Source organism: Dermacentor albipictus, chromosome 8 (assembly GCF_038994185.2).
Source record: "Dermacentor albipictus isolate Rhodes 1998 colony chromosome 8, USDA_Dalb.pri_finalv2, whole genome shotgun sequence".
Lineage (NCBI taxonomy): Eukaryota > Metazoa > Arthropoda > Arachnida > Ixodida > Ixodidae > Dermacentor > Dermacentor albipictus.
Window position 1 is genome coordinate 54314860 of NC_091828.1, and position 129371 is coordinate 54444230.

The window sequence follows — 129371 nt, forward strand, 5'->3', positions numbered from 1 at the left end:
TACTTAAAATCCTATCATACACAACATGGGGTAGTGACAGGAAGTGCCTGTTGAATCTTTACAGGAGCCTAGTTCGGTCGCGAATAGACTATGGAGCCGCAGTGTATCACTCTGCCGCCCCGAGCGCGCTAAAGATGTTAGACCCCGTACACCATCTGGGAATCCGTCTGGCCACTGGGGCATTTAGAACAAGCCCTGTTGAAAGTTTGTATGTTGAGTCCGATGAGTGGTCACTCCATTTTCGGAGAACTTAAATCAGCTTCAACTATTTCCTGAAAGTGCGCTCTAATAAGGAACATCCGTGTTTCACAACCGTTAACGACTTGACATGTGAAACACTTTTTCATAACAGACCCTCTGTGAGACTTCCTTTCTCACTGCGTGCAAGAGAACTTAGCACGGAAATGAATGTCCCAGTTCTCGACCAACGCCTAATGCCTCCAGCTAAGCTACTACCACCCTGGGAGTGGCAGCTGATAGAATGTGACACATCCTTTGTACAGGTCACTAAACATGCGCCAGAGACGCATATCAAAATGCACTTCTTGGAGCTCCAGCACAAGTACTCGTGCACAGAGTTTTATACAGACGCTTCTAAGTCGCATGCCGGGGTGTCCTACGCAGCCATTGGCCCATCATTCTCGGAATCCGGTGTACTGCACCCTGAAACAAGCATATTTACGGCTGAGGCCCATGCACTACTGTCGGCTATGAAACATATCAGAAAATCAAATATTCAAAAAACAATTTTATTTACAGACTCCTTAAGCGTGGTAAAAGCCTTGAAGTCACACTGTAAACACAGAAACCCCGTAATTATTGAGCTCTATTCCGTCCTCTGTAGAGCGTATATGTCTAACCAGCATGTCATTATATGCTGGGTGCCTGGACATAGGGGCATCGAGGGTAACGTTCTAGCAGACCAGATGGCCACGTCAATTTCATTGCATACAGTCAGTCCTACTGCTTCGGTCCCTGTCACAGACCTGAAGCCTTTCTTAAGAAGGAAACTACGAAGCCACTGGCAACGTATGTGGGACGAAGAAATAAATAATAAACTGCATGTAATAAAGCCACAATTAGGTTTCTGGCCTCCTGTAACAAAATCCCGCCGGACAGATGTCCTATTCTGTCGGCTAAGAATAGGACACACTTTTGGCACACATAACTTTTTACTCACGGGAAACGAGCCTCCAACCTGCGGTAGATGCGGTGAGAGGCTGACCGTCCTCCACGTCCTCCTGGAGTGTCGGAAAGCCGAATCTGACAGAAAGAAACATTTTCCGTTAGCATACCGGCAGCATATTCCCCTTCATCCTGTAATGTTACTCGGCCCAGAACCGCTCTTCGACACTAACGCAGTCCTAAGTTATCTGAAAGATGTTGTGTTGCATGTTGTTAGCCCAACATGTTCGTAGCGTCTCCTCTCTTCAGAGGATGGCACTGCGATAGTTCTTTCGTGTAGCACGTGCCTCTAGGCCCTTGTGTTTCAAGGGCTCTGGCGAGGCAACAGTGCTCCAGGCAATTTTTACCATCTCATATATTTTCTATTCTGCATCACTCTTTCACGATGGATTTTAGTGTTCATAGTATTCGTCATCTGTCATCGCCATAATTTTATAACAAGTTAATTTTACGCACTTTACAGCGAATATTTTTAGGCCACTTTACAGCCAAGTCACATCCTCCATAATACATCGTTAACACTACCACTTGTCATGGCGCTCTTTGGCCAAACCTGGCCCTTGCGCCAAAAAACACCACACATCATCATCATCTGTATTACGTTGCAGAAGTACTGCGCCAATACCTTGTGCGCTTGCGTCAGTATGGAGTATGGTGGGGGCACGATTATCGAAGTGGCGAAGCACTGGTCCGGAAGTAAGATGCCGCTTGAGAGCTTGAAAAGCCGACTCGCAGTCGCTAGTCCACGTGAAAGAGGCACCGGTAACCAGTAGCTTGTGTAGAGGAGCTGCTATTGCTGCGAAGTTGCGTATAAATCTACGAAAATATGACGCCAAGCCGAGGAAACTACGTAGATCTTTCTGTTGCTGGGGGCGAGGAAACTGAAGAACGGCACTAATCTTTTCGGGGTCAGGCTGGATGCCAGCTTTTGAGACGACGTGACCCAATACTTTTATTGTTTTGCTTGCAAATTTGCATTTTTTTGTATTGATTTGGAGACCAGCATTCGCAAGGCACTTGAGAACTTCGTCTAATCGATGAAGATGTTGGCTGAAGTCAGACGAAAAGATGACAATATCGTCCAGATAACAGAGGCATGTCTTCCATTTTAGACCACGAAGGACGTTGTCTATCATGCGTTCAAATGTGGCAGGAGCATTACAAAGGCCAAAAGGCATCACGTTAAATTCATAAAGGCCATCCGGTGTAGCGAATGCGGTCTTTTCTTTGTCAGTCTCGTTCATCGGAATTTGCCAATATCCTGACCGAAGATCAAGGCTGGAGAAATACTCCGCCCCTTGTAGTGTGTCCAAAGCGTCGTCAATTCGAGGGATTGGATATACGTCCTTGCGTGTAATCTTATTGAGCGCTCGATAATCCACGCAAAAGCGAACTGAGCCATCTTTTTTCTTTACCAGGACCACGGGAGACGCCCATGGGCTAGATGAAGGTCGTATTATCTTCCGCGCAAGCATGTCAGCAACCTGTTGTTCAATGACCTTTCGTTCCGACGGCGATACACGATAGGGGCGTCGTCGTATAATAGCGGAACCATCGGTTTCGATGTGGTGTGTAGCCGCAGGAGTTTGGCTCAACACAGGGGAACAGCTGTCGAAACAGGCTTTGTGTTTTGCCAAGACCACCATTAGGGCTTCGGACTGCGCGGCTGTTAGGTCAGAACCAAGAACAGCTGGAGGAGGGAAAGAATCATCCAAACCTGAGGTTGGGGCTGGCGATGAAGAAGGGCAAAGCGTGACTAGAGAGATAGGTTGAGTGTCGGCGAGGGTTGCCACAGTCATCCCTTTGGGCAACATCACAGGATCTGGGGTCGTGTTGCAAGCAGACAGAAGGGCGCAGCCGCGTGAAAACCGGACGAGACAGGTGGCAATGAGAATTCCGCGAGAAGTACAGCGGGAAGAAGGGGCGACTAGGGCGTCTCCGTCGGCGATTTGACTGGAAGTTACGGCTACAACGTCTTCGTGACCAGGACGCAGGACGTAGTCGGCAGCGATGGTCAAGTTCACGCATGAAAGTGAAGAGTCCGCAACAGGTTCAAGCTCTGTATCCGTGATGTGGACAACTTCCTCTCTACATGAAATGACGGCTGAAGCAGAATGTAGGAAGTCCCAACCCAGTATAATTTCATGGATACACGTTGGAAGGATGAGAAACTCGATGTGGTGGCGTATGCCGTCGATGAGAACACGAGCAGTACACTGTCCGTCAGGGTGAATGAATGCATTATTAGCACCACGCAAAATAGGTCCAAGATAAGGCGTTTTTACTTTACGGAGCCGCGAACACAGATCACTCCGCAGAACAGAAACGGCGGCACCGGTATCGATGAGAGCTGACGCGGGAACACCTTCGACAGTCACAGAAAGCATGTTGGCCGGGCGAACAGGAGGAATTTTTGAAGACCGATAAGAAGCAGTTTCCCCTCCAAAAACTGCAACAGTTAGTTTTCCGAGTGCTGGTCGACAAAATGGGAAGTGGGGCGAAGCGGTGATGTAGAGCGCCGGTAAGGGGATGGAGAACGACGTCTGGCCGAACGGGAACTATGAGGCAGATTGGGAGCAGCTGGTGGAGACGGAGAACGCTGTGGCGGGGACGAGTACGGTCCGGGATAGTAGTCGGCTGATCGGCGAGTGCGGTCTCTTTCATGCTCAGCATAGCCTCGCCTTTCATCCTGCTGGCGCCGGCGGCAGAAGCGGGATATATGGCCGCGTATACCGCAGTAAAAACAAACCGGACGAGGTGGACGCCACGGAGGGTACGATGGCGCAGCAAATGCTCTGGGTCCCATCGAAGCCAAATGGTCATAGGAAACGCCAGTAGGCACGGAAGGCACGGAAGGCACGGTAGGGGTGGGTAGCGAAACAACATCCGCGTAGGTAGGTGTGGAGCGCGCTACCGGAGCAAGATGCGTCGTGGGTGTGGTCATCGCTGTCAACTCCTGCTTTACGACCTCGCGCAAGTCGAAGGTGGGGGATGGGGCGCAGGCAGCAGGTGGACGGCTGAGGTCTTGTAGGTGAAGCTCTTCGCGGATGATGGTGCGGATAAGAGCACGTAGATCTGGAGAATGGGGAACCTGAGGATCGCTGCTGTCATGTGGAAGACGAATAGACTGCAGCTCGTCGAGGCGTTGACACGTTGAAGTGATGTCTTGGACAGAAGCCGGATTTTGCACGATTAAGGCGTTGAATGCGACAGGCCCAATGCCTTTTAAGATGTGGCGAACGCGTTCGGCTTCCGTCATGCTAGGATTCGCACGGCGGCACAGAGCCAAGACATCCTCTATGTATGAGGTGTAAGACTCTTGGGCAAGTTGGCGCCGCGTTCCCAGCTTCTGTTTGGCGACTTCTGCACGGCCAGACGAGGAAGCGAAGATTTGCCGCAGCTTCGAGGTAAACGTGGACCAATCCGCGATGTCGGATTCGTGGTTGAAATACCACGTCTTTGCAACACCGGTCAAGTAGAGCGACGTGCCTCAATTTCTGGGTGTCATTCCACTTGTTGCAAGAACTCACGCGGTCATAGTGGTCGATCCAATCGTCTACGTCATCACCGCGGAGTCCTGCGAAGACAGGGGGATCGCGCTGAGGGCTCGTCACAGTCCAAGAGGGCGCCGCAGGCGGGGTCGTCTCTGTGGTAGGGTTAGAGGCGCCGGAAGGGCCGGGGTTGGAAGTGTCCATTGTTGTAGGGGTAGCTGGGTGCAGGCGGCGACCGGAACGGAGCTCCAGGGAGGACGGGAACGCGAGAGGACGTCGGGATCTTGACGTACCTCCACCACTTTATAATACCGAGACCGATCAAGTTGCCCAGCGCTGTTTATTCCAAAAAGGCAGCGCCCGCAGCTCACGCGCGAAGAAGTCGAAGAAGAGGGAAGATGATGATGGCTATGTACAAATGAAAACGACGAAGTACGTTAATAGTGCTTACAATATATATATATATATATATATATATATATATATATATATATATATATATATATATATATATATATATTACGTTATAGCGGCGATGCATGGCTGGCGTCTGCAGGTATTCTTCCAACCTTGTAGCGTCCCCTTGTTGGGCTCGGTGGTGGGTGGCACCATCGCCGCCGACTTCTCCTGCTCTATATGGCAAATAACTTTCCTCCGCTACCTGATCGCTCTCTGAAGAGGGGGCGCACCGATGAAACATTCACTTTCTTCATGTAGCCAAAACAATCTTTTCCAAAGTACCACGTTGTATATAGAACGATAAGAAAACAGTCAGAATGATCTCACCATTTGTCGTAGCGAAATCGCCCACTGAAGCAATTAGCCCAGGCTATAAGGTAACGAAGATGGGAAGTGGCGATCTTCTTCTCGAACTCCGCGACAAAGTGCATTATGAGAAACTCTCGAATGTTGTAGCATTTGGGGAAATTCCCGTCTCAGTGGGCCCACACAGATCAATGAACACAGTGCGCGGGGTCGTCTGAGAAGATGACCTCCTCGAACTGAGCGAAAGCGAACTGCTTGAAGGGTGGCAATACCGGAACGTAGTCAAAGTTCAAAAAATAACATTGAGGCGAGATGACAAGCAAATATCTGCCAAACACATAATCATTACTTTCGGAACGTGCAACCTACCTTAAACAATAGAAACCGGTTACTGTAAGCTTCGCGTGAGGCCGTATATCCCAAATCCGCCTCGATGCTTCAAGTGTCAGCGCTTTGGGCATGGGTCGCAGAACTGCAGAGGACGTGCTACTTGTGCGAGGTGTAGTTCATCTGAACACGCTTCTGACATCTGTACATCAACAAACCACTGTGCCAACTGTGAAGGAGATCACCCCGCCTACTTGCGATCATGCCCTACTTGGAAAAAAGAGAAACAAATCATAGAACTGAAAGTAAAACTCAACCTATCATTTCCAGAGGAACGTAAGCGTTTCTAACTCCAAAATCAGTCCAGTCCTTCCTGCACAGATGTGGCGCGCCGGGGGGCAGCGCTACATCTTCAGGCGGCCGCGCAAGTCACACGGAGTGTGACGGCGGTTACGCCGTCAGCCCCCCCTGGCGGGAGCAGCCACAGCACTTCCGCCCCCTATAGGGACCCCAAGCTAAAGTTTGTCGCAGCGCCACTGCTCGCCTCGAGGACAGATTCGGTACTACTGAGCGGGCGCGTCGCCGGCGCAGCACCTTAGAGAGAGGAATACAATAAGAGCGGACACTCCCATAGAGCCCAGCGGCCGAATTGACTGCAGCGCACCAAGCCGTCGATATTAAAACCTGAATCTCACTTCCGGTTTCGGTTTTGTGCGCGCGCGTTTTGAATTCTAGCTGGTGCGCGTCACGCCGGCTCCGTTCCTTTTTTTTTGCTTTTGCAGCAAATATTTATTTACATATTTATTTTTTATTTATTAAATATTTATGTGCAAATTATTTTATAAAGTAAAATTGATTGCGAACGATCTTCACAAGCCTCCATTGAATATGTGCCACGTGCAATTTCATAAAGACGCAAGACACCTTGTGAAATGTGGAAAAATTAACGTTTATTTTATTCTTTGTAAATGCTCGTCGCGGGCTTTGTGCATTCGTCCAGCGTCGTGGCACCAGGTAAGCAGCAGTAGTTTCCGCAGGAAGCTCCACCAGACGACGTGAGCTGAAAAAAATTACAAGCGTTATTTTGGTATTAACATCTAAGAATAATGCCTGTAGAGGCGAAGCGTGCGAAAGTGGTGAGTGGGTGGCATTACAAACAAAAGCAGTTCGTATTTACACACACGGCGTAGAAAATACCCGACTCATCCCAAGCAATACCGTACATACCACAAACACATTCTAATTCCAAACATTCCCCTCTTCCCAATACTTATTTCCTGCACTTTAATGGCACGAATGCGCGGGTAACGGCGCGTTTCGCGAACTTGGCTACAACCGACGCGATAGTACGCTACGAATACACAGACGTGGCCACAACACAGGCTCTCAACCAGAGCATGCTGGACGCTCGCAGAATTCCTTCTACTCGCACTCAAGACAAAATGCCTGGGTGCCGTTCATAAGACAGAATTTTCGAGTTACTAGTTCCTGGCGTTTGAGCTCCTTGACTTATCTCTTGCGCGTTCTGCAGGCGCAAGCAACACGCTCCCGTGTTATCACTCTTGACGATTGCTCGTCGCGTTTTCGACAAGCGTGGGTACCGAAAGAAGGCTTAAATTGTTGCGGGGACATAAAAATTGCGACAAATTTGTCGGAGTAAGATTCAGTACGCGCCAAACTGTCACCACGACCGAGCTGCTTTTCGCTGCGTCACAACAGGCGCGGCGAGCGGGCCTCTAACATAATAGTATCGAAAGTAATTTTCAACAATGTTGGGCGTCAGAGAAAGAAAAGCGGCATGAACTTGTCAGTGCATTAAAGCGCGAAACCGCGCACCACGGCCGAGCTGATTTTCGCTAACCGAGTCACAGCGCCAGGCGCGCCCACTGCGCTCGAAAGGTAGCCCAAAAAGTAATGAAATTAGTTTCATTAATGTTGGCAGTCAGAGAAAGCGCCATAACTTGTCGCAGTAAAATTCAGTACACGCGAAACTGCGTCACAGCACCCTGTGCGACTAGCGTGCCCAAAAACTACCGAAATTAGTTAAAAAAATATTGGGGCTTACAGGAAGCGTCGCAAACATCTCCCAGTGCGGTTCTTTAATTCAAATTAACTGCTCCACGACGGCCACGCTGTTCTTCGTTAACTGCGTCACAAGTCTAGCCTAGTTGCCGGGCAGTAAGCCTAATTGCTTGAAGTGCGTCGCAGACTGTCGAACAAAGTTTCTCACCTTGCCGTAGTCCAATAGTGCAGGGCTGCCTTGTCGAAGTTCCGAATGAACGCAATAATTCGCCGGGAGGCCACCAAACCAGGCTAAATCCCAAAATAGAAAAACAGTCAGACGGGTGACCAAACAGGCCAACGCTCAGATGCGCGGCCGGCCGCTCTCGCTACGGCGGTGAGTCTGACGAATGACGTAAACATTTGGCTCGTCATTCGCCAGTTCGCCTGTCGCTAGGCAACGAAAGTAAGCCGCAAAGTTTAACTTAATTTATACGCAGATATTTTTAATTTTTCCGGGAAAGAATAAAAAGAATAAAACAATTTCTGTTAATCTCATTTCACATTCTTCTTTTTCTCGATGCTCGCGGCCCCAATTCGTCGATGTTAAAAGTATAGCGTGACGTGTTTCCTGTTTCCAAATTTCGCCGAGTGTCCGCTCTTGTTCAATCCCTTTCTCTATGGCAGCACAGTCACCAAGCAACGTTTCGGCGGCCGCGCGTACTGCTCGCGCTCAATCTTTTTGCGAGTGCTCGCGGCGGTGCCTCGCAGGCGTACAAAGAGGAGTTGTGGCTCATTTTGAAGTATGGCTGGAACGGTTTCGCGGCGGTCAAAAAGTGGGGAAGTGTATGTACTGTTGTGTTGTCGGCTGCCACAACAGTTCCATCAACACCCAAGGCAGAGAACCACCCGTGAAGTTCCACCGGTTCCCGGGATAATGGTACGAGCAAAAGAGGCGGCAAGCCTGGATTACTGCAGTCCGCAGAGTCAAGTGAGTTTTATTTCATTGTCTAAACTTGTCAGGTGTTCATATGTACTGCTTTTTAACGTGTGACGATTCCGCCGAGGGTACCGAAGAGTGTAAGCCGGCAGACATGAGCTTACATTGTAATTCAGTAGGCAATATTTAGTAACCAACCTCTCGTCATGAAGTTGTTATTTGACAGATTTTTGGCAGTAACAAGCGCATTATGCTGACGTGTATGAGACACGGAGGTCACCGCTTCAGCTGTTCAGTGCGTGTGATTGTGTGGTAAACCGCGGTTACATAAAATGGACTTGGGTCCACGCTGAGCATGAGGCGATTGAAGCAGTGTTGAGTGTTTATTTTAGATATGTTTAGTTAGGCCATCTGGCTCGATGTGGCGTGCGGGATTGCTGATGTTGGGCTCGACATTGCTCTGGCTGTATCAGCGTGGTGTGGCACGCGCGCGATGATAAGCTGGTGGTACCGCGGTAACGCTGGGGGCTACCTTTGAGCCTGCTCTGCCCGCGCCTTCGGCTGGTCGTTTTCGCTGTGCTGCCATGCGATGCATTGGTGGAGACCCTCTCGAGCGATGGCTAGGCACCGTGCTCTCAGGTGGTGGCGTAGATTTCGTTTTCTGCTTTGTTCTGTCCGACCGTCTCGCCCGCTCGCTGCGGCAGTGCTCCACCTTCGTGGTCTCCCTCATTTAAAGCCTCGGTTTCTTGGCGTTCGGTGTGCCCGCCGCCCCTCCTTCACCGTAGCCGCTGGCCACTGTTTTCGTCTCCGCGGCTGTCGGTGGCTGCCTTCGTCCCCCTCTTGGTTTCCATCAGTGTCGTATTGACAGAGGCAGTTAGGCGCCGCACGAAAAGAGTCTTCAGCAAATTCAAGCGTTCCGCAGGGACACATCGACAGGATGGCGCGATTAGTAGCGTAAGATTGTCTTTGTCCTAGGGCCTGTCCCGGAGTACGCGCACGAACCGTACCACTTGCGTGCTCATTTCCTTCCAGTAGCATTGCGTTATTGTATCGAGTAATAATATTAATCGATCATAACTGCAATAATATTTAAAATTATTATTTCTTATCAATATTTCGCCTTTCAAGCGTTTAGCTGTGCTACTACTAGGGAACCTAAGGAGCTAAAATAGAGTTCACCTCTTTACATTTTTTCTGCAGCAGTGTTTCAGATATATGTATGTATTACTCATAATATAAAGGAAATTATTCGCCAATAGCACCCAGAGGTGTAATTTTAATCCATTTGTGGGAGAAATGCATGCTTCGAACGGATATGCTACTTGACATTGAATGTTGTATGCTTGACTTTAACAGTGTTTGTTTATTCCTGGTGCAGCCCTGATGGAATTCCATGGATGCCTACTGACGCGGCACGAGTTTGCAGCAATCATTTTGTGGGCAACTGCATAAGTAATATGAGTGAGCATCCCTCGTACATTCCAACTATTTTTCCACCTGTGCACAAGAAGAAAGCACCCGAACGGCAAAGGACGCAAAGGTAATATTGCCAATCAAACCGAGAATAGAATTTGCAGTTACTTTTGGTAAACGTGTGTGTAAATGTGTAAGTCTATGGTGTATGCACATTGACAGAAGTGGTTATGCATTGCACTAGACACCAGTGCATGGCAGATATGTGCCTGCTACTTCCCCAACAGAGCTGTTATTTCATTTTTGTCTTTATTTTTCAATGCAGGTGCCAGCGGCGCTTGATTCAGGCAGCTTCATCTAGGCTAGACAGTATAAAAAATGGCTGTGGCTTAGGTAAGGTTAAGCCCAGGATGCGAAGCATACTAGCCTTTATTTTAGTTGTTGAACCACTGTTTAGCCTGGTGAACTGCTGTTGCTTGGCTATATTTGGTTCGGCTAGACGAAGAAACAACTCATGCATTACTGCTTCGCCTTCAAGAGTAGAACGCGACAGCGTTCCCGTCGACCCGCCAAGGGGTGTAAGACAATGGGCTACAGGGCAGCGACTACGCGCCCCGCATTGGACGCGGTGAGCGTCGAGCAAAGCAGCGTTCGGCGCGGCAACGAAATGTGCGCCTGAGCAAGAGACGCACGCCTTAGAAACAGCTCGTTTCTAAGGCAACACCGCATTCACTAGGGGCGCTTTTGTACCGCTTTGAAGCATCGTACTCGTGGCTCAGTGGTAGCGTCTCCGTCCCATGGACACTCCGGAGACCCTGGTTCGATTCCCACCCAGCCCGTCTTGCAAGAGTTGAGCCAAAGCCACTTCTCCTCTGTCGTGACGTCACGGTGTCACGTGGTTTCAAGGCGACAGCGCCGCGCCTGAGGAGCTGGGTTGAGCTCTCGTAATATGCTTCGCATAAAAAGAGACGGTTGCCACAAACCACCACAGAGGCAGTGCCAACAGCACCTACACTTGAAGTTTCAGTCAGTGCAGACAGGACCCAAGAGGAACATGAGCACCAAATGGACTGCAGTGACAAATTTGAAGATGATGGGATGCTAAAAAGTGACACGGATGATCTGAAGTCTCCGACTGCAGGAGGCCTTTCACTAGTAACAAAGGCTGATGTAGTAAGCACCCAGTATAATTCTAGATGTTGCGATGTAAATGTTTTTATACTCCAGCAAGTCGTCATTATGATTACACTCTATCTGGTCTTTTCCTCACAACACTTTGGAGCATACCAAAAACATACTTTGCAAACAGTTTTTCTTTTTGCTATTTCAGGCATGCCAAACAGAGTCTTCCGCCACTGGGAAGCTTACTATCTTTCTCTCAATGACGAATTGTGATGAAGCATCTACTCAAGTTACTCACACCGAGCAGACTGACAAGGTTGAACCTTCACTGAACTTTTCATTATCTGTTTTGTTTCTACATCTTTGGTTGTTATTTATATAGGAACAACCATTTTTCTCTGCTTAATGGTTGAACTTCCAGGAAAAAAAATTATTCTCTTCTTAAAGTTGCTGCAGTTTTATCAGTATGTAATGTTGATGTTCACTCTACTTCTCTATAGGTCACTGGGACGGATGGAAGTTGGCGAAGAAGTTGTAGTTTTCATGGCTTTAATTCACTGCAAGGAAATGAAGAAGCACTACAAGATATGTGTGGTGTGACACTCCCAGTATTCAGCCTGTTGTTGAACCTGCTACCTACCTCTAGGTACAAGAGCACAGATGTCACACGGGAGAATAAGTTATGTTTGTTCCTAGCTAAACTTCGCCTTGGGATAACATACAGCGCCTTGGCAGTTATATTCGGAGTGAGTGCGACAACTGCATCAAACATCTTCAAGAAAATACTCGAGATCTTGAGTGTGGTGCTGCAGGAATGGGATCTACGTGCCACCAAGAGAAGTCATCAAGCTGTCCATGCCACCTGCATTTAAAGTAAACTACCCTAACTGCAGTTTCATCATAGACTGCAGTGAAATCCGTAGAGAAATGCCGTCAAAACCAGATTGCCTGCATGTTTTATATTCCAACTACAAGGCAGGCTACACCGTAAAGTTTGTTGTAGGCATCATCCCCAATGGAATGATAACCTTTGTGTCTAAGGTGTATGGCGGGCGGCATACTGACTCCTTCATCACGCAAGACTCTGGATTCTCTCTGGATTCTCTGGACTCTGGAGACTCTCTCATCAAACCTGGTGATCTCGTCCTAAGTGACAAAGCGTTTCCTAGCATTAGGACAAACGTAGAAGGAAAAGGTGGAGTTCTACTCATGCCCCCATTTAATTCTGGGGGTCAGATGTCTGAAGAGGCCATGGACAGTACTTACAAAATTGCAGCTGTACGCATTCACGCTGAGCGCGTCATTCAGAGGTTAAAAATTTACAAGATCTTATCCAACAGACTACCTCTAAACTTTGTCCCCCACATGAGCAAAGTGCTTTCTGTTTGCGCTGCCCTTGTCAACATTCAGCCGCCTATTATAAAGAAATGAAACAGTTAGCCTCAGCTCACTCGATGGCTACCTTCTAGAGATTGTGCTGTGATTCAGCAAATTAAACTGTGCATGAAGCTTGTTGAAATGCTCTGTTTGACTTGCATATACGAGTAGCCCATTTGGGACCTGCACGGACTTTCAGCTAAGTCACAAAGTGGGCTGCGCTAAAACTGCATGATGCTCCCATCACAAACATGGCTATACTGGGTGTTTTAGGGAACACTAATTTTCAAAAATAGGCTTTTTGAAGTATGAAGACTGTTTTGGGGCATAATAATTGTACTAACGTCATCAACTATTACAGGATAGGTGAATAAAGGCAACTTGTTAGCCAGTTAACTAATTTGTGATAAGTACCGCCTTAATGATCACAGAAACCTGGCTGCAATTAGAGATTTGTGGCGAGTCTTCAGTGATGGCCATATCAGTTTTTAGCAGACAAGAATGGAAAGAGGCGCTCGTTATGGTATGACGGAAGCCTACAGCTACCGAAACCAAGGAGCAAAGGCGGATGAAGGCCTGCTGCACAAGGTAGGAATATATTTTATTGCGATAAACAACCCAGCCATGGCCGATTACTTTGCAAACATCTAACACACCAATTTATACCCATTCCAGCGCACACCGGTAATAATACTGACCTAAAGATTATTTAACATTGATTCAAGAGATCACAGAAGCAGGATATCAACATACTTTATCGAAAAATTATAAACATGGAAACAAAAATCAGAATAGGAAGCTAAAACAATGCTGGAATAAAGAACTTGAAATAAAAATTCTCCAGCTTTGGGATAACCTCCCAAAGGAAAAGCTCATCTCGAGTCACGCTTACTATCACCGACTGATTCGGTGAATAAACATACAGGAGTGCTCTCTGTAAATTGAGTATATACAACGACACTTGCACCTGTGTGTAGTACTGATGTGTTTTCTTGAGTGTGATTGTGTCATCGGTGAATGTGAGATAGGCGAGATGGCATATCCTTTCTTCATAGTTAATAAATGGACTGTCCTTGAACTTGAAAGTGCACTTTATGTCGATGAGAACTGTTTCGCCCCCAAGTTTGACAAGGCCATCAGGGCTACAGCAAAGCCAAGGCTGCTGCGGCAGAACCACCAATCCTGTCTGGAAAGCAGAAGATGGCTATAAGCACCTCTCCAAAAATTCACAATGAACACATTGCTTAATAAGAGTGAAATGCATGTATAGCAAAACGAAGCAGCTACATACCTGGACAATGCGTGCTTTCGGTTTCTGTTCTAAGCTCTGTCGAGCTGCACCTTCTGTCTTGATGCCTGTTAAACAGTAACGCATGAGAGTCACTTCAAGTACTAATTATTTTGTCTGTAAATCGGCTTCTCTAATGGAAAAAATCAAGACTCGCAATAGACTGCAATACTCTAACATCATTTTCATTTTACCAGGTTCTCATGCATTCAGGAAACCAACCGGAACACATTGCAGCACTTGCGTAGGTGGTGGCCTTTGATAGTTGCTGGGCAGCCATCTGAAGTCCGGCGTCGCATTTTTTTGTGACAACTGTGTGGGCTTTAGACCCACTAATCCTCAGCCTGCGCTCCACATGCCATCTAGATAAAGGAAAAAAATTGAAATGTTGACTGTCTGATATTCATGCTGTGTGCAAGTTCTCTGTTAGAATCCACAATACCGTGCACAGTTCGCCTGGCCCTGAGTAAGATAAGGCAGGTCAGCAACACTCCCGTGGAAAAGTATCTTCTGCTTGTATTTTTCTTTCTGGTCGGAACTCAGTTCAGACAAGAAGTCCTTTGGTTGCGTGCTCTTATCTATAATTTCCAGGTGATGCTATACAGGCCTGGTCAACATTGGAGCCAACAGGTCTTCCAGGAGCTCTCTTTCAACAGCTTTGGAAGCCCTCTCAACAAAATCATCTAGGACGTCTTTGCAGATCAATTTGTCTGCGTGTTGCGTCGTGAGCGCTAGCACTTCTTGCAGTGAGCATGTGATCTCTGGATGCTCGAGCAGTATAGTGCATGAGGCAGGCTTCACGTCTAGGTAACTGGATTTCTGACCTGTTTAAGAATGCGAAGATGAAATGACGTCACACTGTGTGTTTACAAATTAAGTGTTCAGAACATAAAGTGGGCTGAATGCGCTAATCTATTGAGAGGAGTAACCATATAAAAGTTGTCTATTCGGCAAAAACCTGTGACCAACACTACACAAATGTGGTTATGGGAAAATGAGAAACTTTTTGAAAAGGGCTGCCACAGCAAATTCACTAGGGAATAAGTCCATCACGTCCTCTGATAGCCTCATTTTCTTGCTGCTTGGTTTGCCCCATTGTTGAGGCTGGCTTGTGCAGGACTTCTCTTCGTGAGAGTTGATGAAAAAGCACACAGCAGCAGCGTGCTTGCAGTGCCCCTGGATACCAGCCTTGCAAGTACACTTGCCGTGGCGATCGAATCTTAAGCTGGCGCTTTAAGGGGCATGACCATGCAAGCTGTAAACAAATTACGGAGTACAGTTAAGACTACTTGCGTGCTGTGAATGCGAAAGCATTTGTGTCTCATTGTGGCCTACAAGTCACATATACTTGTTTACTAACTGGTGCTAGCCTCAAAGGCCTCTAGAGTGAATGCATTTATGCTAAAGGCCTTGATGTTGGAGATCTTTACAGTAAAAGCCCTCAGGTTGGGACCTTTAGGTCAATGTCATTTACCCTGACCGTCTATTTTGACACATACACTAAGCGCACAGAATGGTTCCGGTCACCCTACAAAGCTGAACGTTTGCTCAATTGACCATGCAAAAAGGTGAAATAGTTACCTCAAATTCCACGTCGTAAACGATGTTGTCGTTCACCTGTGACACACACTTCGCCTTGACGAAGACGGTGTTCTCTTGAACAATCTGCTCAACACAGTGCACATGAGGCACCAACAGGTGTCCCTTTTTTAGGTTCGCACTGCGAAAAAAAGCATCACTGTCGGCTATCTCCTTGAAACCACATCTAAGTGTGTACATCGCTGGACACCCACTTCACGCACTACGGCGTTCAAGCGTGGGCGAAAGAGCACGCGCAAGACAGGCTACTTTTTTAACTCTGATGTCCAAGCGCCGCAGAAGAAAGCAGGAGCGCGCGCACGCGAAAGAGATTTCGAGCCTAGCCTGCAAACGTCAGAGCGCGCGCGAATCAAATTTTTCTCGCCAAGTCACCAACGCGAGCGGAGCGAATGAGAAAGGACGAGCGCGCGCAAAACGGCTTTCTTTTTTCACGTACTGTGATGCAGACACACCCAACTCAGTAGAGGAGCTCGTCGGCTTGCCCGATCAACTAGGAGGAGCCGCTCGGTGAGGGCGCTGTTCACTGCGGTCCGCAGCGCCCCCTGCCCCAGGTAGAAAAAAAAAATCAGGAAAATAAAATCAGAAGGTAGAAAAACGCGCCGCCTTGCCAAAAGGGAAAGCTGGCAGAAATACATCTCTAGTATTAATTCATATAGAGGCGGAAAAAAAGCCTGGAACAGGGTTAACAGAATAAAAGGCCGCGGAACTCATCCTCTACCATTGCTAAATACACAAGGAGACACACTCATTGAGCAAGCCGAATCTCTAGGGGTACATGTTGAAAGGATTTCTAGCTCATCCCACTATTCAGACACATTTCTGAGATACCGGCAACAAGCGGAACGACTGCCTCTGGGTCAGAAGGGAAATAGCAACCAACCTTACAACCGCCCATTTAGCATGGCGGAATTTCAGGCTGCGCTGAATGGCTGTAACAAGTCCGCTCCAGGAAGTGACAAAATGTTGTATATAATGATCAAACACCTACACCCTGAAACCCACAAAACACTGCTATCACTCTTCAACTGTCTGTTCTCTGCCGGCTACGTTCCATCCGCCTGGAAGGAAGCAATAATTATTCCAATACTAAAAGACGGCAAGGACCCAACTTTGGTCAACAGCTATAGGCCTATAGCGTTGACAAGTTGCCTATGTAAACTTTTTGAAAAAAATGGTTAACCGGCGTCTCCTTCATTTTCTTGAAAGTAACAGACCATTAGATCCCCTACAGTGTGGTTCGAGGTAAGGTAGATCTACAACTGACCGCCTCGTCCGCATCGAGACGAATATTCGCGATGGTTTTGTGCATAAGCAGTTCTTTTTGTCAGTATTTATTGACATGGAGAAGGCTTACGACACCACGTGGCGGTTCGGAATTCTCCGTCACCTGGCCGAAATGGGAGTCCGAGGTAATTTGCTGAATGTCATTCAATGTTACCTGTCTGACTGCACGTTCCGCGTCAGAGTTGGTAATGTGCTATCTCGTCTTTTTACACAGGAAACAGGTGTACCACAAGGTGGCGTGCTTAGCTGCACTCTATTAGTTATAAAAATGAACTCACTTTATACTATCATACCACGTACAATGTTTTATTCGGTTTCGGTGTATGTAGATGACGTACAAATAGGTTTTAAATCATGTAGTCTGATAAGGTCACGCCTTGACTATGGTACTATAGTGTATAGCTCAGCCACGCCTAGTGCCTTGAAGGTGTTAGATTTTTTATTTATTTATTTTTTTTATTTACAAATACTGCAGGCCCTATTCGGGCCCAAGCAGGAGTGGTTACATCGATAGTAACAAACAAGGCTAGAAATAATAACAAAAAAACAGAATACAGAACAATAATAAAGATATATAGAATATAATATACAGGAACATCAGCCTTTGAAATTTACACCTATGAACATGAATACGATATAGGAACAACAGTTGTAGTTTGCAACTCAACAACAAGTACTGACAAACCATGTACACACAGCAGGTCACTCAATTCAGCATTTTCACCTAATTTTATTACAAAACACAGACAATGATTAATTAATTTCTTTCCCTATGTGCATGCTATTAATCAAAAGAAAAATCATTCACAAGATGAACAAACGATTGTGTGGTATTAGCACTAACTATTTCTTGTGGTAATTTATTCCACAATGAAATAGCATGAGGAAACAGGGAATATTGATGCATGCTAAGGTGACTGAATGGTTGCCTAACTGTTTTGTTGTGTTGTGTACGGGCAAAGCGTATTGACGGCTCGGTTATGTGACGTTCGCGCTGTATGTTAAAGTGACCATGGTAAAGCAGATAAATAAATTTTAATCTGGATACCATTCTGCGATGATCGAGTTTTTTCAGCTTCGCTTTGTCTCGAAGAACTGATACGCTCGAGAAGCGCGAATAGGTAGAATAAATGAACCTTAAGGCCATGTTCTGCACCCTTTCTATTTTTTTAATTAAATATTGCTGATACGGACTCCAGATTAGGTCCGCATATTCTAATTTTGGCCTAATGAGAGCTTTGTATGCTGTCAACTTTACAGCAGGTGACGCATGACGTAGTTTTCGTTTTAAAAATGCCAGCTTTTTCAGTGCGTTACTGCAAACATTATCTATATGAGGTTCCCAACTCAAATTACTTGTGAGTGTAACACCCAAATACTTCACCTGGTTAGTTTTTTTAATATAAGCATTTTTAATGGTGTAAGCAAATTGTAAAGGTTCTTTTTTGTTACTAAATGTTATGCTTGCCGTTTTCGAAGTATTGAGTTTCAAGCCCCATTTATCACACCATGCACTGATTGATTGCAATGCATCATTTAGTCTGACTTGATCAGCGTGTTGATTTATGCTGGAATAAAGGACACAATCGTCCGCAAACAGTCGGATCTTTACAGGAGGTTGCACTGAAAAATAGATGTCGTTGATATAGACCAGAAACAACAATGGACCGAGCACCGACCCTTGTGGTACTCCTGAGTGTACATCTAGTGTATCAGAGATGCAGTCGTTAACGGCCACGTATTGTTTCCTTGAAGCTAAGTAACCTGCTATCCAGCGAACAATGTTGTCTTCAATACCAATAGCATGCAGTTTCGTTACTAAATCATCATGTGGAACAACGTCGAACGCTTTTGAAAAGTCTAAAAACACTGCGTCAATCTGACCCTTCAAATTTAGGGAATTTACGAAATCATCGGTTATCTCGGCTAGCTGAGTTGCAGTGGACAGACCGGACCTAAAGCCATGTTGATTGTCATGAAGCAGTTGGTTATTTTCTAGATGTATCATAATCGCCTTAAATATAATATGTTCGAACATCTTACAAATTGTGGATGTCAGGGAAACTGGTCTGTAGTTGTTTAATTCTAATGGTGATCCAGTCTTGTGAATTGGGACTATCCTTGCGGAGCGCCAGTCATCGGGTGTCACACAAGATTCTAACGAGACTGTATATATTTTATACAAATACTCTGCTACCCAGGTCGCATATCTGTTAAGAAACACGTTTGATATTTTGTCAGGACCGGGTGATTTTTTTATATCAAGTGTACGCAAAAGGTGAAGAATGCCCTCTTTGCTTAAGTTTACTTCAGGCATCGGTTCAAGAAGTGCATAAGATGGCAAATGTGCGTGTGACGCCGTCAGCGTGAAAACGGACTGGAAGAATGCGTTGAATTTTTCAGAAATTATGGAGGGGTCATCGATGATTACGCCCGATTCTTTTATTTCTGTGATACCGCTTTTATCTTTAGACAAATAACGCCAAAATTTTTTGGGTTGTTCTAACATGAAAGAGGACAGAGTGCAGGAAAAAAATTGGTTTCTTGCTGCGTGCACTTTTTCCTGAAATGTTTGTACAAGACTTGGAAGCTGTTGTTTGTCACCACGTTTGCGACAGCGTTTAATCTTGCGTTTTAGATGAATCAAATCACGATTCATCCATGGGTAGTCCCTGTTGACACGTTTCTTTTTTAAAGGCACATAACTGCGCTCACAATGAAATATCATTTCTTTAAAACATGACCATAACTCCTTAACATCTCTTATTTCATTAAAATATGGGAACATGGATTCCATATAGCTGACTACTGCATTGTCATCCGCGTGCGTCTAGTCCCTGATAAAAATGTCAGAAGGCTTGACGGGTGATCGTGAGCCAGAAATAGGACATGTTAACACGAGTAACTTATGATCAGATATCCCATCTCTGATACTAACAGAGCAGTTTGGGAGCGAACTGTTTGCAAACGCAAGGTCAAGAATAGAAGAAGAATTGGAAATCCTGGTAGTTTCGGAAACAAGTTGGTTTAAGGAAAAGGTAAACGCAGTTAGTAGTAGAGGCTCAGCATATTTAGAATCCTTGCCGTCGTGGGAAAGACTGGACCAATTAATGCCGGGTAAGTTGAAATCGCCAGTGATAAGGATGTTTGAGCGTGAATTGGTATTTCGCAGCAAGTAATCATATAGTGCTTCTATATACTCAGGGGGAGCATTCGGAGGACGATAGACACCACCCAAAGTTATATTCTTATCGAAAAATTTCAATTTGCACCATATGCTTTCGTGATTGTTGATGCCATCTAGGCGAGTAAATTTAATGTTGTTTTTTATCGCAATTGCAACTCCGCCACCACGTGATCCTCTGTCTCTACGGATTAGTGTGTAGGAAGATGGAACTATTTCACTATTTTGCACATCTGAATGTAGCCAGGTTTCTGTAATCACTAAAACATGTGGCTGATAAGTCAAAATTACATCTTCAAGTAACTGTACCTTATTAAGAACACTGCGTGCATTGAGTGAAACAAGCCGGAGCGTCTTGCTAGACACTTGTCATTTCTTAGCACTCTGACGGGTGGTCGCACGAGTGGACTGAGAAGGCAACTGTTGGGATTTCGCAGACGCAGTGGATTGGGATAACTCTACTCTGCAATTTCTAAGTGTGTCCCATACATACAGCTTGCCAGATTTGATTCACCACTTGGGTATCCGTCTTGCTACAGGTGCCCTCAGGACTAGTCCTGTAGAGAGCCTGTACGTTGAATCGAACGAATGGTCTCTTCATCTACAAAAAGCATATTTATCTTTCTCATACGCCTTGAAAGTTAAATCAGATATTCTGCATCCATGTCATTTTGCAATTAACCACATGTCCACTGCCAGGCTATTCCGTAACCGCCCAGCCATCAGGCCTCCTCTGTCCGTCCGAGTGGAAGCACTGTCAGGAGAAACAGACGTCCCTTATCTAGAAAATATCCCAATGGTTCCTACTCGGTTCCCACCGCCTTGGGAGTGGCAAACTATCCAATGTGACATATATTTCTTAGAAATATCGGAACGAGCGCCTGAGGCTCACATACAATCACATTTTGTTCAACTAAAAGAGAAGTATTCCTGTTCTGAATATTACACAGATGCTTCGAAGTCTGCTGATGGTGTTGCTTACGCAGCTCTTGGACCATCATTTTCAATTTCTGAGACACTAAACCCACACACAAGCATCTTTATTAGCCGAGAGTATAGCGTATGCTTCCGCTGTAAACACATCAGGCTCACAAACGTCGCTAAGGCTGTTCTCTTCACAGACTCATTAAGTGTCGTGAGAGCACTACTTAGTTTACACAACATAAGAATTTCGTTTTGAATGAGCTGTATAACTTATTGTGTGCCCTATATATGTGCAATCAAGTGACTGTCATGTGCTGGGTACCCGGTCACAAAGGTGTAAAAGGGAACGAAGCAGCTGACGAAAGCGCTACGTCAGTATCTTTTAGCGACAGAGGTGGAAATATTCCCATCCCTGCCATAGACCTAAAGCCTTTTTTACGCCGTAAATCAAGGAATCATTGGCAAGGCAAGTGGGATACACATGTAATGAATAAGCTTCACATAATAAAACCAAAACTGGGGAACTGGATAAGTGGGGAAACAGCACGTTACAAAAAGTAATTGTTTGCAGATTAAGGATAGGCCACACATACGGTACTCACTCTTATCTCTTGACTGGAGGCGATCCCCCGACTTGTGGTAAGTGCGGCAATAGTCTGACAGTACTCCATGTTCTTATTGAGTGCCCTGCAATAGAAACAGAGAGGGACAAGTATTTTCTTTCTGCATATTGTGAAAATACACCTCTTCACCCTGCATTTTTTCTTAGTGATGAGCCGCTTTTTAACCTGAAATTATTAGTCTTACAGTTTTTATTGGAAACAGATACTCTCAAAATCATTTGGACAGGTAGTTTTTACCAAACGGCTAACAGCCCTTCTAATAAAAGGGTTCTCTTGAGGTTCTATTATCACTGGTACGTGTTGTCTTGTTCCATCATGTTTTTTAACGGAACCCAATTGCCATCGTCCATGCCCTAATCAGTGTCATCATTTTAGTACCTATAATTTTATGCCATTTACAGCGACAGTTTTTGGGCCTTTTTACAGCCATGTCACAATTACCAAGGTTAATCACTGTCCACTGCATCCACAATACATTGTTAAAATTACCTTTTGGCATGGCGCTCTTTGGCCATACTTGGCCCTTGCGCCATTAAACACCACATATCATCATCAAGATCGTTCTGTCATTGCAGAGTACTAGTGGCAAGCGCTGTAGCATGATGACGTTCAAAAGAACCTAAAGGAGAACCATGGGCACCGTTCGGAGTTTCTTGGCTGAGAAGCCGTCCGGACCTGCAGCAGAGCCACAAGGGGGCAGGGCGCTCCTGATGGCTTGAGCCGTTATAGTCCTTCTTGGATCTATCCTCCCCCGGCGTGGAACCACCAGATTTGCCAGCGTTCAACAGGAGCTTCCATGATACCCTTCCATTCTTCTACGAAAGCAGCCGGATTCTTAATGTTGGATCCGCCGGTTTCATCAAGGATATTTCTAATGCAGTGCGCGCGTTCTTTCTTATAGAGTCGACTAGACATTGCATATGCTTTTATGCGTAGCATATTGCAATCACTCAGCTCAGCCCTTGGACGGGGCCCGGCAGCCACCATTGAGGGTATGAGCCATTGTTCATTGCTGCGCGTCTCATATGTGGGTCTATTCTCTTTTAAGTTTGCTATGTTTGTTATTAAGTTGCTTCTATTTTTATGCGTTGCATATTGCAATCACTCAGTTCAGCCCTTGGGCGCGGCCGGGAAGCCACCATTGACCTTTAGCGCAACCACGTGACGTGACGTCACGACAGCCGGAGGAAAAGCTGGGCCCCAACTCGCGCAATATGCAACGCATTCTTGGCTTAACCAAGCTAAGCCTGGCCATTTTGTTTTTGTTCTTCCGTCAACTTTCATTCACCAGCTCTTGAGGCCACCTGGGGGAGGTCTGTTGCTGGCAGACATCTGCCCAGACATTTACCCCAATCCCCCGTGCCACATCTGCAAGACGGAGCCAGCCGCACACTTCCACACATGCTTTGGGACTGTACACAACAATACCCCGAGACTAACCCCACGACCCTGCCGTCCAGATGGCACGCTGCCCTGCGTAGCTTCAACCTTGACGACCAGCTCTGGGCGAGCCAGCAAGCGTGCGAGGCGGCAAAGAGGCAACACCTCGACGTTGCCACTTGGGAGGCCTAGGCCCAGACACCACCTCTTGCAGGTTTCAATAAAGTTTATTCAGTCAGCCTCCTCTGTTTCGTATATTCCGGTTTAAATGCCTCTTCAAATATTGCATGTTGTTATACGCCGATCCCCATTAGTGGGTATGGGTCACAGTTTCGAAGTTCTCGCGAGCAGCATTGCGGCACTACGGGCGCACGCGCGGGAGCACGCGGCTACGATCCTCTTTGAAAGAAGAAGCGTTCCCTACGACGCCGGCTGAATCTTGAAGTCCCTGCTGTTTTGCTGTCACCACCAGCCTTCGTCATCACGCTATGGGTAAGTTGGCTTCATTACTTAGTAGCTTTCAGGAACGTCTGTTTTCTCTGTCGGATATTAATATCACTACTAATATTAGCGACCTATTCTTCGCGGCACGCCAAGGATTGGCCTCGGTTACTGGACTACATTTGGCACCACGATGGAAGGAATAGCAGGACATTCGATTCTGTGTTTTTACCGAAACAGCACAAAGGCGGGACGCACGATCATGAAAGCTGGTACATGACGCGAATTTAGCAACTGCTTTGCGGCCCTTTGTTACCCTGTAAAATAAAGAGAATGAAAAGGGGACGATGTCTAACTTCCTGACTATGTGTCCTCTTTATCTTAGGCACTTAAGTTACTACAAAAATATAAAGTGCGATCTGTTCGGAACCGTTCGGAACATACCTGCGATTCTAAGCTTTTCAGCCAGTTCAGCTCGGAACGTGAAGGAACGAAATTTCGTTACAAGTAAATATACCCCATCTGTCTGGTGAGGGTGGCCGCATTTTCATACTGGCCTAGAGAGAAAAAGAATAAAACGACCGTGTACTTAGTATTGGGTGTGCGTTGAAGAACACCCAGTGGTCGAAATTGTCTTGATTCTCACAAGACGGCATAACTCATAATCAGAGCGTTGCTTTTTTTCTCGTAACACACTAGACTTCATTAGCAATATTAGGCAAGACCATTTCCTTTTGTACTCACGATGTTTTACTCACTTGGGGTCGCATCGTGTCCTCAAACAATAATCATCCGCCGCGGTAGCAGAACGACTATAGCGTAGCGCTGCTGACCTTGAGGTCCCGGGTTCCATTTCAGCCGCACTGCAACAGACGCGAAGTGCAGGTGTACCCTCTATTCGATGCACGTTGAAAAATCCAGGCGGTCGAAATTAATCCACAGCCACTACGCCGTGACTGATAATCGAATCATAGTTCTGATCTGCGACGTAAAACTTCATTATTTTCAATTCGCTCGCGATGTATATATAATATATATATATATATGAACGTAGACACACTTTTCCGTGCACTTAATGTATGTCACACAGTGTTTTTCATAGGTTCGCAGGCGCGAATAGTTAAAATACAGAAATAATGTGTGCTTTTATAAACCTCTTCTTTTTTGCCGCGGGGTGGCCTCAAGTCGCAGAAGCGTCTTCCAGACGGCTCGAGACGTGTTCAGTTCATTACTTGGCCTCGAAGCTGTCTCGACTGTCGGCTTAGCTGTCTGCGTAGACCATAGAGTTTCTCACTACATTACCTAGAGGGAAATCTGGCGCTGCTGCGCTGTGGTATGCATGGGAATGCCGGTATATTGTGGATTCGGATTGGCATCGTTCTCGTAAAGAAAGGACACCTTGAAGACGCGCTTGGCAAGTACCGTTCCGTCTGTCACAATGATTCGTTTTCTACTAGAACAGCACGGGAAAAGCTGTTTTAGCTTTATGATTACGCGAAAACATGTTTTGTTTAACCATGAGAACTTGTTATTGTGTGTACGACTACATGTTACGTAAAAAGTATCAGCGGGCCGCTAAACTTGGAGGACAGACGACATGATTCGCACTCGCTTTGAAACAGTTGGTCGTCTGTTCTTGCTTTTCTTCGCTTGGTCATGCATCGTGGGTGAGTAAAGATGTAATATGCGTGAACGGAAACATTTTATGAAGATTTTACTTTGAGAACGCGTTATTTGTGTAGCCATATCCACGATTTAGACGAAGCCTCTTTCAACACCAGCCAACACGAGCCTCGCAGACACATATACCGTCATTCCCATGACGGCACGGTGCCCCCTTAAGAAACACCCATAGACGGTGGCGCCAGATTACCCTCTAGGTGTTATAGTGAGAAACTCTATGGCGTAGACTGTCTCCAGTGCGGCCCAGAGTTCGAACACACCCGAAGACGCTGGTGGCGACGCATTTTCGGAGCGGCTGCACGTGCACTTGCCCAAACACGGCTGGGAGACGCAAGTGTGCGTCTCTGCCACCTAGCTGCGGCGTCGACAATGGACGCGGGCGAACGTGTGAAATTGAGCAGACGACGGGCGATCTCGTACTAATCAGTGCTTCGGTGGTTTAGGAGAACTCCGAAACCACCCCTATAACCACAATTTAGGTCACTCAAAGGTTATCCATCTCCGCTGGCGAGAATAAAATCAACTTGGTGTGTACCAAAATTGGCGTAGTAGGACAAGAGTGTATCACGAACACAGATGAGAGGTCGTGACATGCGCGTCATGTAGATCATGAAACAGCCGCCTAGGTCTTGGTGCTCTCACTGTCGTTTCGTTAACTTGTTAGGCTCCTCCCCCACACTGGCTCTCATAACATCGTTTCCCACAAGGCGTGGGATATGCCGGAAATTTTTTTTTATGAGCGGTCTGCTGCGCTTGAGCTCACGCATATCTGCAGTGCTTCTGCATATTTCGTGCTCGTCACGCAGGCTGTCCATACGCTGTCATTATAATTAACATGATTCTTCCCTACCACTTTGTCGAAATGAATGCAGTTAGGAAACACCTACAAGTACGCAAAAGGTAATGTGAAACAAGAAACAATATTATCACTTTCATGTAACTCAACTTGTTAGACTATAGTAAATACCGCTCACAAGCCGTACCTTGGTCGTTGTTGGATGATCGCAGGTTATTTTAGTTTTTTACCTTTTACTAAGAGATCGTCTTTTGACCACGGTGCAGGCGGGGCTCAGTTATTGTGTGGCTCATAAGTGCCAATTCGAGTTGTCTATACATGCGGTGTCGGTATGTGTGCGGTAGATAAGAACTCGGCAAACTGCTCTGAAGCATAATCTATTCCGCCTTCCTTACCGAGCGTGTAGTATAAGTGCTCTACCTGCTGTGCGAAAATGAACTCTGAACTCAATATGGCACTGATCTTTCCTTCAGCGTCGACACCGGCGACTCCACGGCGAGGCTCCTACGCTGGTGCAGGGGCGGCCGAAAGCTCACCGTGGGAGCCCAGCCACGGTGAGTTTGACTGCAACCAGAATTATTTTTCCGCTTGGCGTGCGTGGCTGGAGAAATTGAGCGCTAGCCGCCAATTCAGGGCTAAGGGCGGTGTTTTGATCCTACTCAATGCTGCTGGTGAGCTTCCACAGTAGGAACCGAAGCTGCAGCTGTTGCCGCTGGCCACAGTGTCACGTCCCAGCTCCCTCGCATTGTCCAAAACCGAAAAAGATATAACGCTTTAGTTCACTGTGCTCAAAGGGAACCTACACGCTTAACCCTGGCAATATTTCTTCACGCCCGTCGAATTGCTAACAATAGCGTGTCAAGGTAACGCCGGCAGGGCACGGGACTTTCGCCGCCTACTCAGGTTCAGTACGTGTAAAATGTCGAGTAGGCTGAGCACCTCATTACTATTACTCATCACGAGCTAAAGACCTCGTCGCAACAAAAAAATATACAGGGTCTTCCAGTCAACACCAATTTTTTTTTTAATTTGCCTTTGGCAGGTAGCACGATTCTAGTCCATGAGCTGGTCTACTCGAAGAGGTTGGCATTACTTGCACGAAAACATCGAAACGCATAATTCACTAATTACCAAAAATCCGCTTAATAACTTTTCAAACTAATTGCTTTGTCGCACACGTCGGAATTAAAAAAATTCCAGTGGACGAGACTGCAAGGCATATCCACTTCAAAAGAATTGTGTCGATCACTACGAGGTATGTGTAGTCAAACTTGCGGTAAAAAATGCAGTGTTGTCCCCGCTTACTTGCTTAACAAAACGTCGTTTTATGCATTGAAGCGCGACAGTAATTGGAACGCCAATGCATTTATCCGCAAAGTTTAGCAATTATTATCTTCAAGCTGGTCTCATCCTGAGAATTGGCGCCAAGTGGATCCGCCTTGTGAACTCCCCGACTAGAATTTGTAAGTTACAATACCTTCCATAAGGTAATTAGTCAATAGCACAACTAGTTAATGTTGGTTCATTAGTGGATTGTGCATTTCTATTTTTTTGTGTGCAAGTAATCTACGCTTCTTCGAGCAGAGCAGCCGATGAACTGGAATTGTGCTATCTGCCAAAGGTAACTTTTAAAAATTTTTGGCATGTGTTCGCTGAAACACCCGGTATATATACAAGTAACCTTTGAAATCACACCAGCTCAGCACAACGTTCGGGCAAGGGTTCAAACGTACAGGCAAGCAGCCATCCCCTCGGCGCGGCACATGACTCGGTCACACGGATTTACCGTGCCTGCCCGCCATCATCCCTGCATACTACTACCGGCTCTGCAATCTGGGTCCTTCGTTGCGCTTGCGTTGTGGTGCGCCGACAGTTGAATGAGGGATCGATCGGCCGTACTCGTAGTTGTGGTCGCCTCGTGGAACTCGCTGGCTCGTGCTGTCCATGTGATGCTGACGTGCTGTCACAGATCCCAAGAAAGTGACTTGCACTTCTTTACGTAGTAATGTTAACGACGTATAAGCGTAAGCTTCGAATACTTTTGGGCTTCCGCGGTGCCGCCCTTCTTGAAAGCGGGCAGCGAAAGTCCTCGTTACATTTCTGACCCCGTTACGCACCCGAACATAGATTCTTCAATTGAATGAAAAAACATGTTTCGAAAATTTATATTGTTGTTCTTGCAGCCTGGCAGGAATACGGTAAGTATAACAAACATTTTCTGCTACCTGCCCCATTACCCGCGCGATGCCTTTTACCCAGCTGTCTTGCGCAAAGTTCACTCTTAGAAGCACCGAAGCACCTATGCGCTAATCAATAGGGAATAAACAGCAGATAACACGAAGGTAGACTTCCAGAAAAATGAAAACGATATATATACTACAACAAACAAAGCAACCGTGTACCGTTTATTTCAGTAAATTGGACTGTGGGCTACTTGTTCCGAGTTCACAGCCAAAAGTCGAGCACGAGAACAAGGCTGCAGAACACAGACAACTAGGCTCGTCTCCTTTGTTGTGTTTTGAGTTCGAGTTCTTTTTTTTTTCTTTAATGCCTTTTAGCTAGAACGTGTTTGTTTAGAAGCATGAATCGCTGGGCTAGTTGGTTCGTGTTTTAAGCCGAAAAGGAACCAGCCAAAAACCAAGGCGCAGAACCAGAAGGAGGCACACACACACTGTCGCCGGACACGCACTGTCGCCGGACACAGTCACCGGACTTGCAAGTCCGGTGACTGTGTCTGTGCCTCCTTCTGGCCGTGCGACTTGGATTCCGCATGCTCCTGTTTCTAGTTAATATTTGTGCTTTGCGACATTCAGTTCCAGATGACGACGACATTTCACCTCCACGTAAGTCCCGTCCCATAGTGTCGTTTCGCGACCATTCTTTTGTGTTGAGGCAGCCAAGCGTTTGTTTAGTTTTTTATCCGACGCACTCCACTATATGATTGCACAGTGACTTACCAAGCCATTGCAAGGGCATCAGTCACGTACAGGCATGGTCGGAACAACGGCCATCAATACGCAGCGACTTATTTCATTTCATTTTGTTACCTTAAGGACCCCGTTCTGTCTATTACATAAGGGCTGGTTAGCATGTATACACAAGCCAATGCAGTTGCTGCGGTGAAATACAGGTTTGAACAGTTTTCAGAAATGTTTACTGAAATGTGATGCTAGCAGCATTGCGGGGTAGGTCAGTACAGTCTCAGGCAGCCGTGGGAAAAAATTCAGGCTTTGAGTGTGGTAGTACGTGTGCGAGGACGAGTAACTTGTAGCTGATGGCTAGTGCGCTGTGACATGCGTGAAGACGATGGCGTGATGTAAGGTGGTCGGCTTAGCGAGCAGTAAAATAATATGTGGAAACTATAAAGTGTGACAATGCGTTGACAAGAGCTAGAGATGTCAGGCTATGTTCTGCCAATAAGAGTAAAATGCTGATGTTACATGAATTCGAAGAATGGATTAATGTAGTCGCACGGATTTGAAATGATTCGTGTGCATTCATCATATATATTTGATGAGGGTTTCAGGTGGCAGCAACATATTCTAATTGTGATCTGAGAAATGCTTTGTACGCGAGCAGTTTGACGTGCTGTGGAGCATGACGAAGGTGGCGTATTATCAACCCTAGGGTCTTGTTCGCTGAGGAAATTAAGTTAGTCGCATGTGCATTCCAGGAAAGGACCTGCGACAGCGTTATGTTTAAGTACCTAATTGTGCGCTAGAACAGTTTCCTCTGCCAAGATTCAAGAATAAGTTTATTATCCTGAGTCCAAATCGAACGTGTATCAGATATTAGGTTTATAATAACAGAGTTTTTATTTGGAATGTTTCCCGAGAGCACAAAAGAGTCGAAGACATCACATGCAAACAGTTGCAAGGAACACAAAGTGGCAGCGAGACAGAAAGGTAAAAAGGAAATAGACAAATGACATGACGAACAGGCCACAGTTAAACAGCCGGTGGTAGAATTGTGACAGCAAGGTGTCCACATTATTAAAGGGGAAAATGAGACATCCACTCCTCCGTAGCAATTGCTACATACGAAACCCATACGGCATCCTGGAAAGAAAACTTCGCAATTGACCGAAAATTCGTCCTGGTCCGGGACACGAACCCGGGACCGCCAGCGGGCCCGGGTTCGAGTGGTCAACCTGGCAGTCAGACAGGCAACGCTATTCGTATGAGCGAATTAATGGAGCATCACGTATACACATAAAGTGTAAAATGAACTTATCACAAATTTAGTTTCCTCATTAGCCGCTCGTGACACTATCATTTGTGCATTGTTTTATTCAATGTTTTTCAGTGGACAAGCTTTTGCCGGAATTATATCACTCCACCATCTCACTAAGGAGTAAGTATGCGATCATCCAATCTACTTTTCAAGGCTGATATTAATGCGAGAGCGTTATATGTCCCACGACGCAGAAATTGCGGCATGATCGAGCGATGGTACCAAATATCATCATCATCAGTGGTGTTATCAGTGTCTTGCATGACGTCAGTTGTAATACTAATAACATTAAGCATCATGACAACGTTAATTCGTAACAATTATGGGTAATTCATGCGAATTCAGTTGAATTAGAGTGAAGTAAAATGAATGCACGTGAATCAAAGTGGATTAAGGCTGGTGCAAACTACAGTAAGGTGGATTAAGGCAGAGTTGGGAAGGATACGTGACATGTTTGAAGGAACGTATTACGGACGTAACCAAATAATTCGAGAAGTAACCCTTTCGCTTTCAAATCACGTAATTTATTTATTTTTTATTTATTGGTACCTCAAATACCCCATTTGGGGTTTTACATGAGGGGTGGGCATATTTACATAATATTTTCAATGAATGCCTTGAACGATGAATGACTGGAGTGGTGCACCGCTTCAGCAGGCAGATGATTCCAGTCTTTCGCTGTTTGAATGAAGAAAGAGTTAAGATGAGCGGAGGTGCGAGCTGGAGGGGGATAAACAGCCTTTGAATGGCCATGACGGGATGAAGTGCGATGCGCAGGCGTGATGTCGGTCTGATGAAGTAGTGAGTGATAAAATTTGTAAAAGAGGCACAGTCTTGCTGTTTTGCGGCGCTGCTCGAGGGTTGGAAGTTTCAGAGATGATTTAAGTTTAGTAACGCTAGTGTGGTAAGAGTAGTCAGAATGAATGAACCTTGCTGCACGATTCTGTATGGATTCTAGTGCTGTTGCCAGGTTAGATTGGTGTGGGTCCCACACTGAGCATGCGTATTCTAGTTTGGGTCGAACGATTGTTAAGTATGCGAGTAGTTTTACTGAGTGCGGAACAAGACGTAGATTACGGCGCAGGTAGTTTAGTACACGATTGGCATCATTGCTAATGTTGCATATGTGTGAGGACCAACTGAGGTTATTGGACAAGTTAACGCCTAGGTATTTATATGAAGTTACAGCACATATTTCCGAACCGGCGATAGTGTAATTAGCTGACATAAATGATTGGCGACGATGGAAAGTAAGTAGTGACGTTTTGTTGATGTTGAGGGACATTAGCCAATTATTACACCATGTTTCAATGACGTTAATGTCGGACTGGAGGGCGCGAGAATCAGCGTCGTTAGTAATAGGACGATAGATTACACAGTCATCGGTAAATAAACGAATTTTGGAAGAACAACCTATAGGTAAGTCGTTAATGTATATTAAGAAGAGTAGTGGTCCCAGGACTGTGCCTTGTGGCACGCCAGAGATAACGGGTGATAAGGTAGACGAGCATTGGTTAGCGTAAACGAACTGTTGACGGTTAGTGAGAAAGTTGCGTATCCATTGAAGAACATGAGGGTTAAGATTAAGACATGATAGTTTTAGAAAGAGCCGTTCATGAGGAACCTTGTCGAAAGCCTTTTGGAAATCTAGGAAGAGGGCGTCTATGGGTATGTTTTGATCAAGATGCGAGCTGATGTCATTAACGAATAGGGCTAGCTGAGTCTCGCAGGACATGCCTTTCTGAAAACCGTGTTGATTTGGATTAAAGAAATTAGCGGATGTTAGGAAGTTTACAATATGAGAATAAATTATATGCTCCATTAGTTTAGAACAAACACTGATGAGGGAAATTGGACGGTAATTGTGGCACGATGATGATGATTCTTTTTTTGGTACTGGAATTATCTTACCTATTTTCCAGTCTTGCGGCACCACTCCAGATGATAATGATTGCTGAAAGATATGACACAAAAATACACTAGAGATGTGCGCGGTGTTCTTAAGCATTTTGGAATTGATGCCGTCGATGCCGGCTGAGGATGTTAATTTGAGGGATTCGATTAGCTTCGTTATACCATGTGCTTCGATTGTTATGTCAGGCATCGTTGGGTTGTTGAGGTAAGGACAGTCTGGGAGGTCAGTGTTAGGTTCAGAAGTGAACACGGAAGAGAAGACAGAGTTTAGTACTTCAGATACTTTATGGTCTGGAACACGGTTATTATCGTTATCACATAATAGCAATGGTTTACGGTTATTTGGGTTAATGTATTTCCAGAATTGTTTGGGATTGTTTTGCAGCAAGTTAGGGAGTGTAGTTGAGTAGAAGGTTCGTTTAGCTGTTGCGGCCAAGGAATCAAACTCCTTTTCAGTGACGTAATATTTTTCCCAGGCCGGAGCGGTATTGGAACGCTTGGCTTTACGAAATAATCTTTTCTTTTTATTATTTAGTCGTTTTAATGTGTTGTTGAACCATGGGGACGAAGGTCGCTCTGTTAAAATGATGGTTGGTATGTAAGTCGTAGTGAGTTCGATCATTTTATTTTTAAAAAGCGTCCAGTTGGCGTCTACTGTGCGCTTCGGGAAATCTATAATGAACCAGTTGTAAAACTCGGTTAGTGCATTGTTGATGCTGATGTAATCACCTTTATCGTAGAGTGTTATTTTCTTTTTTGATTTTTTGCAATGAGGTAGCTGCCAGTATAATTCTGCATGTAGTACCGAGTGATCACTTAGTTCTGGTAGATGTGTTATAGAAGAAACACTGTCGGGATGGGATGTTAAGATAAGGTCGAGTATGTTAGAGCACTGTTCGTTTTTCCGCGTTGGGGTAGATACTAGCTGTGTCAAACCAAAGGTGAGGCATGTGTTAAGAAAATTACATTCAAGGTTATTTTTAGACAGTGTTATGGCTGGTTCGGACCATGTTATATCAGGAAAGTTAAAGTCACCTAAGAGGAGTAGTTGCGCATGATTAAATGACTTAGTAACAGTTTGCAGTGCCTCGTGGAAGTGAATAGTGAAGGAAGCATCTGCATCGGGGGGTCGATAGCATACACCGATAATAGTTTGTAGGTATGAAGAACTGCACAATACGAATAATATTTCCAGAGGTGAAGTGATATTGATAATGGAGCAACAAAGGCTACGATGGGCAGCTATCAGAACACCTCCTCCGCGTTTGCCTACACGATCTCGCCTAAAAATGTCAAAATCAGGAAGGAAAGAATTAAGCTCTGTGTTATCGACGGTAGAATTCAGCCACGTTTCTGTTAGTACAAGAAGCTTACAATCAGAGGAATCGATAAGGCTACAGAGTGCTTCGCGTTTGGGCAACAAGCTTCTAATGTTAGTATAAACGAATGATACAGGGGTGGTATATGGTTTTGCGATAGCGCGTGATGGTAGCTATGAAGTTGAGGTAACTCTATTTGTAGTGTTATCATACTTGTAAGTTCTGTTATCCACGATTAGTTTATCGTACCGGAGTTTGAAAGGTTTCTGTTGCGACTTGCCGAACTCGATTAGTTGTTTACGTGCATGCCGGGTGTTAGCTGAGTAGTCTTCCGATATGCTGTAGCTGGACCCTCTAAGTTGTTTAGCATTTGAAAGAATGTGTTGTTTTACTTTGAAATGAGCTAATTTGATAATTATGGGTCTGTTTCTATTAGAGCTATATCTGCCAATTCTATGAGCGCGCTCAATATCTAAGGGATCCAACTTGACATTAAGGTTAGAAGCACAAAGTTCCACAATTTTCTTCTCAGATTCTTGCCACGTTTCACGCTCAGTATCAGATACCCCAAAAAACACAAGGTTAGAACGACGAGCCCTATCTTCTGAATCGTTTAGTCTTGATGAAATGTCGGAAATGGCTTTAGTGTTTGTATCGACCACTGTCCTGTTGCAATTAACTTCGGTTTTTAGTGCAGTTATGGCGGAAACATCACCTTCAATTTTTGTTAGTCGCCTTTTATAGTCGTCAAAAATTTTGTCGTTCTGCGATAGTTTATTTCGAATTGATTTCATTTCACTTAGAAGGGATGCCTGACCTGAGTTTATTTCCTCCAATGCAGCCATTATGTCACAGGATGCCTGCGTAGAAGTGGAACGGGTGTTAGGGCCGGGATTTGATTCTATGTCGCCAGAGAGAGAAAGAAGTTGTAAGATGACATACGTGCAGTCGCGAACAATGGTAATGACACTTAAGTGACTGTCAGTTTGGGTATGCCCCGGAAAGAAAAATAAACCCTATTGGTTTTATGTTTCGCGAAAGTCCAATAGTCATATACCTTGACTACAGTTGCTTTCTTGAATTAACACTGAGCTCGTCCGGCACGCTACGCTGACGCACCCACGCCATTCTACAACTGAAGATACCAGAATAGCAGCGTTAGACACGAAAGGCGCTCGAGGCGAATGATGGTGATAGCTGTGAGACAAAAAAAAATACAATTGCAGCGCGCTCATCATCATCCCATTTTGTGTCCACTGCAGGACGAAGGTCTAACCCTGCATTTTCCAATTACCCTGTCCTGCGCCGAAAGAATTCCAACTAGCGCCTGCGAATTTCTTCATCTCATCGATCCCCCTAGTCTCCTGCCATCCTCGACTGCTTTCCCTTGGTACCCATTCTGTAACCCTAATGGTCGAACGGTTATCTAACCTGTGCATTACATGACCTACCCAGCTCCATTTTTTTCTCTTACTGTCAATTAGATTATCGGCTATAGCCGTTTGCTCTCCGATCCAAACCGCTCTCTTTCTGTCTCTTAAGGGTATGCGTAGCATTCTTCGTTCCATCGGTCTTTGCGCGGTCCTTACCTGGGTTAACTTGTCAATCTCGAAGTCTCTGCCCCATGTGTGAGCACCGGTAAAATGCACTAATTCTATACCTTCCTTTTCAATGATAATGCTAAGCTTCCAGTCAGGAGCTGACAATACCTGCCGTAAGCGATCCAACCAATTTTTAATATTCTATGAATTTCCTTGTCATGATCAGGGTTCCCTGTGATTAGTTGACTTAGGTAAACATACTCCTTCACAGAAACTAGAGGCTGACTGGCGATCTCTGACTCTTGTTTCCTTGCCAATGTATTCATCATTATCTTTGTCTTCTGCATATTAATCTTCAGCCCCACTCTTACACTCTCCTTGTTAAGGTCCTCAATCATTTGTTGTAACTCGTCTGCAGTGTTGCTGAAGAGAACGATGTCATCCGCAAACCGAAGGCTGCTGATATATTCGCCGTCTATCCTTCCTCCTAAGCCTTCCGAGTTTAATAGCTTGAATATTTCTTCCAAGCACGCAGTAAATAGCACTAGAGAGAGTGTCTTCCTGTCTGACCCGTTTCTTATAGGGATCTTCCTACTTTCATTGTGTGTAGAATTAAGATAGCTGTGGAATCTCCATCGATATTTTCCAAGATAATTACGTAAGCGGTCTGTACTACTTGATTACGCGATGCCTCTATGACTGCTGGTATCTCTAGTAAATCAAATGCCTTTTCGTAATCTATGAAAGCCACATAGAGAGGCTTATTGTATTTTGCGGATTTCTTGATTACCTGATTAATGACATGGATATGATCCATTATAGAGTATCCCTTCCTGAAGATAGCACGTTCCATTGGTTGACTAAGTCCAGTGTTGCCCTTATTCCATTGGATATTATTTTGGTGAATATTTTATATAATACTGCGAGTATCTGGTGGGCCTATAATTTTTGAATTCTTTAACGTCGCCCTTTTCATGGATTGGTATATAATGTTTGTATTCTTCCAGTTCCCTGCGATATTTGCAGTTGATTGGCACTTCGTATATAGAGCCGGCAGTTTTTCAAGCATTATGTCTCTACCATCTTTGATTAAATCGACTGGTAGTCCATCTTCTCATGCCGCTTTCCCCCATTTCATGTCTTGTAAGGCCCTTCTAACTTCAGCGCTAGTTATAGAAGGTGCCTCTGTATCACGTTCATTACTACTTCCAATGGAGGTATCGCGGGTGCATTGGGTACTACAGAGGTCAGGGTATAACTGTTCCGCTGAAATTACAATCGGACGCTATCATTTCTGTAGGTTGTGTTTAAGTCGTACTTCACGATTTTTATACTTACTTTACCTTGAGAAATTCAATTAGTTCAGTAACTTCCTTGCGCCACATGGAGCGCCTGTGTGGTTACGTATCCGTGGTTCGAAATGCGTGGCCGTATTTTCTGCGACACGAGACCCTTAACGCTGTCGCGTTAAAGAAGCTCCAAGGGTGTAGTTACTTCACTCGCATAGTCAAAATCTACAGGAAAGCTTTGAAGACAACACTCCATAGTTCAGTTAATTGGGAGGCCGATGTCGTGCCCGCTACGAATCCGGTCAGTAAATGTGATATGAACGATTATCTAACTGTGCGAGCCAAAATTACCCCGATTTCTCACGAACCCGATGTCTTGCAAATGCAAATACCTGGCGCAATAGTAAGAGTTGCGGCAAGATGGGCGAGTTGGAATGAATTCGTTATAACGAGTGTGCAGAGAGGACGAGGACGCAGCGCTCTCAGCACTAAACGAAAATCTGATTTCAGCAAGGTTGCCAGCATTTGAAAAGGACGATTACGCCCACGTGTATTCTGCAACCCTAAATAGACGCGTTTTATTCCGTCAGTATGGTACACGCTGTGCGTATTCGCGTATTTGCTTTTTCTTGGGCCGTATCCGGCAGCGTTCGATTTCATTTCCCTGTATTTCTCTCTCCTCCCCACGCTTGTTTCTTTCGTAAAAAAATATTATTTACCCATACTGTGTGCGCTCTAAATATGTTGTCGTGTGTACAGTGTGTTGCACTTGCTTGACAATATTCCTACGTGTTTCTTGTCTTTTGGGAACTTTGTACCAAAGCCCTTTCTACCATCATGTGAACAACGAAAGTATTTGCGGAAAGGAAAAAAAATTTTAAATTTTGCTTTTGCAGGCCTTGACCCGTTGGTGCCATCACGGGGGCGTGAGTTTTCCATACACTTACGACTCGTCATCAGTTCACCAAGATTTTAGGATCATTGACTTACGGATTTCTAATGAGTATATATATATATGCTGGTGGTCTGCTGCGAACTACCGCCAATTGCACTTCGCTCCTTGAAGAGCCAGAACCTGTGTCTTTGAGCTACTGAACAGCACTTTTCAATGTTGTGAACGCGTTTTCAAAGAGGGATCCGGGACCTGAAAGATGTATGACGTAATGTTATCGCATTTACCGCTATATCGCCACTGATATTTTTTTTTTCTTCACGGCTCTACTCAAGCCTGCCTGGCAGTGTCATTGAACGAATCGCTATATGACTGCGATAAGGAGTCTAGGGCGCGATATCAACACCAGGCTCAATCGCGCCATTGACTAGTCCTGTTATTCAGTGTGCATGATGGCACGTGAGTGTTGTGGCGAAGATAGTATTCGTTTTTTCGCAGAACCCTCTGACTCCGAAGACAGTAAGTACATGCTCAGCGATTCAGCTTTGATGAGCGCTATAGTTAGTATTATGATATAATATTTACAAGTACACTTTCTTCTTTCATACGAAGGCGCAGCGGAGTAAGTACGCCATCAAGTTTTATAGATCTACCTACCTGGTCGGGAGCCGCAGGCTGCCAGGCGATCGGTGTATTAATACCGTAAACGATTGAATCCAATTTTAACCGAATGCAAATTTGTTGTGCATTGAAGCGTTCGCGACATTATCGATGTCAAGGCGCACTTCACTTTTCCATTAAAATATGCGGGGAATGTTTTTTTTCCTTCTTTTCGGGAACTGTTCGTGCATTCAGTGAAATTCCTTTTCTTTACAGGAAATTTAATTCAGGAGGCTAATGGGCACATAATTCGAAGTCGAATTGCTAGCTTACTTGTCTACAGCTTTTTACTACATCTCTCAATTTAAACCGCTCCGAGAGCGTTGATATCAAGTTTACCTGTTTATGCGCCACAACATGTGAAACGTCTAACTTCTCACGCCAAATGTGTGAGCATCGCATAAACGCCGGTTCTATAGTTATGGAAAAGTCCAGATCTATATACTTCGAAAGCGCATACAACAGGCACTCTGTTTTCAGCTTTCAAACAACTCAATTTCATACGAGCCTATAGATGCTTAGTCTCCCCTTCACCAATTCACAGTTCTCGCTTCAGCACGTGCTCGATCGAAAAAAAAAATATCGTGTGTCCAACAACGCCCTTGTACCAAGAATTGCACACCATTATAAGGGATTGCATATAAAGTTCGTGTTCCGAATAATCATTAGGGAGTTATTAGATACGAAGTTACGGGTTACGTGCACTTTTCAAGCAACGTCGTCTCGAAAAGATGGCGTTTCACACCCTGCACTCACACTTACAACACGCAGGGGGCAGCGATCAACCGAGCTTTCTTCCATCATCGGCGTCGTTTGCGCGGTTGTGATCTTCCTGGGCTGCCTTGTCGCCGTCCTCGTCGTGTTCAGCTTGGGTGAGTGCGCACGAGCTTCGCCCTGCATGCTGAGTGGCTCGTGTGAAACCTCTGTTCCTTGCGCTGAACTGGGTGCCTGGCCTCTGTGTTTTCTCTTCGTGATTAACTCGGAAGCGGTTGCGTAAAGCATTTATCCCGAATCTGAAATAAACATACACAAACAAGAGCTGTTCACTGACCGAATCAAAAGTGTACGATGCTATTTGATCCGCACCGATGGCACCGGCTGTCGGAACCTCAGTGCTGACACCCGTTGTTGCAATCGGACCGCTGGCGCCCGTTGTTGCAAATGGGTCGCAAGCCCCAAGGGTAGCGTTGGCCTGGCGGCCTGGGGCACACTGGAAGCATCCGAAGGTCCCAGCAAAGCATGAGGCGACTGCTAACAGAACAACTTGTTTATTCTAGCATCGCAAAGAGCGGGCGGTCAGGTCGACCGAAGTAGAGAGACGGGAGAGCACGTTACTCAACAGAAGAAATCGGAGCCTCTCTCCTGGCGCCCGGGGGCAGCTGCTCTTATACTCTTGGCGTCACGGGCAAGAAGGAAGGTCACGGGACGACACCACGTGACAGCGGCGACGGACGGACTGAGAGACACGTTGGGACAAGGAGGTGACGCATCAGCCGGGCCGGCGCCGGTCAGACCTCCTCGCTTCACACTGGGGGAGCTCCTCTCCCCGGCTGCCGCGCTTTGACAAGCGTGGGCACACACACACACACGCACACACAAAGACACGTGGCACTGAACATGCCGGGACGCGCTCGGCGGGGATGCGTCGCGGCCGCTCCGAGCGGGCCAAAATGTCCGACGCTTTAAACGAAGCCCCGACGTCCGTTGCATCCGCGCCGGCCATATAGCGCGTCGTAGGCGAAACGTAACAGACCGCCCCGCCGGGGGAAGGAGATCCCGATGGTCAGAGGACTGCATCCGCTGTCCGGAGGGATGTCGCTCGATGATGCTCATAACCGAAGTCGGTCGTCCCTCGGCGTTTCTTGAGCGCAGCGCACCGAGAAGGCCTCGTTCTCACGTTCAGGTTCACACAGGACACTGCAAAGTGACTTCAGGAGAGTTGCCATTTTTGTTCTCTTTCCCAGCAAGCGTTAGAACTGCGCCGAAACTCAGCCGCTCAGTCAGCAAGCACGGCACAACCCTCACTAAGCCATGCCAGGCTCTTTCCCCTTTTATACTACTGCCCAGTTCCTTACAGTAGTCTATAGCAGCACTCAGAACGCGTCCACAAATCGGAAAATTGCACTAGAAAGCACATCATCACTTTGAAACACTACACAAAAGCAATATGTTAAAAATCCTGCCTCAGGAAGAAAAACATCAATAACAAACAATTTTGAGGCTGATTCCCACGTTAGGGGCTTCGACCTAAGCCATTGGCGTTACCGTTGAGACTCCCCTTTTTGTAACGCACCTCAAAGGAATATTGTTGCAAAGCGAGGCTCCAGCGCAGGAGGCGGCCATTTTTGGGAGAGATGGTCTGCAGCCATTGGAGAGGGCAGTGATCCGTCTCAATGATAAACCTCGAGCCGGCTAGGTAGCATGACAATTTCTGAACGGCCCACACGAGACACGCACACTCTTTCTCGGTGGCGCTGTACGCCTGCTCACGACTGGTCAGCTTACGACTAGCATACAGGACGGGGTGTTCTACTTCTCCATTTTCCCGTTGGCACAGTACAACGCCCATGCCTCGCTCACTAGCATCGCACTGAACAACGAACCCTTTGGTGTAGTCGGGCGATCGTGGCACAGGCTGGCTTGTTAGGGCGCTCTTTAGGGCGCTAAAAGCTCTTTCCTTTGTCTCGTCCCAGACGACTGTTTGCGGCTCTGTCTTTCTTAGAGCATCCGTCAGGGGAGCCGCGATATCAGAGTACCAGGGGATGTACCTCTGATAGTAGCCGGCGACACCTAAGAACGACCGAATATCGGTCTTCGTGCGCGGTTGCGGAGTCTCGCACAGCGGCCACCTTTATTTCAGACGGGCGGCGACGACCCCGACCAATCACGTGACCAAGGTAGACAACCTCGGCCTGTGCTAACTGGCACTTGGGAGCCTTGACTGTCAAGCCCGCTTCGCGCAGGCGGGTTAGCACTGCCCGCAAGTGGGCCATATGCTCAGACCAGGATGCGGAGAATATCGCTACGTCGTCTAAATACGGTAAAGCGAATTCTTGCTGTCCCCGCAACACTTTATCCATGAGGCTTGAAAAACAGAATGGCGCGTTCTTCAAACCAAAACTCAACACTTTAGGACGGAATGTTCCCATTGGTGAAATGAACGCCGCATACCTACTAGCCTCTTCTGTAAGTGGAACCTGCCAATAACCCCTGACAAGATCTAGGGTGGAAATAAACTGAGCGCTACTAACTTTCTCAAGGCGCTCCTCGATGTTAGGGATCGGATAAATTTGATCTTTAGTTATGGAATTTAGCCTGCGGTAGTCGACACAAGGACGAGGTTCCTTGCCCGGTACCTCAACTAAAATCAAAGGGGAGGTATAATCACTCTCACCCGCCTCAATAACACCGAGCTGTAGCATCTTCTTTACCTCAGCCTCCATAATATCGTGCTGGCGGGGTGACACCCGGTACGCCTTGGATCGTACTGGCTCTGGGGAGGTAAGTTCTATATCATGGGTGAGGACAGAAGTCCTACCAGGCCTCTCATAGAACTGACCTTGAAACTCTTGTAAGAGCTGGTGTAGTTCGGTTTTCTGCTCAGGCGACAGCGGTGCTTTACTGATTAAGTCACTAATGACTTGATCGGTGTCTTCCCTGTTCGTCACTGAGCCTAGTCCCAGAAGCTCGACCGGAAGTTCTTCGGGAGCGTTTACCATCATACACACTACTGCTTCCCGTTGCTTATAGGGTTTGAGCAGATTACAGTGGTAAACTTGCTGTGCTTTCCGTTTTCCTGGCAGACTGACCACGTAGTTGACGTCCGACAGTTTTTGAACAATCCGTGCTGGGCCCTCCCACTGCACGTCGAGTTTGTTTTTTAGCGATGTGCGCAATATCATGACATCATCGCCCACCTCAAAACGACGGGCCCTGGCTGTCCGATCATAATAAACCTTGGCCCTCTGCTGGGCCTTTGCCATTGCTTCACCTGACAACTCCTGTGCCCTTGTTAAGCGTTCGAGGAGCTTAAGCCCGTACTCCACCACGACTGGGTCGTCGCCCCTGCCTTCCCACGATTCTCGAAGCATGCGAAGCGGAGACCGCAGCGAGCGACCGTACACCAGCTCAGCTGGCGAAAACCCCGTAGCCGCATGCGGCGCGGTCCGTAATGCAAACATCACCCCAGGCAGACACAGCTCCCAGTCAGTTTGATGTTCAAAACACAATGCTCTCAACAAGCAGTTCATGACGGAGTGGAGCTTCTCAACGGAATTCGACTGGGGGTGGTGCACTGAGCTGTGTAACAACTTTACCCCGCACCTTTCGAGAAAGGCTGTCGTCAAAGCGCTAGTAAACACTGTGCCCTGATCTGATTGGATTTCCGCAGGAAAACCAACTCGCGCAAATATGGACAGTAGTACATTGACTATCTCAATTGAGCTGAGTTCTTTAAGCGGCACTGCTTCAGGGAACTTTGTGGCTGGGCAGATCACAGTCAAATTGTGTCTGTATCCCGTGGCTGTTACCGGCAGAGGTCCCACTGTATCAATAACGAGCCGTCTAAAAGGCTCCGTAATGATAGGTACCAACTTCAACGGCGCCCTCGATTTGTCCCCTGGTTTGCCCACCCGCTGGCAGGTGTCGCATGTCTTCACAAAGTGGTCTGCGTCCCGAAAACACCCTGGCCAATAGTACTCTTGCAAGAGACGGTCCTTAGTTTTCTTAACTCCTAGGTGTCCCGACCACGAACCCCATGAGACAAGCGCAACAGATCCTGACGGTAGCACTGAGGCACGATCAGCTGATCGAACTCCACTCCCCTGCGGTCTACATACTTCCGGTACAGGACCCCACCTCTTTCCACAAAGCGAGCATTTTTCTTGGCGATACCTTCCTTGACAATGCAGCGTATGTTTTCTAGGCTGCCATCCTTCTTTTGCTCGGCTATCAAAGCCGACCGGCTGACTTTTAGCAACCTATTAAGTCCGTCTGACGTAGGCGCGATGAGCAAATCTTCAGATAGCTCTTCTAACTTTCCTGTGTCGGGCATTTCCTCTCCAGTATCTGGTGCCTTTAACGCTACAGGCTCAATTTTATTCAGTTCGGGCGTGCTCTGAATATCAGCTTGCTGCGCCTCTGACCCTTTCTCATCGTTCGACAACGTCGGCCCCGCAACTACCGCCTTTGCAGCGAGCTCCCGAACCTTCGATCTGGTTAAGGCCTGAACGCTAGCCTCACCAAACAAAAGCCCCTTCTCGCGCAGGAGGTGATCGGACCTGTTCGAAAATAGGTACGGGTACTGGGGGGGCAGCATAGATGACACTGCCGCCTCCGTCTCAAGTGCTCCGAAAGGTCCTTCAATAAGCACTTTTGCTACGGGCAGACACACGCTGTGAGCTTCCACGGCTTGTTTGATCCATGCGCACTCGCCTGTGAACATATCGGGTTCTACGTAAGAGGGGTGAACTACATCCATCGTAGCTGCGGAATCGCGAAGCACTCGGCACCCTTTCCCGTTCACGAGGAGGTCTCGCATGTAAGGCTCGAGAAGCTTCATGTTCTCGTCAGTGCTGCATAACGACAAAAACACGACTGTTGTTTTTGTTTCTGGACACTGCGCCGAAAAATGACCCGGCTTCTGACACGTATAACAAACGCGCGCTTGCCTCGTCTCGAACCGCTTTCTGCGTTCGGCTTCGGTTGCCGCCGTCTCCTTACGTTCGGTCGGACTGCTTTCACTCGCATCCGCACTACGTGTGTCCCCCTTTGCTCTCATGGGCGTGAACTTCGGCCTCTCAAACTTGGAGCCAAATTCACCCTTTTGACCGTCCTTAGCTCCGCGAGCCCGACGCGTCACAAACTCTTCGGCTAGCTCAGCAGCTCTAGCCACCGTACTAACGTCTCGCCTGTCCAAGACCCAGTACCGCACGTTCTCAGGTAACCGACTATAAAACTGTTCCAGCCCGAAACACTGCAGCACTTTCTCGTGGTCACCAAACGCTTTCTCTTCTTTGAGCCACTCCTGCATGTTTGACATAAGCCTGTAGGCAAACTCTGTATACGACTCACTTTTGCCTTTCTCATTTTCTCGAAACTTCCGACGGAACGCCTCCGCTGACAGCCTGTACTTTTTTAGCAGACTCGATTTCACTTTGTCGAAATCCTCTGCATCCTCTCTCTTCAAGCGAGCGACTACGTCGGCCGCCTCGCCGGGTAACAAAGTGAGCAAGCGCTGTGGCCACGTTTCCCGAGAGAACCCCTGCTTCTCGCACGTTCGCTCAAAGTTAACCAGGAACAAACCAATGTCCTCTCCAAGCTTAAACGGCCGCATTAGGTCAGTCATTTTGAACAATACCCGTTCTCCTGCACCGTGTGCCTGACTTCCATTACGAGCGCGTTCTATCTCTAACTCGAGACGCTTCATTTCCAAAGCATGATCGCGCTCTTCTTTTTTCTCCCGTTGCTCTCGTTCTATCTGTTCTTTACGTTCACGCTCATCTTTCTCTTGTTTCTCTCGCTGTTGCTGTTGCTGTTCTTTAAGCTCGCGTTCCTGTCTTTTTGCCGTCTCCCTCTCCTCAATGGTCTCAAGGCATTCCGACAGCTCGTCATCCTCAGCTCCTAACTCAAGAATAGCCCTTAGCAGTTCTGGTTTTCTGAGTTTGTCTGAGACATCCAGACCCAACTCTCTTGCAAGCTCCAACAATTTCGGTTTGCGCAACGACTTCAAATCTATGGCTGCTCTGAATGCTGCTTTCTCTACTGCCTACTATTGTCTTGCCGCAACTAACCCGGCAGCAACGACAACCACAATTACCAGCTCTGTTTCTGACACTAACAAAAGCCTGGCAAAACTCAGAAGAAGAAAGTCCCGCACTCACCAAACCTCGCAGCCAAGAATTCAGCGCAGTCGTTCCGCTGCAGGCAACCAGTCATCACACAGGGCTCGTTGCACTGCTCACGGATGGTCGTTGTGCTGCTCAGCATACAGTCAACCGCATATCTTCGCTGCTGGCCTCCGTTGTCGCGATCTCACCGTTGGCAACCAGCTATTTGATCCGCACCGATGGCACCGGCTGTTGGAATCTCAGTGCTGACACCCGTTGTTGCAAATGGGTCGCAAGCCCCAAGGGTAGCGTTGGCCTGGCGGCCTGGGGCACACTGGAAGCATCCGAAGGTCCCAGCAAAGCATGAGGCGACTGCTAACAGAACAACTTGTTTATTCTAGCATCGCAAAGAGCGGGCGGTCAGGTCGACCGAAGTAGAGAGACGGGAGAGCACGTTACTCAACAGAAGAAATCGGAGCCTCTCTCCTGGCGTCCGGGGGCAGCTGCTCTTATACTCTTGGCGTCACGGGCAAGAAGGAAGGTCACGGGACGACACCACGTGACAGCGGCGACGGACGGACTGAGAGACACGTTGGGACAAGGAGGTGACGCATCAGCCGGGCCGGCACCGGTCAGACCTCCTCGCTTCACACTGGGGGAGCTCCTCTCCCCGGCTGCCGCGCTTTGACAAGCGTGGGCACACACACACACACACACACACACGCACACACAAAGACACGTGCACTGAACATGCCGGGACGCGCTCGGCGGGGATGCGTCGCGGCCGCTCCGAACGGGCCAAAATGTCCGCCGCTTTGAACGAAGCCCCGACGTCCGTTGCATCCGCGCCGGCCATATAGCGCGTCGTAGGCGAAACGTAACAATGCATTAAACACAAACAGTTCGTGGTATCGGGTGACGACCGTATCAGTAAAGACTCAAGTAGACTGTAAAAATATTTACACCCTTAAAGATGTTTTCTTGTAGCACTGGTAACACCGTTACCGTCAGGACCTTACACAAATTTATGGAGGACGGCAACGGAGCCCTAAGTAGACGTGCGACCAGAAAAGACGTAGTTCGGAGCCATGTAACCATTCCGGCAGCATCGGGCGCACAGAAATGTCCGAGAAGAGAATTTGAAAGGGTGAGATAGGGAACTCACCTGCTGCACAATATATATAGTGAAGCAAAGGAAGTCATCGAAGAAATTAGCTGCGGTCGACGCTGAAATTTACAAAACCATTCCGACCACAGAATTTCCCCCAATGCATGACTTGGCTTCATTGTGTGTTGTCATGGTTAAGTAAAATTCAGCCCCTCCTTCTGCCTTGTTTCTCTCTCTCTCTCTCTCTCTCTCTCTCTATATATATATATATATATATATATATATATATATATATATATATAAACGAGAAGAAAGGGGGTTAACCGAGGGACCCGATATTTATTAGTCATATAATGAGAAGCCAATAAACACTGACACCAAGTACAACATAGGGGAAATTGCATGTGCTCAATAAATGAAATAAAGTAATGGTAAATTAATGGAAATTAAAGTGGATGAAAAAACAACTTGCCGCAGGTGGGAACCGAACCCACAACCTTCGCATGTCGCGTGCGATGCTCTACCAATTGAGCTACCGCGGCGGCGTTTCCCCATCCACTTTCTTGGGTATTTATGTGTACTAGTAGAACCCTGGGAGTGTTAGCCAGCGCCCCCACTCACAGACCTTGGCGGCGGACGTGGAACGTCATTTTTTGCCGCAGGCGTCACGAGAACGTGATCGTGACGCCTGGTTGTGGGTTCGGTTCCCACCTGCGGCAAGTTGTTTTTTCATCCACTTTAATTTCCATTAATTTACCATTACTTTATTTCATTTATTGAGCACATGCAATTTCCCCTATGTTGTACTTGGTGTCAGTGTTTGTTGGCTTCTCATTATATGACTAATAAAAATCGGGCCCCTCGGTTAACCCCCTTTCTTCTCGTTTATTACTTAACGAGGGTCTCGAATCCGGCAACATTGATGCCTTCAGGTAGCATATGTGGGTTTATTGACCAGTTGTCTTCACCCGAAAAGATCACGTTCTCGTGACGCCTGCGGCAAAAAATGACGTTCCACGTCCGCCGCCAAGGTCTGTGAGTGGGGGCGCTGGCTAACACTCCCAGGGTTCTACTAGTACACATAAATACCCAAGAAAGTGGATGGGGAAACGCCGCCGCGGTAGCTCAATTGGTAGAGCATCGCACGCGACATGCGAAGGTTGTGGGTTCGGTTCCCACCTGCGGCAATTTGTTTTTTCATCCACTTTAATTTCCATTAATTTACCATTACTTTATTTCATTTATTGAGCACATGCAATTTCCCCTATGTTGTACTTGGTGTCAGTGTTTGTTGGCTTCTCATTATATATATATATATATATATATATATATATATATATATATATATATATATATATATATATTATAGTGTGTGTGATTCGATGCTGCTTATGTAAATAGATGGTATGATATACTGGAATGATTATATACAGATGAAAACGATATGAGACGCTCACTCTCTCTATCCTCTCTATCTCGCTATCCACTGTCTACCCAGTAGGGACAATACTGCACCAGCTATTCTTATCCAGGTGTGCTCCATTGAAGCGAAGGAACAATGGTTTCGAACACGCAAAAACCTGCCAGGATTAGTTCAGAATGATTTTCCACGGTTGTATTTCAATGACAACCCCACACGGGTTAATCGTTAACTTTTCTGGCTAGCTCATACTAAAGCAAAGGAAATGTCCTTCAAGTACCTCTGGACAAGAAATGGCAAGGTGTTTGCAAGGAAAGCAGATGGCGCATGACTCGTTCGAATTAACGGAAAATTTGACTTTGAAAGGCTTATCTAGTCATGGGTAGTATTTCGAAGTTTGCAATCACGTTTTAGAAGTTTCTCGGTTTTTTTTGTTATCCGGGTAACGACGCTTTTCATGTTACTCATGTAAACATAAGAAGCATTCGTAAGCACTGGGACCATTTACTAGCCATTCTATCTTCTGTCCCACTGCTTTTTGATGTCACCGTACTCACCGAGATAAATATCTCGCCAGGTCTATTTTCTAGTTTCGCGCTACCGGGCTATCAGTCACTCTCCTTTTTTCATCCGGTCCGGAAAGGTAGAGGCGTGGCTCTCTTCGTAAAAAACACTTGCTCAGACTCCGAACTAAAGTTGCCCTTCGTCCATGCCAAAACTGTTACTCTCCGCTTATCTAATCCTTAATTTGCAATAGGCCTTGCTTTCTGTTTATCGTACCCCATGTGGTAACAGGCGTCTTTTTTTGGCTGAGCTCGACTCTGCGTTATCATGTCTAGGAACGGATGAATGTATTTGCCTCACAGGTGACATTAATACAGATACGTTACGTCCAACAGTAGGAATAGTTGGTGATTTTTTAGATACACTGTCTAAATGGGAAATTGAAATGACAATCCATGCAGCAACTCGCGAATAATTCCTATCTAAACGTCTTGTTTCATCCTGCATTGATCATGTAAATGTTAGAGCCCATAATCTGGAAGTAAAAATCTACCATTCTACAGGTTAAGCTTTCTGACCACTACTTCGTCTGCTGTTCACTGAAATAGACTGTGAATCATTTGTTATCAGAGGCTATTAACTCTGGCAAACATATTTGTATAGTTAATCCAAGGCTTTTCGATAAACTAGTCCAGAAAAATGATTGAGATAATATTATATGTACAGTGTCACCGGAAAACATGTACCGCGAATTTCTAGCTGCGTTTGGTGCTTTTAGGCAGGCGGCAACACGCGTTGTCGAAATCAGGCAACGTAACCTGAGCCAGAAATTGATGACCAGCGAAACCCTAGCTGCTATTAAGGAAAAATACTTGTTGTGGACTAAGGCCACGTGGTCGTCAAACTGCAATGACACGCGCTTAAGATATAAATGTGCCAGAAACAAGGTCAATTCAATGATCAGACTTACGAAGCGCGTTTAGTTTTAGAAAGAAATTTCAAGAAGCTCGATCTGACATAAAGAAAACGTGGTCCCTAATCAATAATCTTAGAGGCGGCAAGATTTCAACGCCTAAACAGCACCTTTCATCTTATTTTGCTGCAGACGACGAAACTGTGGCAAACTTATTTAATCAGTTCTATTCAAGTGTCTCGGGATGGAGGACACGGCGACCATCGGTGTGTACTCCAACAGACAGCTTGCTAGATTCCGCACATCTTCCTTTACTATCGCTTGACGAATTAAGGTCCATTGTCTTCAATCTTAAGACGAACAAATCACCTGGCTTCGACAAAATCTCAATGTAATTAAACATGTATTGCTATCTCTGTGAAACTTTGTTTTGGATTGTGGTGTGATCCAGTTGATATGAAAACCGCAATAGTAATTCCGCTTCATAAGCAAGGTGCACGCAATAGTATTGAAAATTACAGACCTATTTCGATAATTCCCTGTATAGCTCAAATACTAGAAAAACGTGTGGCTCTTACGGCAACACAGTTTCTAGATAAGCATCGTGTATTATCATCACATAAGTATGGATTTGTACAGGGGAAGGGTACACAAACATTGTTAGAAGCTTTCTCTGATCTTTTAAACTTGACACTAGGCCGTAACCGGGTAGCATGTGCCCTCTTTATGGATGCCTCTAAGGCATTTGACAGTGTTTGTCATAACATTTTGTTACAGAAACTGTCTCTCTTAGGCCTTCGTGGATAATTCTTGAATTTATTAGCTATTAACTAACTTTCTGCAGGATAGACGACAGTGTGTATAGGTGAGAATTGGTTTAAGTGTTTTTACCTGTATTGATTCTGGAGTCCCTCAAGGTTCAATATTAAGCACCCTGCTTTTTAACATTTATGCGAATGATTTAGCCAATGTAGTAGGTAATTATGTATATTAATATGCCGATGATACTGTTCTTGTATCCTGTGCAACTAATTACTCTGATGCAATCACCTCCTTAGAGAATGAGGCAACGAAAGCTATGGACGGCTTCGCGGCTAATTTAATACGCATCAACCCTTCTAAAACGCGACTTGTTTGTTTCCATAACACTATGAAAAAAATCCTGCCTACGACATCATTATTTCATACACACATCGGACTGTTATGAATGTACATGTCAACCTGTTTAAAATGAATCTTCTGTTAAGTACCTTGGGTTGCTTTTTGGCTGTGATCTTTTATGGAACTCGCTATTATCCCACCTGTGTAAAAAGGCTGCGCGCTGTCTCCTGTGTATTATATAATATGCGATGTCTTATGGCAATCTCCGTTCGAAAAATTATTGTCCATGCATTCGTCTACGTTGTGCTACGTTATGGCTTGACTGTGTATGGCCATTGTACTCTTAGGTGGAGCTCAAGAATTAATTCAATTTTACGTGCACTGTTGTCAACAGTGGCTGACGATTTGTGCCCAAAGCAAGATGAAGGCGCCTTTCGGTTGTTGAATTTGCTAAACTTCACGTCCGTGATTGTCGAAAGTGTTGTAATTAAAAATGGCTGTGGCTTAGGTAAGGTTAAGCCCAGGATGCGAAGCATACTAGCCTTTATTTTAGTTGTTGAACCACTGTTTAGCCTGGTGAACTGCTGTTGCTTGGCTATATTTGGTTCGGCTAGACGAAGAAACAACTCATGCATTACTTCTTCGCCTTCAAGAGTGGAACGCGACAGCGTTCCCGTCGACCCGCCAAGGGGTCTAAGACAATGGGCTACAGGGCAGCGACTACGCGCCCCGCATTGGACGCGGTGAGCGTCGAGCAAAGCAGCGTTCGGCGCGGCAACGAAATGTGCGCCTGAGCAAGAGACGCACGCCTTAGAAACAGCGCGTTTCTAAGGCAACACCGCATTCACTAGAGGCGCTTTTGTACCGCTTTGAAGCGTTGTACTCGTGGCTCAGTGGTAGCGTCTCCGTCCCACACTCCGGAGACCCTGGTTCGATTGCCACCCAGCCCGTCTTGCAAGAGTTGAGCCAAAGCCACTTCTCCTCTGTCGTGACGTCACGGTGTCACGTGATTTCATGGTCACCGCCGCGCCTGAGGAGCTGGGTTGAGCCCTCGTAATATGCTTCGCATAAAACACTTCTGGAATAATGATTTTAAAACACGATATACGCCTGTCCGCTCCTTAAGGCCGAAGGAACCTTACGTCATACCCAAGACCGCGACAAAGTACGGAAGGAGAACGCGGCAATACTATGTTCCAGCCATATTTAACAAATTGTCAACGCCTGTGTTAGAAGCAAACACAAGACGTGGGATTAAGAAACTACTTAGTATTGTCGATGTTTAGTGTAACATTTTCTATAACTGTTCAACATTTTGCTCCGACCCGCTAATAGCTAACTCCGCTACTAACACTGTGCTATTTTCTGTGACCTGACTGTTAGGCAGTGCGACTCAAGCCCTGTGAAGCTTTGGTAGGCCTGCTATATGTACTTTGTTTTCTTTATGCACAATAAAGATTGTATTGTATTGTATTGTATTGTATTGTATTGAACAGGCCGTCGGGTGTAGCAAACGCAGTCCTTTCTTTTTCGGCATCGTGCTTTGGGATATGACAGCATCCGGGAAGGAGAACTAGGTTTGAACAGTATTCAGTGACTTGCAACGTGTCGAGAACGTCATCTTTGCGAGAGATCCTCTTGACTGACCTATTATCTGCGTAAAGGCATACAGAGTTGTCTTTTTCCAAAGAGACAATGGGAGAAGAGAAAGGACGCACGGAAGGTCGTACGATGTTGCGTGCGAGCTTGGTAACTTTATCCTCATTGACCTCCTGTTCGGACGATGGAACACGGTAGGGGCAACGACGAATAACACGGCATCAGTGCGTCTGTCGGTGTGCGACGAGAGAAGTTTGCCCAAAAGCTCGTGGATAAAGATCGAAGGGGGCGTTGTGTGTCATCAGTATTGCAAGGAGTGTGTCGGATTGGCGTAAAGCAATATCCTAGCTGATGGCAGCGCGAAGAACGGCAGATGACTACGAAGCAGTGGAAGCAGCGGGGGAAGACGCAGGAGAAACTACCGCGACCGATGTTGGCATAGCGTCGGCAACACAGGCAATGGTGGAACCTATTGGCAGCAGCACGTGTTCGCCGGCTGTGTTGGAGACTGCCAGAAGGGCACGACCACGTGAAAAGCGGACGAGGCACGAGGCGAGGGCAATGTCCTGAAAAACGCATTAGGCTTAAGGCGTAATAACGAAATAACCTTCGATTATCGAAAGAGATAAGACGGTGAGAACTTCTTTTTGTCCAGGGGTGATAACACAGTCAACCACTACCACCATACTGAGCCACGAGCTCTCCAAAGCGAGCAGTGGCTTTGTGTCCGCAAGGTTAATGGTGTGGTCATGACAGGAAATGAGCGCTAGCGGAAAGAAAATCCGAGCCAAGAATAACTTCGTGTATGCACCTCTGAAGCACGACGACCCCAATGTGGTGTCGAATGCCATCGATGAAGACAGAAGCGTCTCGTCCCTGCCCAGCGCTGTGACAGAGGCGATGGACGTGACTCTCAGTCAAATGGCACCGTCAACACCTAAGCAGCGGCAGAAGCTCTCTATCGCTCCAAGAGAGAGAGATCCCTCGCATCAGAAGGCCCAACAATATCTTTGTACGTTGTCTTCTCACAATAGACACAGAGCGCAAACACCTTCTGTAGTATGGACAAACAAATATTGCAGTCGAACTTCAGAAGACTCCTCCGTAACATAGATTATGGTAAGGAACTCTGCTTTAAAACTCAGTCCAAAGGTGCTGTGTGTTCAGGAAACACGCCGAAAATCTACACAGAAACTTTCTTAGACCATATTCCATTTTTTAGAAAGACCGCGACGACGTTCTCGCTTCGTTGGGCAGTGTGGCCATAATAATGAATAAAGGTGTTGTCTGCCAGCATTGCAACTGTGAACGCCCTTTCAGACAATGTCTGACCGAACATTGCTGTTCAATATGCTGGTCACAATCACTTACATCTACATCCGTCCCTGCCATCTACTTCACAGAATTCAATTTCAAAGCCTGCTGTATGATTACCAGGCACATTGCAGGTAACAATGTACCACATAACTACATGAAGCAACGAAACGTAAGAAGACATACACAGAACGACATAGATGCTACGCGACAAGGAGTCCACGACAAACTTGAAGCGTATCTATAGCCCTGGTTTGGGGAAGGAAATGTTGCACATATGTTTTTGGATAAATAATGAAGGCTGTGTGCCTAAATTTCTAAAGCCTACTGTCTGCATATATGGGCGCTAAGACGTCTCACATAAGTGTTAGAACAACCTAATGACCAACATTACAGTTTATCTAATTTTTCGATAAGAATGTCCCAATCACAGCATAATATACCACAGCCAGACGAGGGATTCGCAGCTTAGTATCTCCTCACTAATAGATGATAAAAAACCTGTCTGGCTAGTAAACGCAACACTTACTACCTTTACTAGCCGCTGGTAGTACTGAAGTAGGAAGACGGTACTAAAATACATAGCAATCTATGTAAACGCGCTCATTTACCACATACCTACTAACTTTATTTTTAAGAGTGTATCCTTTTATTGGGCACCGTAGGGTAATTTACATCATTAAAAGCAAAGTGATTCGTTTCTGCTGGGTCCGAAGTCACTATGTTATTCCAGGAAATTAGAAAAGCAGATAACTGTGCAATAATGGCGGTGCATTGTGCACACACACTTTACTCCGAAGAAGAACCGGTGTGTAATGCTCGAAACCAACCGCTAACTGTGAATAACATTCTGGTAACATATCCAGCGCTGGAGAGATAAATACATGTACTTTCACGAATTTCACAAGACAGTAGCACCACTGTGATCCTGTAGGAAAACGCACTTGTATCACTTAACGATGTTTTCAATTATTTAGAGCCAACGGGTTTCTTGAACTGTGACAATCATTTGGTTGCTCTGCAGCTGACTATAAAATATTACCTTGTAGTTGGCGCATTATAGCCTCAATTAGTTTTGCGCGATGAAGCCCTACATAACTATTCAAAGTGAACAAGGGTGTAAATCGATCTATAACCCACACGCTTACACGTTGAAAGGTTTCAAGGGTGTGTTATAGACAGATTTACACGCTTAATCACTTTTAACACTGACATATTCCCGCAATTTCCGTCAGTCTCATCTCGTTCACCACCAAGTTACTACATCTCTAACGCTGCCGCACATCGCGCCCGTGTTGTGAGACGCCTGGAGGCCAGGGCGCTGTTTCAGCTGCACAGTAGCAGTTGCGTCGCGTTCAGCGTCCTCCACGTAGCCTCCGCGTATTCCTGAAACGCGATGCAAGGAGCTCGAGCGCGACGCTAAATCTTCTCATTGCTTTCAATGCTTCTCCTTCGGACGAAACTGCCTTTTTAGAGCGGTAGGTCTACTACTCCAGGTAGAAATCCAGAAAATGCCTGGTACTGTAAATCTGACCTTCAAGCTCAGCCATGGTCAATCGGCGACTTAGCTTGTCACTACCGGTGGGTGCTTCGTATGCCACGTGCACCCCCATATCTTCAAAGGAATCTGCGATTTGGACAATGCGCACGAGTGCTGATAGCTTCGGATGCGCTGTGCTTTCGCCGCTTAGTTCGCGTTGAAGGAAGACGTCGCGTGAAGGTCAATTCGCTCGCTGCTGCTGCCGTACCGGGCAGCGTCTGTGTGTTGTCACGTGGTGCAGTTGCAGGGGCGGTAGTTGCTGACGGCGCTGACTAGCGTTTGTTTTCTTTCCCAAAGCAAGCAAAACCGTGCTATCGCTGAGAGACAGTTACTGCGCTGCACTTTACCCCAACCTTTCCTTCCCATCATCAAGAATCTCCTTCTCTCTCTCTCTCTCTCTCTCTCGACAAACTTGGTTTAACCGCGTTCAAACACGGTAATATTTTCCCTTCTCCCAGGTGAATCGTACGACGAAGAGCCGACGCCTCGTGAACGCAGCACTGCAGCAAACCAGGTGGTGCCGAGTGCTCCAATTGGCCTGCCAGCCTCAATAGAAATGACGTCGTCGCCCGCAACGCAGCCGACCCATGGGCCGTCCTCCGGCACAAGATCGTCCACGAGAACGAAGCCCTCGCAAATGACACCGACGAGCAATCGTGAGCGTTCGCTTTTTACCGCGAGTTTTTACCTCCGCGTACGGCCTTACAAGGGCAACCTCAACGAGTATTGTTAGTATTAGCGAAAGCTTCTTCACTTGCTCACCGCCATTATCAGATATTGTTCCATTGTTCGGAAAGGCACAACGCATTAACGCGAACTAAGCAGGACCAACGCTTGTTCTTTGCAGCTCATGCTTGCGTCTTCGTCTTGCTCAAAGTAATGCAAAACTATTGATAGCTCAATCACTACCTATCGACGGCGACAAAACAAAAATTTACGCAGATCCCACGCACTGCGGGAATCGCTGTAAGCAAACCTTTCTGTGCTGTTTGCATTGATTGACGATAATTAGTGGTTATGTTGACGGTGAATGTTTAATTTGCTCAACAGTCAGTCGAAGACAAGAGTGCTGAGTTGATATCAAAGGCTACCTTGTATGCACCATTACCGTTTGTCTGATAGTACACAGAACACACAGAGAGACGTGTTTCGTTTGCTTGAGGCAGTGTTGTGCGCCATATTTCATAACCTATGAGAAGGTTGTGCATTCTCATTGCCTCGCATGGCACATCGCATACTAGGTGAAGTAGTAAACTTTATTTGAATTATGGGGCTGTACGTGCCAAAACTACAATCGGATTATGAGGTGTGCCGAAGTGGCGGACTCCGGTTTAATTTTGACACCGTTTTGACACCACCTTCACGTGTCCCTAAATCTAAGTGCATGAGCGTTTTTCATTTCGCCGCTGTCGAAATAAGGCTGCCGCGGTCGGCATCAAATCCGCCACCTCGAGCGATGATATAGCCGCAAAGCTACCGCGGGGGCACAGGACTGTTTATTCGACGTGCGACCGCTTCCGTATGCCTCCTAGACCTTGCGATCGGCCTTAATTATAGCGGCTCTGCTTCTGGACTCCCTGCGTAAGTTGTCCCCGTGACATACTTGCATGATCTTTATTTTTCAGGAACAACAGAAACGTACCGTACAGTACCTTGAAGCTTAAGTTTATCCCGTTTCCCCTTACCCGCTGTCGTGCCTAGTAGTAGCGTCTCTTTCCTTTCTCAGGTCACCTTTTCTCCAGGAGGTATTGTGCACATTCGACGCGGTGCAAACGTCAAACGAGTTTCTCGCGTCTCCTTTCTTCACTGCCACGTTCCTTCCATGTATATACACGCTCTGAACCATCCGCGACGCGGCGTGCAAGAAAAGAGGTCTCAGTTCTCGCAGTGCACGCGTCACTGAGGGCTGCAGATTGACACATCTGCGTGTCATGGCCATGGAGTTCTCACATGGTAAATAGCTTTCCGCGCCGTTAGTTTAAGGTCACGCGACATGTTTCACCAGTGCCTGGAGTTAAACACCTAAGGAGTTGCTTCGTGGTACGCGTAAAGTGGAGTTTGGGCACACAGCAAGCAAACAACCGAGAACTATACGAAAGCAACAGCAAATGTATAGAGTGCTGGAGAGCGAGCCAAAACTACACAGCCTCACTCGCCGATCCCGGCCATGGCGGCCGCATTTCTATGGGGGCGAAGTGGTAAACACCCGTGTACTTAAATTTAGTTGCATGTTAAAGAACTCCAGGTGGTAAAAATTTCCGGAGTCCCCCACTACTCCGTGCCTCATAACCAGATTGAGGTTTTGGCACGTAAAACCCATAATGTTTTTTTGTTTTTTTCAGTCGCTGATGTGGCTGTGAGGTATACTTGTGCGCTCTCGGAACTTCGGTATAAGCAGAACGCACGCTCCCAGACTCTGTATGTGTGTAATTTCTAAGAGTGCAGAGCGACACAGGTGACATAAAGTTGGACGTATAACTGTTTACTTACGCGGGAAAAGAGCCGCAATAAATAGGTACATTCGCGCTGCACCAAATACTAATTACAGTTTTAGACTCGAAAATAGAGACGAAGAAGCTAATTTTGTTGGTCTCGAGTCGGATATTTAGTTTTGAGTACCAGTAATCGACAGGTTTAGTTGCTAATTTCACAGAAATGGAAAATGTTTCGTTTTAATCTGCAAAAAAAACTTGTAAGGATGCAATAACTGAATGTCACTAATGCTTAATTATCGCAAAGCTTTTGGCAATATGGCTAGCTAACAACTACAAAGCTGTCGATAACACTACCCATAGCAAATGTTACTAAGCTGTTTTAATGGTAACGATGGTAATACCAATAGTAATCAGCAATATCGAAAACATTTGAGACACTTCCTTTGTGAAGCTGTCGCAATAGCATCGCGAATACTATCGATATTCTAGAAGGTCTAAAGACAAACTGCCAATATTACGGAGTTGCTGAAAGTTTTGCATTACAGCTTCCTCAGAACAATGTTTCGTAAAAACGTAAATGAGTTCCACCCAAACGAGGCCGCTCTCGCTGACGGCTGTCCTCGCTCTTTCTCAGGCACCGTGTAATATTGACAGAGCCGGAAAAAATTAGATAAGCAAGGAGGGTAAGCTGAGTATAATATTAGGTTTGCTACCCTAGACTAACGATAGAGAACAAGGAATTGTTGTCAGAGACGTCTACCGTAGGCATGATGTGTGTGCAACTTTGGTATATTCAAGTTCAACAAATTTGTTCTTTAGGTTTTTCGTGATTGATTTCATAGAACGTTCCTGGTATTTTATGACATCGGTAGTTCAGATGCGAGGAAGTGGTGCTTTAAAGTTGCCATAGTTTTTTTTTCAATTTTCAGCAACAAAGACCGCTCAGCTGTTGGTCAGTCGGGATGCTCTATAAAATTGACTGAATCATGTCCTTCGTGATATTCCAACCACCAAGCCAGGCTCACTTTCACAAAGCTAGCAAAATGCACTAATAAATGCTGATTGTGTAGTTCAGTCGAAAGTTTCGGTTCCGTTTGCCATACCAGTGGCTTCTCCATTGCCGAAGGTACCTATATATTTCCCTTATGCAAAGAAATCGGTGGGGAAAATTAATTTCTCCTCCCTGAATTATGTATAACAGACGAATTCCGTGAACACTCCACGTCTTCCAGGTTTCTCTAGTAGTACACACCCTGATAAAGCTGCAAATCCCAGTTGGTCAAACTTCCGAGTTACATCAATGGCGTGCGTCATGCGTATATCGTGCATTTTGGCTCGTAAAACGCCACCATTATATATATATATATATATATATATATATATATATATACTTCCTGTGCCTATGAAGGGAAAGGTACGGAGGCAAACCTTGCACAAGTGAGAGCGCTTCTGAAAGGAGCCCCCCGTTTTAATACACGGTAGTTTAGACTGGGAAAGAGAAAACATAAACACCTTATGAGCAGGCGTAAAATAAAACAGAGGGCAGCACTGCGTGTAAAGGTTTACTTATTTTGCGGCTTTTCCCTTCCGCGTCTGAGAAAACGCGAAGACGTCGCACGTGGAAGCTGCGCCGGTGCAGCGTCTGTTGCGGGCAAGCAAAACCACTGTCATGCCGCGTTCAGACTACAGTCGCATCCGCTATAAGTGGCGTATTTATTGCAATTTACGCAACTGTACAGCTCGAACCTTTGCTTGAAGCGCTACCGATTTCCCGATAGGTTGCCCGACAGACGCAAAGGCTCCGGCATCTGAAGTAGGTCAATTCCGTGCCGTTACTGCTGCATTTCGGTCCGCGGCGGCCACTTCTGACTCCACGTAACTAGCAAGGACGACGCAACAGCATGATGGTCAGAACAAGAACGATTGCTTTATTCAAGCATTTGATTATATAGGCGTGGGACCGTGCGCCGAGAGTATCTGTGCATTTAGGGTGCGCAGTCATGCTACAGTTACCTTGTCGGATACACCGTCCTCTATCTTGGGCATCTATGTGTGCCAGATCTAGCCCTGGGAGTGTTAGCGAGCGCCACTCTGGGCCATAGCGGGTGGACGCGCAACATCGGTATTTGCGCAATGGCGTCATGTGACATGTGAACTTGAGGGAGCAGGCATGCAGCAAATAAACCCTAGCAGGCTAGCTAATGGTAACGAGGCTGCCAGATACCATATAACATTGTTCAATACACCACGACACTTGTGCAGAATTGCCCAGGAGCCCGCTGATCTGCACCGTCAGCGTAAAGTTCACGAATGTCAGCAGCATTCCGGGCGATGGGCTGTGCGACTTCATCTTCTACGAGTCGTTCTATCTGAAGAACAACCCGACCGGCTGGAGCGACTCGGGCCTGGATCACTTCCTGAGGCTCAGCCAGAACATGCGCAGGACGGACGTAGGCGCCTCTTTCTCTCCAGTGTGAGTGTCTCCAGACGCACCAAGCAATAGATGTGTGTCTCTTGTTGGGTATACCTTGAAGAGCAAGCGATTCCATACCTGAGTGAGTGCGGAGATTTCCGATTCTGCTTCCTCTGAAATTCTGATCCTTTCTTGTTTACGGCGCTTTCGAACTGAATATATATCAGAGTTCATGAAAGAAGATTTAGTGAGTATCGTTAATGTATCACGTCTGAAGTACAAGGACATGCGTCGCAATAAGCTCGCGAAAAGAGCCGTTTTTATTAGTGCAAAAAAGTCGCAGTTTCGCTCGAAAGGCGAAGCATCGATTGTGATAGCAAATTAGTGGACAGATCTACAAAGTAATGGTAGGGGTTTTATTGCCGTTTAAACTTGTAAGCACTAAACTAAACTAACTAAATTGACAAGCATGGTGTCACGCGCGCACGAGCAAGCATGAACACATCTCACTCGACGACCGCGCAAACTCGCTGTCAGAACGCTGGAGCGAGGAAGCGCGGCAGCAGCAGTGAGCGAATTCGCTTTCGTACTGCGTCTCGCATCAACGCGAACTGAGCCGCGGAAACGGCACGCGCTGGACTCTGTATCAGTCGCAGGTCGCTTTCAACATACAGCGCCCGTGGTGCGCGGAATATCTGGGAGGCTATGTGTGGGAACTTGCGTCAGAACCACTAACGAGCAGGTTCACGGGTCGACTGCTAAAGTGCTTTTGAAATGCTGTTAATAAGAGTATAAGAAGATTGCCAGTATTACCAGCAGCATTTATTCGATATATTATACATACAGTATAACCAATTTTGCTAGAGCAAAATTTCATTGCGGTTGCGCCTTTAAAGGGACAGTATCAACGTGGAATGTTATTATTCTATTTCAGAAACCTCACAGCGCTTGTTTCGTGCCCTGAAATGCCTAAGCTTTGGATAAATCGCGTTTCAAGAGTGCACATACCTTTAGCGCAATTCAAGTCGCGTGCCCCCGAGGGGGGAAGTGGTGACGTTGCATGCGCCATCCCCGCCCTCTACTTGCTGCCGTCGTTGAGTAAAATGGCGCCCGAGAGACGGCGCTAGTTCGCGAAACGCAAACGCGCGGCCTTGGAGAAACCGAGTCAAAGCAGAACGTTGTATTCGCCGCTGCAGCTGCTTTCGGTCAGGTGACCTGAAAACCGTTCGGGTATCCTGCGACATCACACGGGCGTGGAATTGCCTGCTGCTTTGCAGTTTTCGTCAAGTTTCGCGAGTCAGTAGAACCAACGCATCACTACGCGTTAACTGAACAACTGAAATTCCAAAATGCGAGTGGCGCAGAGTGTCGACCGAAAAACGAAACCTTTCCACCGGCCGCATTGATGTCAAGGGCAACGTGAGTGGGTTCGCTCTTCTAAGCATGGAATAGCGCTGATCAAGTTGCATTTTCTTCCGTCTTCTAATGCAATGCAATTATCTTTTCATTAGGAGAGGTTCAGTACTAGTGACAGAATTATAATGAGAAGTGCCTACGTCATCGGTCTGGTTCTTGAATGTCCCAGGTCAGTGGCAAAACCTGTCCTGCATTTACCTCGATTTCTCGATTACTAAAACTTTGTTCGCAATAATATCGGCCCCTTAGACGTCCTCGAGCATTAATCCATCACTTCATCTTGACTTAGTCTTTGGCTTTACTATCACTTGAATTCAGCGGCTGCGAGAGTATCTTTAACGCACAATTTGTACCACGCTTGCAACGTCACTCCCCACCCTTGCACTTACAGTGGGGACAGGCTCTTCTCCGACGCCGTCAGCGGTGACCTAAACGCCGCTGTAGACAACCTGCGTAGCCGAGGAGTGTCCCATTACGGCATGCTCAGCCTGTACCGCCGGTACATCTCATCGCCCAAGTTCTTAGAATGCCTGAAGATTCTACAGGTGCGGCATGCAAAACTATCAGCAGTCGTAGAGACGACGAGAGCAACAAAATTTACGAAGACCGTCTGTGTTAGTACAGAAATACAGAGACTGATTTATTTAGAGAAAGCCGGAGTGTCGGCCTCAACTATAGCTTGCTTTCCCTGGCGTTCTGCTCTGCACTGGGAAAGAGTGACGGAAAACAAAAGCGACCAGTGGTTGTGACCAAATAAAAACAATGAGAGGTGCGCAGCTACAAGTCTATCAAGTTGCGGTATATCTACAGCCGTTTGTCTTGTCCACTGGCTAGTAGAAAGGCAAGAGTTGCCTTATAATACTCGAGGCTGCACTGTTTGCGTCAGGCCAAGAACGCAATATCAGATAGTGGTTTGCTGTCAGTGCGTGCGATTGAAGAGGCTAGCTAGGCGCACTAAATAACAATAACTATGTTTAGCTCGATAAAACAGCTGTACAGCATTTTTTTCATTGCAAAGGATTGCTAACACGGGCTATAAGAAGAGCCAGTAGTACTTGTCTTGAATCTGACACCCAAATTTGCAAAAAAAAGAAAGTTGTTTAAAAATATGCTCTTTTGGCCACCTGGCTTGTTTAGAATGCGACGTGAACAATGGTTGTCTACAGACAGTTCACTGTAAGCACATGAGCGGATGTCTTGAAAATCCGTGACGTCAGGAGGGACTGGCAGGCGAACGTCGATATGCAGCTGCCACCCGTATTGCCGTTTGGCTTCTTTTCTGGCTCGACCAAGCGTCCTCTCACCGTGAGAGTGACCTGTTCCTGGTATTTGGGAAGCGCAATTTAATACTGAAGTTTAACGTAATATATCGTTTGTGTGCTGCTTTAACATTTGTTGCCGTAAAAGCGGTCCTTTTGCAAATTTACAGAAGAACAAAAATAGGTTGTAGCAGGCATTACCAAATCCTTACTTAGAGTTTACCACTGTCGTTTAAGACAAAGTGTACAATCATTGCATTCTAGTAGTGCTAACATATCGGGCAGAAACATGTAGGTTAACAAAAACCCCGATAACAACTTAAGGACGGTGGAACGAAAAGTGTTAGGCGTATGGTTAAGAAACAGGAAGAGAGCGATCTGGATAAGATAGCAAACGGCGATAGCCGATATTCTAGATCGGTACCGCTCAGACCTAAATCGTACAGCCGCCGACCCATGTGAAAGCGTTCAACGAAAATCGGTGAGGGATAAATCATGCCTGCGTTGTCGTCACATCTGCATCGACAAGCCTCTATCTTAATCACAACTTTATGGAATTTATTTTATGAAATTTTTTTCTGGGTATCGCCAACAATTCCTAAAAATTGATAAATTTTCTCCTAGAAAATCATCTGTGCATGAACTAGTAAAACGTCGGCGCAGAATTGTTAGGGACCACCTTGGACAAAGCCGGTAGAAACGATCGAGACAATGTCTTTTGCTTTGTTTATTTTATATAATTTATTCTCGCTTCTCTTTTTATTAGGATTTGAAATTATACATGCTGCTGCGTACGCGCCTTTATTTTCCCAATTTTTAAACTCTTTTCTGCAGGATATCCGCGAGCACGTCAACTCTCAAGTACCTCCGGACTTGCCCACTCCAGTGTTGTACACTGTGGTCGGTGCACTCTTCGATGAACCGCTTCTTTATCAGAACATCGACAGATCCAAGCAAGTTGTTTGCCGTTACACTTCTAAACCGTCTGCGACATGGCGAGACTGAAGTTTCAGTGAACGGATAACAGCTTTTCTAACTTTTAGTTTAATAGCTAACCTCCTGTCTTTTTAAATAGTTTTCGTTAGTATGTCTCGTAATAATTTAGTTCAAGTGTTTAAACACAGCGTGTAACACAGTTCCTCTTCTCACATGCGTACAGGGTTAATGAATTTTGCTGTTGTAACATTGTGTTCTAACGTGTTTTTATTTGCCTATTCTCAATTCCAGTGTTTTCGTTTTTTTCTTTGATTTTTCTCTACTGCGTTCGTTTCCTCTCTGTGCGCAAGATAAATTCGACATTAAAATTCAACTATTATTTGCTCCAGCTGATTACACATGTTGCAACAAGATGTTAGTTATCCATAGGCAGAGCGGGCACAGCGCTGAGACCAGCCAAGAGGCGAATAATTGGGGCAGCAACAGCGCTTGTGTAGGTCCTTGTTAATCGTGCCTTGTCTGTTTCAGCGCTCTACTCGGTGTCATTACGATTTTTGATGAAATTAAGAAGTGCTGCGTTGCGAAACCCTACTGACTTTATATTAGGTTTATTCTAGGAACCACCGATTTGACTAAAACTTGTATCCAATATCACTGGACATGCACTCTTCAAAAAATTTCTCGACTAACAATGCTAAAGCATGGCAGAACTCGCTGGTATAGAGTTTTAGTCAAGAAGGTGAGAAATACCATAACCTCTCAGGCGGTAGTTAAGAGCTTATGAAGCAAACTTTGAGTAGAGCTGTTCGTTCCAGCGGCAGAATATCAAATAAGTGACCCCGGCAGGTGCAAAGACTGCTCGCCTCAAAGAAAGCACGAATAGGAGGATGACAGGTGGCGACACCGCGTGCAGATGCACGTCTCAGCTCTCCTTGACGTCAAAGGTTGTCAAAGACATTCAAATAGGAAGGTACACCGGGGCGATGTGTTCGAGAATGAGCGAGAGCAGGTACTCTGTTAAAATACTCACCTGCAGGAAAGACTCGAAGTAGAAAATAACGAGCCGTCAACCCTGACCTGTTCAGGGGTGAAATTTGCTATGGCAATTTGTCTTGCTTTGTCTTTTTTCTACCAATATTTAATTTAGAGTTTCGCTTCAATTCTGTGTACTCGCCTAATTTAGCGCTGAAATTTACACGAAAATCAAATTAAACATTCAGAATTTAACGTCCCAAAGTTACACATTTGGTTATAAGGACGCCGTGATTGAGAGTTCCTGCCAAGGTTGGCGACCAAGCAAGCGTTGCACACGCCGGCTTGAGCGTCGTGCTGGCGGTGCTGCAGTCCTCAGCTGGCAGACACTTCGTGCCGACTCGAATGTGCCTTGTCAGCGGCACTGCTCGGGCTTGCGAGGCGGGATTGTAGCCCGGGCTCGAAGGTGGGTCTCCGTGCCACGGCACAGGTGTCGGCTGCCCAAGCCGGGAGGTCGCGTGCTGGGCTCCGGATAGCGGCTCGTGAGGCTGCAAGGCCAGCGCAGCGCCGTCAGCGCCACAGGTGTGGAAGTTGTGCCCGCGAGTACTGCGGTCAGTTCGCACGGCTGTGTCTTGCTTCCTGCTTCTGTAAATTTGATTAGTTCACTGCACGCAAGGACATTGTGATACTGGCCGGCTCCGCGAACACCGTCAAGGCCCGTTACGAAGGGAATGGTCGCCGGTATCATCAACGATTTCCAGCACAGTATAATCACTGCACTGGCTCTCGCAAGTCTTTGGTCAGTACACACATGGCATGCAAACGCGCTGAACAGTTAACGCCAGTGGCGAGATGGTGCTGCTTCCGAGCAGAAGCTCAGCTGACGTACACGGCCATGTCCATATAGGAGCCGGTGTACGCATTCCACCTTCTGGGGCGAAGTCGACGGCGCAGCCACTGGTGCCCTGCGGTGGAGCAGCCTATGCACCTCTCTAACCAGGTGCTGCTGGGCACGGCTGCCGCGTCGACGCGGTGTATCTCGCGAGACCAGTCCGCGGAGCAGTGCTGGTCAGAATCGCCGCAGGTTGTAGGGGTTGGTGGACGGACTTCGGGATGAAAACAAAACTTGGGAGGGTTTATTTTACATTATATACAGAGAGGTGAGAGACAAGTAACAGTTGAACAGTCATTACGGGCCGGCAGCATCTGGGACGCTGCGGCCCGCGGCAAGAAGTTCGAGAGAGGTGAATCAGGGAATCAGGGAATGCTCCGGAATGCTCAGGTCTCTCTGGAAGGCTTCTTATAAACCCTTCGAGCACTGGAAGTCGCGTCATGTTCGACCCATGGGAGAGTCCGCTCAGATGACGCCACTTTCAGCCAATGGTAGGCGCCCGTGCGATGGTGTCATACCCGGCGAAGAGAGTCGCCGCTTGGGCCCCCTTGCTTGATCACTTGATCCCCCTGCGGTCTTGCCTCGCAGAGTTGCAATGCGCTTCTTCAAAGGAGGAGAAGGAGGGGGGGGGGGGGGCGCTCATGCTCCATTGCACGAGGGCCCACCTGCTCCCGGTGGTACGGCTCCGCAGTGGTGGCAAATGCCTTCTTCAAAGGCGAAGAGGGGTGACGATTGGGCTCTATTGTCCGAATGCCTCTTCTAATCCCGGCGGCGTACGAACTTGTTTGCAAGTGTCCTGCCTCAGGAATGTGGCACCCCTGCTTCTGCATTCCTCAATTAGCTGTGCTGCGATTCGAAGTGGTTTGGGGAACTCGAAGTAGCCTCAGGAAACGGCGCCATATCTAACAAGGTGCAGCAGAGCCGGCCAATACCAGCTTCAAAGCTGCACTCCATTCGAGCAAAGACCGGTCCCTGATGCCTTCGTACTCGTACTATTCCTTTGCGGCACCGCGAAGGAGGTTTACTGCAGCCGACAATCCTTGTGTGGTCCGGCCAAGCATGACGAGCGCCGAGCACGTTGGTTGTTTCCGCCTAAAGGACGGCGTCATCCGGAAGCCCGCAGAGCTCTGGCAGTTGCCGGACAGCTGGCGGCTACAGGCGAGAACCCGGTGGTTGTCGGAGGTGACGTGGTCCAGCGAGAGCCCCGAGATGGTTCGCATGCGGACCGTGAGACTATCGGCGAGTCTCCCGAGTAGCCACGGCCGGCGTCCACGGATAATGCGACAGTGGCTGAAGTACTCACGCCAAATGGATCCAACGTCAGGGGAGCGAGCACGGCATCTGTTGAGCCAGGGGCGGTTACGGCCGCGGTACTCACTGCAGTCGGGTGCATGGCTTGGGGTGCGTGAACTTCGCGGCGCAGTATTCGATGATGCCCTGGGGAATATATGCATGGCAAGGAAAGCGTGGATTGTCATCCCTGGCCCCAGAAGGCTCGGAAGGCAACGTGCTCCCACGGGGAGAGTCATTAGAGATGAACCGCCTTAGGCTGTGTTTTAGTCGACTGTGCCTTTGTAAAGAAACAAGAGTGACCAGAACGCCTGTTGACTGCTGCCTATTCTCTGCTCGCGCCCGCAGTCCGAACACCTGTGTGCAAGTGCGCGTCTTTCTCTTCATTACCGCAGATTATCTATCTATCTATCTATATATATATATATATATATATATATATGCGCTCTATCGGCTGTTGCCGCGTTGGTCGCTGCTTCTCTACGACCCGAATAGACCCCCTTTACAATTGGTGGAGGTGCTGGGTACAAGAGGAATTCTGGAACTTCACGACCGGACACTACAGCCTGTCTTAATTATGCCGGAAGAAGGACCACCGCAACCACAACCCGCTGCCCCGGTCACTACCGTGGTCTGGCCCGGCCCGTTGAGACAACGCGACCCGCCGATCTTCAGTGGTAGAGCAGATCATGACGTAAAAGACTGGCTCGCTGTCTACGATTGGGTGAGCATTCACAACCACTGGGACGACACCAAAAAAAAAACTGAATTACGTGTCGTTTTATTTGAGCAGTGTCGCCAGCGTGTGGCACCGCAACCATGAACGTGATCTCACGACGTGGACAGCCTTCAAAACTAACGTGACGGAGGTATTCAGGCGCCCCGCCGTTCGCAAGCTTCGCGCCGAGCAACGTTTGCGTGGCCGTGCGCAACAGTGCGGATAGACATTTACTAGTTATATAGAAGATGTTGTCCACCTCTATAACCACGTTGACGTCGCAATGACTGATGCCGAGAATATCCGGCTTATCATAGAAGGCATTGAAGGCGACGCCTTCCAGATGCTGTTGGTGAAATATCCGGCGACATTCTCTGAACTCGTCAGTCACTGCCAAAGCTTCGACGAACTCCGCAAACAACGCATAGCCACCCGCCAATCTACACCTCAGGCGACTTCAATGTCCAGCTTGGCTGCTGCCCCGGATAACACTTCGCTGCTGCTACAAATCAAGGGTCCGTGAAGAGGTGGCCCGTCAGCTTTCCTTGATTCCACTTGCAAACGGCCACTCGAGTTCTCCGTTGGCGCCCGCTTTCAAATCTGTCATCAAGGAGCAGGTAGCCGACCATATTTCACCTTCTCTTCAGCAGGCTCCGATTGCCGTTCCCCTGACGTACGCCGAAGTCGCAATGAGGCCGGCACCACAGAACTACGGTCCTCTTCACCAGCGTTTGCGCCCGCCCGTATCCGCACCAGTCCGGCCACTGGTGCCGCATGCACGACCTCAAGACCATTGGCGCACGGAAGACAGTCGTCCGATTTCTTTTTATTGTGGCCGTGCTGGACACGTAACACGTCACTGTTGCCTCCTTACACCGAACGGCCCGAACAATGTGCGTCCATATGCGCCACGTTTCCAATAACGCCGCAGTTATTCGGACACCTTTGACTCTCCTGCCGTCGAGACCACATTCTCCGCTCGCCGTTCACCTTCTCCTCGCCGCGGTTCCCTTTCCCCCATGCATTGTCGGTGGAGCCCTCTGCGCCAGGAAAACTAAAGATCGCAGTTCAAGAGGCGAGAACTGCGGTGTCTGCGAAATGTTTAAGGCCTCACACTTCCCCGAAAAACGTTAATGAAGTCGCAATAGAAGGAACACTGACGCTATCGCTTTTCGCCACCGGCGCTGCACTTTCAGCGATAGGTGCCCGTATTTGCCGCAAGATATGAAAAGTGACTACGCCGCTTTCTGGACTGTCCTTTCGGACTGCCAACGCGCAGCACGTCGAGCCATCCGGCGCCTGCACCGCTCGTGTCGTCATTCAGCACGTCCTCGATATCATAGAATTCATCGTGTTGCCATCATGTTGACACGACGTCATATTAGGTTGGGACTTTCTCTCCACACATCATGCGATCATTGACTGCGCCCGCGCCGAAATCGAGCTGTTTCAGTTTTCGGGCGATATTATCACTGACCAGAGGGACCCTTGTCGCAAAATCGCCGTTTCTGAAGGCACCGTCATACCTGCCTGGTCTTCCGCCCTTGTCAGTATCTCTTGTGACTCTAGATGACGGAACAGTACTCTTCGCTCCGTCTGAACTTTTAGTTCGCCGCCGTTCACTACCACTGCCGTTCGCCGTCCTCGAGTTCAAGACTGGCGCCTCTCTCATGTGGGTGTCAAACCCATCTGCCGAACCAGTTACTTTACGCCGCCGTGAAAGCCTTGGCGGAGCAGAGCCCCTGGTCTCATCTTCAATATTTGACAGGACGGACTACTCCACTTATATCGCCGCTATCGAGGCCTCGCCTCTTCACTCACGGCCGCGTTCGTTTACGCCAGCTATTCCCAGTGACCTTACGACGACGCAGCGCGATGAACTTCTTCACTTCCCCGCAGGGGCGTCTGCGCAAGCAGGCGTTTGGTGTGTTGCGACACCACGGACCCGAGCACACGAGGGTTGGACCCTCCCGCGTGTAGCCGTGCGCGGCTTAGCCGTGTCCGGGGAAAAGGGGATCCTGGGGGTTGAGCCAATGCCGGGTGTTTGGACCTTTACGGCCCCCCGGCGGCGGCAACACACCCCTTTGGCCTCGGCTTCACGTAGACGGCACCCCCGGACTGACCCACCCGGGGGAAATCGGCAGTCGCCTTTTCCTGTCCTCCTATCCAATCTTCGTCTTTCTCTCTCGCCTTTTTCATCTTTCCTGTCTTCTCATCACTTCTCCTCACTTCCTAGTTTCCCGGTGGCAAGGGTTAACCTTGTGTAGCTAGCCAGCCTTGGTTATGCTGTATTTGGTTATAGCAGCGATGTACGGCTGGCGTTGGCAGGGTCTCTCTAGCAGGAACTCCTGTCACGTCCCCCTGTTGGGCTCCATGGTGGGTGGTCGGCATCGCGGCCGAAAACCCTACTGTACTCATGGAAAACGCTTTTCCTAAACTCCCTGATCGCCCTCACAAACGAGGGCGCAACGAAGATCTCTTTCAGTTTTTCGGACGACAAGTCCAGAACTTTCCTAGATATCATGTGATCCACTCAGAAAACCCAGATAAACTAGTGCGTAACATCTCACCGTTCCTTGTTTCGAAGTCTTTAACTGAAGTTTTTGGAACAGGATATAAGGCGTCGAGAATGACAAGTGGTGATCTTCTCTTGGAGCTCCACGATAAGAAGCAGTACGAGAAACTGCCGAAACTTGTCTCATTTGGCAAGACCCAAATAACAGTAACTCCGCACCGTACCATGAACACCACCCGCGGCGTTGTCTCGGACGATGACATGCTAGAGCTCACTGAAGCTGAACTCTTGGAGGGCTTCAGTGAACAGAACGTCATAAATGTTAAGCGAATTAAGATCAGGCGAGACGGTAAAGAGATCAATACGAAACACCTGATACTCACTTTCGGTTCAAGTGTCCTCCCCTAGTCCATCGAGGCCGGTTATATCAAGCTTCGTGTTAGGCCATACGTGCCCAATCCTCTCAGATGCTTTAAGTGCCAAAGGTTCGGCCACAGTTCACAGAACTGTCGAGGCCGGCTGACATGTGCCAAGTGTAGTGACACTGAACATTCCTCCGAAACATGCCAGAAGACTCCACATTGTGTCAACTGTGATGGCGAGCACGCCGCATACTCGCGCGCCTGTTCGTCCTGGAAAAGAGAAAAAGAGATTGTGACAATCAAAGTCAAAGAAAATATATCTTTCAAGGAGGCACGTAGGCGGGTGTCATACCTGTCTAAGAGCAGCTTTGCCGATGTGGCGCGTAAGGGGGCAGCGTCACAACGGCCTCCGGCGGCTGTCCGACCCACAGGCAGTGAGTCGGCAGTTACGCAATCTGCCCCCGCGGCGGTTGCAGCTAGCGCTGCTCCGTCAACCGAGGAGAAGGGACCATCCACCTCAAAGGTGGGTGCAGCCGAGGCTGCCCCAACCTCCGAGGCCCCTTCCAGCGCTGGCAACGGCCAGCGCAGCCGAATCCCTCAGGGAGCCTCATCGACCTCCGGGCTGGTGGGCGCAGGGGTCTTGCCCTCCAAGGCGGGACTCCCTCTGAAAACCTCTCGCTCGCAAGAGCGCTTTTCCGGCGCCTCACACGAGGCAATGGACACTACACCTGTCCCCAAGGCGCAGCAAACGCCTAAGGAGCGTCGAGAATCGCTCGAACGCTTCAGAGAGAACAAAACACCTATGACAGGGCCTCGGAAGGGCTCTGTAATATAAGGCATCCACACCGTCTCCGTAAACACAGCACCAATTCACCTTAAACATGGATACACAAATCATCCAATGGAACATCAGAGGTCTCCTTAGAAACCTTGATGATTTGCAAGAACTCATCCACAAACATAATCCAAAGGTGCTGTGTTTACAGGAAACACACTTAAAATCTAAACACACAAGCTTTCTCCGTACGTATCTTACGTTTCGCAAAGATCGCGATGATGCCGTCGCATCATCGGGTGGTGTTGCGATTCTTACTCATAGAAGTATTGCATGTCAACCTTTACAGCTACAAACGCCCCTTGAAGCAGTGGCGGTTCGAGTTGTCCTACTAAACAAACTCATCACCATTTGCTGTCTGAATTTGCTGTCTGAACATGAATTTCACTCCTTGATCGATCAATTGCCAGAACCTTATGCTGTTCTTGGCGATTTCAATGCGCACAGCTCCCTGTGGGGCGACTCTCGTTTAGATGCGCGAGGTCGCCTTGTTGAACAGTTCCTTTTCTCTTCTGGAGCGTGCCTTCTCAATAAGAAAGAGCCCACATATTACTCTCTTGCAAACCGATCCTTTTCGTCAATAGATCTTAGTATAGTCTCCCCGTCTGTACTGCCTGAACTTGAATGGGAAGTTACCGACAACCCTTACGGTAGCGACCACTTCCCTATACTGCTAAGATCATATAAAGAAAACGAATATCCACGATACGCTCCTAGGTGGAAGATTGAGACAGCTCATTGGGAGAAATTTCGATCTCTAACTAGTATCTCATGGGCTGACCTGTCTTCGTTAGGAATTGACGCTGCAGTCGAGTTTTTTACAGCATTCATAATAGATGTTGCATATAAATGCATATCATAAGTAATAGGCTTGGCCTGCAAACGGCGTGTCCCATGGTAGAACGACGATTATAGGATCGCTCGTAAAAAACAGAACAGGGCGTGGGGGTTGCTACGCGCTTCTCCCACTGCAGAAAATCTAGTCAACTTTAAAAAAGTAAAATCCGAAGGCAGGCGAACCCGCCGACAGGCCAGACGAGAAAGTTGGCAGAAGTATCTATCAAGTATTAACTCGTTCAGAGATGAGGCGAAAGCCTGGAACAGGGTCAATAGGATAAGAGGGCGACAAGCACATGCACTCCCTTTGGTAAACACAGAAGGCGATACCCTACAAGATCAGGCGGACTCACTTGGGGAGCACTTTGAGAGCGTGTCAAGTGTGAACCATTACTCGCAATCCTTTCTGAAATATAAACAAGTAGAAGAATGTAAGCCACTCATGAGAAAATGTCAACAGAATGAACCATACAATTGTCCTTTTAGCATTGCCGAGTTGAGAGCTGCCTTGAGCGCATGCAAGAGCTCTGCCCCGGGATCTGACAGAATCATGTATGAAATGATCAAAACTTACATAAAGACACCCAAGTTACACTGGTCACAATTTTCAACACGATTTGGGCTGCGGGATACTTCCCGACTGCATGGAAAGAAGCCATTGTGATCCCGGTTTTGAAACAAGGCAAAGATCCTTCCTCAGTGGCAAGTTACCGCCCGATAGCCCTGACAAGTTGCCTTTGTAAGGTATTTGAAAAAAATGATCAATCGCCGTCTCGTGCATCTCCTCGAGTCCAGTAAAATGCTTGACCCATTTCAATGTGGTTTTCGTGAAGGGCGATCAACAATCGACCATCTTGTGCGGATCGAAGCGAGCATTCGCGATGCCTTCGTGCACAAGCAATCTTTCTTATCTGTATTTCTGGATATGGAAAAAGCGTACGACACAGCCTGGCGGTACGGAATCCTGCGCGATCTTTCCGCGCTAGGTATCCGCGGGAATATGGTAAATACTATAGAGAGCTACCTAGAGAACCGTACATTTCGAGTGAAAATAGGTCCTGCACTGTCGCGTACATTTATACAGGAAACTGGGGTACCCCAGGGTGGCGTACTCAGCTGCATGCTCTTTGTCGTAAAGATGAACACGCTTCGTGCATCCTTACCACCAGCTATTTTCTATTCCGTCTACGTAGACGACATACAAATAGGTTTTAAATCCTGCAACCTCACAGTCTGCGAGAGACAGGTACAGCATGGTTTGAACAAGGTGTCACAGTGGGCAGAGAAGAATGGATTTAAAATCAATCCTCACAAGAGTTCTTGTGTTCTGTTTACAAGAAAGAGAGGCCTGGTCCTGGATCCTTGCTTAGAACTGTCTGGACAGCAGATACCTGTAAACAAGTAACAGAAATTTCTAGGTGTCATACTTGACTATAGACTCACTTTCGTCCCCCACATTAAACACCTTAAACAAAAATGTCTGAAAACAATGAATCTAATGAAACTTCTATCCCAGACTACGTGGGGTAGTGACAGGAAGTGTCTAATGAATATCTATAAGAGCCTAATTCGATCACGACTAGACTATGGTGCCGTGATCTCTCATTCTGCAGCCCCGAGCGCGCTAAAGATGCTAGATCCGTTCCACCATCTAGGAATCCGTCTGGCCACTGGAGCTTTCAGAACGAGTCCCATACAAAGTTTATATGCAGAATCGAATGAGTGGTCACTTCATATCCAGAGAACATACATCAGCCAAACATATTTTTTGAAAGTCCACTCTAATCCTCAACATCCGTGTTATAATACCGTTAACGAGATGACATACGCTACACTCTTTCGCAATCGTCCCTCCGTAAGACAGCCTTTCTCGCTGCGTGTGAGGGAGCTTAGTGAAGAAATGCATGTTCCACTCCTCGAGCTTCGCCTAATGCATCCAGCCAAGCTGCTACCTCCTTGGGAGTGGCAGCTGATACAATGCGACACATCTTTCGTTCAAGTTACAAAGCACGCTTCAGATATTGAAATCCAAATGCATTTCCGGGAACTCCAACACAAACACACCTGCACGGAGTTCTACACAGACGCATCGAAGTCACACGACGGGGTGTCCTATGCAGCCGTCGGTCCATCCTACTCGGAATCCGACGTACTGCATCCGGAAACTAGTATCTTCACGGCTGAGGCCTACGCAATATTGTCGACCGTGAAGCATATTAGGAAATCAAAACTCAAAAAATCAGTCATATATACTGACTCCCTAAGTGTTGTGAAGGCTTTGATATCGTTCTGTAAGCACAAAAAGCCTGTCATAATCGAACTTTATTCCGTCTTATGCAAAGCATATGTATCTAACCAGCCTGTGATTATATGCTGGGTGCCAGGTCATAGGGCCATCGAAGGTAATGTTCTGGCGGACCAGATGGCCACGTCAGTTGCATGGCATTCTGCTAATCCCACCACTGCAGTTCCTGTCACAGATCTGAAGCCCTTTCTACGGAGGAAACTACGCAACCACTGGCAACGCCTGTGGGACGCGGAAACAAATAATAAGCTCCACGTGATAAAGCCACAGTTAGGATTCTGGCCTTCCGTAACAAAATCACGCCGAACAGATGTCCTATTCTGTGGTCTCGGAATAGGACACACATTTGGCACGCATAACTATTTACTCACTGAAAATGATCCTCCAACCTGCGGTAGATGCGGGGAGATGCTGACCGTCCTCCACGTCCTCCTGGAGTGTCGGAAAGCCGAATATGAAAGAAAGAAACATTTTCCCTTAGCATACCGACAGCACATCCCCCTTCATCCTGTCATGTTACTCGGCCCAGAACCTTTATTTGACAGCAACGCAGTCCTATGTTTTCTGAAAGATGTTGTCTTGCATGTTTTTAGCCCCACATGTTCGTAGCGGGTCCTCTCTTCAGAGGATGCCGCTGCGATAGCTTTTTCGTATCGCACATGCCTCTAGGCCCTTGTGTTTCAAGGGCCCTGGCGAGGCAGCAGTGCTCCAAGTAATTTTAACATCCTATATTTTTCTACTTTGCATCATTCTTCTACGATGGATGTTAATGTTCATAGTATTCGCCATTTGTCATCGCCATAATTTTATAACAAGTTAATTTTACGCACTTTACAGCGAATATTTTTAGGCCACTTTACAGCCAAGTCACATCTTCCATATTACATCGTCAACATTACCACTTGTCATGGCGCTCTTTGGCCAAACCTGGCCCTTGCGCCACAAAAAACCACATATCTACCAAACAACGGCAGCACAAACTAAACTACCACAACAACGGCCGCACATGGCTCTTAGTAGCGCCCCGCCACCTCCACACGGCTTCGCTTACGATAATATTGTCGAGGGATGTACCACTTCGTCCACAAATAGGTACGCTCCTGCATTGCCTGCCAACGCCGCAAATGTGTCTCGTATTTCTCCACCGCACCTCTCCAGCCGCTTCCCTGCTCAGCTCAGCCATTCGACCGTGTGGGCATTGATTTATACAGGCCTCTTCCATCTACTGGCGCTGGCAACCGATGGATTGTTGTCGCCGTAGATCATTTCACACAATATGCCGAAACCGCCGCCTTGCCTGCCGCATGAGCAAAAGACGTCGCCTCATTCATTCTCAACAACTTTGTTCTCCGCCATGGCGCACCTCGTGAACTGCTGAGCGATCGGGGTCGCGTATTCCTCTCGGACGTCCTGCATTCACTCATATCTGAATGCCAAATTATTCACCGCACTACTACTGCTTACCATCCACAAACCAATGGCTTAACATAACGATTTAACAGAACTCTTGGTGACATGCCATCAATGTATGTTGCGTCTGACCACTCCAACTGGTATCTTGTAGTTCCATTCGTCACATACGCCTATAACACTGCCTCTCCAGTCACTATCGGATTCTCACAATTCTTCCTTCTTTACGGCCGCCATCCCTCCAGCACCATTGATACGGTTCTCCCGTACCGGCCGGACCCTGCTGAGTGCTCACCTGTTTTTACGGTCGCTCAGTACGCCGAGAAATGCCGACAACTGGCCCGTTCTTTGACGTCTGCTCAACAGTGCCGCCAAAAAAAAGCGACATGACCTAAGCCCACTTGCTCACCCCTTCCCTATCGACTCACTCGTGTGGCTTTGGGTACCGCCTGTTGCTGCCCCTGGCCTTTCGTCCAAGCTCCTCCCGAAGTACCACGGGCCCTAGCGCGTGGTTGCGCCACCATCACCTGTTAATTACGTGGTCGAGCCGGTGTCACCCTCTCCCGATCTGCGTCGTCGCGGGCGAGAGACTGTGCACATTGCCCGGCTGAAGCCGTATTACGATCCGCTCACCTCCTCCTAGATCGCCAGGATGGCTGCACTTCAATTCCGGGGGTGATTGTGACGAAGAAGATCGGCAGGCTAAAACAGCCCCGTTGCCATCGCGTGGCTCATACCCAGTTCACTGGCTGCGCCCTGCCTGCTGTTGCCGCGTTGGTCGCTGCTGCTCTACGGCCCGAATAGACCCCCTTTACAATATATATATATATATATATATATATATATATATATATATATATATATGTGTGTGTGTGTGTTACATCACATGCAATACATAAGATGCATAACATACACTCTAAGAACAGCTTACACCCTTTGGCTTGCCCCTTCTGCCACACAAAAATAATCGTCTTCTGCCTTGATGCGTTTCCTTTCTTTATCGCTGCAAGCCCGGAACTTTCCAGTGACGAACGGCACGCGCGTTATCAGAAGAGGCACACTCTAAGAACAGTTTACACCCTTTGGCTTGCCCCTTCTGCCACACAAAAATAGTCGTCATCTGCCTTGATGCGTTTCCTTTCTTTATCGCTGCGAGCCCGGAACTTTCCAGTAACGAATGGCACGCGCGTTATCAGCATAGAACAGTTTACACCCTTTGGAGTGCCTCTTCTGATAACGCGCGTGCCGTTCGTCACTGGAAAGTTCCGGGCTTGCAGCGATAAAGAAAGGAAACGCATCAAGGCAGATGACGATTATTTTTGCGCGGCAGAAGGGGCAAGCCAAAGGGTGTAAACTGTTCTTAGAGTGCACTCCAAAGGGTGTAAACTGTTCTATGCTGATAACGCGCCTGCCGTTCGTTACTGGAAAGTTCCGGGCTCACAGCGATAAAGAAAGGAAACGCATCAAGGCAGATGATGATTATTTTTTGTGGCAGAAGGGGCAAGCCAAAAGGTGTAAACTGTTCTTAGAGTGTAGCGCACACGGAATTTCTCTGTGACACTGAGAAAGGTGTCAGTTTAGGTGTCCTTCTTCAGAGGACACCTAAATCAAGCTGTTCGAGCTCTCCTCCTCCACAATAATACGCGTCCTGTTGCCGGGTCCTAAGTCAGCCACTGTTTTTGTTCAGCAGCATCATATCGCAGCCTCTGAACCACCGCAAATGGCACTATTTTAAACAGAAGACATTTGCCCGTACGACAGGCGCAAGTGCCTCTAATGGAAGTTTCAGTTTGTCCCCAAACGTTTTACCGTAGGCGTGAGCGTGAGCGACCTGGTTGGTGGCGCGGAGCTCATCCACACGTGCACAGGACTCTTATCATTGTACCCAACTGTATTCAAAGTTCTGTCAGTTGCGCAATTGTGAGTGCATTGCCGTTTTAGGTGTTGTTTTCGATAAATACACTAAAAGAAAGAAACACGGAAATCTGTCTGTGTCATCGTGGTTAAACGAAGCGACACAAGATGTCGCTACCAGCATCCGGTAGCCCGTTATTGCGCAAATGCCATTACGTATGCAGGAATACCGGACGCGCTAAAACTCTCTAACGACTCGTTATGAAACTGCAGCGGCATCACCGAGCCATCGTTCTATGTGGCCCTCACCCACGTGCCCTACGCCGACAGGAAACGAAGAGACTGCCGCATTCTGCCTATGACCATGCTGGACTTCCCCGCCGATCCGCCGCGCAGGAAATTGAAATACGGCATCTCCATCGTAAGTGTGGCTAGCTTTCTTTACTCTTTACGCGTCCATTTGGCAGGTTAGCTGCGTGGCAACCCCGTGCAACTGTCACCTTGGTAAAAAGGATGACCTGAGAACAGAGGGTATTATCATTTACAATGCCTTCTATGTACATGAAGCGTGAAGGCCTGTGCTATCGAAATCGCCAACTACCGTTTCTTTTGCGATGACCGACCATATTCCGTGTTTGAAAATTTCTCATAACAGACTTCATCTGCCGTATCGTGAATGGCTTTGCGTTGACCGAGTGAGCGTAGCAGGAACCTGCGTCGTACGATTTCTTCATACGCAATCCTAATCACGATTTGCTGCGTCTTGTGACTTACAGCCTTAAAGGCACCGGTTGTATATTTCATTTCAAGGCTAACGGTAACGTACCGTCTGACTAAATTTCCTCCCACATGCACCACTTGTAAGTGCGTCCGAAACTCAACCTCGTTTTACTATTTAGAAGGCCTTGTTAAAGTATACGGAGCGATCATACTTGTGTTTTCCAGAATTCTTAAAAATCGCCTGTGGCAGGTAGCGTAATTCGTGTGCTTAAGCTGGTATATTCGAAATGGGGCACGAGAAATTGAAACACTTCTTGAAATAATTGATAAAAAATCGTTAATTTCCTTTTTAATCGATTACATTACGGCACATATTGCAATTTACGAATTATAACCGGTGAGATTGCAACAGGCATCGACTTTAGATGAATCTCCAGGTTGACACCAGTTTAGAGTTATAATTTCCCAAAGCGTGGGAAGAAATACATGGGTGTTTGAGGTACTTTTGTGCTTGAGTGCATAAAAGAGCGCTCTGTTAAAAGAAGTAAGTGGAACAACAGTGCATATTTACGGCGCGTTTGATGGCGGATGTCTCAAAACTGGTGTCATTGTGAAAATTCATTCGAAGTGTGTACGCCTTGCAATATCACCGGCTATAATTCGTAAGCTACAATACGTGCCTAAAGTAATTAATGACGAAGTAAATTAGTGAATATTTCTTTTTAATTATTTGAAATCGCGTTTCGATTTGTGATGCAATTAATGTCCACGTTTCTGAATAATCGAGCTCGAGGACAAGACTTGCATTATCTGCAACAGGTGCTTTTTAAAAATTCGGGGATACTTGAAAACTATCACCCCGTATTCTTTAAAAGGAACCATAACCACTCCTCGGGCTCCGCGGGTAGCATACGCTGCCGTGAACATCTTCTCAGCCACGTTTTGCTGTCGTACGCGCTGCGTGGCGCTCGCAAGCGGATCGCGAAGTCGCCTTTCTCTCAAACGCTCTCTTTCCAAAAGAAGGCTCCGTCCTCACACTCTTCTGCATGCACTATTTCGTCATCGGACGCTTTATTTCGTCATTCCCTTGGACGGGGACGGCTATTATTGGCCTATAGCTGACATCAAGCTCCGGTAGACTGCATGGCGTACATACCGCGGCCACCGCGGGGTGCCGCCACGAGTCCACTGGATAAGCGGACTGCGGCTCCCTGACGGCAGCCTGGTTTGGCTTACGTTTAGCGCATCGTAGGCACCAAAAGCGTTAGCCGTTGCGTCTACGCTAACATCCAAAATGAAATTGTCACTTCGAAACACGGTGACACGTAGAAGGCGGAGCGTTGTTGGCACGTCCTACTGCGCCCTAGCCTTCGCAGTGAAGGCAAAAAAAAATTTAATTACGGGGTTTTACGTGCCAAAACCACGATATGATTATGAGGGACGCCGTCACTGGGGGACTCCGGAAATTTAAGCAGGAGACACACGGTACGATTCGGCGTCCGATCCGACGTGCGGCGCCGCATGCTCCGGCATGCGGCATACGATGATTTGGGACACACGGTGCGTGCATCCGAAAGATTGAGCGGCGCGTCAGCTCCGCCCAGATCCAGCCCTCCAGCTTGACTTCAGAGCCACGTCGAGAAACGCAATATAAACAACTCTGCGCAACACTGCGTCGCTTTACGCGAACACTGCCAATAATGCTATGCCCCTGCGAGTGACAGAACACTTCACGACGGCGCGTCGTCCACTGACGACTCCTCTAACAGCCAGCGATAGGGCCGGTAGGCCTAGCTAGGCGGAAGCCGCGGCCGACGGCGCTTACGATCCAACCCGAGCTCGTCGAAGAGCGATGTTTGCCAAAACAATTAACACTGTACACTTAGGCCGCCCGTAATTAAATACAGTTGGTTTACTCGACGCAGTCGTTGAGAAGAGCAAACATGCAAGCGAAGCGAGCAGCCTCGCTCAGACGGTCGAGGTGTGCTGTCTGCCCGCGAAATGCCCTCGCGTCACGGCTCCCGATCTCGCCAGTAGCTTAGTCCTAGTGTACTAGGCGTTGCTTTGAATAACAGGCACACGTTCGAGATAATTTTACTGAGCTGGTAACTATTTCGTGTCGGAAACAAACTGCAGCAGGCAAGAAAAAATTACCGACGATTACGTTACTTCCTAATGCGAAATTTGAGCGCAGCAAATAAGCTGTTTCACCTTTTCGATAGATTGAGGCAAAGAAATCGAGCAACACATGTATGCGCTATCACAGAATTTTTTGTTTATTTTTCACACGTATTCCTTTAACAAAGACTCCACTAACAGTTCTTGACAGTCATGAAGGAAGCTTTGTGGTCGGAGAAATAGACTGATATATGTTCGACTTGGTACACCAATGCTTGATTCTCAAAGACGAGATCTATACAAGTGCCTCGCGAGGTTGTCACAGCCGTGGGACGCGTTACGAGCGAGAGGAACGGGATGTTCTCCCGCATAAGTGTTAGGAAATTGCTGTTTGTCTTTATGTCAACATTAAAGTCCCCCACTACTAACATCGGTTTGGATCGATGGACGGTTAATGCGAGTTGCAGGAAGTGCACGACGTCTTTCGTGAGTGCGGTAGCGGACTCACGAAAGCGGTATCAGTCGGTCGCTGCTAGCGCTGGGGGGATGAAAGGGGGGCGGAGCTGGTTACGAGGCCGACGACAACGCCGACGACGACGCGAAACCCAGGAACGGACGTCAAAGAGCCATTTGTGTAGCCAGCCCTCCTCCACAGTCTCTCCTCCTCCCTTCCATCATCCTCCCTCGCCCGGAGAGCCGACAGCGCGCATGCGCGGCGGCGGAGCAGGTTACGAGGCCGACGACAACGCCGACGCGAAACCCAGGAACGGACGCCAAAGAGCTGCGCTCTAAAAAAAAAAAAACACTGCGAGAAACCGGCCAGCCAGCGCCGCCTCCGTGGAGGGAACGTCACATGCCAGCCGCGCTGTCATTGGCTGCGGCCAGACGACGGTGCGGTTGTCGGACGCGTCGGACGATGAAAATCTGCCCGGTTTGTCGCACGCCGGACGTCCGATCCGGCGCTTCGGCACGGCAAAACACCTCGATTCCGGCTGCCGTTCCGGCGCGTCGGACGCCGGATCGGACATCGAATCGGACCGTGTGTCTCCCGCTTTAGACCACCTGCGGTTCTTGAACGTGCTCCTAAATTCAAGTACACGGTTGTTTCCGCATTTCGTTTCCACAGCAACGGGGCCGTGGAGGCCGGGATTCGATCCCGCGACCTCGTGTTTAGCAGCCCAACACCATAGCCACTAAGCAACCAGTGGAAGGGATTGAAGAAGGAACGGGAGCACTGGGGAGGCCGTGTTTGATTGCCATGACTCCGCTTCTGCAGAACGCATTGAAGTAGTTTTCGCGACAAAGTATTTCTGAAATAGCCCATTTTCACTGCAAATGCTTTTCTCCACTTCAGTAAAAAGTGGTTCAGGTCCCCTTTAAGAGGATGTCTTAGCTCGAATGCTCTGTCTAAACCCAGAATAACCGAGGCATCGTTTTTCTCAGCAACCACTGAACCGGTTTTGATGAAGGCTGTCGAACTTTAAAAAAAAAGTTAATCAGGGGCACTCGAAGATATAATTTTTTAAGGCTGTGAGTTATTCTAAACGTATGCTTGAGAAATGCAAAATCTCAAGTAATTCAGTTGTCAAGTTTATAGCTATACTCTCTAGCTCAGCAATGACAAAAAAATATCAGAATTCGTTAAACTGCGCCTGATGATACGAATCAGAAAAGGTAAATTTAATAAAAGTAAAGGTAAAAGGTAACAACTTCCTTTTGAGCAGCTTTAGAACAGGGCGCAGCATTGCCGTTACATTGATAATCTTGTTCACTGAACAACAAGGAGTTCTATGCTCACGTCATGCGTGAATTTCACCTGTAACAAGCTGTTGAGTCAAGGTGAACTCACCTATGGTGCGCGGCTTGTTTTCACGGGTTCTGTTATGGCAAGGAAAAAAGAAACACTCATATTGCGCTTTCGGAAAATTTAACCCCCAGAGTGGGCTTTATTTTGTGTTAACCTACGGAATATAAGAACACACTGCCACTTTGCTGGTAACGTTACCATGTTTGATAGGTCATTCGACGTGGAGTGCTCCATCAGCCATGGTGAAAAAACAAAAAAATAGTCGTTTCTGCCTTGCAACAGTTGCAGCTAATGTACTTGAGCATGAGGTCGGAACTAGTCTTTTTCTAACAAGACGCAACACCCAATTGAGGGTGCTACAGAATGCTAGTTAAGCGCTTCGAAATTATGAGAACTTACTAGAAAATGCGCAAAAAAATAATTGACCTACCTTGAATGCTGTGCCGCGGCCCGTAATAAAATTATGTAGCTTTGGCACATTATCCACACGCCATCATAATTTGTCACTGGAGCGGATATGTCGCATGGAGCATACACGTATTCAAGGCAACGATAGCATGCGCAAAATTCCTTTTTTTAAATGCAGAAATATTTACACATGAAGACCAAATGGGCTATAAGCTTTACACTCTTAATAGACGACATTGGAATCAAAAGGAAGAGTAAGCAATGAGGAAGCGGTAACCAGCGAAGAAAGCATGAATTTATCAAGAATTAAACATGTCATTGGCAGCAACAGGATTTCTGCAGTGATAGATTTAAACAGCTCATACGTCATCGGAAAACCACTTTTGCGTCTGTTCTGGCTTACAGTGCCTCAGATCACTGGAAGAATGGCCCGATGGCGCTCCGTACGCGCATTCTACTAATCTAGCTTCGTTACGTTTTTCATTAGCCCAACTTGTGCCCACTGCAGAACGAATATCTTTCCAAGCAACCTACAATTCAATTATCCCCTGTCCTGCGTCAGCTATCTCAACCCTGTGTTTGGAAATTTCTTAATCATATCAAGCGACGTAAGCCTATGCCACCCTAATTGAAAGCTTAACGGAAGGGAGACGCAAGTTGGGCTCTGGCATTGAGCTACGCAACGACAGTTGCCACTGTTGCCTTCAAGGAGGAGGCTTGGTAAGCAAGAAAAAAGGACGGAAGCCCGAAGGACGGTTGTCAGCACCACCCTGATGTTCCCGCGCCATCTAGGCCTAACGTCATGGAGTCGGACAGCGTCTTGTCGGATGTGATCTGGTTAATTATTGATAAAGAGTGGGTGCATTGCTTCGTTTAAAAAAGCATAACGCAACCCAACAAGTCTCGAAAGACAGAGAGAGAAGATTTAATGAGAAGAAAAGTAGAGAGAAATTTCAGGCCTGCCACTCCACACCGGGTTCAAGGGGAAAAGGAGGAGACAGGAAAGTCGAGGCGGATTGGCACTGATCGCGGAAACGTCCTTCTCTCAGATCAGTCAACATTTAAACAGTCCAACTTGATCATCCAAAGTGGCCAAAACGATAGAAAACACTTTGAAATTCGTGATGTCACACAGTGCGCTGACGTTGAGGTTATGCCGCGAAATTTAAAAATCGCAAGTATAGCTTCCGTTCTCTCGGCGATGATTGACTGATTCGTGGGTTTTTACCGCTCCAAAGCTATACGAGAGACCCAGTAGCGGAAGGAGCAAGACATTGACTTTGGCCACCTGCAGTTTGACGTACGGTGCAGCGGTGGCGTAAAGGTAGAGCATCCGCCTCGCGTGCAAGAGGAACGTGGGTCGAATCGCGGTGCCGCGCAATGTTTCACCGGATATAAAAAAAAAATCCGAGTGTTGATAAAATTGCATAAAAAGGCCTGGAGTGCGGCCTAATCTCGGTGACCAGAACCGGTAACGCACTCCCTCACCAGAGCAGGATTGGCCACCCTGGTGCAGCACTTGGCCACAACCTCCTAAAAACTAGCAGTGCTATTGGAAGAATTAGAGGTCAGTGAATGGGATATAATAGGGCTCAGTGAAATTAGGAGGACTAAAGAATCATATACAGAGCTAGCATGCTACCGCGGCTTAGCGGAGAGACGAGAACTAGGAGTCGGATTCCTGATTAATAAGGATAGAGCTGGTAACATAGAGGAATTCTATAGCATTAACAAGAGGGTGGAAGGTCTTGTGAAACTTGATAAAAGTACAAATGCAAGGTCGTGCAGGTCTACACCCCTACATCCAGTCATGATGACCAGGAAGTCGAAAGCTTCTATGAAGACGTGGAATCGGCGATGGGTAAAGTCAAAACAAAATACACTATACTGATGGGCAACTTCAATGCCAGGGTGGGCAAGAAACAGGCTGGAGACAAGTCAGTGGGGTAATATGGCATATCCTCTAGGAATAGCAGGGGAGAGTTATTAGTAGAGTTTGCAGAACAGAATAATATGCGGATGATGAATACCTTCTTCCGCAAGCAGGATAAGCTGAAAGTGGACATGAAGGAGCCTTAATTGCGATTCTAGAAATTAGATAGGCTTTAAACTCCACGCTAACCCTGGCATCATACGAGATGTGGACGTGCTCGGCAAGGTGCGCTGCAGTGACGATAGGATGGTTACAAGTGGAATTACTCTAGACTTGAGGAGTGAACGGAAGAAACTGGTACATAAGAAGCCGATCAATGAGTCAGCGGTGAGAGGGAAAATAGAGGAATTCCGGATCGAGCTACAAAACAGGTATTCGGCTTTAAATCAGGAAGGACCTTAATGTTCAAGATATAAACGACAATCTTATGGGCATCATTAAGGAGTGTGCAATAGAAGTCGGTGCTAACTCCTTTAGACAGGATGCCAGTAAGCTATCGCAGGAGACGAAATACCTGATCAAGAAACATCAATGTATGAAAGCCTCTAACCCTACAGCTAGAATAGCACCGGCAGAACTTTCCAACTTAATCAACAAGCGTAAGACAGCTGACATAAGGAAGTATAATATGGATAGAATTGAACATACTCTCAGGAACGGAGGACGCCTAAAAGAAGTGAAGAAGAAACAAGCAATAGGCAAGCATCAGATGTATGTAAGATGTAAGGACCAGGCAGGATTACGTAAATGCTACTCAACAACAAACCATATTCACACTATCAATCAGGTGATAGAGAAATGTGCGGAATATAACCAAGCCGTATATATAGCTTTCATTGATTACGAAAAAGCGTTTGATTCAGTCGAAACCTCAGCAGTCATGGAGGCATTACGGAATCAGGGTGTAGACGAGCCCTATGTAAAAATACTGAAAGATATCTATAGCGGCTCCACAGCCACCGCAGTCCTCGATAAAGAAAGCAACAAAATCCCAATAAAGAAAGACGTCAGGCAGGGAGATACGCTCTCTCCAATGCTATTCACAGCGTGTACAGGAGGTATTCAGAGACCTGGATTGCGAAGAATTGGGGATAAGAGTTAATGGAGAATACCTTAGTAACTTGCGATTCGATGATGATATTGCCTTGCTTACCAAAGGGGACCAACTGCAATGCATGCTCACTGACCTGGAGAGGCAAAGCAGAAGGGTGGGTCTAAAAATTAATCTGCAGAAAAATGAAATAATGTTTAACACTCTCGTAAGAGAACAGCAGTTTACGATAGGTAGCGAGGCATTGGAAGTGGTAAGGCAATGCATCTACTTTGGACAGGTAGTGACCGCGGATCCGTATCATGAGACTGAAATAATCAGAAGAATAAGAATGGGCTGTGGTGCGTTTGGCCGGCATTCTCAGATCATGAACAGCAGGTTGCCATTATCCCTCAATAGAAAAGTGTATAACAGCTGTGTCTTACCAGTACTCACGTACGGGGCAGAAACCTGGAGGCTTACGAAAAAGGTTGTACTTAAATTGAGGACGACGTATCGAGCTATGGCAAGAAGAATTATGGGTGTAACGTTAAGGGATAAAAAAAGAGCAGATTGGGTGAGGGAACAAGCGAGAGTTAATCACATCTTAGTTGAAATCAAGAAAAGAAATGGGCATGGGCAGGGCGTGTAATGAGGAGGGAAGATAAACGATGGTCATTAAGGGTTGCGGAATGGATTTCAAGGAAAGGGAAGCGTAGCAGGGGGCGGCAGAAAGTTAGGTGGGCGGATCAGATTAAGAAGTTTGCAAGGACAACATGGCCACAATTAGTACATGACCGGGGTAGTTGGAGAAGTATGAGAGAGGCCTTTGCCCTGCAGTGGGCGTAACCGGGCTGCTGATGATGATGAGTGCTCTGACGGGCACAACAATCCAATCATACAAAGAATTTTTCGCGCTTCGCCCCCCCCCCCTCCCGCTTCCGTTGAAATGCGGCCGCCACGGCGGGGATAAGAACCTGGAAACTCGTGTGCGTAGCAGCAGGACACCACAGCCACCAACGCGTCGGGTGAATTCTCCGCTAGGCCTAACTTTTACTTTTCCTATAAAGTAGTGAAATTAGAGCCCTAAAGAACACTTCACCCGCCTAAACTTATAGCGTCCTTCTGACGTGATGCGCCTTCACCCCGAACCCTTTCTCTGTCGAGCTAGAAGGAAGCGATGAGCAACCTGAAGTGGACGGAGAGCCACAAGTGGGACTTCACGTGGATGGCCATATCTTTCTCCATGCGCGGCCACCTCTATGCGGCGTCCAACACCAGCGGCGGGAAGAATGCGGACCACCTGTTCCGCCCATGCAAAGACTTCACTGGCCCCCGCGTCATGTACAACGTCAAACCACAGATGGTGAGCTCGCCTAGCCTTCTTACTATGCCAGAGGCGCAGAGGTGCAAGAACCCGCGATTTAGTAAACCGTATTCGGGTACCATGCTGAAAGAAAAGCCACAGTGGCGGAGCTTTTATGCGTGTGTTACTGCGCGAAGTATCACCGCAGAGTATACAGAGATTGTCAGCGGTTTCAATTTCCTGGCGTAGATAATGAGGTTTGGCATTTACCAAAACAGGGATGATAAAAGCTAAAGATGAGTAAGACTTCACACTGAGTGCTGGATTTTGTGTCTTGTCTTATCATCAGCGCTATAGTAAAGTAGGTGCATATTGCCTTATGTTCCCAGCATAAGCTAGCGCAAATGCGACTTTGAGACTAGTTTCGGGAGCACCATAATCTGTGCGCGCTTCGCCTCCGTAGCTTGTCTTTCATCGCTAGAGAAAGTTATCCGCAAGGACGGTTGGTGCATTTCCCGTGGTCGAGACAAAATTAAGCCTAAAAAATAACGGCCGAAGAGAAAGAGACAGGGCAAAGCGCCGACAAGAGCACTTCACTTTAATAACTAGTTGGCACATTACACTCGGAATAAAGATGGGCGCAAAATGTAGTGCTTGTTTTCCAACTGCTTACTGCAGACGCGGTACTGGGTAGCTACAGCTGCTCGAAGAGACTCTCTAACGCCGACATGGAACGCTGGATTTGTGCCACTTGTTCTGTGCTAGTCTACAATGAACCTCTTTGATGCCAACTCAGGTTACTGGCCATGTGGCAGTGCGCTTGTGCCAATCTTCAATGAACGTCTTTGATGCCGATTGACGTAACTGGAAAGTGGATTATGCCACTGGAAATGTGCCGCTCTGTAAATTTCTCCGATGCTGAGCGGAATCGAGCCAACGAGGTCTGGGTCTCCTATTTGGTTGCACATCGTCACGTGGTATTTTACGCGCCTTTCTCCCAATTCTTCTTTTACGCGTCTCAGCACACTCGCCACCTTGACAGTTGGCCGTCGACTGGCTGCGCCGAGGCATTCTCAAAGGATTTGACATGTTATGGCTGAGTTTCGTGGCTACCCGCGTGATCAAAGAACTCTGCTTTTGCTTTATTTTATGTTATGGATTGCTTTTAAAGGGATGCTGGACAAGTATATGAAAAAAGAATTAGGGGAGGGAAGCAACGAAATTCAACTCGCAAGACTTTACTGTTTAGACAAGCAATGTTTATTTCACTTGTTCTTTAATGGAACCCTCACCGGACCACACAGCAAATATCGGTTATACGCTAGATGTTTTCTAATCGACTTATTAATAGCCGAGATAGGAACATTTCACCGCCGCGAACCCATGATTTCAAAAGGTCAGCTTCACCGCCAACAAAGACGCTCTCGCCACTTGCCCTCGCCTAGCCTCCGCAAGCGAAATTCCTTCCCTGCGTTCTCCCATACCGGAGCTCGAGGATCGCTTGACGCTTACGTCATGGGCCCCGCCTGCATTTTTTTCCTAGCTTTTCTTTTGTGTATGTGGCGCGGCGCACTTCCGCTGGCGGTGTCTCGCGCGAGCTGTTGTGATTGTATCGTTACGCGCTGCGCACGATTTTGCGCGCTATGCACGACGACCCGACTACCGGTATAAGTCAGTGCTAGACGAATGCTGAGGCAGACAAAAGCGGATCACAGAGCTTGGTCGCGCGCTGGAACACAGTAGAAAATGACATAGTTTACGTGTATGGCTGCGTGACTGAATACACAGCGCGGGGACAAGCAGACGAAACGGTAGTACATCTCTCTTGCTCTGGTGCGAAGTAAAACAGAAACACGGAGGCATTCGGTTTGCGTGTTTTATTGTATCGCCAAGCTTTATCTCGCCCACCCGGCGTGGTTGCTCAGTGGCTATGGTGTTGGGCTGCTGAGCACGAGGTCGCGGGATCGAATCCCGGCCTCGGCGGCCGCATTTCGATGGGGGCGAAATGCGAAAACACCCGTGTACTTAGATTTAGGTGCACGTTAAAGATCCCCAGGTGGTCGAAATTTCCGGAGTCCTCCACTACGGCGTGCCTCATTATGAGAGAGTGGTTTTGGCACGTTAAACCCAATAATTGTTTTTTATTCCGTCCATTCAAGCAACATATTACGAAAAATAACATGTTGCCTCGAATAGTTATCGAAGTGACGTGTCACCACGAGCGACGTCACAGCACTAAAACCTGTAAGTAGACGCAATAGCATGTGTGCGTCACCCCCCGGCTTGGAGCGCGGCGGCCGCGAGGAGAAGGGCAAAGTTCGGTTTGAAATTTCAGATTTTTCCGCGACGCGTGGCGATGTAACACTTAGCAGGCACGATCGTTAACTATAACGGTCGTTGTATGCTCTGCGTTTGTCAGTTCAAAATGGCCACACCTGGTGAAGGGGCCCTTTAAGGGATGGCTATACTTTTGGAAGATTGTGAGCACACGGCGGCTGCACACCGGTACGCGCGGGCCAGTGCGCCGACCGCCGTGAATTCACGTGTGCCGGCTTGCGACGGCAGCAGAGCCGGGCAGCCGGCACTTGCCCGACGTCCGCCTCTCATTGTTTCGTGAACGCGCAACCATGCAAGGTGCGAGTGAAAGCGACTGCACGAGTGGCGCAGTTACACAGAAGTGTGACGTGAACTTTCTCTGTAGTCCGTTTATGACGATAGAGTGTAGTCCAAGTGTAGAATTCGAATGATGAGTTAAGGGCAATTTAAGCTGGAAATGAAACAAGGCGTTGTAGTTTCTGAACACTGTACAAAAAAAAAGAAACTGGCTGTGGCTTAGCTAAGGTTAAGCCCAGGATGCGAAGCATACTAGCCTTTATTTTAACGCGACAGCGTTAAGGAGCTCGTGTCGCAGAAAAGCCGGTGTCGTCGGCGTCGGCTCAGGCGTGCGGCGCTTGCTCAGGCGCACATTTCGTTGTCGCGCCGAACGCTGCGTTGCTCGACGCTCACCGCGTCCGATGCGGGGCGCGTATTCGCTGCGCCGTAGCAAAGCCACCTAGAAACAGTCTCTGTAGCACGCCGCAACCTTCGCTTCTCATTCCAACGAGTAGCTCTGTCTCCAGGAGGCATCTCACCTCGTGAGTGTCTAGCAGAGGCAAGCGCAGCTGCTTATATACCGCCGCGACGCCGCGAGCGACGGCGCGAGTTGGAGCCCCGTTTCTCCTCTGTCGTGACGTCACGGTGTCACGTGGTCAGCCTTGAAGGCGACGCCGCGAGCGACGGCGCGAGTTGGAGCCCCGTTTCTCCTCTGTCGTGACGTCACGGTGTCACGTGGTATTGAAGGCGACACCGGCGCGCCTGAGGAGCTGGGTTGAGCTCTAGTAATATGCTTCGCATAAAACAGGGCGGCGATTTGCACCTTGTGCCGGCAATATGCAGACGTCAGTACGGGCAGTCGACCTTTGCGCTACAGCGAGCGTAGGCAAAGAACGCCTGTGCGTCCGTTCGGCTTCGGCTCCAGTCCAGCTTGTAATTTCGCCAGCGCTGCGGTATGTCCACTGCTGACGCTATACGAAGCTCTCCCGTTGCGTTACGCGGCTTTCATGACCAGATAAGAAGTGTCGAAGGACTCTGCTACTACATGCCACAGCCAACACCGCTCGAGAGAGCCGCAGTACGAAGATGGCACGATGCCTTTGCTCATCGCCCGCCAAACTCGTCTTCGTTTTTCCGCTGTGCAATAAAGAACCAAAGAGCATAACTCTTTTCGTCTTTTCGAATGCACCTTCGCTTGCTCCGTCCCGTTCTTGTTTCCGCTTTCTAGAGAAAATAGAGGAGACAGCGCCAGTATTTTCGCTGACATGCCGCAGCTCTGTAGCAAGGCAGAGCTCGTCTAATAGTCACTGTGCTCGAAGTGTTCCTAGGCCAGAAGGTCACGCTTTGACGGTACGCATGATGGCCGAGATCAGTGCGCAGCGGGAATGCATATCCTTTGAAGCTTCGGCTCTGCCGGAAAGGTATGACATGCTTGTCTCGCTCGACGATACTTTGCCCCACACTCTTGCGCGCAGCAGCGTAGAGGCACCCTCCTGCGTTGTACAAGGTGCTCCACTGAACACATTACAAAATAGCACACAACATAAACGGCGATTTGGAGACTTGGTGCTATTGAGATGTCGTTCCTTTGCCGTCCGGCGCCGTCCGTGCGGGTGGAGAGACGCGTGCGATGGTTGGCGTGCCGGTATATATCCGTCACAGGCGACGCCACAGAAACGTCGCTTTTCCAGTTCACGGCGCGGCCGCTAGACGCGGTATTTTGCGAAAAATGCATGAAGTTCGTTATTTTCCACTAGTTTCTGTCTGAAAACAAGGCTGTCTCAACCGACCTCAGCCCCCAAGCTTTCATTTGGGCTAAAAACCTAGGCGGCAAAGGTTTTGTTCAGTATCCGTTTAAGGGTAGTTTAGATACAAAAGCGCACAATCAATGTCAGGCCCCGAGCTTTCATTTGGGCTAGAAACCTAGGCGGCAAAAGTTTTGTTCAGTATCCCTTTAAGGGCACTTTAGATACGAAAGCGTACAACTAATATCAACCCCCAAGCTTTCATTTGGGCTAAAAGCCTAGGCGGCAAACGTTTTGTTCAGTATCCCTGTAAGGGTACTTTAGATACAAAAGCATACGAACAGAGCTTTTTTCATCGTTCGCGGGGCACGGAGCTCGGACATAGGTAGCTCATGCATGGGTGCTATCCTCGGTGCTCGCTCAGATTTGTTTTTTTCCTGATTGCGCTAACTTCAACAAGTGTATGAAGCTATGGAGTGCGCAGGCTGTGTTACTGAGAGTGCGTACGTTTGTGAGTCCATGCTTTTGTTAGGCGCTGCAAATGTATTACGCGAAAGGGAAAGCCGGTTAAAGCGTTTTACGCTCGCGTTGCAGCGCAAAGGTCCAACATTCGTAAGGTGCTCAGTGATGGAAACTATTTATACGTGTATCGTTCGTCCTTGCAAACACTTTGTTTACAAGTGAAGTACAGGTTACACTGCGATGTTTGCGCTTCAGAGCGAGCAGAACTACTCTGTCATAAAGCCGGAGAGACTACATTCACTGCATGCAGAGATGACAGCGTCATGACGCAACGACGATAATAGTTGAGATGCCTCGCGTTCATCGCGCGCATTTCTACATGACGCTGGCGTTATTCAGGCGAATATGTCACTCGTCATCGCGGTGCTAGCATGCTCAAATTATGAAGCTGCACAAGCTCGACACACGGCAGCCTACTGGCTACGTGCAGTTATACACGTGCGCACTTAGGAGCTGCGCAAACACATTGAGTTGTTGAATCTTTAGGTATTACATAGTGCTGCACACACGCAAACGCATCGCCGTTCGCGTGTACCGACGAAACCTAGCTTCATCGCAGCCCTTTCACGCCGGGCACGCGCCTCTACATAACTAAATCAAGGTGATAAAGGCAACAGAAATAACCCCCGAAGCGGCTTGGTCTGTGCAAGCCGCGGCCGTGTTTTCACCTGCAGGTAACACTCAAATAAAGCTCTACCAGGTATAGGAACATCGTGTACATTGCGTGTACATTATTGGCGAAACAAAGAGCTCTGATTCTTGTGCTTGTAATGGACACTAAAAGGAATTTGTCCACGAAACTAGCCTCAGAAGGCTTCCAACTGGAAGCAGACAGCCAACCCGAAGAGGCAAAACAAGTGCGCAGCTACTCTGCCGAAAAAGAAAAAGCACGAGCATCATCTGCCTCTGCAGTTCCCTGGCATTCCATCATCACTCCTAGCACTGCACACAATAAACAAGATTTAAGTACGGTAAAAATCCATGCGCAAACACCCAACGAGAATGTTTTAATGTCTCGCCTCGCGTATGGGCAAACTTAGGGTTGGTGATACCGATGAATGATTACTCGATTAAATGTATCCCGCAAAATGATTATAGTTCATCTATGTCCACTTTTCATTTATTCGACCTAATCGAATAGATCCGGTTCAATTAATCGCTTCACACAGTTTGACAGGAGTGGCGCGAGCATTCTCAAATCGTACTGGAATGGCGGCGCACGAGCAGTGACTGCTGCTCTGGCAGAGAGTCTGTCGACTGTTTTTCCGAGCCCCGAGTGATGCGGAGCTGAGCGCTTCCCCTCTGGACCCGCACACCGCACATGCCGCCCCAAACCGCAGGCCTGAAATGCCCTTGCAATTCAAGACATACTATAGGAAACCCAGTAGTTGATGGTCGTGCTACTCCCAGTCCACTTTAGACGTGGCACAACATGCCCGCCGGTTTGGAGCATCTATTTGACAGAGCGATGGAATTCATGTCCATGTTGATTCCAGAAAATCATATCTGTAGCGTCCGAGCACCTATTCTCGCGTGCTGGTTGTGTGGCTATTCAAACAAGGTGTGTGCTTCACCCGACCAGCCCAGCCAACAGACATTCCTTCGCTTTATAGAAGAGAGCACGTGGTTTAAAATCCTAAAGCAGTAATTTTCTTTTCCGCCGTGCATATTGCGATTTCTTGCATATTTCAGTGGAGTTCACCTTTCACTTTGGCCATGTTTCTTATGTCTTGCTTAACTGTACTGTCCAGGGATTCACTAGTACCATGCAAGTCTCTTATTTCTGCACTAAGCGCCATTTCATAACATATATTGTTTATCTTTTCAAAAAGCCACTTGTGCAGACTATAACTCTTTATGCACTTAAATATTAACCTTTATCATACGTCCATGCACTTTTGCTTCAAATTTGATTCCACCCCTCAAACATTGAAATAGCGTCTTACAAAAGTAGATAACTGGTTCAACCTTTCTAAAGGTGCCCGGCAAAATTTTTGATTAATCAATTAATCGATGAAAAACCCTGCATCGAAAGCTATTAATCGATTACCGCCCAAAATGAAGAATGATTAATCGTTAGTCGAATAATAAAAATATAATCGACCATCTTTACATCTTTAAGGCGAAGACGCGCGCCCCGGAGCGAGCGACAAAACTGCGAGGGCGAGCCACCAGGAGAAGGAGAGGCCTCCCTACTAGAAAATCCTATTTGTTTTCAAACGGGTTTCATCAAATAGGGTTATGGAACGGGACCCCGTTTGATCCTGTTCAGTCCTGACCTGTTTAAATCCCGTTTGTTCCTGTTTAAACCTGACCCGTTTAAATCCTGTTTAAACCTGACCCGTTTAAATCCCGTTTAAATCCTGTTTAATCCTGACCCGTTTAATCCCGTCCTATCTAACCCAGACCTGTTTGCCCCTGTTCAGACCTATTTTTTGCTACATTCATACCAGGTCCTTTCAGAATGGATTGATGTTGCTTAATATAATTTACTCTTTACACATATTTTGTGCACTTGTGTATTTGCGATCAGCGTTGAAGAGAAGTACATCTGCATTAGGTTCGCAACAAGAAGCCACTTTCATATGTAGGTTTGCCTGGTACATTGCTTGATACGAAGATGAACACAATTTTCGGCATAAATTGATTAGCACTACCAACACTGATGTGATACATTATGAACAAGTTTTGTATGACCCACGAGTACGTTCTCTATGTATGACCTACAAGAAAATGCACCCTGAAGAAGATTGTACCTCCTTTTCATATTTATACTACGAGTATGCAAATGTAATTCTTGCTAGTTTAGTATATGTTCGATTACTTGTACTCGTCTTAATGCAGTGCTTCTTGCTGTAATGGTTTGTACACAAATCCACAGTAAAGTGTAATTTTGGGGTGAAAAATGTCAGGCAAAGTATTGGCATGTACTTGTAAGTGAAAAAGACAAGTATACTTTACGTAGGTATTTCTGTACACCCACTTGAGCTTTCATTAAGTCTGAAGTTCTCCGGCCTAAATAAAAGCATGTCATAAATGTCTCAAGCACTGTTTATTGGACCTTCTAACGGTATTTCGATGCATCCAGTCTGCCGAGAGAAGACCGCTGGAGTGGGTTGCTTGGGTGAGAGCGAGCAGGGCACCTGAAAAAGTAAAGCCAATAATTTATCTTGACTCATGCAACAGGTTAGCACATAGGCAAATTTGCCTATGTTCTCACAGATAAGAAAGGTTCAGCATTCCGGTCATAGAAGATAACGAATACATCTTATTGAAAAATATGTGGTTTCATGCACTGCCTATGTTTCAAGGGAACATGGATTACTGTGGGAGAATAAGCTGTCATAATTAGCAGGCGATTGAAGCAAGTCTTATAGGAAAAAGATGGACACATCGTTTGATTAACAATAATTACTAGTATTGAAGCAACAGAATACAAACATGAAATACCTTTAAAAACAACACCGACAGGTTGAGATAATAAATTATTCAGAAACTAAACCCGTCTGCCAGCAAAATACCGTAGTGTACTGGCTTTGACATTGCGCTGCTCAGGCAGAGGGCATGGGATTGAATCCCAGACACAATGGCTGCATTTAGATGGCAGGGAAATGCCAAAACGCCTATGTAAGGTCTATTGGGTACACGTTAAAGGAGACTAGGGATCCCGCCAACTTGAAGTTATAAAAACCGGGGTAAATTTCGAGATAAGTAAACTCACAAAAGTAGAAGGCCCTGGCCATGCGAAGACCATATAAAGCCTTTTAAGGTAGGTGCCAGCAGCCGCTAAATTTCTTGCAAAAGCGAAATATAGCAGAAGCGGTATTTTTCCGTAGATCACTTTTGGAAGGTATTTTACAATTTGACACCCGACATGTTGGGCATCTACGGGCAACAGCAATTCTGGCACAGATCATAGCAAACACTGTTGCACGTAGGTAGACACATAGGTATAGGTACAGTCGCCGACTGATTTTCCGGACATGATTACTCGGTCTGCTTCACGGCACCGCCATTCTCCCCATGGACCATAACATATAACTTCCGAAAATTCGGACGCCTTGCAACCTCTCGTCTGATTTTTCGGACACTCCTTGAGCCAACTTGATCAAGAGCACCATGCACCGACTCTCACCGTGGCATGGTTCTACTTGCTGAACGCCATTTTTGTTTTGAACGAAGCCTCCTTGGTGCCCCACGAAGTGGCGCTACTACAAATCCCTGCTCATCATCATCGTTTCTGCCTGGTTTGTAGCTACAGCAGTTCCAGTCTCAGCTTAATATGCGATGCCAAGACAATCCAGCAGCTGATTTGTTTGTTTCTTCGTGCACGACGCTGCAAGTAGGCCAGGTTTTTTGTTTGTGCAACTGATGTCGGCGTGACGATGTTTGACGAAGCAAGATGGGCCAATTCATTTCACTAATATTTAGAATAGCTACCTGTAAGCACCACCTACCTTTCAACAACATTTGCAAAGCAAAAAACCTCATCCTGAAAATCTGCACACGAAGACATCGGTAGCATCATCATCGTGGGGCCTCAAGATAATTCGGCAAGCCAAGAAATTACTGACAGCACGAGTGCAATCATGCCAACAGGAAATCTGTGGCTGCATAATGCACCTTCTACCACTTGGCAGACAGTGCATTTTCGCAAGGCCCTAACTACGGCAGATCATTGTTAAGGAGTTCCCGAATGCACAACTCTATGCCATTTTCCCGCTGACTCTAGGGATGCACCTCTGCACAGTTGCAAGAAAAAAAGCTAGATGCCCCAAGAGAAATGAGCCCACTCAAGCCATGGAAGTTATGTTTACCTTGTCTTCCTACAACTACTCTAAACCTAGGACTGCTGTTTTGCACAAGGGAAGAAACGTCAACATTGGTGCCTCGCCCAACACAAGAGGTCTGCGCCGTAGAAGGTGCCATCAGTCAGCCCACAGATGAGGCCCACACCAGTGCTGTCAGTGTGCTGTACAAATTGCAGAAGCACAGCCTACAAGCTTGTCTGCCTTAGTGTGATCGCAATAATGAACGAAAACCAACGAATCAAGTTTGTTTCGTGCTGAGAACAGTTGCCTCATGCTGGATTTTCCTACAATTCTTTCTAAGCACAGATAATGCTTCGTTTGTTGTGTAGGCATGTAAATAATGAAAAGGCCTGCATCACTATCTCTGAAAAAAATAATGTAAGAAAGCACGTACAGTACACAGGTGCAGTGTCTATCACATACCATTTCGTGCAGTAGAGGCTACATCGGATAAACCGGCAAATGTATAAATGACTGGCAGCGTGACCAAGCAAACTTGATGTGTGGGTCAGTTAGCAGTGGTAGTGCACTGCTCTCGGTGCACATGCACCTATGTTTAAAAGCTGCTTGATCGTGACAAAATAAAAAGACAAAAGCGCTGGAGAGATATCTGAAACTTTTCTTATATGTATGACGAGGAACCTAGCACTAGCTCCCCATGCAGAGAATTACTAGACAGTGAGACTGCTTCTTATCATTGTAAAACAAATGTCACACTCACCATGTGATGCATCCTTTTCGTTTCTGTGCAAACAATATGTATTCAGATCTATTCTCCCCCTTTCACCTTTTGCACAATATTACTGTGCGAGCTATAATACTGAACTGTTAGTAGCACTCTGTCCTGTTGCCTCCTTTCTTTCCTTGTGAATTGTGTGCTAAATACGGCTTTTTTTGGTGAAAGAGTGCTAGTTTAACGCATAAACTAGCGCCGTGGCACTTTGCAATAAAGGACTGTTATAATTCTCTAAAAATATGTCCATGCAGAACAGTGTCAAAAGAACACTTTAAAGAAAGAACATGAGTGTATCTATCATAAAGACCAATCCTTGTCTTTTTTCCTTAACATAATTTTCAATACCGATATTGAAGTACAAGCTCACCATATTATATCACCTTGTCAATGAAGCAAGGCACAATGGCGCCCAACTGTCACGGGACCAATTTGGATGTGGAGATCAGCGCAGATCAGCAACATAGCATGGTCTGCTTACACTTCTTCTCCAGGTCCAGCCATACCTATAGCAGCTATAAAACAAGTGAGCTTAGAATAACAAGCGAAACAATATAAAAAGTGGCAGTGAACAAAGCAACTTTCGGTAGGCATAAATAGGATCGCATTGCTGACATTATGCACATAAGTAACTTCATTTTGAGCAACAAAGCATCCAATTTAAGAAACATTATATGCATGAGCTATCTATGTGAGAAAGATTAATCGAACGCCCTCTATTTGCTACACCCCTCCCCTTATGCATGGATGTCTCCCTGACTGAGTGAGCTGGGCTGATCCCAGGTATAGTGTAAGTAAAGGGTGTCACTTGGTGGGCCAATCTCGATACCATTGCATGACTTGTACAATAATTTTAATGTGTATTGCAATGCTGGCCATCCTGCAGGCACTGCAACATTATAGCACCCATAAGGCTAATGGTATTACCTGATAAGGTTAACTAATAAGTGTCCCCAGAAGCATAACTCGGCATGTATACTCGGAGGCCATTATTATAAGAGAAGCAATAGCAGAGGCGAAGCTCTATCCTGTGCCATATGCAAAATGGCCGAGCACGCCCAGCTTTTGGTTACATTCTCACTTGTGACCACTGCAACAGGCTGACTGACATGCGTAACCAGCAGTTTGTAGGACCACATTTTCATAACCTGCATTTTGTTTTTACATCTGAAGAGATCAGCCTCAAGCTCCATGCTGCGCTACACTGGAGAAGCATTATAAACTGGCAACATTTAAATGCTATGCTGCATGGTTTGTTGCATGCTTTAGGAATTTACTTATTTATTGTACACATAGCTCATAGTCTCCAGTTGGAGTATTGCATGAGGTGGCAAGAAAACAAATTCTGAACTAACAAGGAGAACATTCAACAAAACAAGTCAGACCAAAGAAAAAAAAAATAACATACTCTCATAATGGGACCATGTATCTGGCAGCTAGCTTATAAAAAAGACAATTAGGAATGTTTTACTACTGGTAGCGCTTTAGGGGATGGAATGTAGAATTCCAAGCATCATACACTTTTAAGCCACCTTTCGTGGTTTTTTGTTTTGAAGTCCTATTCTCTGTACTATTATAGAAATGAATAGCCCCTCCAAAATAAAACAAAGAAAACATGTAATGCACAGTACTGTAACACAATAATGTAATGCACAACGGTGAATACTTAGAAAAATGTAATTAAGAACATGGAGTCTATGTGGGCACAGATGTTAGATGTCTACATGAAAGCATAATAATAAAGGTGGGCAGAGCATTTATGCTATTGTCGGGCAACCTGCTGCAAGACATACAGGTAAAAGGATATGCATGCCTCACAACACAGTCCCTAAAAATATATGTCACAATACAGTGAGTAGGTATATCATGCTTATCTACAATAGCTCCTAATTATATTTATTTCAGAGGGGGCTACCTATGAACCTTGATCAAACTGAAGGTGGGCCAAATTCTAAACATACGATTCAAGTAGACAGAAAAGGGACGTTATGAATATGGCATCTACAGCAAAAGTGTTGTACATTATTGTTGTACATTATGTCATACCTGCCAACCTGTGAACATAATATTTTGTAAAAATGCTGCAGACACTAAATTCTTTGTTGGGGACATAACACACATTATTTTAAAGCTTGCTCTCAGCACCCCCATTGTTGCATACACACACACATTATTAATAAAGGGAAAATCGCACATCCACCCACTCGTAGCAATTGCTACAAAAGAAACCCGTACGGATTCCTCGAAAGGAAAGCCTCATAGTTGAAAAAAAGAAACCGTCCAGGTCCGGGACTCAAACCCGGGACCACCGTCTTTCCGGGACAGCCGCTTTACAATCCAAGATAACCAGGCGGCTAGCAGATGGCCGGGCGAATTCGAATTTGTCGACAACATGAAGCAAAGGCAAGGGTGTGACGTAATAGTTCTGTGGAAACGCGCAAGGTGTAGAGAGGTAATTAATAAAGGGGAAAAAAATATTACGTCAAACCCTTGCCTTTGCTTCGTGTTGTCAACTGATTCGACTTCGCCCTGCCATGTGCTAGCCACCTGGTTATCTCAGATGGTACAGTGGCTGCCTTGGAAAGGTGGTAGTCCCGGGTTCGAGTCCCGGACCATGACGAATTTTTCTTCAACTGTGCGGCTTTCCTTTTGAGGAACACATACGGGTTTCCTTTGTAGCAAATGCTACGATGTCTGATTTTCCCTTTAATAATTACTTCTCTACACCTCGTGTGTTTGCGCAGAACTATTACGCCACACACACATGATCAACCATTATTTAACTTGTCGTGCAGCACAAAAAGCAGCAGCGAACGTGAAACCAGTAACTGACAACTTTGTTTTTTCTTTAGATTACAGAGCTTTTACAGCGTGTTTGCTGCTGCCGCTTTACGCTGCTTCATGAATTTATCTGACCAAACTTCCCTAAAGCAAGTGCCCCTCTGATGTTCTCGTTAGAGATATTGCATCGCTAATAATAAACCATTACAAGTACCATTACAATTAATTTTTACGTGCATTTTAACAATGTCATGCCCTTAATCTCTCAACAGCTTTAAAATATCTTAACCAACACAACTTCATTGTCTTTCTAAAGTGACATCCATAAAATTGTAAAATGAGCCCACATTTGTAAACCCACGGAAAATTCAGGAGAGTTTCCAAACATGGATGATACCAACAAAATCTGCAGCTCGTGTAAGTGGCAGCAACTGCTTTGCACACACCTTGTCACAGCATGCACATCAGGTACTTTGCCGTGCTGTTGAGGCTGCAGAAGTGCTGCAGGTGCATATCTGGAGGTGCCTCTGGTTCACAAAATCTTGCCATCCCTAAACAATAATAAATGCTTAATTTATTGTAATCTCTGCTGAAACTGCAAACTTGTGATATAAAAAGATCACGTCATATTTTGAAAAAAGTCTCATACAACCAGTTACATGAAGCTGCAACTGGTTGTGCAAATATCTGACCGTAACATCACAGGCGGTTAAATAACACGTAAATCGAACTGTAGCAAACATGAATCTACTATGAAAAGGTTCACACAAACGTACAGCTGTATAACGTGAAATGTGAATTGTACTATCAAAAAATTCCTTAGGACATGAAAAGCGTTCCAAAACCTAATTTGTTTATGCGGCGCAACAAAGCACTGCTCCCAAAGGACGATGCGCTCAAAATTTCAACAGACCACCTCTTTTTCTGGAGAGACAATACAGAAAAGAGAAAGATTTTTCGAATAAAAAGAAACATTGCTTTTGTAATTTCGGCTTCTCTGCAAGATCGGAACCCTTTACAAGTACACGAAAACACACAGGACACTAATACACGTCATCTGACGACACTCTATAAACAGACGAATTTCCATACAAGCTGAAAATCTGGCCATGCGTCGACGAAGAAATCGGGTGCTATCTCGCGCAGCTGTTAGCTGTGAAGACGACACATCGACGTACTACTTCTGGAAATGCCTATACCATTTCTCAATGAAAAATTATGTACACAAGCAGTAACTTTCTTTGCTTGAATTTTTGTGCCCATTTAGATCAAAGAACCACCCGCGCTAGCGTGCTTCATAGGTGAAAGTAAATAAACCACATAGAGCTGTTGGTAACATGAATACGTTTTAGGGCAATTTCCATGGAACTTTTTCCTAAATGTGCACTGCGACATGAAGAACAACCATATGAAAAGCACATTTATAATTCTTGCTGCTTTACTCATTCGGATTCGGTTGTTGTACGGATCTTGCGATACGTACAAGAACGCACACTTCACGAACCATAGACAGGAAGAATGCGCGCAAGCGCCGGACTTACCTTTCTAGGCGTACTCGGAAAACGCTCCTTTTAGCGTCACAGGTGCCGCGGCATCGACTGCACCAACGGTCCTTCCGGCGCACACACTGTTGAATTGCGGATCAACTACAGGACGTAAGCGCACAATTTTCACCAAATGCTTCCGTACAGTGTGACACGATGCGAGAGTGCCAGAGGAGGAGATCCTTTTCGTGAGCCCGGAACAAAGAAAGTGGCGAGGGCTCATACCTTCGACATCGGCGCACCACACGAAGGATACTGCGGGCTACATTACGCGGTCCCAGGGGTTTTGTGATTCTCAATGAATACAAAATGCACCACAATTACTCTCGGCACAGCGTACACACGATTAAACAGCTGCATCGGACGGCGTCAATGCAGCGCGCACTCACATATAGCTAAGGCTGAAGACGGCAAAATAATATCACCTGTAACTTTACCGGCGCTACCTGTGCTGCCATCTGTAGGCCGCCACCGAAAGCGACCGTGCTTTCGGTGATCTCATGGATGGTGACGGCGTTGTATTTCGATGTTATGCGAGTCGTACAGCGTCTTGTACGACGTGTTTCAGCAACGTTGCTTTTAATGAAGAGGACGGCAATGTGCGTATACGCCTTATAGACGTCTCACCCACTTGAATAACACAACAGGAAATGTTCAGTCTGTCGTATTTTGGGACGTTGTGACTGTCGTTCTGTTCTCTGTTGTGTGACGTCTTGTAGTCGAAAATTCTGTAGCTTCTGATCAATATATTTGATTAAAAATTGACAGACACCTCTTTAAGGATAAGAAAAATTATTAATACAAAAAAAATGAAAGTAGAAAAAAAAAAAGCTTTCGCTCAGGATTTGAACTGCGGACCTCCCGATTCCGAGACAAGCATCTTACCACCGCACCACGCCGAACACGCCCACACCTCGACTAGGCCAGCAATATAAATCTTTCTCTGGGTTGCTGTTTACATTTACATTTTAAAAGTCAAGATGCGCTTTCACTTAACCGCGTCAACTGCCGCATCTCTATATGCGCAAAAGTGTTGTTACCATCGACAGGTACATCGTGGAATGCTAGACCATCAATTTTGCTGTAACGATATCCCTATTTAATAAGAAATTCAGAAATAGACAACGGTGACCGGGGACACTGCAGGTTGTGACTGCTAATTTCGACAGTTGTCTCTTGCTCTTTACAGTTTTGAGCTCGCATATAATTCGTGCGTTCAATGCAAAATAGCTACATAAACACTCGTGGGTGAGTCTTGATCCGGACAGTATACTGGCTTCTCACGGCAGCGCTGTACCAGATCAATGAGACCCGAGCGAGAAAGCTTTTCACGCAACTTTGCGGAACAATCCAAAACTTCTTTTCCGCTTCGCATAAGCTTGTGCAATATTTCTGGGAAATTAACTAATGTGTCAGTGTAACCGCACATGCAAGTCCACAGGACTGTGTGCCCCATCTTACCAAATAAAACAAAGCGGATACGCAGCCATTCCCGCAGATGGTATGATTTTGATCAGCGGCCGATTTTGAGGAGGCCGGTCGACGTTATTTGCTGGTGCCGCGTCGTCACGGCACAATTATAACAATTGGCCACGTCGACTTTAATACCGGTGTCGGTGCTATCAGTATAGCCGGCTTCAGAGAAGCACGACTGAATACCGCGCAAGAGAAAAGTACAGTGTACACCACCGATGCGAAGCTGACATTTTAAAGGGCCGCGACGGAAAGTGCTTCTGTTGCGACTTCAGAACTCTTGGCCGTCGCGACCGAATGTTTCTGTTGCGACGTCAGAATTGCTGTCGTAACGTCAGAAATGTCTGACGCAGCTACAGAAACGTTAGGAACTTCTGTCGTACAACAGAAATTTCTGTATTTGCAGCAGGAATTCCTGTTGTCTTTTTCAACTGGGCAGGACCGGGAATCGGTTTGAAATTCGCAGCTAGCATATCGCAGTTTGGTCTGTGAATGTTCCGAGGTGTTCACGCAACTTCTGCAGAGCTTGATAATGTGCCAATTTAGCACTAGGGGTTAAATTGTCAGGATGTCGAACAATAAAAAAGCTCCTCCCCAGTTATATTCAAGCATTAAACTGGTATGCACGATGCCATCCAGTATAGTTGCCAGAAAGCTCCAGATTAAACCAGCTTTTGTGACAAACAGGCGACCCTATATGGTGCCACTGCGTCCAGTATAAGCCAGTTTAGTTGCAAACAGGGCCCCTGTTAAGACCCATTTCTGCGTGAACTGGTCATGCCTATACCTGCTTGCATGCCAAACGGGACCCCGTTCAGACCTGTTCGTGTGTGAACTGGTCCTGTTTATACCTCTTTGCATGCCAAACGGGACCCCGTTCAGACCTGTTCGTGTGTAAACTGGTCCAGTTTATACCTGTTTGCATGCCAAACGGGACCCGGTTCAAACCTGTTCATGTGTAAACTGGTCCAGTTTATACCTGTTTGCATGCCAAACGGGACCCCGTTCAAACCTGTTCATGTGTAAACTGGTCCTGTTTATACCTGTTTGTTCCTAAACAGGTCCCTGTTAGAACCAGTTTAAACCTGTATAACCCAGTTTGAATTTAAATAGGATTTTCCAATAGGGCTGGCGAGGAGGAATGCCCCTGCCTTTAGTTTTATTTTACATTATGGGGTTTCGCGTGCCAAAATCACTTTCTGATTATGAGGCACGCCGTAGTGGAGGACTCCGGAAATTTCAAGCACCTGTGGTTCTTTAACGCGCGCCTAAATCTAAGTACACGGGTGTTTTCGCATTTCGCCCCCATAGAAATTCGGTCGCCTTGACCCGGATTCGATCCCGCGACCTCGTGCGCATCACCCTAACACCATAACCTCTGAGCAACCTTTTTTTTATTCAGGGGGCTCAAACGCTTCTGCTCTCACACGCCACGCGGTTTCTTACGCGGCAGTGCCCCTGGATGGCAGAGCGTGTCCAGAAAGAAGCGCGAGGAGCCCGGTTGCCGCGGGTGGCGCGTTTCTAAGCGTTCGCAAGCATCTGCACGCCGTGCGTTTCGGAGGCCACGCGCAGGCTTCGCGGTGGCGGCGATAGATGGCGCCGAGTGTCCTTAGGGAATCGGGAAAGACGAGACCCGCTCAGGTACATGCCTCGTACGTACTTCTTTCCGAAGGTGGCAATACGTTTTGTGCTTGTATTGATACAAAGCTAACGCATCAATGTCGGCTGTCATAGTGGCCTCGGTTGTGCCAAAAATATTTTTGTTCTATAAGAGAGACAAACGCCAATCAGCAGCCAAGGGGTCATACCTGCCCCGTACGGTTGCATCGAAGGCCTGAACTTTCCCCGACCCCTGTCCTCTGACGCAGCGCTGCCCCTCTTCCGGCCGATGGACGTACCGTTTTCGAGACGACGTGCTCGGCGAGTATAGCTACGACACTGTCGGGGGCCTCACGATGGTGTTCGACTCAGAAATATCCATGAAAAGAAAGGTAAGCTTGTGTCATTCCTCCTAGTCTGCTCTTGGAAAACGAAACCGCGTGGGCTTTAGTCATTTCACAAAAATAAATGTCGTCAGACCCAAGGACGATATATATATATATATATATATAAAAAGACCTGTAGTTGAGATGGAGCCTTCAGATTGAAGCTAAGCCGTCACCATCCTATTCAAGGCTTTAAAAGACGTCAAGCCGCAGCAGAAAGTAGGAAACGCTTTCTTGATGCTTCCTGCGTGTTTAAGATGGCCAATGTCTTTGTGTCACTTCTTTTAGGAGGAAAGCTGAATGTGTCGCCAAATTTAATAGGACGTCATATTATCTATACTCAGCCCAAGGTAATATTTTAGCTTGAATCAATGAAGTATTATTTTCCATTTAGGCTACCAACTTAAGCTAATAACAGACTCCAGCTGGCACGGCGCTTTTTCACACGTGAAGTTAGGCCACGCGCTTGCTTGGTTTCTGCTGGTGTATAGTTGCATGGGCGGCCACTCCAGAATATGTATTGCTATCTGATAGCAAATAGCATGGCCCTCAAGGCGAATTATCGGCATCGGCGTCGCGGAAGTGTTCCATATATATATATATATATATATATATATATATATATATATATATATATATATATATATATATATATATATATATATATATATATATATATATATATATATATATATATATATATATTGTCACAGACAAAGCCACAAAGGACTTCGGTCGACGCTGGAGATCTCTTTATTGATCGCTGTCCTGGCACCTTCGTCGTTCTCTTCTTCTGCGAGCCACCCAACATGCCTAGCATGTGGCACCGAATTCCACCGTGTGGCTGTCAGCTGTGTCGAGGTCGTGGCATTACCCCCCTCCCTAGGAGCATCGTCTCGATGCGGAACATTGATGCACTGGAGATTGCCACGGGGATACTGTTAAGAGAGACGCAGATGGTGAGAGAGGTGCGGAGCTTTGCGTTCAGCGGCTGTTGTATAACTTCAGTCGAGAGACGTGAACGACATCGGACAGGGGTGGGCGTCGGGGACGGTGCGTGGTGCCTTCTCCTTCAGGAATCACTTCGTATGTGACGTCGCCGAGTCGTTGAACGATCCTGTAAGGTCCAAAGTAGCGGCCCAAAAGCTTCTCCGACCGACCACGCTGGCGGATCGGTGTCCACACCCATACTCTGTCACCGGGTTGATAAGTGACGTCGCGGTGACGAAGATTGTAGCGGTCGGCGTCATTTTGTTGTTGGTAGCGGATACGCATTCGTGCGAGCTGGCGCGCCTCTTCGGCGCATCGAGCAAATTCGGCAGCATCAGTCACAACATTAGAGCAGTAGGTGGGTAAAAGCATTGCGTCCAACGTTGTGACAGCTTCCCGGCCGTGCACCAAGCGAAAAGGGGTGAAGCCGGTAGTTTCTTGAACGGCAGTATTGTATGCAAACGTGACATATGGGAGAACGTCGTCCCAGTTCTTGTGGTCGACGTCAACATACATAGAAATCATATCAGCGATCGTTTTGTTTAGCCTTTCTGTGAGCCCATTCGTCTGGGGATGGTATGCAGTGGTTTTGCGGTGAACTGTACCACTGAGAAGCATGATATCTTCTGTGAGCTTCGCTGTAAATGCTGTGCCCCGGTCGGTTATAACCACTCTAGGGGCACCGTGGCGGAGTACGATACCATGTACAAAGAAGGTCGCAATATCATTAGCGGTGCCTCGTGGGAGAGCTCTGGTTTCAATGTATCGTGTAAGGTAGTCTGTGGCAACAGCAATCCAGCGGTTACCAGCCCTCGACGTGGGGAATGGTCCAAGCAAATCTATGTCAACCTGCTGAAAAGGGATCCTCGGAGGATCCACGGGATGGAGAAGTCCAGCAGGACGCACGGGTGGTGTCTTGCGTCTCTGGCAGTCGCGGCATGTCTTCACGTATTGCTTTACGTCACGGCGAAGGTTAGGCCAGAAGTACTTTTGGCGTATGCGTGAAAACGTCCGTGTGAAGCCCAAGTGGCCCGAAGATGGCTCGTCGTGAGAGGCCCGCAGGATGTCGTCACGTAGTGAAGACGGCACTACAAGGAGGCAGGCGGTTGCGGTCGAGTGAAAACCTAATTTGTAGAGCACGCCATCGCGGAGAAAGAAGGAGGATAACTTGCGCATAAACATACGAGGCGGCTCTGGTAGACGGTTCTCAAGGTAGTCGATGAGCGGCCGGAGTTCTGAATCATCGCGCTGTTGCTTGCTGATGTCTGATGCTGTGATAATGGACAGAAATGCGTCCTCTTCATCAAAGTCGTTTGGCGACGGTTGAAGTGGAGCACGTGACAGGCAGTCGGCGTCGGTGTGTATACGCCCGGACTTGAATACTATCGTCATATCGTATTCTTGCAAGCGAAGACTCCAGCGTGCAAGACGGCCAGATGGATCCTTCAGATTGGCGAGCCAGCACAATGAATGGTGATCTGTCACAACTCGAAACGATCGGCCGTACAAATATGGTCGGAACTTAGTAATTGCCCACACCACAGCCAAGCATTCCTTTTCCGTAGTGGAATAGTTCCTTTCAGCTGGAGACAAAGTGCGGCTTGCGTATGCAATCACGCGTTCGGCTCCATCCTGCCACTGGACGAGGATGGCACCCAGGCCAACGTTGCTGGCATCCGTGTGCAACTCGGTTTCACTGTCTTCGTCAAAGTGTCCTAGAACAGGAGGTGTGCGCAGACGTTTCCGGAGTTCACAGAAGGCTTCTTGTTGGTCCTGCTCCCAGACAAACGGAACATTATCCTTAGTCAACCGTTGCAAAGGTTCGGCTATCCGTGAAAAGTTAGCCACGAAGCGTCGATAATATGCGCAAAGCCCTAGAAAACGGCGGAGTTCGTGTTTGTTCGAAGGTGTTGGAAACGAAGCAACAGCAATGGTTTTGTCGGGGTCTGGTCGAATGCCTTCGTAGCTGATGACATGGCCTAAAAATTTAAGTTCGTCATACCCGAAATGGCATTTTTCAGGCTTTAAAGACAGACCAGCAGTACGAATTGCGGCAAGAACTGCTTGTAAACGCTGGATGTGCTGCTCAAAAGTTTCTGAGAACACAACGATATCATCTAAATAGACAAGGCATGACTGCCACTTGAGACCTGATAGAACCGTGTCCATCATGCGCTGAAAAGTAGCAGGCGCAGAGCACAATCCGAAAGGAAGGACCTTGAATTCGTAGAGTCCGTCAGGCGTAATAAATGCGGTTTTCTCACGGTCACGCTCATCAACCTCTATTTGCCAGTAGCCGCTGCGAAGGTCCATCGATGAGAAGTATCGAGCATGTCGAAGGCGGTCCAAAGAGTCGTCGATGCGGGGAAGGGGATAAACGTCCTTCTTCGTAACGTTGTTAAGCTTGCGATAGTCAACGCAAAAACGCAGTGTGCCGTCTTTCTTTTTCACCAGAACCACAGGTGACGCCCATGGACTGGTGGAGCGCTGTATGATATCGTCGGTAAGCATTTGTTGGACTTGATTTCGAATGGCGTCTTGCTCTTTACGAGAAACACGGTAGGCACGTTGGCGCACAGGTCTGTCATTGGGATTTGTAATAATTCTGTGTTTCGCAATAGGCGTTTGGTTGACCTTCGATGTTGAAGCGAAACAGTCCGCAAAAGACTGTAAAAGGCTCCAAATGCTAGCCTGTTGTTCAACTGATAATTTAGAATTCACATCAATATTGTTGTTGGCTGGTACGTCGCAGTTAGAATCTTCATCAGTGTGTCCTACAGTTAAACAAGCGGGAAAGTCACTGACCGGCTCCAAATAGGCAATGGCGGTTCGTGGGGCGAAGTGCTGGTATTCACGACTGAAATGGGTCACTAAAATCTGAGCAGTCCGTGACGACAGCTGCAAGATGCTGCGGGCTACGCAAACCTGTCGCGCCAACAAGACTGACAGATTGCCTTCAGCGATTCCGAGACGGGGAGGATCATCGTCTGTTTCTACGGTGATCAACGCAGTACTCCTGGGTGGTAAAGTAGCACAGTCACCCGAAACGCGTAACACCGTGGGCTGTGGGTGGTAGTCGCCCGAATGAGTTGCGTGTTCGCTGGAAAAAGTGACAAGTAACTCGCGAAGGTTGATGATTGCGCCGTACTCCCGAAGAAAGTCCATGCCGAGTATGACCTGCCTGGAGCACTCTGCCAGTATAATAAATGAACCGACAAATGTGGCCTCACGAATTCGTATCCTCGCAGTGCATTTGCCGATCGGCGTGAGAACATGACCGCCGGCTGTACGGAGTTTAAGTCCTGGCCATGGTGTCGTCACCTTGCGAAGTGCAGTAACCAGTTGTCCGCTCATGACAGAATAATCGGCACCAGTATCGACAAGAGCGGTTACCGGGTGGTTATCTACAGAAACAAGTATGTCGGCTGAAACAGGTTCACGGTTTTCGCAGGAAGGTGTCGAAGGTACGCAGTCGTCGTTGTCGTCATCGTTATCGTCGTCGTCGTCGACGCCGTCGTCGGGGGGTCGCAGCGGAGGATCTTTCGAAGTGCGTTGGACAGCGGCCCCACCCCCAGAGGTCGCTGTTCTTAGTTTCCCCGACTTGGGCTCGTGGCCCGGTTGCCCACGGAAGCGGAGAACGTAGTGTAGCGGCTAGGTGACGCCGATCGTCGAGGAGGTGGTGATCGTGACTGGCGCCTCTGCGGAGACGGAGATCGGGTCGTTGGCAGGGACTGTTCAACCGGTGGAAACTGCGCGTACGGCAACGAAGGTTGACTGGCCAGATATTGCTGGATTTCTCTCGGGCGCTCTCCCTCACGTGGGCGACGAGCGCCGGGGTGATAGCCCTGGAGTCCTATTCGTCGGTAGTAGCAGGCACGGTACAAGTGGCCCGCTTCGCCACAGTGGAAGCAGAGTGGCTGATAGTCCGGTGTGCGCCACACGTCTGACTTTCGCGTATTGATTCGGGGGCTCGTGGACCCGTATATATTTGTACGTGAAGCTTGGCCCTGGAAGTGGCACAGCGGTTCTTCAGAAGAAGGTGGGTTACGGTGGTTCCCGGGTTGCGATGGTAGCCTCACTGCTTGTGCATAAGTCAGTACGGGGGTGGCTTCAGGTCTGGTTTGCACGAATGGCTGTGCCGCCTGGCGGACTTCTTCGCGGACGATATCTGTGAGGGACGTTAGGGTCGGTTGAAATCGTGCTCCCTGTAGTCGATCGAGCTCCTCACGCACGACACTACGCACAAGCTCTCGAAGCGCATTGGTGTCATAGGGCAACGAGAGAGAAGACGCTGATCCCAGGCTGATTTGGCGATCGTAGGCTGAGGAACGTTGCTGAAGGGCTCGCTCCATTGTCGTAGCCTCACTGACGAACTCAGCTACTGTACCTGGAGGCCTTCGCATCAGTCCAGCAAACAGCTGTTCTTTCACTGCACGCATCAGCAGGCGTACTTTCTTCGCTTCTGTCATGCCAGGGTCAGCACGCTTGAAAAGCCGCGACATGTCCTCGACGAACATGGCGACGCTTTCGTTCGGCCTTTGAACCCTGTTCTGAAGGGCTTGCTCTGCTCGTTCTTTTCTTGCGGGGCTGCTGTACGTATCGCGTATCTGCTGCTGAAATTCTTGCCAGGTGGTAATGGATGGCTCGTGGTTAGCGAACCATGTTCGGGCAGAGTCCTCTAGGGCGAAGTACACGTTCCGTAGCTTTTTCTGCTCGTCCCAATAATTGACGTCAGCCACACGATCAAAGTCGTCAAGCCAGTCTTCCACGTCCTCAAAAGGCTCACCATGGAACGGCCGCGGCCAGCGTGGGGTGTGGAGAACCAGCGACGCAGGAGGCTGTCCCGTACCGTACGTCTCCTGTGTCTGGCTTGCGGTTGTGGTGGACATCCTCGGCAGATCTTGCAGGCCGTATTCCGGAGGCAGTCTTTGAAGCCGTCGGCTTTTGCGTAGGTTGTCCACTTCCAGTTCCTGGGGGTCAGAGTACATAGACGCGTACCCAGCACGTCCACCAGTTTGTCACAGACAAAGCCACAAAGGACTTCGGTCGACGCTGGAGATCTCTTTATTGATCGCTGTCCTGGCACCTTCGTCGTTCTCTTCTTCTATATGTATATATATATATATATATATATATATATATATATATATATATATATATATATATATATATATATACATACATACATACATACATACACGTGCTACATAAATGTGTCTTTCCGAACGTGAAAGAAGCCCGCGAATACAATTAATATGCCTCGAGCGGCCAGTCGCGCTCCAATTCGATCAGGTCCGTGGGACTTACCCTTGCTGAGATCCTGTATAGCCACATATATTTATTATATATATATAGGCATCCGCGTCGCGCAATCAAGCATGCTCAGTGTACTGCGGTGAAGTATACCAAGATTTCAAAGCGGTAACTGTCAAAGGATATGGTGTGAAATACGTGCGCACCTGCCGTCACGTCTCCTGTCGCAGTACAAACGCGGAGACACCGAAAAAGTGTACCGGCAGGCCTTCAGAGCTATTTCGCACGCGGTTGTAGCGATCTGAGCCCCTGTTTCGCCCACATAGAGCGCCCCGTATATGAGCTAGACATCGTAAAAGCCGGGATTAGTAACACGCGCTCCTTCATTATTTACCCTTGCGCACAAGCACCTCAGAATCGCTACGAATCTGCACCACGTAGCCAATATCAGTGTTACTGTACAGCTTTCACAACAGTCTACTGCTATGAAATTGCATGACGACCTTTGTTTTTTAGCATACAGATATTTTCCGGATTCATCAGCAGGGTGTAGTGTATTGCCAGTGTAGCTGTTACAGCTCTCACAACGATCTACGGCTCAGATTGAATGCCGCCGCACCTTTCACATACTTCACGTACTACTTCACATACTTGACATACATACTTTCACATATAGAGTACAAAACGTAAATTTCATACCCCCAAATCTCCAAGTGTGTTAATTGTATGCTGAGTTACATTAAGAACTAATGCATCGGCACGGCAGCTGAATTCATAAACTGTTCCGTTCCCGCGATTCCCCTGAATTGTGTGGTATGCTCAACGACACTAATCGGCAATTCATCGGCACGACGTAATGCTTTGCCATTAAAGTCATCCTAGAAAACGCCTCACGCCCAAACGTATCCCCGCTGCGACCATCAGAATTTGAGCTACCGCCGAAAAAAGAAAGCAACAACCTCGCATCGGCACGGCAGTCGAATTCATAAACTGTATCCGTTGCCGCGAATCTCAAAATAAAGTGCATTCATTCGTTCATCCTGAAGTGTGCGGTATGCTGACCTTGCTCAACGACACTAATGAACAATACGTCGGCATGATGTAATGCTTTGCCACTAAAGTCATCCGAGAAGACACCTCACTTCCAAACGTATCCCACTGCGACTATAAAAATTTAACATGCTACCCTCGCAACGAAATAGCAACGAACTCACCTCGGACACGGCTTTTTCATTTTGCCGGCCACGCATTCTGTCTGCCAGCTCGATAGGGACAAACGGAGCTAACAACTCTCTTCCCCGTAGTACCTAGGCGAAGAGAAATGTCAAGGACCGAAAGTCCTCACGTTTCTCTCTCGCAACTACTGCTTTTCGCGCGAGCGCATAAAGAGCGGAGAAATCCAATTATGATGTGCTCGTCTAAGAGCGTGGGAACAGGAGAGAGAGAGAGAGAGACAGAGAGAGACAGATCCATGATGGGAAACAGTGCCGAACGCTTGCCTAAAGTCCAACAACTCTGCTAACGACATTAGGCAAAATCTAGCAGGTGGTTAAAATTCACTTGTAACCCCACTGAATAGGGGAATGTCGAGGCGGGCTAGCATTTGCCACCTCCTCTTTTTTATTGTTTACTGAGGTGTACTTTAAGAATGGCTGGAACCCATTCCTTTCAGTCTAGTCTGTAATCACTAAACTGATAAATCAGCAAGACTCCGTACGATGCAACGCTAGTCTGGGCCGTAGCCGTCTGGCGGTCGAATAGTGAGACTCGGTTGGTCGTATGTAGGGACAGTTGTCCTAGACTCTAACCTGGGAAATGTCGAAGAATAAGGCGCTGTTGTGTGTTCCTCACCAGTGTTCTGCAAACTCTGAATTTGACGGGGTAAATATTTTCGCGCCAATATATCTCCAAGTTTTGTTACCTCCAAAAACGCATCCTGCTTCGTCAACGCCGATTATCACCTTCAAGAGACTTGATCAACTTTAAGGAGATACAATAAACCTCACTGGGCTTTCAAGCACTATATCGTCCTCAACAGACATCAATGACAAAAACGTACCATCAAGGCCATTTTCTCCTTGCATATTTTGTCTCATCAAGGTTCGATAGTATTCCACAAAGCATTTCTCAACTTGCTTCTGGTCCTGCTTAACTTCTCGGTATCGAGTTTTTTTATTTGTTTCCGTGCAGCGTATCCTTTTTTTGAATCACTTGGCGCACGTTTCGTAAGCGCTTCAGGAAACCATAATCGCTCAGCACGCGCGCGAATGGCCGCACCGTGATACTTGCCCTTATCTATCATATGTAGCTGCGCTTTCACGTTTCTTATTTCGTCACTGAAGTTCCCGGGCTGGTCACTCTCGACAAGAAGTTTACTTAAGATCGCAGACTTTCTTTCTTGTATTTAGCTCTTACGTAAGACGCACGCTCTTTCTATAGCGTTTATTTCATTCTTAAAGTTTTCCCACATTAGGGGGGGGGGCAATAGCGCTTGGGTGGTCCTCGTGTTGTAGTTGTTTTTCTTTCTTAGCTACGTTTGCATTGAATCCTTCATCCGTAAGTAGTCTCTCGTTCAGCTTCTAGGTTTCCCAATTAAACATTCGTTTTCCTTATAGTGATGGCGACTAAGTTGTGGTCACGGAAGGGTACGTGTATTACGCCGTAATCTGCATTACACCGTAACCTAGTAGTAACGCACTTTGGTCCCGTACTAGTGTTCGCTTAACTAGATCGTCAGGCCGGCATGAACAAATAATGTCACCCACTAACATTACTATTTGCTCAGTTAACGTGCAATGATTCCCTGCAGGGGCGTCTGCGTCAGCAGGCGTTTGGTGTGTTGCGACACCACGTACCCGAGCACATGAGGGTTGGACCCTTCCGCGTGTAGCCGTGCGCGGCTTAGCCGTGTCTGGGCAAAAGGGGATCCTGGGGGTTGAGCTGAAGCTGGGTGTTAGGACCTTTAAGGCCCCCCGGCGGAGGCAACACACCTCTTCGGCCTCGGCTTCACATAGACGGCACCTCCAGACTGACTCACCTGGAGGAAATCGGCAGTCGCCTTTTCCTGTCCACCTCTCCATTCTTCGTCTTTCTCTCCCACTTTTCTATCTCTCCTGTCTTCTATTCACTTCTTATTACTTCCTTATTTCCTGGCGGCAAGGGTTAACCTTGTGTAATATATCCAGTCTTGGGTATATATATTAGGTTATAGTGGGATTGTACCGCTGGCGTACGCAGAATAGAATGTTTCTAATCCTGTGACGTCCCCAGGTTGGGATCCGAGGTGGGCGGCGGGCATTCCTGCCGAGAACAGTAATTCTATATATGGTTTCAAATTTCCCCCACTCCTTGATCGCTCCCTGAAGAGGGGGCGCACCGATGAAACATTCAACTTTTTGTTCAAACCAAAAGAAATATTTCCCAACTACCACGTAATACATAGCCAACACGAAACAAAGACAGTCCGTACAATATCCCCGTTTGTGATCGCAATATGTCTGACAGAAGCAATCGGTTCTGGTTACAAAGTAACTAAGATGGGACAGGCCGGACAGGCCGCCATAGGAATATGAACCTGGCAACGTTTAACGCTAGAACGTCATCTAGTGAGGCGAGTCTAGCAGTGCTATTGGAGGAATTAGAGGGTAGTAAATGGGATATAATAGGGCTCAGCGAAGTCAGGAGGCCAAAAGAAGCATATACAGTGCTAAAAAGCGGGCACGTCCTGTGCTACCGGGGCTTAGATGAGAGAAGGGAACTAGGCGTCAGATTCCTGATTAATAAGAATATAGCTGGTAACATACAGGAATTTTATAGCATTAACGAGAGGGTGGCAGGTCTTGTTGTGAAACTTAATAAGAGGTACAAAATGAAGATTGTACAGGTCTACGCCCCTACATCCAGTCATGATGACCAGGAAGTCGAAAGCTTCTATGAAGACGTGGAATCGGCGATGGGTAGAGTGAAAACTAAATACACTATACTAATGGGTGACTTTAATGCCAAGGTAGGCAAAAAGCAGGCTGGAGACAAGGCAGTGGGGGAATATGGCATAGGCACTAGGAATATCAGGGGGGGGAGTTATTGGTAGAGTTTGCGGTACAGAATGATATGAGGATAATGAATACCTTCTTCCCCAAACGGGATAGCCGAAAGTGGACGTGGAGGGGCCCGAACGGCGAGACTAGAAATGAAATAGACTTCATACTCTGCGCTCACCCTGGCATCATAAAAGATGTGGACGTGCTCGGCAAGGTGCGCTGCAGTGACCACAGGATGGTAAGAACTCGAATTAGCCTAGACCTGAGAAGGGAACGGAAGAAACTGGTACATAAGAAGCCGATCAATGAGTTAGCGGTAAGAGAGAAAATAGAGCTATTCCAGATCAAGCTACAGAACAGGTATTCGGCTTTAACTCAGGAAGAGGACCTTAGTGCTGAAGCAATGAACGACAATCTTGTGGACATCATTAAGGATTGTGCAATGGAAGTCGGTGGTAACTCCGTTAGGCAGGATACCAGTAAACTATCGCAGGAGACGAAAGATCTGATCAAGAAACGCCAATGTATGAAAGCCTCTAACCCTACAGCTAGAATAGAACTGGCAGAACTTTCGAAGTTAATCAACAAGCGTAAGACAGCTGACATAAGGAAGTATAATATGGATAGAATTGAACATGCTCTCAGGAACGGAGGAAGCCTAAAAACAGTGAAGAAACTAGGAATTGGGAAGAATCAGATATATGCGTTAAGAGACAAAGCCGGCAATATCATTACTAATATGGATGAGATAGTACAAGTGGCTGAGGAGTTCTATAGAGATTTGTACAGTACCAGTGCCACCCACGACGATAATGGAAGAGAAAATAGTGTAGAGGAATTCGAAATCCCACAGGTAATGCCGGAAGAAGTAAAGAAAGCCTTGGGAGATATGCAAAGGGGGAAGGCAGCTGGGGAGGATCAGGTAACAGCAGATTTGTTGAAGGATGGTGCGCAGATTGTTCTAGAGAAACTGGCCACCCTGTATACGCAATGCCTTATAACGTCGAGCGTACCGGAATCTTGGAAAAATGCTCACATAATCCTAATCCATAAGAAAGGGGACGCCAAAGACTTGAAAAATTATAGACCAATCAGCTTACTCTCCGTTGCCTACAAACTATTTACTAAGGTAATCGCAAATAGAATCAGGAACACCTTAGACTTCTGTCAAGCAAAGGACCAGGCAGGATTCCGTAAAGGCTACTCAACAATAGATCATATTCACACTATCAATCAGGTGATAGAGAAATGTGCGGAATATAACCAACCCTTATATATAGCTTTCATTGATTACGAGAAAGCATTTGATTCTGTCGAAACCTCAGCAGTCATGGAGGCATTACGGAATCAGGGTGTAGACGAGCCATATGCAAAAATACTGAAAAATATCTATAACGGCTCCACAGCCACCATAGTCCTCCATAAAGAAAGCAACAAAATCTCAATAAAGAAAGGCGTCAGGCAGGGAGATACGATCTCTCCAATGCTATTCACAGCGTGTTTACAGGAGGTATTCAGAGACTTGGATTGGGAAGAAATGGGGATAAAAGTTAATGGAGAATACCTTAGTAACTTGCGATTCGCTGATGATATTGCCTTGCTTAGTAACTCAGGGGACCAACTGCAATGCATGCTCACTGACCTGGAGAGGCAAAGGAGAAGAGTGGGTCTAAAAATTAATCTGCAGAAAACTAAAGTAATGTTTAACAGTCTCGGAAGAGAACAGCAGTTTACAATAGGCAGCGAGGCACTGGAAGTCGTAAGGGAATACATCTACTTAGGGCAGGTAGTGACTGCGGATCCGGATCATGAGACAGAAATAATTAGAAGAATAAGAATGGGCTGGGGTGCGTTTGGCAGGCATTCTCAGATCATGAAAAGCAGGTTGCCATTATCCCTCAAGAGAAAAGTGTATAATAGCTGTGTCTTACCAGTACTCACCTACGGGGCAGAAACCTGGAGGCTTACGAAAAGGGTTCTACTCAAATTGAGGACGACGCAACGAGCTATGGAAAGAAGAATGATAGGTGTAACGTTAAGGGATAAGAAAAGAGCAGATTGGGTGAGGGAACAAACGCGAGTTAATGACATCTTAGTTGAAATCAAGAAAAAGAAATGGGCATGGGCAGGACATGTAATGAGGAGGGAAGATAACCGATGGTCATTAAGGGTTACGGACTGGATTCCAAGGGAAGGGAAGCGTAGCAGGGGACGGCAGAAAGTTAGGTGGGCGGATAAGATTAAGAAGTTTGCAGGGACGGCATGGCCACAATTAGTACATGACCGGGATTGTTGGAGAAATATGGGAGAGGCCTTTGCCCTGCAGTGGGCGTAACGAGGCTGATGATGATGATGATGATGAAGATGGGAAGCGGCGACCTTCTTCTGGATGTACGTGACAAGCTCCAATACAGCAAACTGGCGAAACTTGTTGCGTTTGGTGACATCCCTGTATCTGTGGGCCCGCACCGGTCTATGAACACTGTGCGTGGTGTCATTTCTGATGACGACCTCATTGATCTTAGTGAGAGCGAGCTGTTGGACGGATGGCAAGACCAAATCGTGATAAAGGTGCAACGAATTAGGTTAAGGCGTGACGACAAGGAAATTCAAACAAAGCATCTAATAATAACATTTGGAACAAGTGAACTACCTGATTCATTAGAGTCGGGATATTGTAAACTACGAGTACGACCGTACATGCCCAATCCGCGCCGATGCTTCAAGTGTCAGCGTTTTGGGCATGGGTCTCAGAGCTGCCGAGGGCGTGCCACTTGTGCAAAATGTGCATCTAAAGACCACGCTTCAGACAACTGTTCTTCTCCAACCCACTGCACTAACTGTGATGGAGACCACCCCGCCAATTCGCGATCGTGCCCGTCATAGAAGAAAGAAAAACAAATAATCGAACTCAAGGTAAAACTAAACATCACTTTTCCAGAAGCGCGCAAGCGTTTTAGTGTCCACAATCAATCGAATCCGTCCTACAGTGATGTGACGCGCCCGGGAGCAGCGCCACATCATCTGGCGGCCGCGCAAGTCACACGGAGTGTGACGGCGCTTACGCCATCAGCCCCCTGGCGGGAGCAGCCACTGCTCTTCCGCCCCCTACCACGAAGGGCCAGCAGACTTCCGAGCCTGCCGGTCCCCGGGCAACTGCCGTCCAGACAGGCCCGAAAAACCCCCGCGCGTGTCCGCTGAGCGGCCATCATCCAGCGCCTCTGATGAGGCGCTGGATACCGTGTTCCGTTGTTACCGTGTTCAACGTTGTTCGTCCTGAAGTTTATATCACTTTATATTCTGGTGAAGCAGAAATAGCGTACCGAGAACCACGGCTCTTATGGGCCGCTGGTAACGCTCCTGCGGAGCTCATCATTCCGCGTCCATAAGCTAGCGCGCCCGGAAGTGAAATCCAGGCCACACATGCGTGCAAGAAGAAGCGGAGTATAGAACACCCTCAGGAATTTTTCTACGTGCAAAACTCTGCATTGAGACACTTGGTGCGTTTTGCGAACGTCAACGGTTTCCCCTCGGTCTGACTTCTTGGGCCTTCGAGGAGCCCCGCAGGGGCGTCTGCATCAGTGTATAGGCGTTTGGTGTGTTGGGACACCACGGACCCGAGCACACGAGGGCTGGATCCTCGCACGCCTAGTCGTGTGTGGTTTTGCAGTGTCTAGAGAAAAGGGGACCCTGGGGTTTGAGCCAATGCCGGATGTTTGGATCTTTATGGCCCCTCGACGGAGGCGGCACATCTCTTTGGCCTCTGCTTCACGTAGACGGCACCCTTGGACTGGCCCGCCCTGAGAAAATTAGTACTTAGCTTTTCCAGGCTTCATCTCCAGTTTTGGTCTTTCTCTCATACTTTACATCTGTCCTGTCTTCTCCTCGCTTCCTTCTGCTTCCAATTTTTCCAGGCAGCAAGGGTTAACCTTGTGTGTCATATTGGGTTAGTAGGAACATTAGCTAAGGCTTGCATGATCTCTTTTTCAGGCCCTGCAGCCTCCCTTTATGGGGCGCCGTGGTGGGTATACTCGCAGACAACGTTTTGTGGCTATGAGGCGAAAGCTACGTGAGCAAAGCGCATGCAAGTGAGAGCACCTGTGAAAAGAATCCCGCCTTCTAATCCACGGTAGTTTAAACTGGAGAAGACAAAACATAAACACCTTATTAGCAACAGTTCAATGAGACCACACCCCTCAGCGTAATGGTTTACTTACTTTGGGACCTTTTCCTGCCGCATCGGGCGAAACGCGATACCGTCGCTTGTGGAAGCTGCGTCGATTGAGCGTCTGCTCCGCGCTACTGAAATCACTGTCAAAGAGTGCCGTACTACTTGACGTGTTAGGACATGTGCAGCACCCACGCGTCTGCAGCATTCCCTTCGTAGCCACAGAAAGTTGTCAGCGAGTATAGCTGCCATTGCTGCCGAAAACGGAAGATTCTATTTGGCCATTTTCCTAGACTCCCTCATCGCCGTCAGAAACGAGGGGGCACCGCGAAATATTATTTTGTGGCCCCCAACGAGGAAACTTTCCAAGGTGTCATGCGATACATTCTGAATAAACAGAAGAGAGCGTGAGAGTCATCTCGCGTTGTTGCCAAATGTTCGATTCTATAGGAAGATGTTACGAGGCTACCAAGCGAGCTAGCGGCGACCTTCTCTTGGAACGGCAGGAGAGAAACAGTATGAAAATTTACAGAACCTTGTATCTTTTGGCAACACTCCAGTTACCGTGACCCCACACGCAGCTATGACGATCTGATGGAGTTGACTGAGGCCGAACCTTTGGGAGGCTGAAAGGAGCAAAGGAGGAAACAGGAAGTTTTAAAGGGCCCCTCACCAAGACTGGCCATCTTGAGCTGACAAGCGCAGAACATACATAGCCCGATAACGATCGTGTCTGCAACGTATCACATCACTATACGCGCCGCGGAAAGATCTGAAATTTCAAACCGAACACCGTTTTTCCTTCTCCTCGCGGCTGCCGCGCTCCAAGCCAGACGGTGACGTAAACGTGCCCCTGCGCCTACTTAATCGTGTCCGCAGTATGATGTCGCTGGTGGTGACACATGCGTTCGAGAATTATTCAAGACATCTGTTATATGTGCTATCTGTTGCTTGAATTGCTTCACCCTCTAGAAGGGTGATAGGTTTGCAACGGAACGAAGGTAATTTAGATATCACAGATTTGCTATTATCTTAGGTGGCAATTTTAACTACACTAATGCAATCGGGCAGCATCTCTCTATCTGCTAAATTTTACGTCCGTCCGTCCGTCCGTCCGTCCGTCCGTCCGTCCGTCCGTCCGTCCGTCCGCCCGCCGTCTGTCTGTCTGTCTGTCTGTCTGTCTGTCTGTCTGTCTGTCTGTCTGTCTGTCTGTCTGTCTGTCTGTCTGTCTGTCTGTCTCAACATTTCTACCGATGTCTCATCTCCGAATGTTATTTGCCGTTTGTTTTGTCTCTGCCACCATCAGATATGCGAGGCGAAGGCCGGTTACCCGGACGTCCCCTTCAGCATCGCCGCCTACGACGTCGAATACGACTCCGATCCTGCGGGCTGTCCGACTATGCAGATCGGCTTGGGTGCCTTCAGGCGTCTGAAGGCGCTGCGGCGGCTCAACGAGTTTATTGACAAAGAATTCAAAAACGCCTCCTACCTGCAAAAGTGCCTAGACGTGCCCGTCTCATGAAGAGATGCCTCCTTTCGCGACACCGACTTCGTCTCATCGCTCAAAACTTGTGTGACTTAACGAAAATAATTGTTCTTGTCATCCATGGCACTATGTGCACTATTTAAAATAGCGAGAGCGAATATATAGAAATGAGCATAACTGCAATGCTGTGAGCAAAAATTATGTTCCACTCTTTCTTGCTTTTAAGCAGAATATAAGTTTCTTCATCTTTTCGTCTTTATTTGCTGTATTTCTTTTTAAATTTACAGTGTGAAAGGACAAAACTGGTTCGCTTACCATTTCAATAGGCCCTAGCCCCCGTTAGAACACTGGCATAAACGTAAAACGCGGGAGCAATAATTTATCAACAATAAACAAAAATGACGAGTTGTCTCATACAAACTATAATACGAGCTCTAAACAAACTATGTAAAGAATCACGCGGTACGTTTTCTTGAACGACGTGAACATAATCATCCCTAGATGAGCATGAACATAATGATCATGAGCATAAACATAATATAGTACTGGTGAACTCGCTTAGTTTTATTTCCGATTGATCAGTGCCTCCTTCATAAAGCTTATTCAATTCACACGGAATGATACTGTTAAGTAGTGTTATATCACAGTTCGTGTCACAGTAAGAAACCATCAATTTTTCTGTTTTTCTCGTACCATACGCTTGTTCATTAAGACAATAGTTTGCTATATCAAGAGCAAGAATAGAACTGTATTACTTCATATAAATCAGTTCTTTGAATTACTTTGACTTACCATCGACGAGGGTGCTCTCCCAAGTGCCATTCAAATTATAATAACTGCCAGTAATTGTAATCTGACGCCACCGAAATTAATCTAAGTACCATTGAATTCAGTTCAGCACGCCAGGCGAAATATTCCAAACGCCAGTGAATTTAATCCAACCTAAAGCAATTCAACGTGCCCGTCTCGTGAGAACATGCCTCCTTTCGCGACACCGACTTCATCCGTCGCCCAAAACTTGTGTGACTTGATATTCTACAACTTGTGAATTTCAAGGCAACTGAAATTTTGTGAAAAAATTGGGCTAATGCCTTGAAAATAAACGGGCGAGATGAGAGACCAGTAGATTCCCTGCCACATCACTAACGACAACATTTGGAGGTGGTTTTCTTCTTTGTCATGAGAGCGACACATCAGATGACAATTCTCGAAATTAAGAGGAAATGTCAGCATTAGGGTCTTAAGAGATTTGAGGACACACGTGCGATTTGGTCATGGCTATCATGCGGAGCACTACAGTGATTTAATGATAATCACTTAGCGCTGCTAGGCTTCGGTCGCTAGCAAGTACGATTCACTATTTTACTGCAATATTCCTAGCCTCTAGTCAAACACCTCGTCATCAATACCACTAAAAGGCATATGAAATAACAATTACTTGCATATTACCCCTAACCGATCGGGTAGAGTCTGTGAAAATGCACTGCGAAGTTCTGCGGTCTCGCTATTTTTCACGACTTAATGACGTATAAAATGAAATGCCGTAAAGCGAGTGACTCAAGTATTCCTACTATGAACTCGTATGCTAAAGTGACTAGTGTCGATTATTGACCTATATTACTTTCACAGCAGCAGTTTTCATTCGTGAATGCCGTCATTGGTATGAATCAAGCTGTAAAATTTTGTATTACCACTGCTAACTGATAACCCGGAATTCTTAGTGATCACTAGTGTTGCGCTGACTGCGATGTTCTACTTTCATGGAGAAAAGTGCTATTGACATAAAATTAAACGTCATTCAGACTATGAATGAGCATGAATGAGCTGCCGCCATATGTAACTGATGATGCCGGGTGATTCGACATCACTAGTTGTAACTTGTAAGCTCAGTTCGGTGTTTTCGTACTTTCATACAGCGTAATATCATGGGTATGAAATTAAATGTTAGTCGAATAGCAATTTAAATTTGATATGCTAAGAATTTGTCACTAGTTATCGTGGATCATTTTGTTTGGTATGACAGCGGTAGCCATCAATCGTGCACATAATCATTGATTTCCCTCAAAATCTTCATGAATAAGCATTCTTTCGATTATTATTGCTACCTGATGGTGATGAGCTTTTAGTGATCACTAGTGATAAGCTCAGCTCAATGCTCTCAGTAAAACCAGTGTCATTGGTACCAAATTAAAAGTAAGACAAATGGCGATTCAACATTAAGAGTTAAGAAATACTAAAAATGAGTCCCTTAGCATGATCACGAATCGCTTTGTTTGGTACGAGAGCGCTAGATTTTGCCACGGCTATGAAATTGTTTTCTGAAATACTTTCTTCTGGTTGAGATAGCAGATGTGGTTGAAACGGTGGAGATCACTAGTGATCATGGAAGGTTGAATTTCCTCGGCTATTCAAAAATCACAGCCTCATGGACATGAAATGAAAGGTCGCTGAAGAGGTGATTCAATAATGACATTTAGGAACTGAGAAATTTGAAGCAGTAGTAAATACGAATAATGTTTTACCAGATAGCGGGTACTTGTGCGCGCTGCCGTCGAGTAGAATAGAGTATCAATATACCAGCAATTAGAGCAAGAATATAAAGAATATCGGCGAGTCATTAGCGATAAATAGCGATTGTGCACAGTTCTGTGTTATCGGTATTTAGTATCTTTCAGTGTAAAGGTGTCACATGAACAGTCGTTAGCAGGGTAATTGAATTATGGTATGTTGGATCTCGTATGCTTTCGTCACTAGAGACGACAAATCACGTCACATTTCCCGTACGTCGCACATATGTAAAGTGCGGTAATGCGCCACGAAGCGAACACAGCGTTGACGGTGCTTTGCAATGCCGACGGTAGCTGTGACGCGTAGAGTACGTTTTCTCAAGTCTCACACGTTCAGAGAAGGTGGCGGATTTGAGCATTTGGTATTCCAATGAATTTCTTCAGAGGGCGCATATTGTGAAGCAGTAAAAAGGGCGACAACCAAGGGCGATATGTCCAACAGGTCTGGGATGGACCCATAAATGCTCGACATGCAATCGGCAAGAAAAGCTTTACAATAAGAAAAAAAGGAAATCACGTCTCTTCAGAAGCAAGCATCCCCATGTGCGCTACATTTGTGTTTTGTTTTCATTCAGTTAAAGAACGTACCATGAACAGGGTAGATAATGAATACCAAGAACGTTTGTATTTGTTTCGTTTTAATGTGTTTGTGTGCAAACAATTCATTTCGGTGAGAGTTTAATTTATGTGTAAATATGCCCTTGCATATCTTCACCTCTCAAGGGCATTGCGTGTGAACATCAGTCTTGTCAAGTGTCGTGGACACCCTCTTCCCAATATTCCTCTGTAATTGTGTTGACTGTGTGCGTCGGCTGGATGCGCGCTGTGGCGCTATGTCCCGGCATTGCTTAATGAATGGCTGACAAGAATGGCGAAGTTTGAGGGCGGTAAAGCTTACTCTCGCAACCGCCAAGAGCCTGCTATTTCCGTGGTCCGAATTTAAGAACACCTTCCAATGGCCACAAGAGTTTTTTCAGTTTGAGTATTACAGCTTCGCTTACATTCGTTCACATGTATTATTGCCTTCGTATTGACAACCTAAAAATAAGAACTTACCTTTATACTGTATGCTCACAAGAAGCCAGGAGGATCTTCAATACGCTGGGATTTCGAGCATCAGACTGCTTCGATTTCGTAGAGCAAACGTTCAAGGTAATTTTTATTCATCACCTTCATAAAGTGTGTTAACGCGTGAAGTTGGATCACGGGACGTAAGAAGGAAAACCGGAGCATAAGTGATATTTGTTGAATCTGTCTCGCGAAAATTACGCCGAAGGTGCAATATAGCGCAATATTGTGCAATATAGTGCAATATAGCCTTAGAGCAGAGCTTAATAACCTCAGAAAGAGATCAGCCTCCGGCTCTAACTGGATAACGAATACAGCTCTAGGGAATCTAGACAATGAGTCCATCATCGCACTAACCAAATACACGAAACAGGTGTGGAAGAAGTGAGAACTCCCAAGAACATGGAAACAGGCGGACGTTGTCTATTCCAAAGCCAGTGAAAGTACCCGGCTTTAATAGCATGCGACCAATCTCCCTCACCTCGTGGGTAAGGAAATTGATGAGTATGTTGTTCAAACGAGACTGACCAGGTACACGGAGGAGAACGATATCTGGCCGCGTAAAACGGTTGGGTTCAGGCCAGGGCACAGTACACAAGACGTCAGGCTCAGACTTAAGCATGACATCCTAAACCGATACGTCTCAACTGACACCAGCGCGATCCCACGTCTCGACTTCACCAAGGTATTTTACAACGTTAGCCGCAAGGCTATCTTGGCAGGCCTCAAAGAGGTAGGTGTGGGACATTGGGCATATGTATACATAGAAGACTCTGTCACAGAGGGAGGCGAATATAAAATTTCAGAATTTAAGGTTCTCTCCCATCATACTTAGGAGCAAGGGGACCCTGCAAGCTTCGGTGCTATCACTCTTCCTATTCAACATAGCGATTATGGGTCTCCGGGTGGAACTCGGTAAGAATAAATCGATAAAATTTAGCATGTACACGGATCATAACATCTGGATTAACACTGGGAGTGACGCAGCCGTCGAACTCAAACTACACATTGCAGCGAATATGATGGAAGAGTATGCGGCTAGCAAACGCTTGGCCTGCTCGCCAAAGAAATTGGAGCTATTAATCATTGAGTAAAAAAAAAAAGGGCAGACGCCGGGAGCAGCAGACCCATCAATGTTTTCGTAAGCGGAACTGAAGTTCCCAAGGTAGAGGAAATGAGAATTCTGGAGCACGATTGCGGACAGTTCAGCGCTTAGTTGCTAAAGTGCATTTCTAGCTGCTAAAGTGCTTAGCTGCTAAAGTGCATTTCTAGTACCTTGGGCCTTTCGTGTGCTAGCGCTCGTCCTGTGTTCCTGCTTGTCCCCGTGTCATTTTTTGCGCTATGTTTCCGAGTCTAGTTGGATAGACCCGAACTTTCCGCAATCGTGCTCCAAATGCGGTCACGCGTGCTGCTCCTTCGACCACATGCTCTGGCTGTGCCCGTACAACGCGGGCTGCGACTTTCATAACAAGTCCAAGTGGGGCGCCTTGCTGAAGAGCTCGGATTTTCCAAGCCAACTACAGGCCGTCCAGAGGGCCCGCGAGGTCCCGGAGAGTCACCATCTCCCTGTCCCGTCGTGGGCGGAGCCACCAACTTGATCGGGAAGCCTTCGGTTCCCCCCAATCAAGTTCCTCAGGACACTCTAATAAAGTTCTTGTCACTGTCACTGGGCATGTATACCCAGAGCAATTAATACAACCTCAGGAAAATCAAGAAGTTAGAAGGATACGCCTCCTTTAACTCATGCAAGCCTTCATTACCAGCCGAATAGCGTATACCACACCGTATCTTGTGTTTAAACAAGAAGAAAATAGAAAATAGATGCGATCATTAGGAGGAGTGTTAAGAGAGCCCTAGGGCTGCCAGACTTAACCTCGCCGCCCCCTCCACAGCATGTGGGTTCACAACATGCTAGTTCAGCTCGCTGAGGCAGTACGAGTGTCTCAGTTGGAAAGATAAGGCCAGTCCAAGGCAGGGAGAAAAAGCATGGGATGGGTAGGAATACAATGCGAAAGGGGTGCACCGACTGGCAAATTGCCCCCCTACCTTAAGATATGCGTCCTATCCGCAACGAAGAGACGCCAGCTCACACGGCTAAGGCTCTGCTAAATAAACTTGAAAAAACACGTGCGAATAAGGTACCGTACGTGGACGCCATTTGCGGCAGAGACGGGGCTGCGTTATCGAAGGTGGTTGATGGCGACGGGTGCGTTAAGATAGCGTGCTCCATATGCACGAGGGACGCCTTTACAGCCGAGTAAGTTGCAGCAGCGCTTGCTTATGTGGGTACAAAAGCGGGAGTGATATTATGCGACAGCAAATTAGCTGTACGAAATTTTAACAAAATGAGAATCTTTGAAGAGGCCCTCCAAATTACACTCAAAATCCCTCCTAGAAGGGACATAACTTTCATTTGAGTTCTGGCCCTTGAAGAAGTCCCAGGTAACGAAGCCGCTCACGAGGTCGCCCGAGCACTCTACCACCGGTGAACTCTACAACAGCCAGTTCCAGGGATCAAAGATAACATCATCACGTACAGGGAAATCATAGATGATTACAAAGCCGAAAGACGAATCCGCCTCCGCATCGGTCTATCTCTTTCCAGAGCACGCTCGCATTTGGCGGCGCCTCCAGGGAAACAATTATACATCACCATATTGGATTTACTTAACTCAGACGAGGGACTATAACGACCCCTCTGCAAAATTTGTTAGGAGAAAGGTACGCTATACCATGTAATATGGGAGCGTGCTGGCTCTCCATGGGTCAAGGACAAGACTGACAGTAGAGAAGCCTGGGACGCCTTGTTCCAGAGAGAGGCCGAAGATGACTAGCGCCGAGCAATCCACCTGGCCGTTGAGGCGGCCGTGAAAACTCACCGTCCTCAACGCACGGGGATTGCTTCGTCCTCCTTTCCTACTTTCGTGTTGGGTAAGAGCGGGCACCCCAGCTCGGTGGAATAATAATGTTTTCAATTGTTACACGACCGTTACAGTGTCACAAGTGTTTCAAACTGGGCCACGTGAGTGCTGTGTGTAAGAATCCTACGTCGTGCCGAAGATGTGGTGGTGCTCATCAGGTAGACTCCTGTGAGACTGACGCCATGAAATGTGCAAATTGCTCCGGAGCCCATGAAGCGACATCCAAGGACTGCCCCAAAATGGTAGAGGAGAGGCAAATTCTGAGAAAAAATGGTGAGAGAGAACTCCACGCACAAGGAGGCTGCCGATTCCGTCCGCAAGAAAAGGCGCCGGTTGCGGCAAAGGCGTCGCCGCTCCCAGAGCAAGCCTCGGGGTAAAGAGGCACTTCCTTTGAGTACTTGGATGCAAACCGTGCCACAGAGAGAGCAAGGCCGGCACACACAAGATGCGCCTCCCCCAGTATCTCCGCGCCCGTCAAGGAATGAGGCGTCATCCAACGTGCGTCCAACCTCTTCGGCTATTGAGTGGCCTTCGCTACCACTGAGGGCTTCCGGAGGAGATACTCCTTCGGCGCTCCCCAAGTGCCGGGAGAGTACTGAAAGGCTTGGAAATGAAAAGGTGATAGACATGCTTAAACAGCTAGTAAACACTATGCGTATATTACTCTCCGGATTGGCAACGCCAACTGCACTGTCGGTCGTGAAGGCGTTAGATGCTATGGAGCCGCTATTAGCGGCTCTAAAATAAGGGTATTAATCATGGCTCTCACGATAAAACACTGGACATTGGAACAAAAGATGCATCATTCTGTTATAATGCAATGGAATGCTCGAGGTCTATGCGGCCGCATGTCTGACTTTAGGCAACGAGTATTCAAATACCGCTTCCCAGTGATCGTGATATGCGAGCCAAATCTCACGTCGGAATTTCGCCTTTCCGGATACGTTAAGCTCTGGTCACGTGAAGATGGACCCAAGAGCAAAGTGTTAATGTGTATACGCAGTGACATGACGTTTGTGCGGAACGCGATCACTCCACATGACAGCAATGAATATGTGTGTGTGACACTAAAACATAAACTACATGTGTTTTCGATCATCGGCGCCTACATACCTCCTAGACAAGGACTTGATCTATCTTATCTATCCACTGTATTACAAAGCTCCCCAGGCCCTCATGTTGTTATTGGAGACTTCAATGCTCATCATCCTTACTGGGGAAGTGCCGCAATGAACTGTCGGGGTAGGAATTTGATGGACTTCATAGACAGTGAAGGTCTGGCTGTCATCAACGATGGATCTCCAACTTACATCCGCGGCACTACCTACGGAAGTTGCTTAGACCTCACTATTGTATCTCGGAGCCTCCTGCCCTTAGTCAACTGGTGCTTGGACATAGAAACGCATGGGAGCGATCATATACCAACATATGTACAGATGAAGTGGTTTGTGCAATCAACTCCACCTGCTGTACGCTGCACTGATTGGTCCACATTCTCTACATCTGTCGAAGAGTACTGCGGAGACATCACTTCACCATCTGATATAGAAGACATTATTGTATCATCAATGCAGAAGACAACTAAGCTCATCTGTGCACCTACATCCAGAACGGCGATTGATATTGAATATGAACGACTCCGAGCGATCCGTCGTAGAGCGGAAAGGAAGGTTAGGCGAACTCAATCGTCATTAGACCTTGTCTTATGTCGACGAGCTCAACGAAAAATACGGCGTCACCTTCAAAAAATGGGTAAACAACGGTGGAGGACCTTCTGTTCGTCTCTGGATCCTCGAAAGCCACTTTCTAGGATCTGGCAGGTAGTACGAAGCCTTTGTGCCCCTCCTCAGCAAAAACATCCTTTCCGTGCTCTAGCACTTCACCAATGTCTGACGGAAGTGCAGGTTGCCGAAGACTTCTGTAAGAGAGTCACCCGTACTGATGTTACAGCGTGTCCAACATTGGATCGACCCGTGCTACCTCCTAAAGATGACCGTCTTGACCTTCCTTTCACGATGCCGGAATTGGAAGCTGCACTAGCTGCGTCTAGACGATCTTCTGCCCCTGGACCTGACGGTATTTCGTATACTGCTCTGTGCCACCTTGGGATGGAAGGTCGGAAAGTCCTGCTGTCATACTATAACGCCACGTGGTCAACCAGTACAGTCCCGAAGCAGTGGAAAACCAGCCGTTTGGTGGCCCTCCTAAAGCCAGGAAAATCGCCTTACGAAATGTCATCTTACCGGCCAGTAGCTTTAGCTAGCTGTGTCGGTAAGGTGATGGAACGGATGGTACTCACTAGACTAGAATGGTTCATGGAAAAGAATGAGCTTTATCCTGAAATGATGACCGGATTTAGGCGTGGCCGGTCTGCAATAGATGGGGTCATTGATCTCGTGTCCACGATCGAACAGGAAAAAAAGCGCCACCGACTTGTAGGAGCAGTTTTCTTAGACATAAAAGGAGCTTATGACAATGTACTGCACGAAGCCATTCTTGATGCCCTCAGTAATCTAGGCATCGGCGGCCGTCTCTACATGTGGATTGCAAATTACCTAGATGGTCGTACAGTCTTCATGACCACGAATGCTGGCGAAACGACAAGACACGCTGTGGTCTGTGGAGTGCCTCAAGGAGGAGTTCTCAGCCCGACCCTTTTCAATGTTGCCCTTATTGGCCTTGCGGAAATAATTCCTGATACAGTACGCATCAGTACCTACGCAGACGACATATGCATATGGGCATCCGCAGTCACGCGACCACAAATTCGTGCCAGATTGCAGCGAGCTGTTTCTTTAACGTCTCAGTACCTGCAGTGCCAAGGACTGCAACTGGCCCCAGACAAGTGCGCTGCGATAGCGTTCACACGGAAGCTTATGTGTTCGTATCCAATTATGATCAATGGAAATGCCATCCCATATGTC

General features: G+C 47.1%; 1 protein-coding gene, 1 long non-coding RNA gene and 1 pseudogene across 3 annotated transcripts; 2 read left to right on the plus strand and 1 right to left on the minus strand.

Annotated features, from left to right (window-relative positions):
- The first annotated feature begins 11831 nt into the window (after window positions 1-11831).
- LOC139048681 (uncharacterized) lies at window positions 11832-12675 on the plus strand (annotated as a pseudogene).
- A 12325-nt stretch (window positions 12676-25000) lies between these two features.
- Window positions 25001-120150, plus strand: LOC139048682 (uncharacterized). The gene is made up of 11 exons (XM_070523173.1): window positions 25001-25011; window positions 26297-26377; window positions 38443-38543; window positions 54456-54653; window positions 58695-58905; window positions 60653-60806; window positions 62355-62473; window positions 76720-76867; window positions 85634-85828; window positions 103838-103960; window positions 119712-120150. The coding sequence occupies exons 1-11, from the start codon at window positions 25001-25003 to the stop codon at window positions 119925-119927; spliced, it is 1557 nt and encodes a 518-aa protein (XP_070379274.1). The 3' UTR covers window positions 119928-120150.
- Window positions 93661-100890, minus strand: LOC135918834 (uncharacterized). 2 transcript variants are annotated; one of them, XR_010569796.2, is made up of 4 exons: window positions 100494-100890; window positions 99399-99503; window positions 96542-96686; window positions 93661-93770 (listed from the first exon to the last, which is right to left on the minus strand). It is a non-coding gene; the product is annotated as an uncharacterized lncRNA (long non-coding RNA). The 2 variants fall into 2 exon arrangements; XR_011507700.1 differs by having other exon boundaries at window positions 96542-96702.
- Window positions 120151-129371: the final 9221 nt, after the last annotated feature.

Excerpts from the sequence above, each read along its gene's own strand:
- LOC139048682 (XM_070523173.1), top strand. Across the intron at positions 54,654-58,694 it reads AATGACACCGACGAGCAATC|AATTGCCCAGGAGCCCGCTG; the intron begins GTGAGCGTTCGC and ends ACACTTGTGCAG. Across the intron at positions 62,474-76,719 it reads CAGAACATCGACAGATCCAA|CGGCATCACCGAGCCATCGT; the intron begins GCAAGTTGTTTG and ends ATGAAACTGCAG.